Source organism: Cupressus sempervirens, chromosome 11, assembly GCF_028749045.1.
Source record: "Cupressus sempervirens isolate cs-2001-9-10 chromosome 11, ASM2874904v1, whole genome shotgun sequence".
Taxonomy (NCBI): Eukaryota; Viridiplantae; Streptophyta; class Pinopsida; order Cupressales; family Cupressaceae; genus Cupressus; species Cupressus sempervirens.
In genome coordinates this window covers 39,375,119-39,519,297 of record NC_143128.1, presented here as the reverse complement: position 1 = coordinate 39,519,297, position 144,179 = coordinate 39,375,119, and the positions used below count along the sequence as shown (strand labels likewise).

At 33.2% G+C, this 144,179-nt stretch overlaps 2 protein-coding genes and 1 pseudogene across 2 annotated transcripts in view; all 3 read right to left on the bottom strand.

Moving 5' to 3' along the window:
• Window positions 1-3,842, bottom strand: part of LOC149528145 (mechanosensitive ion channel protein 10-like) — a 7,441-nt gene extending 3,599 nt beyond the window's left edge. Inside the window, exons 1-9 of the mRNA XM_089808017.1 lie at window positions 3,213-3,842; window positions 2,475-3,040; window positions 1,942-2,065; window positions 1,419-1,712; window positions 1,033-1,235; window positions 564-797; window positions 425-490; window positions 222-299; window positions 1-77 (exon numbers count right to left, since the gene is read on the bottom strand). The exon at window positions 1-77 is cut by the window's left edge and continues 198 nt beyond it. Of these exons, the coding sequence (XP_089664143.1) occupies window positions 1-77; window positions 222-299; window positions 425-490; window positions 564-797; window positions 1,033-1,235; window positions 1,419-1,712; window positions 1,942-2,065; window positions 2,475-3,040; window positions 3,213-3,842 (2,272 nt within the window). The remainder of the gene's footprint in view (window positions 78-221; window positions 300-424; window positions 491-563; window positions 798-1,032; window positions 1,236-1,418; window positions 1,713-1,941; window positions 2,066-2,474; window positions 3,041-3,212) is intronic.
• A 25,273-nt stretch (window positions 3,843-29,115) lies between these two features.
• On the bottom strand, window positions 29,116-49,408 carry LOC149528144 (mechanosensitive ion channel protein 5-like). Its single transcript, XM_089808016.1, has 11 exons — window positions 49,321-49,408; window positions 48,867-49,027; window positions 48,687-48,737; window positions 48,102-48,565; window positions 47,393-47,516; window positions 46,973-47,166; window positions 46,485-46,565; window positions 44,428-44,623; window positions 30,257-30,459; window positions 29,650-29,715; window positions 29,116-29,302 (listed from the first exon to the last, which is right to left on the bottom strand). Exons 1-11 carry the CDS (start codon window positions 49,406-49,408, stop codon window positions 29,116-29,118), a joined length of 1,815 nt encoding a protein of 604 aa, XP_089664142.1.
• Window positions 49,409-73,753: 24,345 nt separating this feature from the next.
• Window positions 73,754-119,673, bottom strand: LOC149528143 (mechanosensitive ion channel protein 6-like; annotated as a pseudogene).
• Between the last annotated feature and the right edge of the window lie 24,506 nt (window positions 119,674-144,179).

The window sequence follows — 144,179 nt, the reverse complement described above, 5'->3', positions numbered from 1 at the left end:
CTCCTTCCTGTGCAATACATACCCATTCTTCTTTCATGGCATACATAGACCTCACCTTGGCTTTTCGGCCAAAAAAGCTAAAGATTGAGACAAATTTCTTGTAAATTTTATCCTCACTAGCTCATTGCCATATCATAAATTTTTTTATAAACATATTAAATTCAAAGAAACCATGATATTAGTAGATAACTAGCATGTTTCTAGGTACCTATACTTTGTACCTCATATTATTTTCTGTCAAAGAAAAGCCGATTTGCAGAAACATGAACCTTGCACATAAAGTATTGTACCTTTGCTCCCTGCAAAATAAAATTAAAAAAAACTTGTAATTATAATTCTTAATACAGATTCCAAAATAGGTCCAGAAAGAGTCCTTCAAATAAAAAGGAAACATTCCCAACAAAAATTGCTCTTGTTTATTTACCTCTTCCAGAGGCCAGAGGCCAGAGGCCCAAGAGGATCCAAACTAGAAAGAGAATTTACATGGAACCTAGAAATGCAATTTCTTTTGCAAATTACCCCAACTCATTGGAAACGCACAAGGATCTGATTTTGCAGTAGACCCGAAAAACTTAACTGGTGCTTCTTGAGGCAATAGGTGATATTCAATTTCAAGTTTCTCAAAAATATCCTTCATTTTCAATAACAGATCGGATCGTCTACTTGACTTCTCACAAATGTTCTGATAATTCATTGTATGTCTGAGGTAAAGGCCCATTCTCATACTAGTTTTCTCAATCTCCTTCACAAATAAACTATGCTCCGGGTGCCAGTGCTGAGGCTTATTTTCAATATAGCTGCATAATAAACACGACACTTGAAGATTCAAACATCCAATAGCTATTTCAGAAGTAAGATAACCTAACCTAACCTTACTGACCTAGGCCAGATATTAAGCATAATTTTTTAGAAACTTTGCATGCTTATCCCAATCAAATATTTCATATGTAAGGCTATTTGCAAATATATGTGTAACTGTGGCTTGTATTATTGCCATTGGTAAAGAAACCACACAATCACAAATATAAATACCTGCGTATTCTCTCCTTAAGTGCAGCAATTTTTTCCGCAGTAGTAGCAGCATCCACATAAAAGTCAACGCTCTCTCCCATATCTGGACTCCTATGATAGTTACTGATTGGTTTTGTAGATAATATAGAGTTGGGGTAGTACACTTTCTCGTTATCAGCACATAGAAACATTGTTGTGAGGATGTTCATTTCTTCTACAACCATCTGTACAATTCAAAAACCGGTTAGTTATATGGTTTTATTCAATATGTTGTGTGTAACATTTGTTACTTTTCTAATCCATTGTTCAATCTTCAGCACTCATCTTTTCTGCTTTAGCTAGATGTATAATTATTACCCATTCACTCATTTTAGTCATTTGTCAAAGTAGTGAAAAGTGACTTCTACTTGAACTCCATCAACAACACAACGATCACCCACATCAAATGGATGGGTGACAAATACGAACACAATGGCTTCAAAAATTGTTTTGCACGTATTTCCGAACCTGAAAGCCACAAGCAGCAGGTGAGATATTATAATAGTAATAGCATGGGTGCTGGCAATGCCCAGAAGACCCAAAGAAAACATTAGTATGGTTATAATCACAACTGCATTGATGAGTTTGTGTAGCTGTTTAACTGCAGTTTTGGAGTCGTTTAGAGACCGAGAAAGTAATTTCCTTTCTTCAAAAACATTCATCTGCCACCAAAAAGATAAATTAGACAGTATGTCCCAAGAAAGAGCTGTTAGAACTAGGTAATCAGTATTGCCTTGTTTAATTTTTTATGTGTTGTTTTTGTCATAATAAAACAACAAGATCGAGTCAAAAGAACATTAAATGAGCCCAACATGCCAAGTAAAACTACATCTAGCTATACGTTGGGAGTGACATTTACAAGCTATATGGAACTACTTTTAAATAACATACCACCCAGTTTGTGAGAGATGATTCACTGATCCTTCCTGTGTCCGAGGCACCCATAAATTGAGGAAAGATTCTGCTCACCTCTTTTTTACTCATTAACTTTAGTAGGTCATCTTCCTCAATATACCTGCGGAATAAGGGATTCCAATTAACTAGGTTTAAAAATTCTCAAACATATTCATTTTCTTGGAAGTAAATAAACCATGAGCTGTGGATTTTCCTGATATTGTTTGGTCCTATTAATACCTACCATGCTTTTTCCTTGATGTTTTCGGAAGAGTTAGTTGTTTGAGAACAATGGCCTTAGCACCAGAATGATTATACAATATAAACTGCTGCATATAATGCTTAGCAATATAGGAGCAAGGATGCCAATAAGAGACATGTTATTTGTGTGAGGATGCCAGTTAAAAAGGCAATAGCATATCTATGGTTCATTAAATGTTAGATTTCTAATTTTTAGGAGAATAAAAAAAAACATAGCTATGACAAAGCATATGTGGGGTGAAGGTATTACTTCAAAAAAGGATGCTTACTCTGTTCCACACTTTGCAACATTTTCAAATATCCTCTTCGCCGTAATTGCGGCTTGACGTTCACTATCAATCTTTGCATCATGTTTGTGGGAATAGACGGACCTGTCAATTGTTTTAGCTATACAAGCAATTCCTGAATAACTAATCATATGGATCAATCTCTTCATATTCCAAGCAGATACATTCCTCTGGTTCAGCTTCTGGAGTTGTTCAATATTTATCATACTGGAAACCGCTGCCACTTCATGGTCTGCCCTATCATTATTTCTATTATCAGGAGGATCTATTTGAATTTCTATGTGTTCTGCACTCTTCGTAGAAATTTCATCTGGTAGGGCAGGGGATTGATGGATTTTCATCACTGGGGGCGGAGATATAATTTCAAGTACATATTGATTGAATATGGACTCCTGAATTCTGTCAAAATATGTTTTCACATGAAAATTCAAAGCTAAAACCTTCACCAAAAGTGTCTTCAATAGCCATAAAATTGCAGAGAACAGAAAACAAAACAGGAGCTTCTCAATTGAATCCAACAGCTTGTTATTCCCGGTAGCTCGCTCCACCTGATAAGTTGATAACTCAAACACACCAAAATATTAGAATGGAAAAGAGATTACGAATATAAATGAGGATAAATAAAAATTCCAATTCCAACTCCAACTACAATAGCCATAATGCAAATACATCTCCATTAACAATAACAAGTATGAAAATACAATCCGAACAGAAGAGTACCTGTTTATGAAACATAAGATGCCAAGCCAACAAAATTAAGCCAAACCAGAGGCAATTTTTAGCACTACATCTCACTCCATAGACAAAATATAGGACCCTCTTCCTTAAAATAAAATTCCTCTCAATTACGAAAACTGCTACTTGAATTATCCACTGGGAGACCAATCTCCCACAGAAAACAACCAGAACCATCAAAAACCACTTCCATGTATCTAATCCCCAGATAGTATGTTTCTTCAGAGGCCCAGCTATAAGGCTTGATATCAGTCCTGCTATTAGGCCTACAAAAGCTGCACATTCCACAAAAAACCATTTGTCACACTCAGAGCACTTGTAATTTCGCGGAATCTCCTCTTCTGTGAAGGGATCATATTCTTCTTCGTGATGATCTGGAAGTGAGGGAGAATTGTTCAGTTCCCTTTCAGCCATTCTCGTAGAGTTTTCCATTGCCTCAAATAAAGAAATTGTATATGAGACAGTAAATAAATTACGAACTCGTTGGAATGAAATGAAGAAATTGTATAGGAAAGTTGCATCCATGACACATTTAATAAGCAATGAAGAACTCGTTAGAATGAAAAACCTTTCCCGTTCCCTTCCAGTCCGCAGTCCGTTCGAATGAAAAACCATTCACATCCCGCCCGTCCACTCCAGCCCAGCCCAGCCCAGCCCACACCCCATTCGAAATTACATTGTAACGCTCGAAACAGCGTGAATGGAAGGAAAGAAAGAGAATATTATGAATATGTTAAAAAATATAAAAATTATCAGTTGATTTTATATATTAATAGTATTTGTTGCTTAATGACCTATTAATTTAGGAGCCGATTCAATTGTAAATTCTTATACGATGCATATGTAATTTATAAATTATATTTTTTCTATATTTTTAAATATTACAATTGAGAATGAGCAGTAAGATTAGATTTTTGAAGAGAAAAATATATTATATGTGACTAATTGATGATCTTCAAACGTAGAGCATAATTTCAAAACTTACTAAAATTAGCAATTGCATCTAAGTGTATAACAGATATGAGATATAGAAGGTTAATTAAAAACAAATTGCTCCACTTTAAGTATCAAAAATGACAACAACAAAGAGAGATCAAAATGACAACAACAAAGAGAGATCATACTCATACAACATTTTGATTCATCTATCTACACTCATTTCAATACTTTCTATAAATGAATTTTGATAAGTTTAGTATCTAATAAGACCTTAAATTGCCTCATTCTATGATAAGGAGACTCGTCAAATACTACCACAGATAATACTATTTCGTGACATTAGAATTGGTCATCCATTTGAATAGATCCCTATTAATCTAGTAAGTTAGTCTAACATTTACCTAAAATTATTTTATATGATCATATCATCAATAATGAACATTTATGCACATTTAGGTATGTAATTGAACACAATTTATAACATTGTCATTTATACTTTGGTTTGCATGATCGTACCTCTCCAAGTGGGGTTCAAGAAGATTAATGCCATGTTTCATCTTGTTGCATCTTCTTTGTACCTAAAATGAATATAAAATACTTAGAGTTGCATTTCAATCATATTGTTGCAAAGTATTTTATACTCGTATGCATTAGTTTTACATCACAATGACATACATATATTTAATAGTTGTTCATCTATTTTCTAGGAAATCATAAACCTTCTTTTTGAATATAATAGATCTTCAAGGTTCATTTTATAAACATCATTGTTTTAGATGTAATTACAAAATAAGCAGGTATCAAAGATTATTGAACCAATCACACATATGCAAACTATCCAATAAATTAATTATGTGCAACTCTTTATCTCAAATTAGACCAAAAATTAACATTGGATCCTATTGTTGTGAAGTAATTTTTACTATTTTTATGTATCAAAAAGATGAATGACAAAAGTTAATGAATAAAACCAATATAAAAAAGAAATTAAAAATTACACATTACAAAAATGATCACTGTCGTTCTCCTTTTTCAACATTAGCACAAACTTTCATTGTTCACTCTCCTAAATATGTCTAGTATGTTAGTCTTATATTGGTTTTGAAATTTGAGTGTCAACACACTTAACCAAATTTTCAAGATGATGCCGAGTATAATATAGAAGCTGAGCTACAGTGTATGCTGAGCTAGAGAATTCAATAGGTGCCGAGTGAACTTTAGGTGTCAAGCAATCTTTAGGTGCCGAGAAAAGTTCAAGTGCCAAGCAAAGTATAGATGCCAAGCAAAAAAAAATTACTATAGGAGCCGAGTGAGCTAGTTTTCCTATATGTGTTGAGCATCAAGAACTAGTAAGTGCCAAATAACACATAATCAACATATGAGTTTGTACCTTCACAAACTTAGATGTAAACCATTTTTGGAGCCGACATAGGATGAATCTTGAAGATAAGATTGAATCTTTTGCATTACCTATACAGTTAGTATGCAACCAATAGGAAAGGTGCAAGAAATGAGCGAAAAATGAAGATTTAATTTTGATTGTAGATTCATACCTAACCCTAAGTCTTTGAAATCTTTAAAAGGCGGACAAAGCCCCATTATTTAAGAGAGAGGATATGCAAGAAAGAAGTGTATGGGTTAATTATAGCAAAGTGTAGAAGTGTAAAAAGATTTAGTGAACAATAGAGCATCCTTGCAGAACCCAATTGATCAAGAACAAAGTATCAAAACCTCGAAGAGTGACATATCAGATCAAGCAAGGATCAGAGCATACAGAGCAGAACAAGGATCTGGAATCAACAATTGAGGATTGCAAGTCATCAGGTCAAGACATTCTTCTATACTTTCTAACCATTGTATTGTGAGAATGGAAATCCTATGTTGATAAGTTGGTTTAGTAGATATATTGGTTCAGTAGCCACATTGTAGATCCTCATTAGGATTGTAAATCCTTTAGCAGGGTAGCATTCCAAGTGAATGTTTGTGAATCCTTTAACCAGGTCACTTTTAATAGGGTGTAAAGTCTTTAATAGGACAAGCCTTTCATAGGACAGACCATTGGAAGTGGTCAAACTTATAACCTTGAATAGTTACACATTGTTACAATGATATTTTGTGGGTGTCATCCCCGCCCCAGTTTTACCTTCTCATTTTGGAGGGTTTCTAGGTTACCAAATTTGTGTGTTATCTATTTTCATGCATGTCTTTTACTTTCATGTTTATTAGATAAATTAGATGCATGTCAATGATATTAGTTAAAAGGATTTGAAAAGGTTAAAGTTAGTTACTTCTGATTAACCCCCCCTCTCAGAAGTAAATCTTCCCACTTGTTAATTCCAACAATTGGTATCAGAGCCAAGCTCTCCCAAGAAGGAGCCTTACAGCTTGGAGAAAGGATCAGGAAATGGAAGTCTACAAACTTGAGAAGATCATAGAGAATCATGCAATTGATATACAACTTGCTTTACATGCCTTGGAAGAAGCTAGAGAGGAACTAAGAAAATCCTTAAAGAGAAGAAGAGAGATTGCCATCGCTGAGAATGACACACAGTATAAGGAGATTGACACCTCAAATCTATTTTCAAATGGAGATTCCAAAGAGTTTGATGTAGCAATAGTAGACCTGATGGAGAAGAATAGAGCGCAAGTAGAAGAAATGAGAACACTCAAGCTTGAACAGGAATCACAAGCCATGATGTTTTTTGGAGTGACTGAACAAAAGAAAAGAGCCATTGAAGACAAGGCTATGCTAGAAGAAGACAAGATAAACCTTGCTAATAGACTGGAAGAAAAGTCAATTGAACTTGCAAGAATTTCAAACATGCAGCTAGACCCTGAGCTAGATGATGAATGCACATCATGAATTGAATGTCAAGGATATTGAGATCTCTACATTGAAGATGTAGAATGAACAACTATAGAATGATCTAAAAAGAGAAAACGAGATCACATAAAGCTTCAACAAACCTAATGAGGCCATCAAGTACTTTGAGCTGCTATTGAAATCACCAAGGGCTAGTACTTAATGATACTTCAGGAATAGGATACACCGGCACTGAACAAGGAGAGTCATCTAAGACTGTAGAAGAAAGGAGTAACAAAGGTAAGAACACTTAACCCACTTGTCATTTCTGTGGTAAAAAGGGACATACCTTTAATTTGTGTAGGAGCAAGAATGCCCATCAGCTTGACAATCCTAAGAATGCAAGTTATTGTCATAAATGCAAATAGCAAGGACATCGAGCACATAACTATAGGACTAGGACTATTGGGACACCAAGATTTGAAGGTCACTACTACAATTGCAAGAAGCATGGACATAGAGCTTTTGAGTGTAGATCAAAATCTATGTTGACACCAAATTAGGCAACAAGGGAAGGTAACCATGGTCATCACTACAATTGGGACTACAACGCTAGGTATAGCTGTCATTATTGTCAGGAATATGGACACAATCCTAAAAATTGCATAAGAACACATTTTAGAGGGAACTACAACAGATGGTTGAGCCAAACCACATGATTCAGTTACTTGAAGACTTGTCATATTAGCAAGAATTGCCCAACAAAGTCAAAGGCATCCAGCTCAAAGAATGACAAAGGTAAAGATAAGGTAGATGTTGAACACATCAAAGGAGAAATGAATAAGACATGGAAGGAGAAAGATGGGTGCAACTCATCAAATGAAGGGATCAGTTCACCTAATAGGTCAAGTGGTCACATTTCATCAAGTTAAGTAAAGAGAAGGCATGAGGGACTGATTTACAAAGTTTGATCATACATCAGTTCCTAAACAAGCAAGTACTGGAAAGAAGAGATCAACATGAGCAAAGATGCAAACTTAAAATTTCAAGATTTCACAAGTGTTTCTGAGTTTTCCTCAGATGCCAAGTAAAATTTAGTACATGCCGAGTTGATTGTCAAAATATTAGTAGGGGCCGAGTTGGTAGAGGAAGCGAAGTGAAAAAAAAATGTTTCAGTTGAAGTCGATTAAAGAATACTCCTGTGGAAGCTGAGTGATGAAATGGCAATGGAAGCTGAGTAATGTAGAATCCTTCAAAAGTTGAGTCGATAGTTGTAAACACACTAAGCATTAAATGTGATGAAAATAGGGTATATTATCATATTTTCAATCATTTTTCTTCATCACGAACAAAGATCAAAGATGAGAAAGAGTGCAGAATGAGTTTAAAGCAAAGATTCCAGTGTTTAAACAAGATTTCAATGGCATCACAACATGATTTCATCAATCTTAAGGTATTTACATATATATGTCGAGTTACACAGTTTAATACTTTCTTTGTGTTAAAAACCTAGAATTACAAAAATTGCTTCTAGCTCTAGGAAAACTCAGGAGAAGGAACCTTTTGAAGTCTAGCTAGTGTCCAATGAGGTCAGACAACCTAATTTCTATCTAGTATCAAAGATTGCATATAAGAATGACCTAGTTGGAGCCCTATCCATCACGCCCCCTAAGGTTTTAATGGTTCAAGATGTAAGGAGATGCTATAATTGAAAGATTGGAGCCACATGTGACATGGAAATGAGAGAAGCCTATGAAAAATTGTTTGATAATGGAGTGTTGAAAGAAGAGTTTTAGATTGTTGAAAGTAAGGGTTTAACGCGTGCCCTAGAATTTCTCACCATTTTCAAAATTGAATGGATTAGACTAGTACTCAACCGAATAGATGATGGAAGCTTATGGTTGGAAGATGACCTAGTGAAAATCACGAAAGGAATTGTTCATAGAGTGACAAGGTATCCAACCCTAGATCGGTCAAAGATCCTTAGGAGTGATTCTAAGGAGGCAATTGAGAAGAATACTGGTGCAAAGTGGAATAAGAGAGGGATGACAATTGATGATCCAAGACCTTCTTGTTGATTTTTCTATTAAAGTCATTGCACACAAATTCTACCAATCTAGCAGTATCAATAGTGTGTCTTGCATTGCAGTGGCTGTAGGATATAGATTGGTGAAGCAGGATCATACCTATGATCTTGGAGAACAACAACTACAACATATAAATGAGAATCTAGCAGCTATCAAGAGAACCAAGGGAGCCCAATGTAAATTTGGTGCTATTTTGATATGTATATTCTTTTTTGTTCAAAATGAGTTTCCTTCATTTGGTAAAGTAGCATGGAAAACAAATAGGTTTATTATAGCTCAAGTTAATGAATATATAGAACAAATAGGAGCTAATTTTGAGACCTTAATGACTAGTTATTTTGAAGACTTTAAGAAGTTAATGAAGCAAAGGCTAAGAATTCTAGTGTTAGAGAGACATGTAAATGAAGTTTGTTTTCTTGTAGATATAGACTATACATACATTCAAGCTACCATACGAAGAGTGAGATGGCTAAGACCTCTTGGGCATGAAATAAATATAGATGAAGCATCAATAGCAATAATTGTATTATTGGCAGAGGATATAGACAAGGATGCATCACATTTTGGTACCTATGATGTGGTGATATCAAAAGTGGATATGGAGTTAAAGACTGCCTCCACTTTGAAAAAGAAAGATAAACTTGTCAAGAAATTAAAAGCCAAATTTGGGAAGGCACTATACAAGTAGTAGAAGAAGAAGGTGATGATGCCGAGGGTGATGAAGAAGAGAAAGGTCAAGGACCACTTACCTTAACCCAAGATATGGGGGATGATGCAGATGAGGAGGAAGGTTCTGAATAGGAAGCACCCAAGGCTAAGACAAAGAAAAGGAAAGCTCAAAAATAGCCAGTTGCCTAGCCAAAAGGAAAGAAGAAGGCAACAAATCCAAGCCCATCCAAGCCAACTACAAGGGCAAACACCAGGACTAAAACTCAAGCGGAAAAAGAGCAGGAGAAATAGAAGGCAACAAAACAAGGAGGACCTGTAGAGCAAAAGAAAAGAAGAAAGTATGTTGCACCTCCTGAATCAGATAAAGAAAGAACAAAGTCTAATGAAGATCAATTCAAACTGGTAAGTCATTCTACCACATCTAAATTGGAAAGCATTTGATTTAATATTTGAGATAATGATGATCTAATTGGTCTAAAGACCATTGAATTTAATAAATTGTCAAAAGAACAACAAAACATAGTGGTAGAGTCCATCTACAATATGATGGCTAAGTTCAAGACCACTCCACTTGAACTAGACAACTCAATGCCTAAGGAGCTAAGCTCATTGGTTGAAAATAAATAGCATTACTATCTCAAGATGCAGAATGAAATAAGGGAGTCAACATTGGCTCATGTAATGCTAGACCTTACAAAAGGTTAAATAAAAAAGGCTAACAAGAGACATGGGAGCAAATTTGCACCCAAATATAGAGCCTTCAATATTTTGCAAAATCAAATTGAAGATGTTATGACAAATGTGAAAAATAATCTATGGATTGACAACTGTGAAGGAAGGATAGGAAGACCCTTTTGAAGTAAGGAATGATGAAGAAGAAGAAAATGGGAAAGATGAAGAAGGAGAAAAAGAGAAGGAAGAAGAAATAGAGGAGAAAACACATGGTGAAGAGGCAATAGCTGAAGAGCATCAGAATGAATAGAGTGTCCAAGACACCCAACTACCACCACCAATTCCTCCACATACAATGCCTATAGAAATAGTAATAGCTAAGGATGTTCCTAACACCACAAGTCAGAACATCAATCCTTTAACTATAGAGGATCTCAAGAAGATTCTTCACCAAACTACATTGCAATCACAACTGTGTACAAATCTAATTTTGGTGAGTGTGGATGAACTACAAAAGGTTGTAGTAGAAATCACAAGGGAGATGGTGAACACACAAGAACCAACTTCACAACCTCCCATAGCTACAAAAAATTAACCTAAAGAGTAGTAAGCACAGGACATAATTGCTAAGGTTGATTCTACCACAAAAGTGACAACAACTACCAAGAAGCCAACAAAGGAACAAATACGACAAGACATTCCTACAACACACACTCAAGGTAAGTGGTGAATAACACAGAATAAGCATCTGAGTTTGTGCCTTCAAAAACTTAGATGCAAACCATTTTTTGGGCCAACATAGAATGAATTTTGAAGGATCTCGAAGATAAGATCAAATCTTTTGCATTACCTATACAATCAACATGCAACCAATAAGAAAAATGGAGAAGACATGCAACCAATAGGAAAAGTGCAAGAAATGAGCGAGAAATGAAGATTTAATATTGATCATGGATTCATACCTAACCCTAAGTCTTTGAAATATTTAAAAGGAGGACAAAGCCCCATTATGCAAGAGAGAGGATATGTGAGAAAGAAGTGTATGGGGGAATTATAGCAAAGTGCAGAAGGGTAAAAAGACTTAGTAAAGAATAGAGCAGTGTTGTAGAATCCAGTTGATCAAGAATAGAGTGTGAGAACCTCGAAGAGTGACATATTAGATCAAGCAAGGATAAGAGCATACAGAGTAGAACAAGGATCTAAATTAGCAATTAAGGATTGCAAGTCATCAGGTCAAGACATTCTTCTATACATTCTAACCATTGTATTGTGAGAATGGAAATCCGATGTTGATAGGTAGGCTTAGCAGCTATATTGGTTTAGTAGCCACATTGTAGATCCTTAACAAGATTGCAAATCCTTTAGCAAGGTAGTATTGCAAGTGAATGTTTGTAAATCCTTTAACCAGGTCACTTTTAATAGGGTGTAAAGTCTTTAATAGGATAGGCCTTTCACAGGGCAGAGCATTGGAAGTGGTCAAACTTGTAATCTTGAATAGTTACACATTGCTATAGTGATATTTTGTGGGTGTCATCCCCACCCTAGTTTTACCTTCTTATTTTGGAGGGTTTCTAGATTACCAAATTTGTGTGTTATCTATTTTCATACATGCCCTTTACTTTCATGTTTATTAGATGAATTAGATGCATGTGGATGATATTAGTTAAAAGGATTTGAAAAGGTTAAAGTTAGTTACTTCTAATTCACACCCCTCTTACCCTTCTCAGAAGTAAATCTTCCCACTTGTTAATTCCAACATAGTAATCTCCCATGCATAATTTTTTAGGCATGTTGCTAAGAAATAGATTGTTAGAATAGCTTTAAAACCTCCAACAAAGTTCTGACTAATTGCATCATTAAAATTGGAATTAAAGTTTTAATTTAAAAACATAAATATTTGGTTAAATTCAAGAAGCTTATAATCACAGTATTGGATTGACAATGGAAAAACAATAAACTAAAATGTAAATATATAAGAGAAATTTGGAGAAAATATATCCCCCTCAATAATATATATGCTTTAGTTCTTTGTTTAGGTGTTTCCGTATTTTAATGCTTAGCATCAATGTGTCAACTCAATAAAAATTGCCCTTGAATGGATATATCAACACTTGGGTTTGTAATCTTTTGCATAGAAAATGTGATAAAAGATTTGACATGAGTTGATAGTAGTGAAAGCATAACCATACATCTGAAATGGAGAGATATAAAGTGGATGGTACTAGAAGATTCCTAAAGAGGTTTCTAGAGGACCATGCATTCAAATTTGAGCTAACAAGATGAAGTAAAAAATTTCCACCAAAAAGACTTGATGTGGACAACATTCCTCTTTTAAGATAATGTGAAGCAATCATATCTTATGGTGAAATTAGATAGTGCTACATGTTTTTGTTGTAGTTCATTCTTCTATGTGGTAAGAATTGTTAGATTCCACTTCAAATAAGGAGATGGCTTTGACATAATTAAAATAGTAACAACTCAGAATAACATATATAAATATTTATTTTGATTTATGCTCTTATGGTTGAGTATTAATTGAGTTGCACTCCTATCAGGATTTCAAGAAGGATGCCATTATTTATCTATATTTATAGTGAGGAAGGCATTGCCTCATACAAAGAGTGACTTAGCAAACATGATGAAAATCCACCTATTTGTAGATTCTTTGTACCAAAGATGTGTCTATGTGGGTGTTGTTAGCTTCAAAGAGAATGAGGAAGAGATAAGAAGAGCCAACAAGATAAAAATGGATATTTTAAATGTTATTATTATTATCATTTTGTGTTCATTAATCATCTTATCCATAAAATCATTATGAGCTTCTCCATCTTCCTCATTTTATCATTGGAAAATAAAAGATGCTTCATGCAAAAAAGAAAAAATAACAACAAATAACTTCTTTTCACAAATACTTTAATTTATTCATGTAACATTTCCACCTAACATTTTGCTTTCTAAACTTGTTCAAGTCACTTTTGTCGAAAACCACCCCTCCCATTTCCTAATAAAAGAAAACCCCTTCCAACTTACTTGTCAACAACAAAAATAACTCCCTTACTTTTGTAGGTCATCTTTTTATCTCGATGCTATAAAATAAGCAATGGATTCTTTGCTAAGCTTTTAAATGTAGATCATGTTCAAGTCTTCCCTAAAAAAGAAAATACCATGATGTTGTGATTTATCTATGCTCCCTAATACTTATCTCTCTTTCCAAAGTAGACTCTAAAGTAGGACATATGAAGAAAGATCATGTAGGAGCATCCTGGGCTTCCTAGCTATCTTGATCATCTTTGTGAATCGTGTCAATTATTGTTGAGTAGCAGTATTGGTTGAGCGCACTAATTTCCAATTGCAATAGTGACCAAGTTTCCTATGATGGTTGAGTTCCTTCTTTTCCTGAGTCCTATGGTTGTTAAGTTCCTTCAAGTGTTGAGTGAACTCACTGATTTTTTGATGCCTAGTTCCTTCTTTGATTGAGTTTTCTTGTGATTGGTTTATAGTGAGAGCTTACTTCATTTAATTTGAGTTATGAATTAATGTAAGGATCATACAATGGGATGCATGTAGACCATTATGAGGCCATACTTCTCTATTGTAAAGGTCTAGGATCTTCTATAAGCCATTTTGCCAAGTAGAAGTTGAGCTGTCAGGCTTAGGTTTAGGAGCAAGAAGTGAAAAGTGATTCAAGTAGAAGAATCATAGAGGGTAGCAAGTGATATTTTGGATATTCTAATCACAGTTATATCATGTTGAATGCATTTTTATGTATTTAGGATCTTGTACTAGCCATAACTTGAAAGACCTCATAGCTAGGCATGTTTGTGGATAATCTAATGAATCAATAAAGATATTGCTATTTTTCTCTCTCCTTTGTTTTGTTCTCATTGTATTTTCTTCCCTTATGCTCATTCAACAAGGTGTTTGGATAGTTAGGTGTGCCTCTTTCCCTAAGTTTCCATCCATCCTTGCATTAAGAACTTGTGAGATGAAAAATTGACCAACAAGAAAATAAATAAGACTAAGGGCCCTATGGTCTTGATGGTCAAGAAAGCCCAAGAGGGCTGCCAACCATTTTTTATGCCAAGTTGTTCCCTACTATTGAGAGATCCCAACTGCTTTGTATAAGGGAAACACAGGGTACTTGCTGTTTAATAAACGACTTATAAAAAATGATGTTCTAATAGATAAGGATGGTTTATTTGAGACATTTTATTTTTTCATGAAGGTAATAGACTTTTTAATGAGAGGAATGCACCTGATATATATTCTAAGATAGAGGGTGTTCTTGAGAATCCAGTTATGGGAATGGATGACCTCTTTAAAACATCTCACAATATTAATAATATTGTGACCAAGGATGATAATATGATGCATATGAGGGACTTCAAACTGAACAAATACAAAAGATTTTACAAAATAACTAGTTGTATCCTAGGGATGCTTTCCTAAACACCTCATCTTTAAACCCTATTAGGATCTAGGATCTTGTCACCATTTCCCAATCCCATTCAATATTTATTTAAAATAAACATTAATCTTTGCATTTTATTCCATATCAAGATATTTCTTAAAATTTAAAAATCCAAGCATGCACCATCATATTAAGTCCTCAAGGCCAAAGACCAAACCTTGTCTCTATATGGGCATGAGAACAAAATATTTCATATTTCAGTCATTCCCATACAAACAAGTGCCTATAAAAGCCTGAAACCATACCTTTAGAATACATACAACATAAACTCCCATTGATTATACCAAGACATGACACCAAAACATCAAACCCTCCTTGATTTGGCTTCTCTTTGAGCCTATAATCTTGCAACATGCATAACAGTTACATATATCTTCTGTGAACTAAAAAAGAATCAAACTTTCTCTTTGAGGGATGATGGAAGACATAAAAATATAGACATTAACACCATTTTTTATGAGCTTCAAATTGTGGAAGGTTGAGCTTTTTAATTTGGTATGCTAATTGGAAACCCTAGGTAAGTTAGGAGGAGTTCACACAAAACATATTGTATCTTATTCAAATCACAGTAAAATTGAGTGAAGACAGATGAAAATGAAAGTAAAGAAAAATTTATATCCTCTCTAGACATGTGCATGGATTTTCCTTATCCAAATAGGCCTTATAAATTGTGTTTTAAAGTACGACTACAAGAATGATACAAAAAGAGATATTGTTCAAGTTTCAAAAAATAAATTTCCTTCATTTCAACTTCACAAAACGCAACCTTTTCATGAATATAAGTAGTTTTACATTAATCTACACTTTAAAACTTCCCTTACTAATTCCCATTCATATTGTAAAATTTTAACATTTTTTTGACAAGTCTTGCAACATTTTTACATTTCAAATTTATAACCTTTTTTGCAATTTTAGAAATTTTTAAAATTTTGCATAACCCAAGGCCCATATGACCTAAGAAATAACTTTTAGTGCTTAATAGCCACAAGGAATATGTCATTCCAAGTTCGGTGAACTTACTTCCCAGCCTATTTCCTCCCTTGAGAAACCCAATGATGTTTTGATTTCATTTTCAACCAACCTTTGACTAGCATAAGGGATGAGGAATATTTTTAGAAAAAAACTTATCTAAGCAAGATAATCATTCTTTTTGCATGAAGATCCTATTTTGATCAATCTATATGATGACATGGATGATATTATTGTTAACAATGATGACTCAAATATTGTTTCATTCCTTATTATCTTGATGATATGCATGAGGAAATTGTGGCTTTCTTACTTTCTTTCTTTCTTGATTGAAATTGTGACTTACAATTGCTTTTATTTTGTCAGAAATATTCTAAGACTATGCTAGGTTACTGAGAGGGGAGGGTTGAATCAATAACCTTAATTTTTTTTTATGAAATTTAGATCTTAATTGCAATAATACAATTACCATTTAATCCATTAAATCAGATCTAATTTCATGCATGAGGAGACAATGTATCTGTATAACTTTAGAGAGGAGGAGACACATCTTAAGGAAGGTAGATGGCAATATGTTCAAGATTCTTGTACATGTCTTTAAAGTATTTCATACGTGGAGCTCAATAAAATAGTACCACATTGTGCATGGTTCTCATAGACCCAGTTGCATAGTGTCCTTCATGTGATCGAGCATCCAAGAAAAAAGAAATCCCATCTCAAGGTGGTGAACATCTTATGCCATATTCTTCTTGTGATCTCAAATATTGAAGCACAAGTGAAACTGATATGCACCAAATAACTAGCAAGCCCACACAATGTTAACAAAGCCAACATAGTGTGTTATGCAATGCTTGTGTAGTAAAACATCAAGTGGTATTGGTACTAAGATCATCCCACCATATCAAGAGATGTGTAACCATATTCTCAAAACCAAGCATATCAAGTAGAGTAAAGCAATTTTATCCAATTAATAATAGTACCATTAAGTGATTAATACATTTTTACAAATGATAGGTAGAGTTATTAATATGAATAAAAACTTGATAAAAAAAAAGAATGTGATTACTATGAATTATACAATGTCCATCAACATAGGAATACATACTTTGATGTGGTCCAAGATTCACATAGTGAGGTATATCAGAAGCATCAATGAACATTTATTAGGAATCAATCAAGAATTAGAAAAGTCAAGGGATTATCCCCAACTCAACTTCATACTGCAAGGGCATAAGTAAAGTAAACCAAAGAAATAGGATAACCCATGAAAATACCTCTCATCACCAATCAACCAAAGATTTAAAAATTCAATGGATACCCCCTAGCTTAATTTCACATTACAAAATTATTAAGTTATTAGGACAATCCAAGGATTCAAGAAATAGAATGATAGTACAAAGAATCAATATTGACAAATAGATATTAATAATTTTATTCTTTTGAAAATGAATAACCATCCATTCGCAACATATTTTATTTGTCCATCAATGCATATAATCCCTCATGATTGTACTTGATCAATTATTGGTTCTAAATCAACAAGTATGTGAGGAATAAACAATTTAACCATAGGCCTCCAAAGATCAATATGCATAAGTACTAAAGTAATAAAATATAGATCTTGGAGAATCCAACAACACAGTTGTGGAATGAGAAAATCATATGGTTTAATAGTACTTAGTGAATGATTAATATTAACACACATGCTTATGAGTCCAATAATTAAAATTGGTGCAATTTGAAGTATGGGCTCATTTGTGGGTATTTGGGATTCACTAATTAGAAAAGAAGAACAGAGTTGATTATAATTCAATAAATTATTTTTTCTCCAAATTCAATTATTCCAAAATCATGTCCCTTATGTGCATCAATACATTTCAACATTGATTTACCAATTTCAAGCACATGATTCAATGGAAAAGGGATCCTTGAAAGTTCAATATTAGATGCAATTTCAACCACCTTATTATGAAATGATTTAGGAAACATTATAGTTTCCATTAGTAGATATGGTGGAGTGCAATGTGAATGGGACAATGACAAGATTTTTTAAGGATATAAAGTGGATGGGATTAAGTAGGATAGGTAAAATAGAGATGGTAAGGATGGATATGGTAGAATATAAGAGGGATATAGAGGTTGTTGTAAGCATGCATGATTATATTTATTGTGCATATTGGGTAGATAATTGTATTTTGAAGAAATATTTTATCTTTGCAATGGAATAGAGTAATCCGTTCCTTGATCTTCTTTATTTTGAGTTTGAAATTGTTTATCGGTTACAAGAAAAACTTGTCCACTTTCACCCTTATTATGGTGAGACTTACAAGTAGGTTGTACCTCATTCACAAATAGAACAATAAATGGTCAAATTTTTGTTCTCAAAATTAAATTTTTCTAAAAATTCGTCAATTATTTTCTCTTGTTCAGATGCAAAAATAACATTTAGACATACCTATGACAATGGAAGATCAAAATTTCTTAAGTTGCATTCATTAGGCAGAGAAGGTATAAAAACATCACCTTTGGTTGGTGCAATTTCCCCACCAGTTTCTTCTTGGTTTGAAAAAATTTGAAAGCAGGGGTTTGGGGGTGGCAACCCCTAGTTGTTGCAGGGTCCTAGGGTAGCACCCCTATCGCCAAACACACTTTGCCTCTTGTGTTTCCTTCAAATTTTGTATTTTTGAAACAAATTTCACCCAAAATTGATGTACTTGAATAACATTGAAAATGCATCATTTTAAAAATTGTTCTTCAAAATATCCTTTTATTTACCAATAATTCACAACAACTAATGATAATGTAAAATTGAATCTAATTTCTAAGACCTACTTGAAAAATCTTAAAAAATGCATCTATATGATTTACGCAACACAAATTAAAATTAATTACTTAAGCAAGGCTAGCAATTTATGCAGCACAACCTAAAATCAATTAATTAAGCAAGGCTAGCAATTGTAAAAGATTTCATCCTAACGCATTGTTCCTAACTCAACTCATAAAGCTAACATGCCTCTGACACCTTTCCTTGTAAACAACGCCAAAATGATAGGCCAATACTGGGGCAAATGAATTTGAAATATATAATATTTTAAAATAAGTTTTAGCTTGGTCTAATCATTTCAATCCGGGTATATAATCTTGTGAAAGGTGTTTGGGAAATATGCCATCAAGGGATGCTAGTTGTGAGATGAGGGATTATGAATGCAACTACAATAGATGAAAGTAAATCTACGAAAAACCAAATAAACCCCAATGACAGAAACTGTCACTTCCTGGCGACAGGAACATCAGAAATTGAAATAAACATCAAGCTATAAAAATAATTAAAAGAAATAATTTATGAAAGAAATAAAAATAACATAAATAGTTACAGAAATACTAAATCCAAATCTAAATTAACTAATCTAAAAATCTAAATTAATTAATCTAGAAATTGGTAAATAGAAAAGAACATGAACATCTAATTTACCAGATAGACTAATTAAGAAATAAAACTATTAAATAATATATTATAGAAACACACTAAAGAAAAATACCACTATGCTTTTCCAAAGAGTGGACCCTTACTCCTTGACTCGAATAATGAATAAAGAACAAATAAACCTTATGTTATTTCAATCATGAGAAAATAATGTTTTTACTCATCATAGAATAACATAGTTTGGATCTATGTGTAGTAGTTTCCTCTATGGAAAAATGTGTATATATATGTCCTCCCCACTATATCTTATACTGGTTATATATACACAACCTTTACAATTTAGTAACACCTTTGATATGCACTCCATAGAAAGAATGACTATTACATAACAAATCTATAACATAAATCTATGACTTGCAAAGAATAGACAATCTGTTGTTATTGCCCCAACAAAATTCTATTTTCTTTATCTATATTCATTAAATCATGATTCTAAAATGGGTTGGTTGTAACAAAAGACAATTATAGAGAGAATCAGGTTGATGTGTTTTCTGTCCATGTGATACTTGGTAATGAATCTCAACTATAATATCTTTTCTTTACTTCCTTACACCCATTAGATACAAAATGCTTCAGCAATAATAGTGGCTAATTTTGGGCCAAGTTTATTTCCATCTTCTGGCATGTAACTCACCTTCATGTCCTTTACACATACATGTATTATGTATGAGGTCTACATCAAATATTGATGAAAAAAACACGTGTCTCTATTTTGCGAAGAAACATTAGAGAATAGAAAGTAAAGTTTGTGGTCTTCCTCGTTATAACCAATTAGTTAGGTAATATCACCATAGACGTAAGTGTTATACATTTACAAATTGATGGAGCTTTGTATTAGTGAAATAGTAATAGGAGGATGCATAGTAGGTGACATGAGGATTGAAAACTCACAATCAACATGTTAAATAAATACAATCACATCTATTTATTCAAATATTTTATCTCATAACTAGATTAAATATCACTCATATATATCATATCATATGCAACATAGAAGGAGAAAATGGAATATTAAAATGGATATGGAAATGAGTGGGAAGGCTTATATGAAGGCTAAAATATGACATAATTTGGGATATAAATAGCTCTCATCAACTCTAACCATCTTTGAGATCCCTTTGCAACTCCATGTTTGATATATTCACCTTTGAATTCTTGATGAAGAGTAATAGCCTCAATTGCAATGAATAATAATAAACTAGCCCTTGCTTTCACCATGAAATTTCTCTAGCTTAGATTGGGATGTCCACAAGTACTTTCTCCTTGCTCCTCTCATACCATGTTATGTACAAATAAGGGATTTAATGCCATTTTATAGGATATTTCATGAAATTACTCCACAAGGGCTGACTGCACAAGTGGATTTTACTGGAGGAGTTAAATACTTTCGAGCCCTTAATAATTGGAAACCCCAAAATAGGTCAACCTAGTCTAGAAGGTTCATCTTCAGGGTCTTCATGTCTAGGTTCTAGACTAGTAAGGGAAGAGCAACAAAGGAGAAACAAAGTGAAGAGCAAACAAGAAGATTTTCCTTAGAAAAAGAAACACCACCATTCATTATTGCCTTGCTCCTGGGAACTTCATTAACAAGGTTTGGAACACCCATGGTGGAGAAGAATTTTGTTTCTTCATTGATTTCAAAGCATTTGAAATCATTCCTAGAGATAAAATTTGGAGTAGGATAGAGGAACTTAGGTCACCTAATGAGTATTATATAACCCAATACTTGATAAATGTTAGGAAATGGTTAGAGCTAAAATCAAAACGAATGAAAGAGGGCATGTTTGAATATTTTGCTAGAAACATTGGAGTCAAACACTGGTGCTCTGTAACCCCCCACATTTTTTTGGTTTGTATGTAGTGCCTCTCCCATTTATTTCTACATGGCATCTTATTGGATGTGGCTCTAACTTCATATTTTTGAATTTTGTGATCATGTTGGGTGCATGTGACGTTTGTACCTTTAGGGCAATTTAATTTATGTTGTTTCACAAGAAAATTGTTTATGCCCTTATGCTTTTTTTAAAAAACCATTGTGTTATGGGTGGTTTTATACCTGATTTGTAATGGTAGACCTTCTAAGGCCTTTATTATAAGTTGTGGGAACTCATTGTGTTATTAGTGTTTGATTCGAGTTTGACTTGTATATGTGATTTAGTGATTATTCCCATGTTATGATTTTATATTGGGATTGTGAGATCTACCGGTTCAATTTACTCTAGTGTTCATTAGAGATCATTTTTGTGGTTATGATGGTATTGTGATTATATGATGGTTGATTTTGTAGCTTACGATGTGAGTGATGGTTATACTTCTGTATGTGTTAATATCTATTAGACTATTGGTGTAGTATGATTTTATTTCCTGATTATCCATTTGATGTGCTCAATTGGTTGCACTATGTGATGCATTTGATTACTATACATTAATTTTAGTTGTATCATTGGTGATTTAAATGTCAAATCATGTTATTACTATTTTGATCATATATGTATGATGATTATCATTGATTCCTAATTCTATTGTGCCTCATATGCTGTTAGTTATGTTTATGAAAATTTGCATGGATCTATGCACATATTTCTAGAAAGAATAATTTGATGTTTTTATATTTATTTGAGATGCTTAATGTAAATGTAATGGTAATATAAAAGATCTAAAGATAATCTCTACGTTCAAACAAATCTTATGCATTATACCCTTTGTGTTGTGCAAAGTAAGAAAAAATATGTACTTAATATACTTAAGGTCCAAGATTACGAAGAGGGGGGTGAATTAGTAATCTATTAGATTCAAAACTGACACCATCTTATCAACAAAGATCAACGAAAAAAGATCATAACCATTTAACCATTCACCACATGCATGCAATGTAAACTTGTCAAACAATAAGTAAGATAACTAAAAAAATCATTTGCTCAAGTACTGTAAAAAAAAAAAAATTCTTCATGTGGAAACCTTTGGTTAGGGAATTAGTACCTGTATATACCTTCACTCTTCTAAAATGTGCTCTATTAAAGGCTTAGTCCTTTTAGGAGCTTACACTAATGCCATGTTTGGAGAAAATTGTGTTACAATTCATCTGATTAAGGGATTTTCTTCTACCCCTATTAGGAGCTTTACCCTATTAGTAGTAACCTCCTTGGAGGATTTTTAACTCAAGCTAATTCAAAACTCAGTTAAGGGAATGAGTCTTCAGACCTATTAGGGTCCTGCTAACCCTATTAAGAGTGGCTTGGTTAAAGGATTTAATTTGGCAAGGAAAGTGATTTGGGTATAGAAATTATCAATTACTTATATAGATCCAATTTATCTCAATGTCTACTTCTAATTGTAGGAATTCAACTACTACCTTGATTGCACATGCCATCAATGATCATCATACTCACAACCACAATACTCTGTCACACAAATACACTTCTTAATCTCTAGGGTAGCCACCCCCTTAACCAAAATGTTTTACACTTGAATTCACCTAAGGACCACCAAAATTTATTACCAAATCCTAGTATATCCTTTTCGAGATCTACATGATCACCTATTTGAACTGGACATTGATTCAATAAAGAAATGTAGCATTTTGCACTTTTTCTAATGAACATGCACAAATTCAAGAAATTTGATCACAATGATCAATGTATGATCAATTCATTATAATGTAATTATGCCACACCATTTTCACATCATCACTTAACTTCACATCACAAAAGATCTACCCAATTCATCCCAAAAACTAGTAGTTGAAGATCAAACATAAGCGTTTCTCAGTATTCTTTCATTTCCTCCTAAATGTACTTCCATTGATCCAAAACATCTCTTCTAGTCAGCCAAATCATGTACTACTATAATTTTGTGATCTCAAAATTGAGTATAGAACATAAATCCTAAATTAGAATATCTAGATCATCACAAATTTGATACACCAATGAAATCATTCACTATTTATCACTAACTATTCAACTTTGTTACATTTTCAAAATTAAATCTTTCATAAATTTCTGCATACTTATTTCGAGTACATAAAATAATACATACACCATCTTGAGACATCTCTAAGTTTTCCATCCTAATTGTACAGTTCAATTCCACACATAGATTAACTACACACTAGATTTCTACTCTACAAATACTAGAACAATGTTCCTCATAAACTATCAACCAACGACCTTCAAGTTGACATCAATGTAAACACAATAATTGATCAATTGATCATCAAATGAGTATTAAATGATCTCTTCAATATAATATACATCAATTATGCCAACAAAGTCATAGTCACTCATTCATGAGATCTACACAATGTATCATGCTCATTCATAATTTTCTATCATGCCTGTTTATGTGTTTAAGCTATTTATATTGTGATTAGCTACAATTGATGTTTGTGTGTTTTAGTGAATAGGTTATCAGAAACATTTTGCCTAGGTTGCATAATTTGAGGGTGTCTATATCATCAATAGTGATATGGGAAAAAGTAACTTTGGCCTTTCAATAGTGAGCCAATAAAATTCTTGTATGGATGATGCACACATGATTATAATGTTATCCCTTTGACACATTCACAAACTTGAACTTTATAACAAATATTGTGATAGACTAGTTGTATAGTTATGTCTTAGAGCTTTCATAGTTGTCGCAAAAGAAGTTTATTATTATTATTATTATTTTTCATTGGTAAAAGTTCTAAGCCAAATAGTTTTGTAAATTTAAATTTATAATTGAGTTTATACAATTTAAATTAAATATTTATTTTTATGTTTGGAAAAATAAAATTATTTACCAACGAATTTGTGATATATGGGTTCTAATTGTTTGCAATTGATTTAAGTAATTTGTGATGAGTGTCTTGTGCCAGAAGTCACGTTCAATTTCATTGAGTTTTGGATTTTTGCTCACTGTGTATAGGTTATAAACTTTGTATGAGATATAGGGCTCTTCACATTTTTATTCACTTTGTCTTTTCCTATGAAGTAAATTGCTTTAGGCTTGTAGGCTAAGAATTATCACCCCCCGACTATTTTGTTGCTTATTTAAGTTTCCATGAGCATTGCATATTTTGGAGTTTGGCATTTAGGGTTTTAGAAGTGTTATGCTATCCAATTTTTTGTGTGTTCCTGGATATTTTATTTTATTTTAGAAAATCCTTGGGTTATTCTATCCTTGTTTAGACCAAGTAGAGAATCTTGGGGTTATGCTATCCTCATGTAGATTGAGTGGACAAAGTTCATTATTTTATTCTTTAGTATGGTTATGTAGATGAAGAGCTTTGTGGATGTCCTTGTTTAGATCAAGTGGACAAGATTATTGTTTGGTCTTTGTCTTGTGATGTTTAGTCATAAAAATAGGTGTGTTGTGAAGGCTTGAGGAGTAGTTCCTTACATATACCCCTGAAAGTGGACTCATAGGTTGCATTAAGGAGTTTCTTAGAAAGTGAAAACCATAATCAAATACATCGAGTATAAACATTAAAAATGATTAATTAGATTTTTGGAACCAATTAAATCCCAGATGTCATGCATGAGTGAAGTACGAGTGTAGACAATGATCTGATTATCATTGAATCCCTGAACATCATGAGTGATGCTTGAGTGTGAGTATAGATGGTGTAGACCATTGAATCCCTAAACATCATGAGAGATTCATGTGCAAGATAGATGATTGCACCCCAAATTTTAGTATTGACCTGTACATGCAGAGATACATCTTATGGTTGGTACTCTCATGTCTAGGTCCATTTGTAGTGTGTAGTATCCCAAATGTATTGTGATTTGCGGTATATTGACTATGCTTGGATATTGACCCATATGTCAAATGATCTCCATGTGTATTTTTAATCTTCACCTCTGTGTATCACATTTGATCACATGTTGAGTGCTCTCCATGTATGAATTCATTGTGTACTTATGTTTATATTGGACCTCTGTATCATCCTTGAGATTATGTATTTTCTTGGCATGTGTGTTGTCACTCCTTATATGTTTTTCTTGTGTTTATGGATGAGTTTCTATCTTCACGAGCATAATGGCGTAAGCTTGAGGGTTCCACATAGTAGGGTGGTGATGTACTTTACCATAGTTAGATGTTACTATATAGATGGAAGATTCTTCTAGCGATAGAGATTATGAGGACTAAAGGCTCAATGTGTTTCCTTAATCTTGTACCATTGATGTATGTACATATATATGCACTGATGTTATGATATTTCACTTAGTTTTCTTTATGCTATCGATTCTATAATTTATGAAAGCAATCAAGTGATTATGACATTGATGTATGCTATCCAATTCTCCTTAGTGTGGAGCTAGATGTTTATCAGTCGTACATTGGTGTCATCCTAGGTTTTCCCAATGATTCTGACCTTAATGTATGGTATTCAATTCTCCCTAGTGTGGAGCTAGATATTTATCAGTTGTACATTGGTGTCATCATAAGTTTTTTGAAAAAATCATGAAATGATGTCTATGTGGATCACTTCCATAAATTTGTGATTCCAATTCACTAGTTTGAGACTTTTTTGTTTAAAAACTCTTCCAAACATTAATCAATATCTCTATGAATTTTTGTCTCTGCAACCTAAATTGGCACCACTGCCTAGTTTGGTTTTCTAATTAGTTTTGGAAGTTGGGTGAATTTATTATGCTTTCAGGTTGGTCTCTTAAGGGTTCTTGGATGTCTTCTAGGTCTTGTCAATCTGATTTAAGGATTAGGGTGATACATAAAATGTAACATTTAAATATAAGTTTGATATTCTTCCTTTCTTATACTTAAAGTTATATTTTATGTAATATTCTCATGATTTCTGAGAGTGGTTTCGGCTTCATAGGAGTTAAGATAAAGACTCTAGATTTTAAGGGTTTTAAGGAAACTTTAGACTTAGTAAAATTTGAATTCTTCAATGAATTTTCTCCACCATAGATCTTGAATGGTGATTTGGTTGTATCTTTCCTTTCTTGTTGATAATTAATCTTATGAATGATCATTTGTGGATTATTGCTTGTGCTATTCCTTATGCTTATGGTTAATTAGTAATTAACATGTATGTTTAACCACTAAAGAAACATTTACTTTGAGAATAAAATGAATGTCAATGAGATGGGTTTTGAGTATGAACTAGTTTTCTCTTTGTATAGTTGAGGGTTCTTGTTGGCTTAGCGTCTTGTGATTTGTTGACAAGCAAAATCCTTGTTGGGAAACCTTGTGAAAACTTGTTCTTTATTTCAAGATGATCATGATCTCTTCTCTTGCATGTTGTATCTTGCTTATGTTCATGGTTATGACATGCACATTATTACATGATGTTTATTCCATGTTTCAAAAAAAACCTATTAATTGCATATTTAAGTCTTTGTTCCAAGGTCTCCTTGGTGGAGAATTATATTTTGTACTAATAAACTTAAGGATTTCTTAAACAAAGTTGTTGGAGGAGTGGTGTAGGATCACGCCTCCTACAATATAGAGATAGTAATTAGAAGAAAATGTAATAATAATGATGATTGTTCCATCCATTTATTCAATATAAGCCAACTTATAAGGCCTTGGAACCTTTAGGTGCAATTATGAACCAGGTGTCCACCCTAGTCAAAGGGATTTTTTTAATGATTTTCACAAGTATTTATGCTTATAGGGTAGTAGTAAGAATTTTGGATTTCTGTTTGATTGCAAGGAAGCAAGATTATCCAAAAAGTGCAAATATTGTAAAATTATTTGTCAATGGTGCATAATGCAACTTTGACAACTTTTAGCAAAACATGTCAACTACCTTCCCAAGTGGTCATTGTGTTCAAATATTAGTTATAACTCTCTAGAGGATGAGGGATTCATATTTGGAAGTTTGTGTGAAGGTTGGAGCAATTGAAGTGAACAAAGTATCAAGTTATTGTGTAAACTTGTTGTTTCAGTGACTTGTACAAACTGCATAGATTGGGAAATTTAATACTACATGATTGGTTAGTAGGTGTCTTATCTATCTACTGCAATTGATTTCATATCTTGAAGTGATTGGATATGGTATATTTTGCAATTTTTGTCTTGGGTGGTCTAAAATCCTCTCAAATATAAGGGTTTCACACAAAAATGACACTATATTGACTTTCCATTGAAGGATATCAATGACCATTGGTGAAAATAAAGTAGGGTCATGCTTATCTGAGTTTCCAAAGACTTGGTCCTGTTCAAGATGGTTTTCTATTTTTAGTGCTCAGTCCTAGACCCAACATCTCAATGTGCTCGGGTAAAAATTGGGTGAAAAATGTATAACAGAGACAGATCTATTTCTGGGGTTCCAATCTGATAATAGAAATGATGTTCTTATCCATGAGGAAAGATGCTTGAAGTTTTGGTTTTACCAAGGTACCCTTACATTAGGTAGTTTCTTCACAATAGTGGTCTAATTAGCCCTATTAGGCCTAGGTGGCTATAGAGGGAATAATGGTTTATTGAAGATTTAGGAATTTGATCCTTTATAGCATGTTGCAAGGATTGAATGGGTATTTTAAAAGTCACTTAGTTCCCTAGGTTATGTGGATAATATCTAAGTTGTTGTCCAAAAACCTTTTAGGTCAACCTAATTGCTTTAGGTTTGTCCACTAGCCTCTTTGGTGATAGATACTTTGTGGCTATTGCGGAACCCAACCAAGGCTTGAATCATTGTTCTTCTATTCTAAGTAGAATATCCAAAACATTAGATTGAATGGTTGATAAGTGTTGGGTAGATTTTCCATAATGGACCTAATTCAAGGAATCTTTCCCCAAAGTATGAAATCAATCCAATTTGATCAATTCTCAAGAGAGTTAGGAAGGTTGTGAGATGTATCTTGAACTCATGAGGACTTGCCCAATTTTCCAAGGAAGTGGATGAGTATAGTGAAAGGATTTGTAGGTGATTTGTTTTGGAAGAAACTTGGGTAGAGGCCCTAACCATTATTTTTGTAGTGCCCTCTGCATCAAGTAGAGACTTGGTTGATCAGTGAAGTAGTGAAGTTTCTTTATATGAAGACACAATCAAAATACTTTAGATTTATTTCACTAAGAGGTTGGAATGCAAGTAAACATCAACACGAGAATATAGTAATGATTTTTTCTTTAAAAAGGAAGCAACAAACTAATTTTATTTTTGATGTAAGCTTGCTTGAGATAGTGAAAAAATACAAATACGTAGGAATTAAAAATGCAAAATGGCTAGAGAGATTTATTTGTACTTCAAAATATGTGGAGAAAGTTGAGTTATGGAATAGAAAATCAACTTAGCTCTTTTTGGTTGGTTGCTTGTGTCAATATTCCTATAAGTTTGTGAGGTTTCAAAGAGTAAAATATGAAGTTGTAAGTGTAGGCAAGTAGAAACAATCCAAAAACATTTAATCATCACCTATGTTGAATTAAAAAATTGAAATCATATGAGATTCTTTTGGCTAAGATGGGAATGGAGCATCAATAATAATTCATTTGCTATGCTGGGGAAAGAGGGCTGAGAACATAGATGAACCTTTTGGCCCAAATTGCTTCTTGAGTGGGAACTAAACCAAAGAAAAAGACTTGGAAGAAACATAACAAGCAGTAGATGAATAAGTTGGACATTAGTTTGCATGTCTGCCTTAACAATAATGAAGAGAAAAAAAAGTCTCAAGTTACAAAGATTTAAACAAAATATAAGATGTAATTGAAACAAAATGTTACTTCCTCTTAATACTAAGAGTATGTGGATATTTGAATTTTTTTAGCCTAAAATCGTTGTGAAGGTGGGCAGTTTAAATGAATTATTTAAGGTGGCAAGGCTTCATGAAACACAGATTCCTTGATCAATATTCACAATATAAGAGTTGACATCGAAAGGAACTTAAATATGCATTAATAGCTGCAGGAATATCTGCACCATACGATCCCTTTTCCCAGCAAACTTTGTAAGCTACAGATCTTGCAAGGGGAGCTCCTTCCTGTTCAATACATTCCCATTCTTCTTTCATGGCATACAACGACCTCACAAAGCTGAAGATTGAGAGAAAATTTCTGTAAATTTTATCCTCATTAGCTCATTGCCATATCATACAATTTTTTATAAACATATTAAATTCAAAGAAACCATGTTATTATTAGATAACTAGCATGTTTCTAGGTACATGTACTTTGTACCTCATATTATTTTTTGGCAAAGAAAAGCCGATTTGCAGAAACATGAACCTTGCACATAAAGTATTGTACCTTTGCTCCTTGCAAAAAAAATTTAAAGAAAACTTGTCATTATAATTCTTAATACAGATTCCAAAATAGGTCCAGAAACTGTCCTTCAAATAAAAAGGAAACATTCCCAACAAAAATTGCTCTGCTTTATTTACCTCTTCCAGAGGCCAAAGGCCAGAGGCCCAAGAGGATCCAAACCAGAAAGAGAATTTATATGGAACCTAGAAATGCAATTTCTTTTGCAAATTACCCCAACTCATTGGAAACGCACAAGGATATGATTTCGCAGTAGACCCAACAAACTTAATTGTGCTTCTTGGGGCAATAGGTGATATTCAATTTCAAGTTTCTCAAAAATATCCTTCATTTTCAATAACAGATCGGATCGTCTACTTGACTTCTCACAAATGTTCTGATAATTCATTGTATGTTTGAGGTAAAGGCCCATTCTCATACTAGTTTTCTCAATCTCCTTCACAAATAAACTATGCTCCGGGTGCCAGTGCTGAGGCTTATTTTCAATATAGTTGCATAACAAACACGACACTTGAAGATTCAAACATCCAATAGCTATTTCAAAAATAAGATAACCTAACCTAACCTTACTGACCTAGGCCAGATATTAAGCATACTTTTTTAGAAACTTTGCATGCTTATCCCAATCAAATATTTCATATGTAAGGCTATTTGCAAATATATGTGTAACTGTGGCTTGTATTATTGCCATTGGTAAAGAAACCACACAATCACAAAAAGAAATACCTGCGTATTCTCTCCTTAAGTGCAACAATTTTTTCCACAGTAGTAGTAGCATCCACATAAAAGTCAACGCTCTCTCCCATATCTGGACTCCTATGATAGTTACTGATTGGTTTTGTAGATAATATAGAGTTGGGGTAGTACACTTTCTCGTTATCAGCACATAGAAACATTGTTGTGAGGATGTTCATTTCTTCTACAACCATCTGTACAATTCAAAAACCAATTAGTTATATGGTTTTATTCAATATGTTGTGTGTAACATTTGTTACTTTTCTAATCCATTGTAAGCTTGCTAGAGAGATGTTATGATTTTTTCTTTAAAAAGGAAGCAACAAACTAATTTTATTTTTGATTGCATATGTTTCTAATATAGAAATCCTCTCTGAATTCAATTCAGATAAAATGATTTCTTCTCAATTCTTGGAAATAAATCTTGCTGGACTTCAGTTCCACCACAACTCTTCAAAGGGAATCCATTAATTATAATTCTCACAAAAAGAGGTTCTTTTAGCTTCAGGTTGTATATGATTCTTTGTGTCATGGATAAAAGAATTCTATTACTCATAATGTTTAGATAAGTAAATTGTTAACCAAGCTACAGAAAGAGTTATTGTTCTATTCTGATGTATAAAAAGCTAGTTTGCGACTTGAACCATATTTGGATTATATGACCTGCAACAACGTCAAATAGACCTCTTGTTTTGTTCGGTTATTTCTTAATTGGCTCCCCATGCTAGTCCAATCTGAAAGCTATAAAATCCATTGTACAAGAAAAATTAGATGTAAAGAGGCAAAACAAGTCCAAGAAAAAATTAATTTACAAATTTGCACTTGCATGGATTTCATGAACTTCTCCATGTCCTGTCTATTGGCATTATGTTTATTGAAGGATGAACACGATTTCTTTGTTTATGCGCAACATTGTCTTTATACACATACTCATCTGACTTATGGCTACAGGGCTCCAATGAGGATATGCTCCCTTAAGAAAAGCTACAATACAAAAAGCGTGTGACAATGGAGTCGTTTAGAGACCCAAAAAGTAATTTCCTTTCTTCAAAAACATTCATCTGCCACCAAAAAGATAAATTAGACAGTATGTCCCAAGAAAGAGCTGTTAGAACTAGGTAATCAGTATTGCCTTGTTTAATTTTTTATGTGTTGTTTTTGTCATAATAAAACAACAAGATCGAGTCAAAAGAACATTAAATGAGCCCAACATGCCAAGTAAAACTACATCTAGCTATATGCTGGGAGTGACATTTACAAGCTATATGGAACTACTTTTAAATAACATACCACCCAGTTTGTGAGAGATGATTCACTGATCATTTCAATTCGGGGATGTAATCTTGTGAAATGTGTTTGGGAAATATGCCATCAAGGGATGCTAGTTGTGAGATGAGGGATTATGAATGCAACTACAATAGATGAAAGTAAATCTATGAAAAACCAAATAAATCCGAGTGATAGAAACTGTCACTTCCTGGCGACAGGAACATCAGAAATTGAAATAAACATCAAGCTATAAAAATAATTAAAAGAAATAATTTATGAAAGAAATAAAAATAACATAAATAGTTACAAAAATACTAAATCCAAATCTAAATTACTAATCTAAAAATCTAAATTAATAAATCTAGAAATGAGTAAATAGACAAGAACATGAACATCTAATTTACCAGATAGACTAATTAAGAAATAAAACTATTAAATAATACATTATAGAAGCACACTAAATAAAAATAGCACTATGCTTTCCCAAAGAGTGGACCCTTACTCCTTGACTCGCACAATGAATAAAGAACAAATAAACCTTATGTTATTTCAATCATGAGAAAATGATACTTTTACTCATCATAGAATAACATAGTTTTGATATGTGTGTAGTAGTTTCCTCTATGGAAAAATGTGTATATATATGTCCTCCCCACTATATCTTATACTGCTTATATATACACAAGCTTAACAATTTATTAACACTTTTGATATGCACTCCATAGTAAGAATGACTATTACATAACAAATCTATAACATAAATCTATGACTTGCAAAGAATAGGCAATCTATTGTGATTGCCCCAACAAAATTCTATTTTCTTTATCTATATTCATTAAATCATGATTCTAAAATGGGTTGGTTATAACAAAAGACAATTATAGAGAGAATCGAGTTGATGTGTTTTTTGTCCACGTGATACTTGGTAATGAATCTCAACTATAATATCTTTTCTTTACTTCCTTACACCCATTACATACAAAATGCTTCAGCAATAATAGTGGCTAATTTTGGGCCAAGTTTATTTCCATCTTCTGGCATGTAACTCACCTTCATGTCCTTTACACATACATGTATTATGTATGAGGTCTACATCAAATATTGATGAAAACAAAATGTGTCTCTATTTTGTGAAGAAACATTAGCCAATACAAAGTAAATTTTGTGGTCTTCCTCTTTATAACCATCACTTAAGTAATATCACCATAGAGGTAAGTGTTATACATTTACAAATTGATGGAGCTTTGTATTAGTGAAATTGTAATAAGAAGATGCAGAGTAGGTGACATGAGGACTGACAGCTCACAATCAACATGTTAGATAAATACAATCACATCTATTTATTCAAAAATTTTATCTCATAACTAGATTAAATATCGCTCATATATATCATATCATATGCAACATAGAAGGAGAAAATGGAATATTAAAATGGATATGGAAATGAGTGGGAAGGCTTATATGAAGGCTAAAATATGACATAATTTGGGATATAAATAGCTCTCATCAACTCTAACCATCTTTGAGATCCCTTTTCAACTCCATGTTTGATATATTCGCCTTTGAATTCTTGATGAAGAGTAATAGCCTCAATTGCAATGAATAATAATAAACTAGCCCTTGCTTTCACTAAGAAATTTCTCTAGCTTAGATTGGGATGTCCACAAGTACTTTCTCCTTGCTCCTCTCATACCATGTTATGTACAAATAAGGGATTTAATGCCATTTTATAGGATATTTCATGAGATTACTCCACAAGGGCTGACTGCACAAGTCAAATTTTACTGGAGGAGTTAAATACTTTAGAGCCCTTAATAATTGGAAACCCCAAAATAGGTCGACCTAGTCTAGAAGGTTCATCTTCAGGGTCTTCATGTCTAGGTTCCAGACTAGTAAGGGTAATAGATATAATTTGTGTGTTATACTATCATCCAAAGATCCCATTTGGGATTTTGAGATCCTATGAAGAGAGGATACTCATAGATTAGGTCTTAATATAGTGAATGTGTGAAGAAGGACGGAAATTGAGGAGGATTTGTTAGGTCCTACCTCATTTTCACCTAGAAAACATAGGAGAAACAAAGTGAAGTGTGTACTTAAGGGTTGAGTATGAAATGAAAACACACCAAAGAGGAGCTAAAAGGTCTTAAATTGAAGTAAACCCAATTTAAGATGACACATACAAATCAAGAGGATTTTTAACAATGTCATACAAAGAAAACCCCTAGTCAAGTGGACTAGTAGTGAAGATATCCCACTTTTTGAAAGTGGCGATATAAAAAATATTTCTAGTATTGTATAATGATAAACCATATTCTCTGCAAATTTTTTTAAGAACATGCTAGAACATAGAATAAAAAAATGGGTTGAAAAAAGAGGGAAAGAGAGCAAACCAGAAGATTTTCCTTAGAAAAAGAAACACTACCATTCATCATTGCCTTGCTCTTGGGAACTTCATTAACAAGGTTTGGAACACCCATGGTGGAGAAGAATTTTGTTTCTTCATTGATTTCAAACCATTTAAAATCATTCCTAGAGATAAAATTTGGAGTAGTATACAGGAACTTAGGTCACCTAATGAGTATTATATAACCCAATACTTGATAAATGTTAGGAAATGGTTAGAGCTAAAATCAGAACTGATGAAAGAGGGCACGTTTGAATATTTTTCTAGAAACATTGGAGTCAAACAATGATGCTCTCTAACCCCCCACATTTTTTTGGTTTGTATGTAGTGCCTCTCCCATTTATTTCTACATGGAATCTTATTGGATGTGGCTCTAACTTCATATGTTTGAATTTTTTGATCATGTTGGGTACATGTGACGTTTGTACCTTTAGGGTGATTTAATTTATGTTGTTTCACAAGAAAATTGTTTATGCCCTTATGCTTTTTTTTAAGAACCATTGTGTTATGGGTGTTTTTATACCCGATTTGTGATGGTAGACCTTCTAAGGCCTTTATTATAAGTTGTGGGAACTCATTGTGTTATTAGTTTTTGATTCAAGCTTGACTTGTATATGTGATTTAGTGACTATTCCCATGTTATGATTTTATATTGGCATTGTTATATCTACCTGTTCAATTTACTCTAGTGTTCATTAGAGATCATTGTTGTGGTTATGATGGTATTGTGATTATGTGATGGTTGATTTTGTAACTTATGATGTGAGTGATGGTTATAATTCTCTATGTGTTAATATCTATTAGACTATTGGTCTATCATGATGTTATTTCATGATTATCCATTTGATGTGCTCAATTGGTTGCACTATGTGATGCATTTGATTACTATACATTAATTTCAGTTGTATCATTGGTGATTTAAATGTCAAATCATGTTATTACTATTTTGATGATATATGTATGATTATTATCATTGATTCCTAATTCTGTTGTGCCTCACATGCTGTTAGTTATGTTTATGAAAATTTGCATGGATATATGCACATATTTGTAGAAATAATAATTTGATGTTTTTATATTTATTTGAGATGCTTAATGTAAATGTAATGGTAATTTAAAATATATAAAGATAATCTCTACGTTCAAACAAATCTTATGCATTACACCCATTATGTTGTGCAAAGTAAGAAAAAATATGTACTAATATACTTAAGGTCCAAGATTACGAAGAGGGGGTTTAATTAGTAATCTATTAGATTCAAAACTGACACTGTCTTATCAACAAAGGTCAACCCAAAAAGATCATAACCATTTAACCATTTGCCACATGCATGCAATGTAAACTTGTCAAACAATAAGTAAGATAACTGATCAAATCATTTGCTCAAGTACTGCAAAAACAACAATATTCTTCATGTGGAAACCTTTGGTTAGGGAATTAGTACCTACATATACCTACATTCTTCTAAAATTTTCTCTATTAAAGGCTTAGTCCTTTTAGGAGTTTACACTAATGCCATGTTTGGAGAAAATTGTGTTACAATTCATCTGATTAAGGGATTTTCCTCTACCCCTATTAGGAGCTTTACCCTATTAGTAGTAACCTCCTTGGAGGATTTTTAACTCAAGCTAATAGAAAGCTCAGTTAAGGGAATGAGTCTTCAGACCTATTAGGGTCCTGCTCACCCTATTAAGAGTGGCTTGGTTAAAGGATTTAATTTGGCAAGGAAAGTGATTTGGGTATAGAAATTATCAATTACTTATATAGATCCAATTTATCTCAATGTCTAATTCTAATTGTAGGAATTCAACTACTACCTTGATTGCACATAACATCAATGATCATCATACTCACAACCACAATACTCTGTCACACAAATACACTTCTTAATCTCTAGGGAAGCCACCCCCTTAACCAAAATGTTATACACTTGAATTGACCTAAGTACCACCAAAATGTATTACCAAATCCTAATATATCCTTTACAAGATCTACTTGATCACCTATTTGAACTGGACATTGATTCAATAAAGAAATCTAGCATTTTGCACTTTTTCTAATGAACATGCACAAATCCAAGAAATTTGATCACAATGATCGATGTATGATCAATTCATTATAACGTATTTATGCCACATCATTTTCACATCATTACTTAACTTTACATCACAAAAGATCTACCCAATTCATCCCAAAAACTAGTAGTTGAAGATCAAACATAAGCGTTTCTTAGTATTCTTTCATTTCCTCCTAAATTCACTTCCATTGATCCAAAACATTTCTTCTAGTCAGCCAAATCATGTACTACTATAATTTAGTGATATCAAAATTGAGTATAGAACATAAATCATGAATTAGAATATATAGATCATCAAAAATTTGATACACCAATGAAACCATTCACTATTTATCACTAACTATTCAACTTTGTTACATTTTCACAATTAAATCTTACATAAATTTCTCCATACTTATGTTGAGTACATAAAATAATACATACACCATCTTGAGACATCTCTAAGTTTCCCATCCTAATTGTGCAGTTCAATTCCACACATAGATTAACTACACACAAGATTTCTACTCTACAAATACTAGAACAATGTTCCTCATAAACTATCAACCAACGACCTTCAAGTTGAGATCAATGGAAACACGATAATTGATCAATTAATCATCAAATGAGTACTAAATCATCTCTTCAATACAATATACATCAATTATGCCAACAAAGTCATAGTCACTCATTCATGAGATCTACATAATGTATCATGCTCATTCATAATTTTCTATCATGCCTGTTTATGTGTTTAAGCTATTTATATTATGAGTAGCTACAATTGATATTTTTGTGTTTTGGTGAATAGGTTATCAGAAACATTTTGCCTAAGTTGCATAATTTAAGGGTGTCTATATCATCAATAGTGATATAGGAAAAAGTAACTTTTGCCTTTCAATAGTGAGCCAATAAAATTCTTGTATGGATGATGTACACATGATTATAATGTTATCTCTTTAACACATTCATAAAGTTGAACTTTATAAAAAATATTGTGATAGACTAGTTGCATATTTATGTCTTAGAGCTTTCGTAGTTGTCGCAAAAGAAGTTTAATATTATTATTATTTTTGATTGGTAAAAGTTCTAAGCCAAATAGTTTTGTTAATTTAAATTTATAGTTGAGTTCATACAATTTAAATTAAATATTGATTTTTATGTTTGGAAAAATAAAATTATTTACCAACGAATTTGTCATATATGGGTTCTAATTGTTTGCAACTGATTTAATTGTTTTTTGGGTAAAGTCAATAGTTCACCTAAAATATCTAAGTGAGTTCTTTTCACTCACTTCTCACCTTTTCTCTTTTGCGAGAATTTGATTTTTCTCTAAACTTGAATGGAGAAAATCACATATTATCTTGTTGGGTGTGATTCACTTGTTGGATTGGTGTATGAGTGTCTTGTGCCAGAAGTCAAGTTCAATTTCATTGAGTTTTGGATTTTTGCTCACTATGTATAGGTTATACACTTTGTATGAGATATAGGGATCTTCACATTTTTATTGACTTTATCTTTTCCTATGAAGTAAATTGCTTAAGGCTTGTAGGCTAAGAATTATCACCCCCCACTATTTCGTTGCTTATTTAAGTTTCCATGAGCATTGCATATTTTTGATTTTGGCATTTAGGGTTTTAGAAGTGTTATGCTACCCAATTTTATGTGTGTTCCTGGAAATGATATTTTATTTTAGAGATGTGATATTGGGCACTCAAGGGAAAAAAGGGTTGTAATTTCATCAATTTATTTGATGTTTATTTTTTTGGTCTTTTTCATCAATGCACGATTTTGTGTGTTGCCTAGAATTATGTCTCCATGTTTGGGTGACTAGGAAGTTGGGTTTAGTAGTATCCCATAAGTATTGAGAATTGTGTCATCAAAATAGTTAAAGTACATTTTGGTTATTTGTTATGGTAATCCAAACTTGGCCCTTTGATGCTAAAATATCATTTTTTGCAAGAATTTTGGGTTTTCATGTATCTTGTGGCTTGTGATCTTTCCTTGTGTTCCCACAATATGTATGATGGATTCTATTAGAATTTGAGCTCTTGGCATAGTGGCCAATAAATCATTTGGCTTTTATACCCATTTATTGATTTTGAGTATTTTTAGCCCATCTCATGTTCTAACAAGATGTGTGGTGGATTTATTTGAATCATGTGCTCTTGGAGAAGTGTCCAATTGAGATATCTAGTGTTTGTGCCTTTAGTTTTTCCTTTACTTGGTTCTAACCTAGACTGTGTTGGGATTTGACACTTCCTCCTTTCTTTTCTTGTATTGTTGTGGCTTTTGTATTATGTAATGACACCTTTGATGCTTGAGAAGAGCTCCAATGTGACATGTGGATGTAGGTGCTGAGATTGCATTCAAGCATTTAGTTGAGCTATGCTCCTACGATGATGTTCAAGTGACCTGTGCTCTTGGGTTAAAACCAATGAGATACCATGTTCTTATGGATTTTGACTTGAGAGTCTATTCTTTTTTTTCCTTTTTCTTGTGAATGCTTATGTTGCTTCTCATCCTTGATTTAAATAATGTTGATGATGTATCTTGTGTATTTTTTTAAGTAGATCAATTAGAAAATCCTTGGGTTATGCTATCCTTGTGTAGGCCAAGTAGAGAATCTTGGGGTTATGCTATCCTCATGTAGATTGAGTGGACAAAGTTCATTATTTTTGTCTTTAGTATGTTTAAGTAGATGAAGACCTTTGTGTATGTCCTTGTGTAGATCAAGTGGACAAGATTCTTGTTTGGTCTTTGTCTTGTGATGTTTAGTCATAAAAATAGGTGTGTTGTGAAGGCTTGAGGAGTAGTTCCTTACATATACCCCTAAAACTGGACTCATAGGTTGCATTAAGGAGTTTCTTAGAAAGTGAAAACCATAATCAAATACATTGAGTATAAACATTAAAAATGATTAATTAGATTTTTGGAACCCATTAAATACCAGATGTCATGCGTGAGTGAAGTATGAGTGTAGATGGTGATGTGATTATCATTGAATCCCCGAACATCATGAGTGATGCTTGAGTGTGAGCATAGATGGTGTAGATCATTGAATCCCTAAACATCATGAGAGATTCATGTACAAGATAGATGATTGCACCCAAAATTTTAATATTGAAATGTACATGCAGAGATACATCTTATGGTTTCTACTCTCGTGTCTAGGTCCATTTGTAGTGTGTAGTACCCCCAATGTATTGTGATTTGTGGTATAGTGATTATGCTTGGATATTGACCTATATGTCAAATGATCTCCATGTGTATTTTTAATCTTCACCTCTGTCTATCACATTTGATCACATGTTGAGTTCTCTCAGTGTATGAATTCATTGTGTACTTATGTTTATATTGGACCTCTGTATCATCCTTGAGATTATGTATTTTCTTGGCATGTGTGTTGTCACTCCTTATATGTTTTTCTCTATTTATGGATGAGTTGCTATCTTCACGAGCATAATGGGATAGGCCTGAGGGTTCCACATAGTAGGGTGGTGATGTCCTTTACCATAGTTAGAGGTTACTATATAGATTGAAGATTCTTCTAGGGATAGAGATTATGAGCACTAAAGGCTCAATGTGTTTCCTTCATCTTGTATCATTGATGTATGTACATATATATGCACTGATGTTATGATATTTCACTTAGTTTTCTTTATGCTATCGATGCTGTAATTTTTTAAAGCAATCAAGTGATTATGAAATTGATGTATGCTATCCAATTCTCCTTAGTGTAGAGCTAGATGTTTATCAATCGTACATTGGTCTCATCATAGGTTTTCCCAATGATTATGACCTTGATGTATGGTATTCAATTCTCCGTAGTGTGGAGCTAGATATTTATCATTCGTCTCTACAACATAAATTGGCATCACTGCCTAGTTTGGTTTTCTAATTAGTTTTGGAAGTTGGGGTGAATTTATTATGCTTTCAAGCTAGTCTCTTAAGGGTTCTTGGATGTCTTCTAGGTCTTGTCAATCTGATTTAAGGATTAGGGTGATACATAAAATGTAACATTTGAATATAAGCTTCATATTCTTCCTTTCTTATACTTAAAGTTATATTTTATGTAATATTCTCATGATTTCTGAGAGTGGTTTCAGCTTCATAGGAGTTAAGATAAAGACTCTAGATTTTAAGGGTTTTGAGGAAACTTTAGACTTAGTCAAATTTGAATTCTTCAATGAATTTTCTCCACCATAGATCTTGCATGGTGATTTGGTTGTATCTTTCCTTTCTTGTTGAGAATTAATCTTATGCACGATCATTTGTGGATTATTGTTTGTACTATTGCTTATGCTTATGGTTAATTGGTAATCAACATGTATGTTTAACCACTCAAGAAACATTTACTTTGAGATTAAAATGAATGTCAATGAGATGGGTTTTGAGTATGAACTAGTTTTCTCTTTGTATAGTTGTGGGTTCTTGTTGGCTTAGCCTCTTGTGACTTGTTGAGAAGCAAAATCCTTGTTGGGAAACCTTGTGAAATCTTGTTCTTTATTTCAAGATGATCATGATCTCTTCTGTTGCATGTTGTATCTTGCTTATGTTCATGGTTATGACATGTGTTGGGTGATGCGATGTGCTCCCCTGCCTACAGGTGGTTAATTATGTGGTGTTCCATGTTTACTAATAGTCATGGTTTTTGGTGCAATGGCAAATGGGCCCTAAAATTGGTATCAGAGCCTGGTTTTGGCTTGGTCATGGGTTCAAATCTCCCCGGTGCCTTCCCGACCTGCATAAGCATCTGGTATGCGCGTCAAGGGGGAGATTTTTGGGTGATGCGATGCGCTCCCCTGCCTACAGGTGGTTAATTATGTGGTGTTCCATGTTCACTAACAGTCATGGCTTTTGGTGCAACGGCAAATGGGCCCTACAACATGCAGATTGTTACATGATGTTTATTCCATGTTTCAAAAAAAACCTATTAATTGCATATTTAAGTCTTTGTTCCAAGGTCTCCTTGGTGGAGAATTATATTTTGTATGGATAAACTTAAAGATTTCTTAAACAAAGTTTTTGGAGGAGTGGTGTAGGATCACGCCTCCTAGAATATAGAGTTAGTAATTAGAAGAAAATTTAATAATAATGATGATAGCCATCCATTTATTCAATATAAGCCAACTTATAAGGCCTTGGAACCTTTAGGTGCAATTATGAACTAGGGGTCCACCATAGTCAAAGGGATTTTTTTAATGATTTTCACAAGTATTTATGCTCATAGGGTAGTAGTAGGTGTTTTGGATTTCTGTTTGATTGCAAGGAAGCAACATGGTCCAAAAAGTGCAAATACTGTAAAACTATTTGTCAATGGTGCATAATGCAACTTTGACAACTTTTAGCAAAACATGTCAACTACCTTCCCAAGTGGCCATTGTATTCAAATATTAGTTATAACCATTGAGAAGGATTCAAATAGCCCTCTAGAGGATGAGGGATTGATATTTGGAAGTTTGTGTGAAGGTTGGAGCAATTGAAGTGAACAAAGTATCAAGTTATTGTGTAAACTTGTTGTTTAAGTGACTTGTACAAACTGCATAGATTGGGAAATTTAATACTACATGCATGGTGAGTAGGGTGTCTTATCTATCTACTGCAATTGATTTCATATCTTGAAGTGATTGGATATGGTATATTTTGCAATTTTTGTCTTGGGTGGTCTAAAACCCTCTCAAATATAAGGGTTTCACACAAAAATGACCATATCTTGACTTTCCATTGAAGGATTTCAATGACCATTGGTGAAAAGAAAGTAGGGTCATGTTTCTCTTAGTTTCCAAAGACTTGGTCCTATTCAAGATGGTTTTTTATTTATAGTGCTCAGTCCTAGACCCAAAATCTCAATGTGCTCGGGTAAAAATTGCGTGAAAAATGTATAACAGAGATAGATCTATTTGTGGGGTTCCAATCCGATAATAGAAATGATGTTCTTATCCATGAGGAAAGATACCTAAAGTTTTGGTTTGACCAAGGTACCCTTACATTAGGTAGTTTCTTCACAAAAGTGGTCTAATGAGCCCTATTAGGCCTAGGTGGCTATAGAGGGAATAATGGTTTATTGAAGATTTAGGAATTTGATCCTTTATAGCATGTTGGAAGGATTGAATGGGTATTTGAAAAGTCACTTAGTTCCCTAGGTTATGTGGATAATATCTAAGTTGTTGTCCAAAAACCTTTTAGGTCAACCTAATTGCTTGAGGTTTGTCCACTAGGCTCTTTGGTGATAGATACTTTGTGGCTATTGAGGAACCCAACCAAGGCTTGAATAATTGTTCTTCTATTCTAAGTAGAATATCCAAAACATTAGATTGAAGGGTTGATAAGTGTTGGGTAGATTTTCCATAATGGACCTAATTCAAGGAACCTTTCCCCAAAGTATGAAATCAATCCAATTTAATCAATTCTCAAGAGAGTTAGGAAGGTTGTGAGATGTATCTTGAACACATGAGGACTTGCCCAATGTTCCAAGGAAGTGGATGAGTATAGTGAAAGTATTTGTAGGTGCTTTTTTTTGGAAGAAACTTGCGTAGAGGCCCTAACCATTATTTTTGTAGTGCCCTTTGCATCAAGTAGAGACTTGGTTGATCGGTGAAGTGGTGAAGTTTCTTTATATGAAGACACAATCAAAATACTTTAGATTTATTTCACTAAGAGGTTGGAATGCAAGTAAACATCAACACCAGAATATATTCATGATTTTTTCTTTAAAATGGAAGCAACAAACTTATTTTATTTTTGATGTAAGCTTGCTTGAGATAGTGAAAAAATGCAAATACGTAGGAATTAAAAATGAAAAGTGGCTAGAGAGATTTATTTGTACTTCAAAATATGTGGGGAAAGTTGAGTGATGGAATAGAAAATTAACTTAGCTCTTTTTGGTTGGTTGCTTGTGTCAATATTCCTATAAGGTTGTGAGGTTTCATAGGGTAAAATATGAAGTTGTAAGTGTAGGCAAGTAGAAACAATCCAAAAACATTTAATCATCACCTATGTTGAATTCAAAAATTGAAATCATATGAGATTCTTCTGGCTAAGATGGGAATGGAGCATCAATAATAATTCATTTTCTATGCTGGTGAAAGAGGGCTAAGAACATAGATGAGCCTTTTGACCCAAATTGCTTCTCTAGTGGGAACTAAACCATAGAAAAAGACTTGGAAGAAACATAACAAGCAGTAGATGAATAAGTTGGACATTAGTTTGCATGTCTGCCTTAACAATAATGAAGAGAAAAAAAAGTCTCAAGTTACAAAGATTTAAACAAAATGTAAGATGTAATTGAAACAAAATGTTACTTCCTCTTAATACTAAGAGTATGTGGATATTTGAATTTTCTTAGCCTAAAATCATTGTGAAGGTGGGTGGTTTGAATGAATTATTTAAGGTGGCAAGGCTTCATGAAACACAAATTCCATGATCAATATTCACAATATAAGAGTTGACATCGAAAGGAACTTAAAAATGCATTAATAGTTGTGTTCCTTGGTCCCTTAGGCTGCTCATCGTTGTCAACATCAATAATATTCTTTCATTTGATGTTTGCAAATGCTTTGACAAATATAAATTGTTATTTTTATAGTAGAGCATGTTTATCAAATCCATTATCAAAACAAGGAAACACTTCTATTTACTATGAATGTGAGGTAATGAAATTAAGCATTGAAGCTCTCCTAGACCGTGGAAGTAAACTTAGATTCCATGCATTTAAATTTTTTTTACTGACTATAAGATGAAATTGAAGTTATTAAAAAAATGAAATTTTGAAAATATAAAAATTTCATTAATTTGTTCTTTTAGAATTTTGATTGCATATGTTTCTAATATCAAAATCCTCTCTGGATTCAATTCAGATAAAATGATTTCTTTGATTTCTTCTCAATTCTTGGAAATAAATCTTGCTAGACTTCAGTTCCACCACAACTCTTCAAAGGGAATCCATTAATTATAATTCTCAATAAAAGAGGTTCTTTTAGCTTCAGGTTGTATATGATTCTTTGTGTCATGGATAAAAGAATTCCATTACTCATAATGTTTAGATAAGTAAATTGTTAACCAAGCTACATAAAGAGTTATGGTTCTATTCTAATGTATAAAAAGCTAGTTTGCGACTTGAACCATATTTGGATTATATGACTTGCAACAACGTCAAATGGACCTCTTGTTTTGTTCGATTATTTCTTAATTGGCTCCCCATGCTAGTCCAATCTGAAAGTTATAAAATCCATTGTACAAGAAAAATTAGATGTAAAGAGGCAAAACAAGTCCATGAAAAAATTAATTTACAAATTTGCACTTGCATGGATTTCATGAACTTCTCCATGTCTTGTCTATTGGCATTATGTTTATTGAAGGATGAACACGATTTCTTTGTTTATGTGCAACGTTTTCTTTATACACATACTCATCTGACTTATGGCTACAGGGCTCCAATGAGGATATGCTCCCTTCAGCAAAGCTACAATACCAAAAACATGTGACACAGTTGTGCCTGAAATTATGTTGAAGGGAACATGCCTTTTAAGTTCTAACAAAATAATCTCCCTCACTAAGGAGCTGCTGCTTCTGAATAGTTCTGAACATGCTGCAAGGATGTACAACCCTGCAGCTGTAGTTAGGCTGCATTAGTCACTCAAAATTTTTAATTGAAAAATATTTCTAGGTTCACAATGTAAGATCAAAATAAAATAAAATAAAATAAAAATAAAGAAATAATGGATTATGAATTTCAATTTGGGATATATGATATCTTTTGCTCTGACAAAACAGATAGTGATTCGAACTTGGCACATGTTTTTGTATCTGAAATGAAACAAACGACACTTGAAACTCTTGCTGGCAACCGACAGAATTTAAATCATTTGACGTAAGGCTTGGCTTGTTTAACAATATGTTTGAATGTTTAAATGTATGACCAAAATATAAATTAAAATTGACTGGGTATGTTAGACTCGTATTTTTCAATTCTGTTGAATTTTCCTGTTGTCCAATATCCAAATGCCGAAGCTTCATGAATCACAGAGAAAAGCTGATAAAAAATTTAGTTGTTTATGATTCTGTTCTAACTAATTGTCTTTTATGTAAGGTCATAAATGAAGGTTTCATTTGAAATATGAACATTTATCAATGATAACAATGAGATAATCATAATATCATATTATGTCATTATTTATAAGTTCAATGTATAAGAGACCTTGCTTTCAGCGTAGACATTCATTTATATTGAAAATAATTTCAGAAAGAAGAATTATACAATAAATAATTTAATTATCAGATTATATTCTGAGAAGAGGCTAGTATAATAATATAACCATAACTATATACTGTTAACAATACACCAACACAATATTTTTGTATTTGATCTAAAATAAGGTGATAGGATACTATATTGATGAAGAAGAAAATTATAAAGAACTCCTTAAGTTCCTCACTGTTAATAGGAATGTGTTCAATTAACTATTGGATGGATAGTTCTAGTTCTTATAGACTTTGTCATGTGTTGCTAAATTTCATAATCATTTTACTTTTAATTTCTTTTAAAACTATTTATCTATTTTTATTTTAATGTTAAACTACGATTAATGTATTGCTAATGTTTAATTGATAACTTCCTTAAACTATCTTCCAATTGTCAGTATAATACCACCCTAATCTGGACTATCATACTATGAAATTAGAAAATAGATGAACATAATTTAACCACTATATTAAATACATGATAATAATTTAACCACTTTATTGTATAATAAAAAATTTATGACAATTATTAAACAATCACACTACCCTATGACAATGTCACTACCATAGTTTTTATTAGCTTAGTCTCATATCACACGACTCATCAGTATCACTTATATTTGTCAAATGCTTATAAATATATCAAATTCAAAGAGACCAGTTTTAGTTGATAAGTAATGTATTTAAAAAACTAGACGACAACTACAAGTCATCAAATCCTGTTTGCCATATTGGTGATTTAGGCATTTTATATATTAGAAAGCTGCAAGCTTTGGTCGCTTTTGTAAACATGACAAAAAGATCTTTCCTCAATGCATTGTAAAAAACCCCATACTTATATTATAAATACAACACTATGGTTCAAAGATTTAACTAATTCAAATGTAGTAGTCAAGAGGGCAAGTTATAATTGTCCCCATCCGCATAAGTATTTGCCTATTTGGTTAAGAAGAAATAAAATATTGAGTTGCTGTAATGATGAGTATATAGAAATTGGTAGACACAACCTACAAATGTTACTGTTCTCTAAAATAACTGTCAACATGTTGGTATGACTCCAAGTCATAGGGGTGAGCAGCAAGGAGAGTTTGTTGCACTCTTTCTGAAGAGTCGTATGTCACAGTATTCCAAAGATGTGAATACTTTTCGTAATTTAGTTTTGAATATAGAGCACTACTGAAAACAATCTTGAAAACCATACTACAAGAATATATTGTATTATGTTTCTATCTGCATTTCATACCCCAGATATTTAATGTTCGAGCAAGAGAAGGCAATTTCGAGAACGACATACTTCGTGTACAAAGCAACACAGCTTTGTTGCCTGGAAAGCACAATCCAAAAAATTGTCATTATAATTCTTAGCGTAGATTCCACAATAGTAATAGAAGCAGTCCTTAAATCAATAATATATTAGAATATTTATCTCAAAAATTTGATAGAGGTAACTCTAATGGCCGTCAGAACAAAGTTGGTCAAAATTGATAGAATGACTTTCATTAGAATATTAGAATGTAAATGAATTAAGAATGTAAATGAATACTCTACATATGAATAAAAATGAAAATATTCTCTCCAACTAGAATGAAAATCATGGAATGCTCAGATGGCAACAACATCTTGAAGATAATCTGCAAGAGCCGCTATGTTATCAGAAATGAGAAACGAGAAAGCAACATAGACGTGACGAGAAACTTCATTTACAAACTAAAACAATACTAAAACTAAAACATGAAAGCCACAAGCAGCAGGTGAGATATTATAATAGCAATAGCGTGGGTGCTGGCAATGCCCAGAAGAACCAAAGAAAACATTAGTATGGTTATAATCACAACTGCATTGATGAGTCTGTGTAGCTGTTTAACTGCAGTTTTGGAGTCGTTTAGAGACCGAGAAAGTAATTTCCTTTCTTCAAAAACATTCATCTGCCACCAAAAAGATAAATTAGACAGTATGTCCCAAGAAAGAGCTGTTAGAACTAGGTATCAATATTGCCTTGTTTAATTTTTTGTGTTGTTTTTGTCATAATAAAACAACAAAATCGAGTCAAAAGAACATTAAATGAGCCCAACATGCCAAGTAAAACTACATCTAGCTATACGTTGGGAGTGACATTTACAAGCTATATGGAACTACTTTTAAATAACATACCATCCAGTTTGTGAGACATGATTCACTGATCCTTCCTGTATCCGAGGCTCCCATAAATTGAGGAAAGATTCCGCTCACCTCTTTTTCACTCATTAACTTTAGTAGGTCATCTTCCTCAATATACCTGCGGAATAAGGGATTCCAATTAACTAGGTTTAAAAATTCTCAAACATATTCATTTTCTTGGAAGTAAATAAACCATGAGCTGTGGATTTTCCTGATATTGTTTGGTCCTATTAATGCTGGTAGGTCCATGCTTTTTCCTTGATGTTTTCGGAAGAGTTAGTTGTTTGAGAACAATGGCCTTAGCACCAGAATGATTATAAAATATAAACTGCTGCATATAATGCTTAGCAATATAGGAGCAAGGATGCCAATAAGAGACATGTTATTTGTGTGAGGATGCCAGTTAAAAAGGCAATGGCATTCTGTTAAGATATAAATAAACCACGAGTAGCATTGTCTGTTACAAAATTTTATTGGAACAGTTTGGCATATCTATGGTTCATTAAATGTTAGATTTCTAATTTTTAGGAGAATAAAAAATAACATAGCTATGACAAAGCATATGTGGGGTGAAGGTATTACTTCAAAAGAGGATGCTTACTCTGTTCTACACTTTGCAACATTTTAAAATATCCTCTTTGCCGTAATTGCGGCTTGACGTTCACTATCAATCTTTGTATCATGTTTGTGGGAATCGGCGGACCTGTCAATTGTATTAGCTATACAAGCAATTCCTGAATACCTAATCATACGAATCAATCTCTTCATATTCCAAGCAGATACATTCCTCTGGTTCAGCTTCTGGAGTTGTTCAATATTTATAATACTGTAGCCCGCTGCCACTTCATGGTCTGCCCTATCATTATTTCTATTATCAGGAGGATCTATTTGAATTTCTATGTGTTCTGCACTCTTCGTAGAAATTTCATCTGGTAGGGCAGGGGATTGATGGATTTTCATCACTGGGGGCGGAAATATAGTTTCAAGTACATATTGATTGAATATGGACTCCTGAATTCTGTCAAAATATGTTTTCACATGAAAATTCAAAGCTAAAACCTTCACCAAAAGTGTCTTCAATAGCCATAAAATTGCAGAGAACAGAAAACAAAACAGGAGCTTCTCAATTGAATCCAACAGCTTCTTATTCCCGGTAGCTCGCTCCACCTGATAAGTTGATAACTCAAACACACCAAAATATTAGAATGGAAAAGAGATTACGAATATAAATGAGGATAAATAAAAATTCCAATTCCAACTCCAACTACAATAACCATAATGCAAATACATCTCCATTAACAATAACAAGTATGAAAATACAATCCGAACAGAAGAGTACCTGTTTATGAAACATAAGATGCCAAGCCAACAAAATTAAGCCAAACCAGAGGCAATTTTTAGCACTACATCTCACTCCATAGACAAAATATAGGACCCTCTTCCTTAAAATAAAATTCCTCTCAATTACGAAAACTGCTACTCGAATTATCCACTGGGAGACCAATCTCCCACAGAAAACAACCAGAACCATAAAAAACCACTTCCATGTATCTAATCCCCAGATAGTATGTTTCTTCAGAGGCCCAGCTATAAGGCTTGATATCAGTCCTGCTATTAGGGCTACAAAAGCTGCACATTACACAAAAAACCATTTGTCACACTCAGAGCACTTGTAATTTCGCGGAATCTCCTCTTCTGTGAAGGGATCATATTCTTCTTCGTGATGATCTGGAAGTGAGGGAGAATTGTTTAGTTTCCTTTCAGCCATTCTCGTAGAGTTTTCCATTGCCTCAAATAAAGAAATTGTATATGACACAGTAAATAAATTACGAACTCGTTGGAATGAAATGAAGAAATTGTATAGGAAAGTTGCATCCATGGCACATTAAATAAGCAATGAAGAACTCGTTAGAATGAAAAACCTTTCCCGTTCCCTTCCAGTCCGCAGTCCGTTCGAATGAAAAACCATTCAAATCCCGCCCGTCCCCTCCACCGCACCCCACACCCCATTCGAAATTACATTGTAACGCTCGAAACAGCGTGAATGGAAGGAAAGAAAGTGAATATTATGAATATGTTAGAAAATATAAAAATTATCAGTTGATTTTATATATTAATAGTATTTGTTGCTTAATGACCTATTAATTTAGGAGCCGATTTAATTGTAAATTCTTATACGATGCATATGTAATTTATAAATTATATTTTTTCTATATTTTTAAATATTACAATTGAGAATGAGCAGTAAGATTAGATTTTTGAAGAGAAGAATATATTATATGTGACTAATTGATGATTTTCAAACGTAGAGCATAATTTCAAAACTTCTAAAATTAGCAATTGCATCTAAGTGTATAATGGATATGAGATATAGAAGGTTAATTAAAAACAAATTGCTCCACTTTAAGTATCAAAAATGACAACAAAAAAGAGAGATCAAAATGACAACAACAAAGAGAGATCATACTCATACAACATTTTGATTCATCTATCTACACTCATTTCAATACTTTCTATATATGAATTTTGATAAGTTTAGTATCTAATAAGACCTTAAATTGCCTCATTCTATGATAAGGAGACTCGTCAAATACTACCAGAGATAATACTATTTCCTGACACTAGAATTGGTCATCCATTTGAATAGATCCCTATGAATCTAGTAAGTTAGTCTAACATTTACCTAAAATTATTTTATATGATCATATCATCAATAATGAACATTTATGCACATTTAGGTATGTAATTGAACACAATTTATAACATTGTTATTTATACTTTGGTTTGCATGATCGTACCTCTCCAAGTGGGGTTCAAGAAGGTTAATGCCATGTTTCATCTTGTTGCATCTTCTTTGTACCTAAAATTAATATAAAATACTTAGAGTTGCATTTCAATCATATTGTTGCAAAGTATTTTATACTCGTATGCATTAGTTTTACATCATGACATCAATGACATACATATATTTAATAGTTGTTCATCTATTTTCTAGGAAATCATAAACCTTCTTTTTGAATATAATAGATCTTCAAGGTTCATTTTATAAACATCATTATTTTAGATGTAATTACAAAATAAGTAGGTATTAAAGATTATTGAACGAATCACACATATGCAAACTGTCCAATAAATTAATTATGTGCAACACTTTATCTCAAATTAGACCAAAAATTAACATTGGATCCTATTGTTGTGAAGTAATTTTTACTAGTTTTATGTATCAAAAAGATGAATGACAAAAGTTAATGAATAAAACCAATATAAAAAAGAAATTAAAAATTACACATTACAACAATGATTATTGTCATTCTCATTTTTCAACATTAGCACAACCTTTCATTGTTCACTTTCGTAAATATGTCTAGTATGTTAGTCTTAGATTTGTTTTGACATTTGAGTGTCAACACACTTAAAAAAATTCTCAAGATGATGCCGAGTATAATACAAAAGCTAAGCTATAGTGTATGTCGAGCTATAGTGTATGCTGAGCTAGAGAATTCAATAGGTGCCGAGTGAAGTTCAAGTGTTAAGCAATCTTTAGGTGCCGAGCAAAGTTCAAGTGCCAAGAAAAGTATAGATGTCGAGTGAAACAAAATTACTATAGGAGCCGAGTGAGCCAATTTTCCAATATGTGCCGAGCATCAGGAACTAGTAAGTGCTGAATAACACAGAATCAACATATGAGTTTGTGCCTTCACAAACTTAGATGTAGACCATTTTTGGAGCTGACATAGGATGAATCTTGAAGAATCTTGAAGATAAGATTGAATCTTTTGCATTACCTATATAATTAGTATGCAACCAATAGGAAAAGTGCAAGAAATGAGCAGGAAATGAAGATTTAATTTTGATTGTAGATTCATACCTAACCCTAAGTCTTTGAAATCTTTAGAAAGAGGATAAAACCCCATTATTTAAGAGAGAGGATATGCATGAAAGAAGTGTATGGGTTAATTATAGGTCAAGTGAAGGATATTCATACCTAACTCATCAAATGAAGGGATCACTTCACCTAATAGGTCAAGTGGTCACATTTCGTCAAATTAAGTACAGAAAAGGCATGAGGGACTGATTTACAAAGTTTGATCATACATCAGTTCCTAAACAAGCAAGTACTAAAAAGAAGAGATCAACATGAACAAAGATGAAAAGTTAAAATTTCAAGATTTCACAAGTGTTTCTGAGTTTTCCTCATATGCCAAGTAAAAATCCAATACATGTTGAGTTGATTGTCAAAATAGTGGCAGCCGAATGATTAGTAGGAGCCGAGTTGTTAGAGGAAGCCAAGTGAAAAAAAAAAAAAATTAGTTGAAGCCAAGTAAAGAATACTCCTATGGAAGCTGAGTGATGAAAAGGCAATGGAAGTTGAGTAATGTAGAATCCTTCATAAGTTGAGTGGATAGTTGTAAACACACTAAGCATTAAATGTGATGAAAATAGGGTATATTATCATATTTTCAATCATTTTTCTTCATCATGGACAAAGAGAAAATATGAGAAAGAGAATAGAATGAGGTTAAAGTAGAGATTCCAGTGTTTAAACAAGATTTCAACAGCATCACAACATGATTTCATCAATCTTAAGGTATTTAGATCTATGCCGAGTTACATAGTTTAATACTTTCTTTGTGTTAAAAACCTAGAATTAACAAAATTGCTTCTAGCTCTACAAAAACTCAGGAGAAGGAACCTTTTGAAGTCTAGCTAGTGTCCAGTGAGGTCAAACAACCTAATTTCTATCCAGTACTAAAGGTTGCATATAAGAATGACCTAACTGGAGCCCTATCCATCACACCCCCTAAGGTTTTAATGGTTCAAGATGTAAGGAGATGCTATAATTGAAAGATTGGAGCCACGTGTGAGATGGAAATGAGAGAATCCTATGAAAAATTGTGTGATAATGGAGTGTTGAAAGAAGAGTTTTAGATTGTTGAAAGTAAGGGTTTAATGCGTGCCCTAGAATTTCTCACCATTTTCAAAATTGAATGGATTAGATTAGTACTCAATCGAATACATGACGGAAGCTTATGGTTGGAAGATGACCTAGTGGAAAGCACGAAAGGAATTGTTCATAGAGTGACAAGGTATCCAACCCTAGATTAGTCGAAGATCCTTAGGAGTGATTCTAAGGAGGCAATTGAGAAGAATACTGGTGCAAAGTGGAATAAGAGAAGGGTGACAATTGACGATCCAAGACCTTCTTTTTGATTTATCTATTAGAGTCATTGCACACAAATTCTAACAATCTAACAGACTCAATAGTGTGTCTTGCATTGCAGTGGCTGTAGGATATAGATTGGTGAAGAAGTATCATACCTATGATCTTGCAGAATAGCAACTACAACAGATAAATGAGAATCTAGCAGCTATCAACAGAACCAAGGGAGCCCAATGTAAATTTGGTGCTATTTTTATATGTATATTCTTTTATGTTTAGAATGAGTTTCCTTCATTTGCTAAAGTAGCATGGAAAACAAATAGGTTTATTATAGCTCAAGTTAATGAATATATAGAACAAATAGGAGCTAATTTTGAGACCTTAATGACTAGTTATTTTGAAGACTTTAAGAAGTTAATGAAGCAAAGGCTAAGAATTCTAGTGTTAGAGAGACATGTAAATGAAGTTTGTTTTCTTGTAGATATAGACTATGCATACATTCAAGCTACCATACGAAGAGTGAGATGGCTAAGACCTCTTGGGTATGAAATAAATATAGATGAAGCATCAATAGAAATAATTGCATTATTGGCAGAGGATATAGACAAGGATGCATCACATTTTGGTACCTATGATGTGGTGAGATCAAAAGTGGATATGGAGTTAAAGACTGCCTCCACTTCAAAAAAGAAAGATAAACTTGTCAAGAAATTAAAAGCCAAATTTGGGAAAGGCACTATACAAGTAGTAGAAGAAGAAGGTGATGATGCCAAGGGTGATGAAGAAGAGCAAGGTCAAGGACCACTTTCCTTAACCCAAGGTATGGGGGACGATGCAGATGAGAAGGAAGGTTCTAAGTAGGAAGCACCCAAGGCTAAGACAAAGAAAAGGAAAGCTCAAAAATAGCCAGTTGCCCAGCCAAAAGGAAAGAAGAAGGCAACAAAGCTAAGCCCATCCAAGCCAACTACAAGGGCAAACACCAGGACTAAAACTCAAGGGTAAAAAGAGTAGGAGAAATAGAAGGCAACAAAACAAGGACCTGTAGAGAAAAAGAAAAATCAGAAAGTATGTTGCACCTCCTGAATCAGACAAAGAAAGAATAGAGTCTAATGAAGATCAATTCAAATTGGTAAGTCATTCTACCACATCTAAATTGGAAAGAATTTGCAATAATATTAGAGATAATGCTGATTTAAATTGTCTAAAGACCATTGAATTTAATAAATTGTCAAAAGAATAATAAATCATAGTGGAAGAGTCCATCTACAATATGATGGCTAAGTTCAAGACCACTCCACTTGAACTAGACAACTCAATGCCTAAGGAGCTAAGCTTACTGGTTGAAAATAAATAGCATTACTATCTCAAGATGGAGAAAGAAATAAGGGAGTCAACATTGGCTCATGTAATGCTAGACCTTACAAAAGGTCAAATAAAAAAGGCTAGCAAGAGACATGGGAGCAAATTTGCACCCAAATATAGAGCCTTTAATATTTTGCAAAATCAAATTGAAAATGTTATGACAAATGTGGAAACTAATCTATGGATTGACAACTATGAAGGAAGGATAGGAAGAACCTTTTGAAGTAAGGAATGATGAAGAAGAAGAAGGAGAGAAAGAGAAGGAAGACGAAATAGAGGAGAAAACACATGGTGAAGAGTCAATAGCTGAAGAGCATCAGAATGAATAGAGTGTCCAAGACACCCAACTACCACCACCAAGTCCTCCACATACAACACCTATAGAAATAGTAATAGTTAAGGATGTTCCTAACACCACAAGTCAGAACATCAATCCTTTAACTATAGAGGATCTCAAGAAGATTCTTCACCAAACTACATTGCAATCACAATTGTGTACAAATCTAGTTTTGGTGAGTGTGGATGAACTACAAAAGGTTGTAGTAGAAATCACAAGGGAGAAGGTGAACACACAAGAACCAACTTCACAACCTCCCATAGCTACAAAAAATTAACCTAAAGAGCAAGAAGCAGAGGACATAATTGCTAAGGTTGATTCTACCACAAAAGTGACAATAACTGCCAAGAAGCCAACAAAGGAACAAATAGGGCAAGACATTCCTACAACACATGCTCAAGGTAAGTGCTGAATAACGCAGAATTAGCATCTGAGTTTGTGCCTTCAAAAACTTAGATGCAAACCATTTTTTGAGCCAACAGAGAATTTATTTCGGAGGATCTTGAAGATAAGATCAAATCTTTTGCATTACCTATACAATCATGATGCAGCCAAGAACAAAAATGGAGAAGACATGCAACCAATAGGAAAAGTGCTAGAAATGAGCGGGAAATGAAGATTTAATATTGATCATGGATTCATACCTAACCCTAAGTCTTTGAAATATTTAAAAGGAGGACAAAGCTCCATTATGCAAGAGAGATGATATGTGAGAAAGAAGTGTATAGGTGAATTATAAAAAAGTGCAGAAGGGTAAAAAGACTTAGTGAAGAATAGAGCAGCATTGCAGAACCCAGTTGATCAAGAATAGAGTGTGAGAACCTCGAAGTGTAACATATTAGATAAGGCAAGGATCAGAGCATACAGAGTAGAACAAGGATCTAAATTAGCAATTGAGGTTTGCAAGTTATGAGGTCAAGACATTCTTCTATACATTTTAACCATTGTATTGTGAGAATTGAAATCCTATGTTGATAGGTTGGCTTAGCAGCTATATTGGTTTAGCAGCCACATTGTAGATCCTTAACAAGATTGTAAATCCTTTAGTAAGGTAGCATTCCAAGTGAATGTTTGTAAATCCTTTAACCAGGTCACTTTTAATAGGGTGTAAAGTCTTTAATAGGATAGGTCTTTCATAGGGCAGACCATGGAAGTCATCAAACTTGTAATCTTGAATAGTTACACATTGCTATAGTGATATTTTGTGGGTGTCATCCCCACCCTACTTTTACCTTCTCATTTTGGAGGGTTTCTAGGTTACCAAATTTGTGTGTTATCTATTTTCATGCATGCCCTTTACTTTCATGTTTATTAGATGAATTAGATGCATGTGGATGATATCAGTTAAAAGGATTTGAAAAGGTTAAAGTTAGTTAGTTCTAATTCACAACCCCCCTACCCTTCTCAGAAGTAAATCTTCACACTTGTTAATTCCAACATAGTAATCTCTCATGCATAATTTTTTAGGCATGTTGCTAAGAAATAAATTGTTAGAATAGCTTTAAAACCTCCAACAAAGTCCTGACTAATTGCATCATTAAAATTGGAATTAAAGTTTTAATTTAAAAACATAAATATTTGGTTAAATTCAAGAAGCTTATAATCACAATATTGGATTGACAATGGAAAAACAATAAACTAAAATGTAAATATATAAGAGAACTTTGGAGAAAATCTATCCCCCTCAATAATATATAAGCTTTAGTTCTTTGTTTAGGTGTTGCCATATTTTAATGCTTAGCATCAACATGTCAACTCAATAAAAATTGCCCTTGAATGGATATATCAACACTTGGGTTTGTAATCTTTTGCATAGAAAATGTGATAAAAGATTTGACATGAGTAGATAGCAGTGAAAGCATAACCATACATCTGAAATGGAGAGATATAAAGTGGATGGTACTAGAAGATTCCTGAAGAGGTTTCTAGAGGACCATGCATTCAAATTTGAGCTAAAAAGATGAAGTAAAAAATTTCCAAAAAAAAGACTTGATGTGGACAACATTCCTCTTTTAGGATAATGTGAAGCAATCCTCTCTTAGAGTGAAACTAGATAGTGCTACATGTTTTGGTTGTAGTTCATTCTTCTATGTGTTAAGAATTGTCAGAGTCCACTTCAAATAAGGAGATGGATTTGATATAATTAAAATAGTAACAACTCAGAATAACATATATAAATATTTATTTTGATTTATGCTCTTATGGTTGAGTATTAATTGAGTTGCACTCCTATCAGGATTTCAAGAAGGATGCCATTATTTATCTATATTTATAGTGAGGAAGGCATTGCCTCATACCAAGAGTGACTTAGCAAACACGATGAAAATCCACCTATTTGTAGATTCTTTGTACCAAAGATGTGTCTATGTGGGTGTTGTTAGCTTCAAAGAGAATGAGGAGGACATAAGAAGAGCCAACAAGATAAAAATTGATATTTTAAATGTTACTATTATTATCATTTTGTGTTCATTAATCATCTTATACATAAAATCATTATGAGCTTCTCGCTCTTCCTCATTTTATCGTTGGAAAATAAAAGATGCTTCATGCAAAAAAGAAAAAGTAACAACAAATAACTTCTTTCCAAAAAGACTTTAATTTATTCATGTAACATTTCCACCTAACATTGTGGTTTCTAAACTTGTTCAATTCACTTTTGTGGAAATCCACCCCTCCCATTTCTTAATAAAAGAAAACCCCTTCGAACTCACTTGTCAACAACAAAAATAACTCCATTACTTTTGTAGGTAATATTTTTATCTCGATGCTATAAAAAGAGCAATGGATTCTTTGCTAAGCTTTTAAATATAGATCATGTTCAAGTCTTCCCTAAAAAGGAATATACCATGATGTTGTGATTTATCTATGCTCCCTAATACTTATCTCTCTTTTCAATATAGACTCTAAAGTAGGACATATGAAGAGAGATGATGTAGGAGCATCCTGGGCTTCCTAGCTATCTTGATCATCTTTTTGAATCGTGTCAATTATTGTTGAGTTGCAGTTGTTGCTGACTTGCAGTATTTGCTAAGCGCACTAATTTCCAATTGCAATAGTGACCAAGTTTCCTGTGATGGCTGAGTTCCTTCTTTTCTTGAGTCCTATGGTTGCTAAGTTCCTTCAAGTGCTGAGTGAACTCACTGATTTTTTGATGCCTAGTTCCTTCTTTGATTGATTTTTATTGTGTTTGGTTTATAGGGAGAGCTTACTTCATTTAATTTGAGTTATGAATTAATGTAAGGATCGTACATTGGGATGCATGTAGACCATTATGAGGCCATACTTCTCTATTGTAAAGGTCTAGAATCTTCTGTAAGCCATTTTGCCAAGTAGAAGTTGAGTTGTCAGGTTTAGGTTTAAGAGCAAGAAGTGAAAAGTGGATCAAGTAGAAGAATCATAAAACGTAGCAAGTGAGATTTTGGATATTCTAATCACAGTTATATCATGTTGAATGCATTTTTATGTATTTATGATCTTGTACTAGCCATAACCTGAAAGGCCTCATAGCTAGGCATGTTTGTGGATAATCTAATGAATCAATAAAGATATTGCTATTTTTCTCTCTCCTTGATGTTTTTCTCATTGTATTTTCTTCCCTTATGCTCATTCAACACGGTGTTTGGATAGTTAGGTGTGCCTCTTTCCCTAAGTTTCCATCCATCCTTGCGTTAAGAACTTGTGAGATGAAAAATTGTCCAACAAGAAAATAAATAAGACTAAGGGCCCTATCGTCTTGATGGTCAAGAAAGCCCAAGAGGGCTGCCAACCATTTTTTATGCCAAGTTGTTCCCTACTATTGAAAGATCCCAACTGCTTTGTAGAAGGGAAACATGGGGTACTTGTTGTTTAATAAACCATTTATAAAAAATGATGTTCTAATAGATATCTTTATAAGGATGATTGATTGAAAGAAGATAAAAATATTGAGGATGGTTTATTTGAGACATTTTATTTTTTAACGAAGGTAATAGACTTTTTAATGAGAGGAATGCACCTGATATATATTCTAAGATAGAGGGTGTTCTTGAGAATCCAGTTATGTGAATGGATGACTTCTTTAAAATATCTCACAATAATAATAATATTGTGACCAAGGATGATAATATGATGCAGATGAGGGACTTCAAACTGAACAAATACAAAAGATTTTAGAAAATAACTAGTTGTATCCTAGGGATGCTTTCCTAAACACCTCATCTTTAGACCCTATTAGGATCTAGGATCTTGTCACCATTTCCCAATCCCATTCAATATTTATTTAAAATAAAAATTAATCTTTGCATTTGATTCCATATCAAGATATTTCTTAAAATTTAAAAATCCAAGCATGCACCATCATATTAAGTCCTCAAGGCCAAAGACCAAACCTTGTCTCTATATGGGCATGAGAACAAAATATTTCATATTTGAGTCATTCCCATACAAGCAAGTGCCTATAAAAGCCTGGAACCATACCTTTAGAATACATACAACATAAACTCCCATTGATTATACCAAGACATGACACCAAAACATAAAACCCTCCTTGATTTGGCTTCTCGTTGAGCCTATAATCTTGCAACATGCATAACAGTTACATATATCTTCTGCGAACTAAAAAAGAATCAAACTTTCTCTTTGATGGATGATGGAAGACATAAAAATATAGACATTAATACCATTTTTTATGAGTTTCAAATTGTGGAAGGTTGAGCTTTTTAATTTGGTATTCTAAATGGAAACCCTAGGTAAGTTAGGAGGAGTTCACACAAAACATATTGTATCTTATTCAAATCATAGTAAAATTGAGTGAAGACATATGAAAATGAAAGTAAAGACAAATTTGTATCCTCTCTAGACATGTGCATGAATTTTCCTTATTTAGGCCTTATAAATTGTGTTTTAGAGTACGACTACGCGAATGATACAAAAAGAGATATTGTTCAAGTTTCAAAAAATAAATATCCTTCATTTCAACTTCACAAAACACAACCTTTTCATGAAAATAAGTAGTTTTACATTAATCTACACTTTAAAACTTCCCTTACTAATTCCCATTCATTATGTAAAATTTTAACATTTTTTTGACAAGTCTTAGAACCTTTTTACATTTCAAATTTATAACCTTTTTTGCAATTTTAGAAATTTTTAAAATTTTTCATAACCCAAGGCCCATATGACCTAAGAAATAACTTTTAGTGCTTAATAGCCACAAGGAATATGTCATTCCAAGTTCGGTGAACTTACTTCCCAGCCTATTTCCTCCCTTGAGAAACCCAATGATGTTTTGATTTCATTTTCAACCAACCTTTGACTAGCATAAGGGATGAGGAATATTTTTAGAAAAAAACTTATCCAAGCAAGATAATCATTCTTTTTGCATGAAGATCCTATTTTGATTAATCTATATGATGACATGGATGATATTATTGTTAACAATGATGACTCAAATATTGTTTCATTCCTTATTATCTTGATGATATGCATGAGGAAATTGTGGATTTCTTACTTTCTTTCTTTCTTGATTGAAATTGTGACTTACAATTGATTTTATTTTGTTGTAAATATTCAAGACTATGCTAGGTTACTGAGAGGAGAGGGTTGAATCAGTAACCTTAAATTTTTTATCAAATTTAGATCTTAATTGCAATAATCCAATTACCATTTAATCCATTAAATCAGATCTAATTGCATGCATGAGGAGACAATGTATCTGTAAAACTTTAGAGAGGAGGAGACACATCTTAAGGAAGGTAGATGGAAAAATGTTCAAGATTCTTGTACATGTCTTTAAAGTATTTCAGACGTGGAGCTCAATAAAATAGTACCACATTGTGCATGGTTCTCATAGACCCAGTTGCATAGTGCCCTTCATGTGATCGAGCATCCAAGAAAAAGAAATCCCATCTCAAGGTGGTGAACATCTTATGCCATATTCTTCTTGTGATCTCAAATATTGAAGCACAAGTGAAACTGATATGCACCATATAGCTAACAAGCCCACGCAATGTTAACAAAGCCAAAATAGTGTGTTATGCAATGCTTGTGTAGTAAAACATCAAGTGGTATTGGTACTAAGATAATCCCACCATATCAAGAGATGTGTAACCATATTCTCAAAACCAAGCATATCAAGTATAGTAAAGCAATTTTATCCAATTAATAACAGTACCATTAAGTGATTAATACATTTTTACAAATGATAGGTAGAGTTATTAATATGAATAAATACTTGATAAAAACAAAAGAATGTGATTACTATGAATTATACAATGTCAATCAACATAGGAATACATACCTTGATGTGGTCCAAGATTCACACAGTGAGGTATATCAGAAGCATCAATGAACATTTATTAGGAATCATTCAAGAATTAGTAAAGTCAAGGGATTCCCCCCAACTTAACTTCATACTGCAAGGGCATAAGTAAAGTAAACCAAAGAAATAGGATAACCCATGAAAATACCTCTCATCACCAATAAACCAAAGATTTAAAAATTCAATGGATACCCCCTAGCTTAATTTCACATTACAAAATTATTAAGTTATTAGGACAATCCAAGGATTCAAGAAATAGAATGATAGTACAAAGAATCAATATTGACAAATAGATATTAATAATTTGATTCTTTTGAAAATGAATAACCATCTATTTGTAACATATTTTATTTGTCCATTAATGCATATAATCCCTCATGATTGGGCTTGATCAATTATTGGTTCCAAATCAACAAGTATGTGAGGAATAAACAATTTAATCATAGGCCTCCAAAGATCAATATGCATAAGTACAAAAGTAATAAAATATAGATCTTGGAGAATCCAACAACACATTTGTGGAATGAGGAAAGCATATGGTTTAATAGTACTTAGTGAATGATTAATATTAACACACATGCTTATGAGTCCAATAATTAAAATTGGTGCAATTTGAAGTATGGGCTCATTTGTGGGTATTTGGGATTCACTAATTAGAAAAGAAGAACATAGTTGATTATAATTCAATAAATTATTTTATCTCCAAATTCAATTATTCCAAAATCATGTCCATTATGTGCATCAATACATTGGAACATTGATTTACCAATTTCAAGCACATGATTCAATGGAAAACGGATCCTTGAAAGTTCAATATTAGATGCAATTTCAACCACCTTATTATGAAATGATTTAAGAAGCATTATAGTTTCCATTAGTAGATATGGTGGAATGCAATGTGAATGGGACAATGAAAAGATTTTTTAAGGATATAAAGTGGATGGAATTAAGTAGGATAGGTAAAATAGAGATGGTAAGGATGGATATGGTAGAATATAAGATGGATATAGAGGTTGCTCTGAGCATGGATGATTATATTTATTGTTCATATTGGGTAGATAATTGTATTTTGAAGAAATATTTTATCTTTGCAATGCAATAGAGTAATCCGTTCCTTGATCTTCTTTATTTTGAGTTTGAAATTGTTTATCGGTTACAAGAAAAACTTATCCACTTTCACCCTTATTATGGTGAGACTTACATGTAGGTTGTACCTCATTCACCATGTTCTCATGGTTGTTGGAGCATTTGCACTTGTCATCCTTCCTATAACAAATAGAACAATAAATGGTCAAATTTTTGTTCTCAAAATTAAATTGTTCTAAAAATTCATCAATTATTTGCTCTTGTTCAGATGCAAAAATAACATTTAGACATACCTGTGACAATGGAAGATCAAAGTTTCTTAAGTTGCGTTCATTAGGCAGAGAAGGTATAAAAGAATCACCTCTGGTTGGTGCAATTTCCCCACCAGTTTCTTCTTTTTTTGAAAAAATTTGAAAGCAGGGGTTTGGGGGTGGTAGCCCCTAGTGGGATCAAGGGGCAATGCCCCTTGCAGTGTCCTAGGGTAGCACCCCTATCACCAAACACATTTTGCCTCTTGCGTTTCCTTCAAATTTTTTATTTTTGAAACAATTTTCACCCAAAATTGATGTACTTGAATAACATTGAAAATGCATCATTTTAAAAAAATTTCTTCAAAATATCCTTTTCTTTACCAATAATTCACAACAACTAATGATAATGTAAAATTGAATCTAATTTCTAAGACCTACTTGCAAACTCTAAAACAATGCATCTATATGATTTACGCAACACAAATTAAAATTAATTACTTAAGCAAGGCTAGCAATTTATGCAGCACAAACTAAAATCAATTAATTAAGCAAGGCTAGAAATTGCAAAAGATTTCATCCTAACACATTGTTCCTAACTCAACTCATAAAGCTAAGATGCCTTTGACACCTTTCCTTGTAAACAATGCCAAAATGATAGGCCAATACTGGGGCAAATGAATTTGAAATAGTTAATATTTTAAAATAAGTTTTAGCTTGGTCTAATCATTTGAATCCGGGGATGTAATCTTGTGAAAGGTGTTTCAGAAATATGCCATCAAGGGATGCTAGTTGTGAGATGAGGGATTATGAATGCAACTACAATAGATGAAAGTAAATCTACGAAAAACCAAATAAATCCCAATGACGGAAACTGTCACTTCTTTGGGACAGGAACATCAGAAATTGAAATAAACATCAAGCTATAAAAATAATTTAAAAAAAACAATTTATGAAAGAAATAAAAATAACATAAATAGTTACAGAAATACTAAATCCAAATCTAAATTAACTAATCTAAAAATCTAAATTAATTAATCTAGAAATTAGTAAATAGACAAGAACATGAACATCTAATTTACCAAATAGACTAATTAAGAAATAAAACTATTAAATAATACATTTTAGAAACACACTAAATAAAAATACCACGACTCTTTTCCAAAGAGTGGACCCTTACTCCTTGACTCGCAAAATGAATAAAGAACAAATAAACCTTATGTTATTTCAATCATGAGAAAATGATGTTTTTACTCATCATAGAATAACATAGTTTGGATATGTGTGTAGTAGTTTCCTATATGGAAAAATGTTTATATATATGTCCTCCCCACTATATCTTATACTGCTTATATATATACAACCTTAACAATTTAGTAACACCTTTGATATGCACTCCATAGAAAGAATGACTATTACATAACAAATCTATAACATAAATCTATGACTTGCAAAGAATAGGCAATCTATTGTTATTGCCCCAACAAAATTCTATTTTCTTTATCTATATTCATTAAATCATGATTCTAAAATGGGTTGGTTGTAACAAAAGACAATTATAGAGAGAATCGGGTTGATGTGTTTTTTGTCCACGTGATACCTGGTATTGAATCTCAACTATAATATCTTTTCTTTACTTCCTTACACCCATTAGATACAAAATGCTTCGGCAATAATAGTGGCTAATTTTGGGCCAAGTTTATTTCCATCTTCTGGCATGTAACTTATCTTCATGTCCTTTACACATACATGTATTATGTATGAGGTCTACATCAAATATTGATGAAAAAAAAATGTGTCTCTATTTTGCGAAGAAACATTAGCCAATAAAAAGTAAAGTTTGTGGTCTTCCTCTTCATAACCATCACTTAAGTAATATCACCATAGAGGTAAGTGTTATACATTTACAAATTGATGGAGCATTGCATTAGTGAAATTGTAATAGGAAGATGCATAGTAGGTGACATGAGGACTGACAACTCACAATCAACATGTTAGATAAATACAATCACATCTATTTATTAAAATATGTTATCTCATAACTAGATTAAATATCACTCATATATATCATATCATATGCAATAGAGAAGGAGAAAATGGAATATTAAAATGGATATGGAAGTGAGTGGGAAGGCTTATATGAAGGCTAAAATATGACATAATTTGGGATATAAATAGGTCTCATCAACTCTAACCATCTTTGAGATCCCTTTGAAACTCCATGTTTGATATATTCACCTTTGAATTCTTGATGAAGAGTAATAGCCTCAATTGCAATGAATAATAATAAACTAGCCCTTGCTTTCACCATAAAATTTCTCTAGCTTAGTTTGGGATGTCCACAAGTACTTTTTCCTTGCTCCTCTCATACCATGTTATGTACAAATAAGGGATTTAATGCCATTTTATAGGAAATTTCATGAAATTACTCCACAAGGGCTGACTGCACAAGTGGAATTTTACTGGAGGAGTTAAATACTTTCGTGCCCTTAGTCAATGGAAACCCCAAAATAGGTCGACCTAGTCTAGAAGGATCATCTTCAGGGTCTTCATAGCTAGGTTCCAGACTAGTAAGGGTAAGAGATATAATTTGTGTGTTATACTATCATCCAAAGATCCCATTTGGGATGTTGAGATCCTATGAAGAGAGGATACTCATAGATTAGGTCTTAATATAGTGAATGTGTGAAAAAGGAGGGAAATTGAGGAGGATTTTTTAGGTCCTACCTCATTTTCACCTAGAAAACATAGGAGAAACAAAGTGAAATGTGTACTTAAGGGTTGAGTATGAAATGAAAACACACCAAAGAGGAGCTAAAAGGTCTTAAATTGATGTACACCCAACTTAAGATGACACATACAAATCAAGAGAATTTTTAACAATGTCATACAAAGAAAACCCCTAGTCAAGTGGACTAGTAGTGAAGATATCCCACTTTTTGAAAGTGGCGATATAAAAAATATTTCTAGTATTGTATAATGATAAACCATATTCTCTACAAATTTTTTTAAGAACATGCTAGAACATAGAACATGCTTAGTCCTTTTAGGAGCTTACACTAATGCCATGTTTGGAGAAAATTGTGTTATAATTCATCTAATTAAGGGATTTTCCTCTACCCCTATTAGGAGCTTTACCCTATTAGTAGTAACCTCCTTGGAGGATTTTAAACTCAAGCTAATGGAAAACTCAGTTAAGGGAATGAGTGTTCAGACCTATTAGGGTCCTGCTCACCCTATTAAGAGTGGCTTGGTTAAAGGATTCAATTTGGCAAGGAAAGTGATTTGGGTATAGAAATTCTCAATTACTTATATATAGATCCAATTTATCTCAATGTCTACTTCTAATTGTAGGAATTCAACAACTACCTTGATTGCACATGCCATCAATGATCATCATACTCGCAACCACAATACTCTGTCACACAAATACACTTCTTAATCTCTAGGGAAGCCACCCGCTTAACTAAATTGTTTTACACTTGAATTCACCTAAGGACCACCAAAATGTATTACCAAATCCTAATATATCCTTTACAAGATCTACATGATCACCTATTTGAACTGGACATTGATTCAATAAAGAAATCTAGCATTTTGCAGTTTTTCTAATGAACATGCACAAATTCAAGAAATTTGATCACAATGATCAATGCATGATCAATTCATTATAACATATTTATGTCACATCATTTTCACATCATCACTTAACTTTACATCACAAAAGATCTACCCAATTCATCCCAAAAACTAGCAGTTGAAGATCAAACATAAGCGTTTCTCAGTATTCTTTCATTTCCTCCTAAATGTACTTCCATTGATCCAAAACATGTCTTCTAGTCAGCCAAATCATGTACTACTATAATTTAGTGATCTCAAAATTGAGTATATAACATAAATCCTGAATTAGAATATATAGATCATCACAAATTTGATACACCAATGAAATCATTCATTGTTTATCACTAACTATTCAACTTTGTTACATTTTCACAATTAAATCTTTCATAACTTTCTCCATACTTATGTCGAGTACATAAAATAATACATACACCATCTTGAGACATCTCTAAGTTTCCCATCCTAATTGTGCAGTTCAATTCCACACATAGATTAACTACACACTAGATTTCTACTCTACAAATACTAGAACAATGTTCCTCGTAAACTATCAACCAACGACCTTCAAGTTGACATCAATGGAAACACAATAATTGATAAATTGACCATCAAATGAGTACTAAATCATCTCTTCAATAAAATATAAATCAATTATGCCAACAAAGTCATAGTCACTCATTCATGAGATCTACACAATGTATCATGCTCATTCATAATTTTCTATCATGCCTGTTTATGTATTTAAGCTATTTATATTCTGAGTAGCTACAATTGATATTTGTGTGTTTTAGTGAATAGGTTATCAGAAACATTTTTCCTAAGTTGCATAATTTGAGGGTGCCTATATCATTAATAGTGATATAGGAAAAAGTAACTTTGGCCTTTCAATAGTGAGCCAATAAAATTCTTGTATGGATGATGTACACATGATTATAATGTTATCCCTTTGACACATTCATAAACTTGAACTTTATAACAAATATTGTGATAGACTAGTTGTATATTTATGTCTTAGAGCTTTCGTAGTTGTCGCAAAAGAAGTTTAATATTATTATTATTATTTTTGATTGGTAAAAGTTCTAAGCCAAATGGTTTTGTTAATTTAAATTTATAGTTGAGTTTATAAAATTTTAATTAAATATTGATTTTTATGTTTGGCAAAATAAAATTATTTACCAACTAATTTGTCATATATGGGTTTTAATTTTTTGCAATTTATTTAATTGATTTTGGGGTAAAGTCAATAGTTCACTTAAAATATCTAAGTGAGTTCTTTTCACTCACTTCTCACCTTTTCTCTTTTGCGAGAATTTTGATTTTTCTCTAAACTTGAATGGAGAAAATCACATATTATCTTGTTGGGTGTGATTCACTTGTTGGATTGGTGTATGAGTGTCTTGTGCCAGAAGTCATGTTCAATTTCATTGAGTTTTGGATTTTTGCTCATTGTGTATATGTTATACACTTTGTATGAGATATAGGGCTCTTCACATTTTTTTTATTCACTTTGTCTTTTCCTATGAAGTAAATTGCTTTAGGCTTGTAGGCTAAGAATTATCACCCCCCACTATTTCATTGCTTATTTAAGTTTCCATGAGCATTGCATATTTTGGAGTTTAGCATTTAGGGTTTTAGAAGTGTTATGCTACCCAATTTTTTGTGTGTTCCTGGAAATGATATTTTGTTTTAGAGATGTGATATTGGGAACTTAAGGGAAAAAAGGGTTGTAGTTTCATCAATTTATTTGATGTTTATTTTTTTGGTCTTTTTCATCAATGCACGATTTTGTGTGTTGCCTAGAATTGTGTCTCCATGTTTGGGTGATTAGGAAGTTGGGTTTAGTAGTATCCCATAACTATTGAGAATTGTGTCATCAAAATAGTTAAAGTACATTTTGGGTATTTGTTATGGTAATCCAAACTTGGCCTTTGATGTTAAAATATCATTTTTTGCAAGAATTTTGGGTTTTCATGTATCTTGTGGCTTGTGATCTTTCCTTGTGTTCCCACAATATGTATGATGGACTCTATTAGAATTTGAACTCTTGGCATAGTGGCCAATAAATCATTTGGCTTTTATACCCATTTATTGATTTTGAGTATTTTTAGCCTATTTCATGTTCTAACAAGATGTGTGGTGGATTTATTTGAATCATGTGCTCTTGAAGAAGTTGCTAATTGAGATATCTGGTATTTGTGCCTTTAGTTTTTCCTTTACTTGGTTCTTACCTAGACCGTGTTGGGATTTGACACCTCCTCCTTTCTTTTCTTGTATTGTTGTGGCTTTTTGATTATGTAAAGACACCTTTGATGCTTGAGAAGAGCTCCAATGTGACATGTGGATGTAGGTGTTGGGATTGCATTCAAGCATGTAGTTGAGCTATGCTCCTACGATGATGTTCAATTGACCTGTGCTCTTGGGTTAAAACCAATGAGATACCATGTTCTTATGGATTTTGACTTGAGAGTCTATTCTTTTTTTTCCTTTTCCTTGTGAATGCTTATGTTGCTTCTCGTCCTTGATGTAGACAATGTTGATGATGTATCTTGTGTATTTTTTTAAGTAGATCAATTAGAAAATCCTTGGGTTATGCTATCCTTGTGTAGGCCAAGTAGAGAATCTTGGGGTTATGCTATCCTCATGTAGATTGAGTGGACAAAGTTCATTATTTTCATCTTTAGTATGGTTAAGTAGATGAAGAGCTTTGTGTATGTCCTTGTGTAGATCAAGTGGACAAGATTCTTGTTTGGTCTTTGTCTTGTGATGTTTAGTCATAAAAATAGGTGTGTTGTGAAGACTTGAGGAGTAGTTCCTTACATATACCCCTGAAAGTGGACTCATAGGTTGCATTAAGGAGTTTCTTAGAAAGTGAAAACCATAATCAAATACATCGAGTATAAACATTAAAAATGATTAATTAGACTTGTGGAACCCATTAAATCCCAGATGTCATGCATGAGTGAATTATGAGTGTAGATGGTAATGTGATTATCATTGAATCCCCAAACATCATGAGTGATGCTTGAGTGTGAGTATAGATGGTGAAGACCATTGAATCCCTAAACATCATGAGAGATTCATGTGCAAGATAGATGATTGCACCCCAAATTTTAGTATTGATCTGTACATGTAGATATACATCTTATGTTTGGTACTCTCGTGTCTAGGTCCATTTGTAGTGTGTAGTACCTCCAATGTATTGTGATTTGTGGTATAGTGATTATGCTTGGATATTGACCCATATGTCAAATGATCTCCATGTGTATTTTTAATCTTCACCTCTGTGTATCACATTTGATCACATGTTGAGTGCTCTCCGTGTATAAATTCATTGTGTACTTATGTTTATATTGGACCTCTGTATCATCCTTGAGATTATGTATTTTCTTGGCATGTGTGTGGTCACTCCTTATATGTTTTTCTCGTGTTTATGGAAGAGTTGCTATCTTCACGAGCATAATGGGGTAGGCCTGAGGGTTCCACATAGTCAGGTGGTGATGTACTTTACCATAGTTAGAGGTTACTATATAGATGGATGATTCTTCTAGGGATAGAGATTATGAGCACTAAAGGCTCAATGTGTTTCCTTCATCTTGTACCATTGATGTATCTACATATATATGCACTGATGTTATGAGTTTCACTTAGTTTTCTTTATGCTATCGATGCTGTAATTTATTAAAGCAATCAAGTGATTATGACATTGATGTATGCTATCCAATTCTCCTTAGTGTGGAGCCAGATGTTTATCAGTCGTACATTGGTGTCATCATAGGTTTTCCCAATGATTATGACCTTGATGTATGGTATTCAATTCTCCCTAGTGTGGAGCTAGATATTTATCAGTCACACATTGGTGTCATCATAAGTTTTGGGAAAAAATCATGAACTGATGTCTATGTGGATCACTTCCATAAATTTGTGACTCCAATTCACTAGTTTGAGACTTTTTTGTTTAAAAACTCTTCCAAAAATTAATCAATGTCTCTATGGATTTTTGTCTCTGCAATCTAAATTGGCATCACTGCCTAGTTTGGTTTTCTAATTAGATTTGGAAGTTGGGTGAATTTATTATGCTTTCAGGTTGGTTTCTTAAGGTTTCTTGGATGTCTTCTAGGTCTTGTCAATCTGATTTAAGGATTAGGGTGATACATACAATGTAACATTTAAATATAAGTTTCATATTCTTCCTTTCTTAAAATTCAAGTTATATTTTATGTAATATTCTCATGATTTCTGAGAGTGGTTTCAACTTCATAGGAGTTAAGATAAAGACTCTAGATTTTAAGGGTTTTAAGGAAACTTTAGACTTAGTCAAATTTGAATTCTTCAATGAATTTTCTCCACCATAGATCTTGCATGGTGATTTGGTTGTATCTTTCCTTTCTTGTTGAGAATTAATCTTATGCACGATCATGTGTGGATTATTGCTTGTGCTATTTCTTATGCTTATGGTTAATTGGTAATCAACATGTATGTTTAACCACTCAAGAAACATTTACTTTGAGATTAAAATGAATGTCAATGAGATGGGTTTTGAGTATGAACTAGTTTTCTCTTTGTATAGTTGTGGGTTCTTGTTGGCTTAGCCTCTTGTGATTTGTTGACAAGCAAAAACCTTGTTGGGAAACCTTGTGAAAACTTGTTCTTTATTTCAAGATGATCATGATCTCTTCTCTTGCATGTTTTATCTTGCTTATGTCCATGGTTATGACATGCACATTATTACATGATGTTTATTCCATGTTTCAAAAAAAACCTATTAATTGTATATTTAAGTCTTTGTTCCAAGGTCTCCTTGGTGGAGAATTATATTTTGTATGGATAAACTTAAATATTTCTTAAACAAATTTGTGGGAGGAGTGGTGTAGGATAAGGCCTCCTAGAATATAGAGTTAGTAACTAGAAGAAAATGCAATAATAATGATGATTGTTCCATCCATTTGTTCAATATAAGACAACTTATAAGGCCTTGGAACCTTTAGGTGCAATTATGAACCAGGGGTCCACCCTAGTCAAAGGGACTATTTTAATGATTTTCACATGTATTTATGCTCATAGGGTAGTAGTAGGTTTTTTGGATTTTTGTTTGATTGCAAGGAAGCAAGATGGTCCAAAAAGTGCAAATATTGTAAAATTATTTGTCAACGGTGCATAATGCAACTTTGACAACTTTTAGCAAAACATGTCAACTACTTTCCCAAGTGGCCATTGTATTCAAGTATTAGTTATAACCATTGAGAAGGATTCAAATAGCTCTCTAGAGGATGAGGGATTCAGATTTGGAAGTTTGTGTGAAGGTTGGAGCAATTGAAGTGAACAAAGTATCAAGTTATTGATTAAACTTGTTGTTTAAGTGACTTGTACAAACTGCATAGATTGGGAAATTTAATACTACATGCATGGTTAGTACGGTGCCTTATCTATCTACTGCAATTGATTTCATATCTTGAAGTGATTGGATATGGTATATTTTACAATTTTTGTCTTGGGTGGTCTAAAACCCTCTCAAATATAAGGGTTTCACACAAAAATGATCCTATCTTGACTTTCCATTGAAGATTTCAATTACCATTGGTGAAAAGAAAGTAGGGTCATGCTTCTCTTAGTTTCCAAAGACTTGGTCCTGTTCAAGATGGTTTTCTATTTTTAGTGCTCAGTCCTAGACCCAACATCTCAATGTGCTCGGGTAAAAATTGGGTGAAAAATGTATAACAGAGATAGATATATTTGTGGGGTTCCAATCCAATAATAGAAATGATGTTCTTATCTATGAGGAAAGATGCCTAAAGTTTTGGTTTGACCAATGTACCCTTACATTAGGTAGTTTCTTCACAAAAGTGGTCTAGTTAGCCCTATTAGGCCTGGGTGGCAATAAAGGGAATAATGGTTTATTGAAGATTTAGGAATTTGATCCTTTATAGAAGGTTGGAAGGATTGAATGGGTCTTTGAAAAGTCACTTAGTTCCCTCGGTTATGTGGATAATATCTAAGTTGTTGTCCAAAAACCTTTTAGGTCAACCTAATTGCTTTAGGTTTGTCCACTAGCCTCTTTGGTGATAGATACTTTGTGGCTATTGAGGAACCCAACCAAGGTTTGAATCGTTGTTCTTCTATTCTAAGTAGAATATCCAAAACATTAGATTGAAGGGTTGATAAGTGTTGGGTAGATTTTCCATAATGGACCTATTTCAAGGAACCTTTCCCCAAAGTATGAAATCAATCCAATTTGATCAGTTCTCCAGAGAGTTAGGAAGGTTGTGAGATGTATCTTGAACACATGAGGACTTGCCCAATGTTCCAAGGAAGTGGATGAGTATAGTGAAAGGATTTTTAGGTGATTTGTTTTGGAAGAAACTTGGATAGAGGCCCTAACCATTATTTTTGTAGTGCCCTCTGCATCAAGTAGAGACTTGGTTGATCGGTGAAGTGGTGAAGTTTCTTTATATGAAGACACAATCAAAATACTTTAGATTTATTTCACTAAGAGGTTGGAATGCAAGTAAACATTAACACGAGAATATAGTCATGAATTTTTCTTTAAAAAGGAAGCAACAAACTAATTTTATTTTTGATGTAAGCTTGCTTGAGATAGTGAAAAAATACAAATACGTAGGAATAAAAAATGCAAAGTGGCTAGAGAGATTTATTTGTACTTCAAAATATGTGGAGAAAGTTGAGTTATGGAATAGAAAATCAACTTAGCTCTTTTTGGTTGGTCGCTTGTGTCAATATTCCTATAAGTTTGTGAGGTTTCAAAGAGTAAAATATGAAGTTGTAAGTGTAGGCAAGTAGAAACAATCCAAAAACATTTAATCATCACCTATATTGAATTAAAAAATTGAAATCATATGAGATTCTTTTGGCTAAGATGGGAATGGAGCATCAATAATAATTCATTTGCTATGCTGGTGAAAGAGGGTTGAGAACATAGATGAGCCTTTTGGCCCAAATTGCTTCTTGAGTGGGAACTAAACCAAAGAAAACGACTTGGAAGAAACATAACAAGCAGTAGATGAATAAGTTGGACATTAGTTTGCATGTCTGCCTTAACAATAATGAAGAGAAAAAAATGTCTCAAGTTACAAAGATTTAAACAAAATGTAAGATGTAATTGAAACAAAATGTTACTTCCTCTTAATACTAAGAGTATGTGGATATTTGAATTTTTTTAGCCTAAAATCGTTGTGAAGGTGGGCAGTTTAAATGAATTATTTAAGGTGGCAAGGCTTCATGAAACACAAATTCCTTGATCAATATTCACAATATAAGAGTTGACATCGAAAGGAACTTAAAAATGCGTTAATAGTTGTGTTCCTTGGTCCCTTAGGCTGCTCATCCTTGTCAACATCAATAATATTCTTTCATTTGATGTTTGTAAATGCTTTGACAAATATAAATTGTTATTTTTATAGTAGAGCATGTTTATCAAATCCATTATCAAAACAAGGAAACACTTCTATTTACTATGAATGTGAGGTAATGAAATTAAGCATTGAAGCTCTCCTAGACAGTGGAAGTAAACTTAGATTCCATGAATTCAATTTTTTTTTACTGACTATAAGATGAAATTGAAGTTATTAAAAAAATGAAAATTTTGAAAATATAAAAATTTCATTAATTTGTTCTTTTAGAATTTTGATTGCATATGTTTCTACTGTAGAAATCCTCTCTGAATTCAATTCAGATAAAGTGATTTCTTTGATTTCTTCTCAATTCTTGGAAATAAATCTTGCTGGACTTCAGTTCCACCACAAATCTTCAAAGGTAATCCATTAATTATAATTCTCACAAAAAGAGGTTCTTTTAGCTTCAGGTTGTATATGATTCTTTGTGTCATGGATAAAAGAATTCTATTACTCATAATGTTTAGATAAGTAAATTTTTAACCAAGCTACAGATAGAGTTATGGTTCTATTCTGATGTATAAAAAGCTAGTTCGTGACTTGAACCATATTCAGATTATATGAGCTGCAACAACGTGAAATAGACCTCTTGTTTTGTTTGGTTATTTCTTAATTGGCTCCCCATGCTAGTCCAATCTGAAAGCTATAAAATCCATTGTACAAGAAAAATTAGATGTAAAGAGGCAAAACAAGTCCAAGAAAAAATTAATTTACAAATTTTCACTTGCATGGATTTCATGAACTTCTCCATGTCCTGTCTATTGGGATTATGTTTATTGAAGGATAAACATGATTTCTTTGTTTATGCGCAACATTGTCTTTATACACATACTCATCTAACTTATGGCTACAGGGCTCCAATGAGGATATGCTCCCTTAAGCAAAGCTACAATACCAAAAACGTGTGACACAGTTGTGCCTGAAATTATGTTGAAGGGAACATGCCTTTTAAGTTCTAACAAAATAATCTCCCTCACTAAGGAGCTACTGCTTCTGAATAGTTCTGAACATGCTGCAAGGATGTTCAACCCTGCAGCTGTAGTTAGGCTGCATTAGTCACTCAAAATTTTTAATTGCAAAATATTTCCAGGTTCACAATGTAAGATCAAAATAAAATAAAATAAAATAAAAATAAAGAAATAATGGATTATGAATTTCAATTTGGGATATATGATATCTTTTTCTCTGAAAAAACAGATAGTGATTCAAACTTGGCACATGTTTTTGTATCTGAAACGTAACAAACGACACTTGAAACTGTTGCTGGCAACAGATAGAATTTAAATCATTTGACCTAAGGCCTGGCTTGTTTAACAATATGTTTGAACTTTTAAATGTATGACCAAAATATAAATTAAAATTGACTTGGTATGTTAGACTCGTATTTTTTAATTCTGTTGAATTTTCCTCTTGTCCAATATCCAAATGCTGAAGCTTCATGAATCACAGAGAAAAGCTGATTAAAAATTCAGTTGTTTATGATTCTGTTCTAACTAATTGTCTTTTATGTAAGGTCATAAATGAAGGTTTCATTTGAAATATGAACATTTATCAATGATAACAGTGAGAGAATCATAATATCATATTATGTCATTATTTATAAGTTCAATGTATAAGAGACCTTGCTTTCAGTGTAGACATTCATTTATATTGAAAATAATTTTAGAAAGAAGAATTATACAATAAATAATTTAATTATTAGATTATATATATTCTGAGAAGAGGCTAGTATCATAATATAACCATAACTATATACTGTTAATATAACCATAACCTCATATTATTTTTTGGAAAAGAAAAGCCGATTTGCAGAAACATGAACCTTGCACATAAAGTATTGTACCTTTGCTCCCTGCAAGAAAAAATTAAAGAAAACTTGTCATTATAATTCTTAATACAGATTCCAAAATAGGTCTAGAAACAATCCTTGAAATAAAAAGGAAACATTACCAACAAAAATTGCTCTGCTTTATTTACCTCTTCCAGAGGCCAGAGGCCAGAGGCCCAAGAGGATCCAAACCAGAAAGAGAATTTATATGGAACCTAGAAATGCAATTTCTTTTGCAAATTACCCCAACTCATTGGAAACACAGAAGGATCTGATTTCGTAGTAGACCCAACAAACTTAATTGGTGCTTCTTGAGGCAATAGGTGATATTCAATTTCAAGTTTCTCAAAAATATCCTTCATTTTCAATAACAGATCGGATCTTCTACTTGACTTCTCACAAATGTTCTGATAATTCATTGTATGTCTGAGGTAAAGGCCCATTCTCATACTAGTTTTCTCAATCTCCTTCACAAATAAACTATGCTCCGGGTGCCAGTGCTGAGGCTTATTTTCAATATAGCTGCATAACAAACACGACACTTGAAGATTCAAACATCCAATAGCTATTTCAGAAGTAAGATAACCTAACCTAACCTTATTGACCCAGGCCAGATATTAACCATAATTTTTTAGAAACTTTGCATGCTTATCCCAATCAAATATTTCATATGTAAGGCTATTTGCAAATATATGTGTAACTGTGGCTTGTATTATTGCCATTGGTAAAAAAACCACACAATCACAAACAGAAATACCTGCGTATTCTCTCCTTAAGTGCAGCAATTTTTTCCACAGTAGTAGTAGCATCCACATAAAAGTCGACGCTCTCTCCCATATCTGGACTCCTATGATAGTTATTGATTGGTTTTGCAGATAATATAGAGTTGGGGTAGTACGCTTTCTCGTTATCAGCACACAGAAACATTGTTGTGAGGATGTTCATTTCTTCTACAGCCATCTGTACAATTCAAAAACCAATTAGTTATATGGTTTTATACAATATGTTGTGTAACATTTGTTACTTTTCTAATCCATTGTTCAATCTTCAGCACTCATCTTTTCTGCTTTAGCTAGATGTATAATTATTACCCATTCACTCATTTTAGTCATTTGTCAAAGCAGTGAAAAGTGACTTCTACCTGAACTCCATCAACAACACAACGATCGCCCACATCAAATGGATGGGTGACAAATACGAACACAATGGCTTCAAAAATTGTTTTGCACGTATTTCCCAACATGAAAGCCACAAGCAGCAGGTGAGATATTATAATAGCAATAGCATGGGTGCTGGCAATGCCCAGAAGAACCAAAGAAAACATTAGTATGGTTATAATCACAACTGCATTGATGAGTCTGTGTAGCTGTTTAACCGCAGTTTTGGAGTCGTTTAGAGACCGAGAAAGTAATTTCCTTTCTTCAAAAACATTCATCTGCCACCAAAAAGATAAATTAGACAGTATGTATCAAGAAAGAGCTGTTAGAACTAGGTAATCAGTATTGCTTTGTTTAATTTTTTATGTGTTGTTTTTGTCATAATAAAACAACAAAATCGAGTCAAAAGAACATTAAATGAGCCCAACATGCCAAGTAAAACTACATCTAGCTATACGTTGGGAGTGACATTTACAAGCTATATGGAACTACTTTTAAATAACATACCACCCAATTTGTGAGAGATGATTCACTGATCCTTCCTGTATCCGAGGCTCCCATAAATTGAGGAAAGATTCTGCTCACCTCTTTTTCACTCATTAACTTTAGTAGGTCATCTTCCTCAATATACCTGCGGAATAAGGGATTCCAATTAACTCGGTTTAAAAATTCTCAAACATATTCATTTTCTTGGAAGTAAATAAACCATGAGCTGTGGATTTTCCTGATATTGTTTGGTCCTATTAATGTTGGCCTTAGCACCAGAATGATTATACAATATAAACTGCTGGATATAATGCTTAGCAAGACCCTTTTGATTTTAGTTTATGACTAAATAGCCTGACTGCATTATGTATAGGAGCAAGGATGCCAATAAGAGACATGTTATTTGTGTGAGGATGCCAGTTAAAAAGGCAATGGCATTCTGTTAAGATATAAATAAACCACCAGTAGCATTGTCTGTTACAAAATTTTATTGGAACAGTTTGGCATATCTATGGTTCATTAAATGTTAGATTTCTAATTTTTAGGAGAATAAAAAAAAACATAGCTATGACAAAGCATATGTGGGGTGAAGGTATTACTTCAAAAAAGGATGCTTACTCTGTTCCACACTTTGCAACATTTTAAAATATCCTCTTTGCCGTAATTGCGGCTTGACGTTCACTATCAATCTTTGTATCATGTTTGTGGGAATAGACGGACCTGTCAATTGTATTAGCTATACCAGCAATTCCTGAATACCTAATCATACGGATCAATCTCTTCATATTCCAAGCAGATACATTCCTCTGGTTCAGCTTCTGGAGTTGTTCAATATTTATCATACTGGAGCCCGCTGGCACTTCATGCTCTGCCCTATCATTATTTCTATTATCAGGAGGATCTATTTGAATTTCTATGTGTTCTGCACTCTTCGTAGAAATTTCATCTGGTAGGGCAGGGGATTGATGGATTTTAATCACTGGGGGCGGAGATATAGTTTCAAGTACATATTGATTGAATATGGACTCCTGAATTCTGTCAAAATATGTTTTCACATGAAAATTCAAAGCTAAAACCTTCACCAAAAGTGTCTTCAATAGCCATAAAATTGCAGAGAACAAAAAACAAAACACGAGCTCCCTTCCAGTCCGCAGTCCGTTCGAAATTACATTGTAACGCTCGAAACAGCGTGAATGGAAGGAAAGAAAGAGAATATTATGAATATGTTAAAAAATATAAAAATTATCAGTTGATTTTATATATTAATAGTATTTGTTGCTTAATGACCTATTAATTTAGGAGCCGATTCAATTGTAAATTCTTATACGATGCATATGTAATTTATAAATTATATTTTTTCTATATATTTAAATATTACAATTGAGAATGAGCAGTAAGATTAGATTTTTGAAGAGAAGAGTATATTATATGTGACTAATTGATGATCTTCAAACGTAGAGCATAATTTCAAAACTTCTAAAATTAGCAATTGCATCTAAGTGTATAACAGATATGAGATATAGAAGGTTAATTAAAAACAAATTGCTCCACTTTCAGTATCAAAAATGACAACAACAAAGAGAGATCAAAATGACAATAACAATGAGAGATCATACTCATACAACATTTTGATTCATCTATCTACACTCATTTCAATACTTTCTATAAATGAATTTTGATAAGTTTAGTATCTAATAAGACCTTAAATTGCCTCATTCTATGATAAGGAGACTCGTCAAATACTACCACAGATAATACTATTTTGTGACATTAGAATTGGTCATCCATTTGAATAGATCCCTATTAATCTAGTAAGTTAGTCTAACATTTACCTAAAATTATTTTATATGATCATATCATCAATAATGAACATTTATGCAAATTTAGGTATGTAATTGAACACAATTTATAACATTGTCATTTATACTTTGGTTTGCATGATCGTACCTCTCCAAGTGGGGTTCAAGAAGATTAATGCTAAGTTTCATCTTGTTGCATCTTCTTTGTACCTAAAATGAATATAAAATACTTAGAGTTGCATTTCAATCATATTGTTGCAAAGTATTTTATACTCGTATGCATTAGTTTTACATCATGACATCAATGACATAAATATATTTAATAGTTGTTCATCTATTTTCTAGGAAATCATAAACCTTCTTTTTGAATATAATAGATCTTCAAGGTTCCTTTTATAAACATCATTGTTTTAGATGTAATTACAAAATAAGCAGGTATCAAAGATTATTGAATCAATCACACATATGCAAACTATCCAATAAATTAATTATGTGCAACTCTTTATCTCAAATTAGACCAAAAATTAACATTGGATCCTATTGTTGTGAAGTAATTTTTACTATTTTTATGTATCAAAAAGATGAATGAAAAAAGTTAATGAATAAAACCAATATAAAAAAGAAATTAAAAATTACACATTACAACAATGATCACTGTCATTCTCCCTTTTCAACATTAGCACAAACTTTCGTTGTTCACTCTCCTAAATATGTCTAGTATGTTAGTCTTATATTGGTTTTGACATTTGAGTGTCAAAACCCTTAACCAAATTCTCAAGATGATGCCGAGTATAATATAGAAGCTGAGCTAGAGAATTCAATAGGTGCTAAGTGAACTTCAAGTGTCAAGCAATCTTTAGGTGCCGAGCAAAGTTCAAGTGCCGAGCAAAGTATAGATGCCAAGCGAAACAAAATTACTATAGGAGCCGAGTGAGCTAGTTTTCCTATATGTGTTGAGCATCAAGAACTAGTAAGTGCCAAATAACATAGAATCAACATATGAGTTTGTACCTTCACAAACTTAGATGTAAACCATTTTTGGAGCTGACATAGGATGAATCTTGAAGATAAGATTGAATCTTTTGCATTACCTATACAATTAGCATGCAACCAATAGGAAAAGTGCAAGAAATGAGCGGAAAATGAAGATTTAATTTTGATTGTAGATTCATACCTAACCCTAAGTCTTTGAAATCTTTAAAAGGAGGACAAAGCCCCATTATTTAAGAGAGAGGATATGCAAGAAAGAAGTGTATGGGTTAATTATAGCAAAGTGCAGAAGGGTAAAAAGATTTAGTGAACAATAGAGCATCCTTGCAGAACCCAATTGATCAAGAACAAAGTATCAAAACCTCGAAGAGTGACATATCAGATCAAGCAAGGATCAGAGCATACAGAGCAGAACAAGGATCTAGAATCAGCAATTGAGGATTGCAAGTCATCAGGTCAAGACATTCTTCTATCCTTTCTAACCATTGTATTGTGAGAATGGAAATCCTATGTTGATAAGTTGGCTTAGCAGCTATATTGGTTTAGTAGCCACACTGTAGATCCTTATCAGGATTGTAAATCCTTTAGCAGGGTAGCATTCCAAGTGAATGTTTGTGAATCCTTTAACCAGGTCACTTTTAATAGGGTGTAAAGTCTTTAACAGGACAAGCCTTTCATAGGACAGACCATTGGAAGTGGTCAAACTTATAACCTTGAACAGTTACACATTGTTACAATGATATTTTGTGGGTGTCATCCCCGCCCCAGTTTTACCTTCTCATTTTGGAGGGTTTCTAGGTTACCAAATTTTTGTGTTATCTATTTTCATGCATGTCTTTTACTTTCATGTTTATTAGATGAATTAGATGCATGTCGATGATATTAGTTAAAAGGATTTGAAAAGGTTAAAGTTAGTTACTTCTGATTAATCCCCCCTCTCAGAAGTAAATCTTCCGACTTGTTAATTCCAACAATTGGTATCAGAGCCAAGCTCTCCCAAGAAAGAGCCTTACAGCTTGGAGAGAGGATCAGGAAATGGAAGTCTACAAACTTGAGAAGATCATAGAGAATCATGCAATTGATATACAACTTGCTTTACATGCCCTGGAAGAAGCTAGAGAGGGACTAAGAAAATCCTTAAAGAGAAGAAGAGAGATTGCCATCGCTGAGAATGACACACAGTATAAGGAGATTGACACCTCAAATCTATTTTCAAATGGAGATTCCAAAAAGTTTGATGTAGCAATAGTAGACCTGATGGAGAAGAATAGAGCGCAAGTAGAAGAAATGAGAACACTCAAGCTTGAACAAGAATCACAAGCCATGATGTTTTCTGAAGTGACTAAACAAAAGAAAAGAGCCATTGAAGACAAGGCTATGCTAGAAGAAGACAAGATAAACCTTGCCAATAGACTGGAAGAAAAGCCAATTGAACTTGCAGGAATTTCAAACATGCAGCTAGACCCTAAGCTAGATGATGAATGCACATCATGAATTGAATGTCAAGGATATTGAGATCTCTACATTGAAGATGTAGAATGAACAACTACAGAATGATCTAAAAAGAGAAAATGAGATCACATAAAGCTTCAAAAAACCTAATGAGGCCATCAAGTACTTTGAGCTGCTATTGAAATCACCAAGGGCTAGTAATGATACTTCAGGAATAGGATACACCAGCACTGAACAAGGAGAGTCATCCAAGACTGTAGAAGAAAGGAGTAACAAAGGTAAGAACACTAAACTCACTTGTCATTTCTGTGGTAAAAAGGGACATACCTTTAATGTGTATAGGAGCAAGAATGCCCATCAGCTTGACAAGCCTAAGAAAACAAGTTATTGTCATAAATGCAAATAGCAAGGACATCGAGCACATAACTATAGGACTAGGACTATTAGGACAACAAGATTTGAAGGTCACTACTACAATTACAAGAAGCATGGACATAGAGCTTTTGAGTGTAGATCAAAACCTATGTTGACACCAAATTAGGCAACAAGGGAAGGTAACCATGGTCATCACTACAATTGGGACTACAACACTAGGTATAGCTATCATTATTGTCAGGAATATGGACACAATCCTAAAAATTGCATAAGAACACATTTTAGAGGGAACTACAACAGATGGTTGAGCCAAACCACATGATTCAGTTACTTGAAGACTTGTCATATTAGCAAGAATTGCCCAAAAAAGTCAAAGGCATCCAGCTCAAAGAATGACAAAGGTAAAGATAAGGTAGATGTTGAACACATCAAAGGAGAAATGAATAAGACATGGAAGGAGAAAGATGGGTGCAACTCATCAAATGAAGGGATCACTTCACCTAATAGGTCAAGTGGTCACATTTCATCAAGTTAAGTAAAGAGAAGGCATGAGGGACTGATTTACAAAGTTTGATCATACATTAGTTCCTAAACAAGCAAGTACTGGAAAGAAGAGATCAACATGAACAAAGATGCAAACTTAAAATTTCAAGATTTCACAAGTGTTTATGAGTTTTCCTCAGATGCCAAGTAAAATTCATTACATGCCGAGTTGATTGTCAAAATAGTGGGAGTCAAAAGATTAGTAGGGGCCGAGTTGGTAGAGGAAGCCAAGTGAAAAAAAATGTTTCAGGTTAAGTCAAGTAAAGAATATTCCTATGAAAGCTGAGTGATGAAAAGGCAATGGAAGGTGAGTAATGTAGAATCCTTCAGAAGCTGATTCGATAGTTGTAAACACACTAAGCATTAAATGTGATGAAAATAGGGTATATTATCATATTTTCAATCATTTTTCTTCATAACAAAAAAAGATCAAATATGAGAAAGAGTGTAGAATGAGTTTAAAGCAGAGATTCCAGTGTTCAAACAAGATTTCAATGGCATCACAACATGATTTCATCAATCTTAAGGTATTTACATCGATGCCGAGTTACACAATTTAATACTTTCTTTGTGTTAAAAACTTAGAATTACAAAAATTGCTTCTGGCTCTAGGAAAACTCAGGAGAAGGAACCTTTTGAAGTCTAGCTAGTGTCTAATGAGGTCAGACAACCTAATTTTTATCCAGTACTAGAGGTTGCATATAAGAATGACCTATCTGGAGCCCTATCCATCATGCCCCCTAAGGTCTTAATGGTTCAAGATGTAAGGAGATGCTATAATTGAAAGATTGGAGCCACATGTGACATGGAAATGAGAGAAGCCTATGAAAAATTGTGTGATAATGGAGTGTTGAAAGAAGAGTGTTAGATTGTTGAAAGTAAGGGTTTAATGCGTGCCCTAGAATTTCTCACCATTTTCAAAATTGAATGGATTAGACTAGTACTCAATCCAATACATGACAGAAGCTTATGGTTGGAAGATGACCTAGTGAAAATCACGAAAGGAATTGTTCATAGAGTGACAAGGTATCCAACCCTAGATCGGTCGAAGATCCTTAGGAATGATTCTAAGGAGGCAATCAAGAAGAATACTGGTGCAAAGTGGAATAAGAGAGGGATGAAAATTGATGATCCAAGACCTTCTTGTTGATTTTTCTATTAGAGTCATTGCACACAAATTCTACCAATCTAGCAGACTCAATAGTGTGTCTTGCATTGCAGTGGCTTTAGGATATAGATTGTTGAAGAAGGATCATACCTATGATCTTGTAAAAAAGATACTACAATTGATAAATCAGAATCTAGCAGCTATCAAGATAACCAAGGGAGCCCAATGTAAATTTGGTGCTATTTTGATATGTATATTCTTTTATGTTCAGAATGAGTTTCCTTCATTTGGAAAAGTAGCATGGAAAACAAATAGGTTTATTATAGCTCAAGTTAATGAATATATAGAACAAATAGGAGCTAATTTTGAGACCTTAATGATTATTTATTTTCAAGACTTTAAGAAGTTAATGAAGCAAAGGCTAAGAATTCTAGTGTTAGAGAGACATGTAAATGAAGTTTGTTTTCTTGTAGATATATATTATACATACATTCAAGCTACCATACGAAGAGTGAGATGGCTAAGACCTCTTGGGTATGAAATAAATATAGATGAAGCATCAATAGAAATAATTGCATATTGGCAGAGGATATAGACAAGGATGCATTACATTTTAGTACCTATGATGTGGTGAGATCAAAAGTGGATATGGAGTTAAAGATTGCCTCCACTTTGAAAAAGAAAGATAAACTTGTCAAGAAATTAAAAGCCAAATTTGGGGAAGGCACTGTACTAGTAGTAGAAGAAGAAGTTGATGATGTCGAGGGTGATAAAGAAGAGCAAGGTCAAGGACCACTTACCTTAACCCAAGGTATGGGGGATGATGTAGATGAGGAGGAAGGGTCTGAGTAGGAAGCACCCAAGGCTAAGACAAAGAAAAGGAAAGCTCAAAAATAGCCAGTTGCCCAGCCAAAAGGAAAGAAGAAGGCAACAAAGCCAAGCCCATCCAAGCCAACTACAAGGGCAAACACCAGGACTAAAACTCAAGGGGAAAAAATGTAGGAGAAATATAAGGCAACAAAACAAGGAGGACCTGTAGAGCAAAAGAAAAGAAGAAAGTATGTTGCACCTCCTGAATCAGACAAAGAAAGAACAGAGTCTAATGAAGATCAATTCAAATTGGTAAGTCATTCTACCACATCTAAATTGGAAAGCATTTGCAATAATATTAGAGATAATGCTGATTTAATTGGTCTAAAGACCATTGATTTTAATAAATTGTCAAAAGAACAACAAAAAATAGTGGAAGAGTCCATCTACAATATGATGGCTAAGTTCAAGACCACTCCACTTGAACTAGACAACTCAATGCCTAAGGAGCTAAGCTCACTTGTTGAAAATAAATAGCATTACTATCTCAAGATGGAGAAAGAAATAAGGGATTCAACATTGGCTGATGTAATGCTAGACCTTACAAAAGGTCAAATAAAAAAGGCTAGCAATAGAGATGGGAGAAAATTTGCACCCAAATATAGAGCCTTCAATATTTTGCAAAATCAAATTGAAGATGTTATGACAAATGTGGAAACTAATCTATGGATTGACAACTCTGAAGGAAGGATAGGAAGACCCTTTTGAAGTAAGGAATGATGAAGAAGAAGAAAATGGGAAAGATGAAGAAGGAGAGAAAGAGAAGGAAGAGGAAATAGAGGAGAAAACACATGGTGAAGAGTCAATAGCTGAAGAGCATCAGAATGAATAGAGTGTCCAAGACACCCAACTACCACCACCAAGTCCTCCACATACAACACCTATAGAAATAGTAATAGTTAAGGATGTTCCTAACACCACAAGTCAGAACATCAATCCTTTAACTGTAGAGGATCTCAAGAAGATTTTTCACCAAACTACATTGCAATCACAACTGTGTACAAATCTAGTGTTGTTGAGTGTGGATGAACTAAAAAAGGTTGTAGTAGAAATCACAAGGGAGAAGGTGAACACACAAGAACCAACTTCACAACCTCCCATAGCTACAACAAATTAACCTAAAGAGTAGGAAGCACAAGACATAATTGCTAAGGTTGATTCTACCACAAAAGTGACAAACACTGCCAAGAAGCCAACAAAGGAACAAATAGGGCAAGACATTCCTACAACACACACTCAAGGTAAGTGCCAAATAACACAGAATTACCGTCTGAGTTTGTGCCTTCAAAAACTTAGATGCAAACAATTTTTTGAGCCAACATAAAATGAATATTGAAGGATCTTGAAGATAAGATCAAATCTTTTGCATTACCTATATAATCAGCACGCAGCCAATAAGAAAAATGGAGAAGACATGCAACCAATAGGAAAAGTGAAAGAAATGAGCAAAAAATGAAGATTTAATATTGATCATGGATTCATACCTAACCCTAAGTCTTTGAAATATTTAAAAGGAGGACAAAGCCCCATCATGCAAGAGAGAGGATATGTGAGAAAGAAGTGTATGGGTGAATTATAGCAAAGTGCATAAGGGTAAAAAGACTTAGTGAAGAATAGAGCAGCATTGCAAAACCCAGTTGATCAAGAATAGAGTGTGAGAACCTCGAAGAGTGACATATTAGATCAAGCAAGGATCAGAGCATATAGAATAGAACAAGGATCTAAATTAGCAATTGAGGATTGCAAGTCATCAGGTCAAGACATTCTTCTATACATTCTAACCATTGTATTTTGAGAATGGAAATCCTATGTTGATAGGTTGACTTAGCAATGATATTGGTTTACTAGCCACATTGTAGATCCTTAATAGGATTGTAAATCCTTTAGCAAGGTAGCATTCCAAGTGAATGTTTGTAAATCCTTTAACCAGGTCACTTTTAATAGGGTGTAAAGTCTTTAATAGGATAGGCCTTTCATAGGGTAGAACATTGGAAGTGGTCAAACTCGTAATCTTGAATAGTTACACATTGCTATAGTGATATTTTTAGGGTGTCATCCCCATGCTAGTTTTACCTTCTCATTTTGGAGGGTTTCTAGGTTACCAAATTTGTGTGTTATCTATTTTCATGCATGCCCTTTACTTGCATGTTAATTAGATGAATTAGATGCATGTGGATGATATCAGTTAAAATGATTTGAAAAGGTTAAAGTTAGTTACTTCTAATTCACACCCCCCCTACCCTTCTTAGAAGTAAATCTTCCCACTTGTTAATTCCAACATAGTAATCTCTCGTGAATAATTTTTTAGGCATGTTGCTAAGAAATAAATTGTTAGAATAGCTTTAAAACCTCCAAAAAAGTTCTAACTAATTGCATCATTAAAATTGGAATTAAAGTTTTAATTTGAAAACATAAATATTTGGTTAAATTCAAGAAGCTTATAATTACAGTATTGGATTGACAATGAAAAAACAATAAACTAAAATGTAAATATATAAGAGAACTTTGGAGAAAATCTATCCCCCTCAATAATATATATGCTTTAGTTATTTGTTTAGGTGTTGCCATATTTTAATGCTTAGCATCAATGTGTCAACTCAATAAAAATTGCCCTTGAATGGATATATCAACACTTGGGTTTGCAATCTTTTGCATAGAAAATGTGATAAAAGATTTGACATGAGTTGATAGTAGTGAAAGCATAACCATACATCTAAAATGGAGAGATATAAAGTGGATGGTACTAGAAGATTCCCAAAGAGGTTTATAGAGGACCATGCATTCAAATTTGAGCTAACATGATGAAGTAAAAAATTTCCACCAAAAAGACTTGACGTGGACAACATTCCTCTTTTAGGATAATGTGAAGCAATCCTATCTTAGGGTGAAATTAGATAGTGCTACATGTTTTGGTTGTAGTTCATTCTTCTATGTGTTAAGAATTATCAGATTCCACTTCAAATAATGAGATGGCTTTGACATAATTAAAATAGTAACAACTCAGAATAACATATATAAATATTTATTTTGATTTATGCTCTTATGGTTGAGTATTAATTGAGTTGCACTCCTATCAGGATTTCAAGAAGGATGCCATTATTTATCTATATTTATAGTGAGGAAGGCATTGCCTCATAACAAGAGTGACTTAGCAAACATGATGAAAATCCACCTATTTTTAGATTCTTTGTACCAAAGATGTGTCTATGTGGGTGTTGTTAGCTTCGAAGGGAATGAGGAGGACATAAGAAGAGCCAACAAGATAAAAATGGATATTTTAAATGTTACTATTATTATCATTTTGTGTTCATTAATCATCTTATACATAAAATCATTATGAGCTTCTCCATCTTCCTCATTTTATCATTGGAAAATAAAAGATGCTTCATGCAAAAAAGAAAAAATAACAACAAATAACTTCTTTCCACAAATACTTTAATTTATTCATGTAACATTTCCACCTAACATTGTGGTTTCTAAACTTGTTCAAGTCATTTTTGTGGAAAACCACCCCTCCCATTTCCTAATAAAAGAAAACCCCTTCCAACTTACTTGTCAACAAAAAATATAACTCCCTTACTTTTTTAGGTCATCTTTTTATCTCGATGCTATAAAAAAAGCAATGGATTCTTTGCTAAGCTTTTAAATGTAGATCATGTTCAAGTCCTCCCTAAAAAAGAAAATACCATGATGTTGTGATTTATCTATGCTCCCTAATAGTTATCTCTCTTTCCAACTTAGACTCTAAAGTAGGACATATGAAGAGAGATGACATAGGAGCATCCTGGGCTTCCTAGCTATCTTGATCATCTTTGTGAATCGTGTCAATTATTGTTGAGTTGCAGTTGTTGCCGAGTTGCAGTATTGGCTGAGCACACTAATTTCCAATTGCAATAGTGACCAAGTTTCCTATGATGGCTGAGTTCCTTCTTTTCTTGAGTCCTATGGTTGCTAAGTCCATTCAAGTGCTAAGTGAACTCACTGATTTTTTGATGCCTAGTTCCTTCTTTGATTGAGTTTTCTTGTGATTGGTTTATAGTGAGAGCTTACTTCATTTAATTTGAGTTATGAATTAATGTAAGGATCTTACATTGGGATGCATGTAGACCATTATGAGGCCATAATTCTCTATTGTAAAGGGCTAGGATCTTCTGTAAGCCATTTTGCCAAGTAGAAGTTAAGCTGTCAAGTTTAGGTTAAGGAGAAAGAAGTGAAAAGTGGATCAAGTAGAAGAATCATAGAAGGTAGCAAGTGAGATTTTGGATATTCTAATTACAGTTATATCATGTTGAATGTATTTTTATGTATTTATGATCTTGTACTAGCCATAACCTGAAAGACCTCATAGCTAGGCATGTTTGTGGATAATCTAATGAATCAATAAAGATATTGCTATTTTTCTCTCTCCTTCGTGTTGTTCTCATTGTATTTTCTTCCCTTATGCTCATTCAACAAGGTGTTTGGATAGTTAGGTGTGCCTCTTTCCCTAAGTTTCCATCCATCCTTGCATTAAGAACTTGTGAGATGAAAAATTGACCAACAAGAAAATAAATAAGACTAAGGGCCCTATGGTTTTTATGGTCAAGAAAGCCCAAGAGGGCTGCCAAGCATTTTTAATGCCAAGTTGTTCCCTACTATTAAGAGATCCCAACTGTTTAATAAACCACTTATAAAAAATGATGTTCTAATAGATATCTTTATAAGGATGATTGATTGAAAGAAGGTAAAAATATTGAGGATGGTTTATTTGAGACATTTTATTTTTTCATGAAGGTAATAGACTTTTTAATGAAGGAATGCACCTGATATATATTCTGAGATATAGGGTGTTCTTGAGAATCCAGTTACAGGAATGGATGACTTCTTTAAAACATCTCACGATATTAATAATATTGTGACCAAGGATGATAATATGATGCAGATGAGGGACTTCAAACTGAACAAATACAAAAGATTTTACAAAATAACTAGTTGTATCCTAGGGATGCTTTCCTAAACACCTCATCTTTAGACCCTATTAGGATCTAGGATCTTGTCACCATTTCCCAATCCCATTCAATATTTATTTAAAATAAACATTAATCTTTGCATTTGATTCCATATCAAGATATTTCTTAAAATTAAAAAATCCAAGCATGCACCATCATATTAAGTCCTCAAGGCCAAAGACCAAACCTTGTCTCTATATGGGAATGAGAACAAAATATTTCATATTTGAGTCATTTCCATACAAAAAAGTGCCTATAAAAGCCTGAAACCATACCTTTAGAATACATACAACATAAACTCCCATTGATTATACCAAGACATGACACCAAAACATCAAACCCTCCTTGATTTGGCTTCTCTTTGAGCCTATAATCTTGCAACATGCATAATAGTTACATATATCTTTTGTGAACTAAAAAAGAATCAAAATTTCTCTTTGAGGGATGATGGAAGACATAAAAATATAGACATTATTACCATTTTTTATGAGTTTCAAATTGTGGAAGGTTGAGATTTTTAATTTGGTATGCTAATTGGAAACCCTAGGTAAGTTAGGAGGAGTTCACACAAAACATATTGTATCTTATTCAAATCATAGTAAAATTGAGTGAAGACATATGAAAATGAAAGTAAAGACAAATTTATATCCTCTCTAGACATGTGCATGGATTTTCCTTATCCAAATAGGCCTTATAAATTGTGTTTTAGAGTACGACTGCGAGAATGATACAAAAAGAGATATTGTTTAAGTTTCAAAAAACAAATTTCCTTCATTTCAAATTCACAAAATGCAACCTTTTCATGAAAATAAGTAGTTTTACATTAATCTACACTTAAAAAATTCCCTTACTAATTCCCATTCATATCATAAATTTTTTACATAACCCAAGGCCCATATGACCTAAGAAATAATTTTTAGTGCTTAATAGCCACAAGGAATATGCCATTCCAAGTTCGGTGAACTTATTTCCTAGCCTATTTCCTCCCTTGAGAAACCCAATGATGTTTTGATTTCATTTTCAACCAACCTTTGACTAGCATAAGGGATGAGGTATATTTTTAGAAAAAAACTTATCTAAGCAAGATAATCATTCTTTTTGCATGAAGATCCTATTTTGATTAATCTATATGATGACATGGATGATATTATTGTTAACAATGATGAGTCAAATATTGTTTCATTCCGTATTATCTTGATGATATGCATGAGGAAATTGTGGCTTTCTTACTTTCTTTCTTTCTTGATTGAAATTGTGACTTACAATTGCTTTTATTTTGTTGGAAATATTCTAAGAATATGCTAGGTTACTGAGAGGGGAGGGTTGAATCAGTAACCTTAAATTTTTTATCAAATTTACATCTTAATTGCAATAATCCAATTACCATTTAATCCATTAAATCAGATCTAATTGCATGCATGAGGAGACAATGTATCTGTAAAACTTTAGAGAGGAGGAGACACATCTTAAGGAAGGTAGATGGCAATATGTTCAAGATTCTTGTACATGTCTTTAAAGTATTTTAGATGTGGAGCTCAATAAAATAGTACCACATTGTGCATGGTTCTCGTAGACCCAGTTGCATAGTGTCCTTCATGTGATCGAGCATCCAAGAAAAAGAAATCCCATCTCAAGGTGGTGAAAATCTTATGCCATATTCTTCTTGTGATCTCAAATATTGAAGCACAAGTGAAACTGATATGCACCAAATAGCTGGCAAGCCCACACAATGTTAACAAAGCCAAAATAGTGTGTTATGCAATGCTTTTGTAGTAAAACATCAAGTGGTATTGGTACTACGATCATCCAACCATATCAAGAGATGTGTAACCATATTCTCAAAACCAAGCACATCAAGTATAGTAAAGCTATTTTATCCAATTAATAACAGTACCATTAAGTGATTAATACATTTTTACAAATGATAGGTAGAGTTATTAATATGAATAAATACTTGATAAAAACAAAAGAATGTGATTACTATGAATTATACAATGTCAATCAACATAGGAATACATACCTTGATAGGTTCCAAGATTCACACAGTGATGTATATAAGAAGCATCAATGAACATTTATTAGGAATCAATAAAGAATTAGAAAAGTCAAGGGATTCCCCCCAACTTAACTTCATACTGCAACGACATAAGTAAAGTAAACCAAAGAAATGGGATAACCCATGAAAATACCTCTCATCACCAATCAACCAAAGATTTTAAAATTCAATGGATACCCCCTAGCTTAATTTCACATTACAAAATTATTAAGTTATTAGGACAATCCAAGGATTCACGAAATAGAATGATAGTACAAAGAATCAATATTGACAAATAGATATTAATAATTTGATTTTTTTGAAAATGAATAACCATCCATTTGCAACATATTTTATTTCTCCATTAATGCACATAGTCCCTCATGATTGTGGTTGATCAATTATTGGTTCCAAATCAACAAGTATGTGACGAATAAACAATTTAACCGTAGGCCTCCAAAGATCAATATGCATAAGTACACAAGTAATAAAATATAGATCTTGGAGAATCCAACAGCACATTTGTGGAATGAGGAAAGCATATGGTTTAATAGTACTTAGTGAATGATTAATATTAACACACATGCTTATGAGTCCAATAGTTAAAATTGGTGCAATTTGAAGTATGGGCTCATTTGTGGGTATTTGGGATTCACTAATTAGAAAAGAAGAACATAGTTGATTATAATTCAATAAATTATTTTTTCACCAAATTCAATTATTCCAAAATCATGTCCCTTATATGCGTCCATACATTCCAACATTGATTTACCAATTTCAAGCACATGATTCAATGGAAAAGGGATCCTTGAAAGTTCAATATTAGATGCAATTTAAACCACTTGATTATGAAAACATTTAGGAAGCATTATAGTTTCCATTGGTAGATATGGTGGAGTGCAATGTGAATGGGACAATGACAAGATTTTTTAAGGATATAAGAGGGATATAGAGGTTGCTGTGAGCATGCATGATTATATTTATTGTGCATATTGGGTAGATAATTGTATTTTGAAGAAATATTTTATCTTTGCAATGTAATAGAGTAATCCGTTCCTTGATCTTCTTGATTTTGAGTTTGAAATTATTTATCGGTTACAAGAAATACTTATCCACCTTCACCCTTATTATGGTGAGACTTACAAGTAGGTTGTACCTCATTCACCATGTCCTCATGGTTGTTGGAGCTTTTGCACTTGTCATCCTTCCTATAACAAATAGAATAATAAATGGTCAAACTTTTATTCTCAAAATAAAATTGTTCTAAAAATTCATCAACTATTTGCTCTTGTTCAGATGCAAAAATAACATTTAGACATAGCTATGACAATGGAAGATCAAAATTTCTTAAGTTGCATTCATTATTCAGAGAAGGTATAAAAACATCAGCTCTGGTTGGTGCAATTTCCCCACCAGTTTCTTCTTTTTTTGAAAAAAATTGAAAGCAGGGGTTTGGGGGTGGCAGTCCCTAGTGGGATCAAAGGGCAATGCCCCTTGCAGGGTCCTAGGGTAGCAACCCTATCGCCAAACACATTTTGCCTCTTGTGTTTCCTTCAAATTTTGTATTTTTGTAACAATATTCACCCAAAATTGATGTACTTGAATAACATAGAAAATGCATCATTTTAAAAAAAATTCTTCAAAATATCCTTTTCTTTACCAATAATTCACAACAACTAATGATAATGTAAAATTGAATCTAATTTCTAAGACCTACTTGCAAACTCTAAAACAATGCATCTATATGATTTACGCAACACAAATTAAAATTAATTACTTAAGAAAGGCTAGCAATTTATGCAACACAAACTAAAATCAATTAATTAAGTAAGGCTAGCAATTGCAAAAGATTTCATCCTAACACATTGTTCCTAACTCAACTCATAAAGCTAACATGCCTTTGACACCTTTCCTTTTAAACAACGCCAAAATGATATGCCAATACGGGGGCAAATGAATTTGAAATATTTAATATTTTAAAATAAGTTTTAGCTTGGTCTAATCATTTCAATCCCGGGATGTAATCTTGTGAAAGGTGTTTGGGAAATATGCCATCAAGGGATGCTAGTTGTGAGATGAGGGATTATGAATGCAACTACAATAGATGAAAGTAAATCTATGAAAAACCAAATAAATCCGAGTGACAGAAACTATCACTTCCTGGCGACAGGAACATCAAAAATTGAAATAAACATCAAGCTATAAAAATAATTAAAAGGAACAATTTATGAAAGACTAATTAAGAAATAAAACTATTAAATAATACATTATAGAAACACACTAAATAAAAATACCATTATGCTTTTCCAAAGAGTGGACCCTTACTCCTTGACTCGCACAATGAATAAAGAACAAATAAACCTTATGTTATTTCAATCATGAGAAAATGATGTTTTTACTCATCATAGAATAACATAGTTTGGATCTGTGTGCAGTAGTTTCCTCTATGGAAAAATGTGTATATATATGTCCTCCCCACTATATCTTATACTGCTTATATATACACAACCTTAACAATTTAGTAACACCTTTGATATGCACTCCATAGAAAGAATGACTATTACATAACAAATCTATAACATAAATCTATGACTTGCAAAGAATAGGCAATCTATTGTTATTGCCCCAACAAAATTCTATTTTCTTTATCTATATTCATTAAATCATGATTCTAAAATGGGTTGGTTATAACAAAAGACAATTATAGAGAGAATTGAGTTGATGTGTTTTTTGTCCACGTGATACTTGGTAATGAATCTCAACTATAATATCTTTTCTTTACTTCCTTACACCCATTACATACAAAATGCTTCAGCAATAATAGTGGCTAATTTTGGGCCAAGTTTATTTCCATCTTCTAGCATGTAACTCACCTTCATGTCCTTTACACATATATGTATTATGTATGAGGTCTACATCAAATATTGATGAAAACAAAATGTGTCTCTATTTTGTGAAGACACATTAGCCAAAACAAAGTAAAGTTTGTGGTCTTCCTCTTTATAACCATCACTTAAGTAATATCACCATAGAGGTAAGTGTTATACATTTACAAATTGATGGAGCTTTGTATTAGTGAAATTGTAACAAGAAGATGCTTAGTAGGTGACATGAGGACTGACAGCTCACAATCAACATGTTAGATAAATACAATCACATCTATTTATTCAAAAAATTTATCTCATAACTAGATTAAATATCGCTCATATATATCATATCATATGCAACATAGAAGGAGAAAATGGAATATTAAAATGGATATGGAAATGAGTGGGAAGGCTTATATGAAGGCTAAAATATGACATAATTTGGGATATAAATAGCTCTCATCAACTCTAACCATCTTTGAGATCCCTTTGCAACTCCATGTTTGATATATTCGCCTTTGAATTCTTGATGAAGAGTAATAGCCTCAATTGCAATGAATAATAATAAACTAGCCCTTGCTTTCACCATGAAATTTCTCTAGCTTAGATTGGGATGTCCACAAGTACCTTCTCCTTGCTCCTCTCATACCATGTTATGTACAAATAAGGGATTTAATGCCATTTTATAGGATATTTCATGAAATTACTCCACAAGGGCTGACTGCACAAGTGAAATTTTACTGGAGGAGTTAAATACTTTCGAGCCCTTAATCAATGGAAACCCCAAAATAGGTCGACCTAGTCTAGAAGGTTCATCTTAAGGGTCTTCATGTCTAGGTTCCAGACTAGTAAGGGTAATAGATATAATTTGTGTGTTATACTATCATCCAAAGATCCCATTTGGGATTTTGAGATCCTATGAAGAGAGGATACTCATAGATTAGGTCTTAATATAGCGAATGTGTGAAGAAGGAGGGAAATTGAGGAAGATTTGTTAGGTCCTACCTCATTTTTACCTAGAAAACATAGGAGAAACAAAGTGAAGTGTGTACTTAAGGGTTGAGTATGAAATGAAAACACACCAAAGAGGCGCTAAAAGGTCTTAAATTGAAGTAAACCCAATTTAAGATGACACATACAAATCAAGAGGATTTTTAACAATGTCATACAAAGAAAACCCCTAGTCAAGTGGACTAGTAGTGAAGATATCCCACTTTTTGAAAGTGGCGATATAAAAAATATTTCTAGTATTGTATAATGATAAACCATATTCTCTACAAATTTTTTTAAGAACATGCTAGAACATGGAATAAAAAAATGGGTAGAAAAAAGAGGGAAAGAGAGCAAACAAGAAGATTTTCCTTAGAAAAAGAAACACTACCATTCATCATTGCCTTGCTCTTGGGAACTTCATTAACAAGGTTTGGAACACCCATGGTGGAGAAGAATTTTGTTTCTTCATTGATTTCAAAGCATTTAAAATCATTCCTAGAGATAAAATTTTGAGTAGGATAGAGGAACTTAGGTCACCTAATGAGTATTATATAACCCAATACTTGATAAATGTTAGGAAATGGTTAGAGCTAAAATTAGAACTAATGAAAGAGGGCACGTTTGAATATTTTTCTAGAAACATTGGACTCAAACACTGGTGCTCTCTAACCCCCCACATTTTTTTGGTTTGTATGTAGTGCCTCTCCCATTTATTTCTACATGGCATCTTATTGGATGTGGCTCTAACTTCATATGTTTGAATTTTTTGATCATGTTGGGTACATGTGACGTTTGTACCTTTAGGGTGATTTAATTTATGTTGTTTCACAAGAAAATCGTTTATGCCCTTATGCTTTTTTTTAAGAACCATTGTGTTATTGGTGGTTTTATACCCGATTTGTGATGGTAGACCTTCTAAGGCCTTTATGATTATCCATTTGATGTGCTCAATTGGTTGCACTATGTGATGCATTTGATTACTATACATTAATTTCAGTTGTATCATTGGTGATTTAAATGTCAAATCATGTTATTACTATTTTGATCATATATGTATGATGATTATCATTGATTCCTAATTCTTTTGTGCCTCACATGCTGTTAGTTATGTTTATGAAAATTTGCATGGATATATGCACATATTTGTAGAAATAATAATTTGATGTTTTTATATTTATTTGAGATGCTTAATGCAAATGTAATGGTAATTTAAAAGATATAAAGATAATCTCTACGTTCAAACAAATCTTATGCATTATACCCATTGTGTTGTGCAAAGTAAGAAAAAATATGTACTTAATATACTTAAGTTCCAAGATTACGAAGAGGGGGTTGAATTAGTAATCTATTAGATTCAAAACTGACACCATCTTATCAACAAAGGTCAACCAAAAAAGATCATAACCATTTAACCAGTCACCACATGCATGCAATGTAAACTTGTCAAACAATAAGTAAGATAACTAATAAAATCATTTGCTCAAGTATTGCAAAAACAACAATATTCTTCATGTGGAAACCTTTGGTTAGGGAATTAGTACCTGCATATACCTTCATTCTTCTAAAATTTGCTCTATTAAAGCCTTAGTCCTTTTAGGAGCTTACACTAATGCCATGTTTGGAGAAAACTGTGTTACAATTCATCTGATTAAGGGATTTTCCTCTACCCCTATTAGGAGCTTTACCCTATTAGTAGTAACCTCCTTGGAGGATTTTTAACTCAAGCTAATGGAAAGCTCAGTTAAGGGAATGAGTCTTCAGACCTATTAGGGTCCTGCTCACCCTATTAAGAGTGGCTTGGTTAAAGGATTTAATTTGGCAAGGAAAGTGATTTGGGTATAGAAATTCTCAATTACTTATATAGATGCAATTTATCTCAATGTCTACTTCTAATTGTAGGAATTCAACTACTACCTTGATTGCACATACCATCAATGATCATCATACTCACAACCACAATACTCTGTCACACAAATACACTTCTTAATCTCTAGGGAAGCCACCCCCTTAACCAAAATGTTATACACTTGAATTCACCTAAGGACCACCAAAATGTATTACCAAATCCTAATATATCCTTTACGAGATCTACATGATCACCTATTTGAACTGGACATTGATTCAATAAAGAAATCTAGCATTTTGCACCTTTTCTAATGAACATGCACAAATCCAAGAAATTTGATCACAATGATCGATGTATGATCAATTCATTATAACGTATTTATGCCACATCATTTTCACATCATCACTTAACTTTACATCACAAAAGATCTACCCAATTCATCCCAAAAACTACCAGTTGAAGATCAAACATAAGAGTTTCTCAGTATTCTTTTATTTCCTCCTAAATGTACTTCCATTGATCCAAAACATGTCTTCTAGTCAGCCAAATCATGTACTACTATAATTTAGTGATCTCAAAATTGATTATAGAACATAAATCTTGAATTAGAATATCTAGATCATCAAATATTTGATACACCAATGAAACCATTCACTATTTATCACTAACTATTCAACTTTGTTACATTTTCACAGTTAAATATTTCATAAATTTCTCCATACTTATGTCAAGTACATAAAATAATACATACACCATCTTGAGACATCTCTAAGTTTCCCATCCTAATTGTGCAGTTCAATTCCACACATAGATTAACTACACACTAGATTTCTACTCTACAAATACTAGAACAATGTTCCTCATAAACTATCAACCAACGACCTTCAAGTTGAGATCAATGGAAACACAATATTTGATCAATTAACCATCAAATGAGTACTAAATCATCTCTTCAATACAATATACATCAATTATGTCAACAAAGTCATAGTCACTCATTCATGAGATCTACATAATGTATCATGCTCATTCATAATTTCCTATCATGCCTGTTTATGTGTTTAAGCTATTTATATTGTGAGTAGCTACAATTGATATTTGTGTGTTTTAGTGAATAGGTTATCAGAAACATTTTGCCTAAGTTGCATAATTTGAGGGTGTCTATATCATCAATAGTGATATAGGAAAAAGTAACTTTGGCCTTTCAATAGTGAGCCAATAAAATTCTTGTATGGATGATGTACACATGATTATAATGTTATCCCTTTAACACATTCATAAACTTGAGCTTTATAACAAATATTGTGATAGACTAGTTGCATATTTATGTCTTAGAGCTTTCGTAGTTGTCGCAAAAGAAGTTTAATATTATTATTATTATTTTTGATTGGTAAAAGTTCTAAGCCAAATAGTTTTGTTAATTTAAATTTATAGTTGAGTTTATAAAATTTAAATTAAATATTGATTTTTATGTTTGGGAAAATAAAATTATTTACCAACGAATTTGTCATATATGGGTTCTAATTGTTTGCAATTGATTTAATTGATTTTTGGGTAAAGTCAATAGTTCACCTAAAATATTTATTGATTTTGAGTATTTTTAGCCTATCCCATGTTCTAACAAGATGTGTGGTGGATTTATTTGAATCATGTGCTCTTGGAGAAGTGGCCAATTGAGATATCTGGTGTTTGTGCCTTTAGTTTTTCCTTTACTTGGTTCTAACCTAGACTGTGTTGGGATTTGACACCTCCTCCTTTCTTTTCTTGTATTGTTGTGGCTTTTGTATTATGTAAAGACACCTTTGATGCTTGAGAAGAGCTCCAATGTGACATGTGGATGTAGGTGCTGAGATTGCATTCAAGCATGTAGTTGAGCTATGCTCCTACGATGATGTTCAAGTGACTTGTGCTCTTGGGTTAAAACCAATGAGATACCATGTTCTTATGGATTTTGACTTGAGAGTCTATTCTTTTTTTTCCTTTTTCTTGTGAATGATTATGTTGCTTCTCGTCCTTGATGTAGAGAATGTTGATGATGTATCTTGTGTATTTTTTAAATTAGATCAATTAGAAAATCCTTGGGTTATGCTATCCTTGTGTAGGCCAAGTAGAGAATCTTGGGGTTATGCTATCCTCATGTAGATTGAGTGGACAAAGTTCATTATTTTTGTCTTTAGTATGGTTAAGTAGATGAAGAGCTTTGTGTATGTCCTTGTGTAGATCAAGTGGACAAGATTCTTGTTTGGTCTTTGTCTTGTGATGTTTAGTCATAAAAATAGGTGTGTTGTGAAGGCTTGAGGAGTAGTTCCTTACATATACCCCTAAATGTGGACTCAATCTGATTTAAGGATTAGGGTGATACATAAAATGTAACATTTGAATATAAGCTTCATATTCTTCCTTTCTTATACTTAAAGTTATATTTTATGTAATATTCTCATGATTTCTGAGAGTGGTTTCAGCTTCATAGGAGTTAAGATAAAGACTCTAGATTTTAAGGGTTTTAAGGAAACTTTAGACTTAGTCAAATTTGAATTTTTCAATGAATTTTCTCCACCATAGATCTTGCGTGGTGATTTGGTTGTATCTTTCCTTTCTTGTTGAGGATTAATCTTATGCACGATCATTTGTGGATTATTGTTTGTGCTATTGCTTATGCTTATGGTTAATTGGTAATCAACATGTATGTTTAACCACTCAAGAAACATTTACTTTGAGATTAAAATGAATGTCAATGAGATGGGTTTTGAGTATGGACTAGTTTTCTCTTTGTATAGTTGTGGGTTCTTGTTGGCTTAGCCTCTTGTGACTTGTTGAGAAACAAAATCCTTGTTGGGAAACCTTGTGAAAACTTGTTCTTTATTTCAAGACGATCATGATCTCTTCTCTTTCATGTTGTATCTTGCTTATGTTCATGGTTATGACATGAAAATTGTTACATGATGTTTATTCCATGTTTCAAAAAAAAACCTATTAATTGCGTATTTAAGTCTTTGTTCCAAGGTCTCCTTGGTGGAGAATTATATTTTGAACATATAAACTTAAAGATTTCTTAAACAAAGTTGTTGGAGGAGTGGTGTAGGATCACGCCTCCTAGAATATAGAGTTAGTAATTAGAAGAAAATGTAATAATAATGATGATTGTTCCATCCATTTATTCAATATAAGCCAACTTATAAGGCCTTGGAACCTTTAGGTGCAATTATGAACTAGGGGTCCACCATAGTCAAAGGGATTTTTTTAATGATTTTCACAAGTATTTATGCTCATAGGGTAGTGGTAGGTGTTTTGGATTTCTGTTTGATTGCAAGGAAGCAACATGGTCCAAAAAGTGCAAATATTGTAAAATTATTTGTCAATGGTGCATAATGCAACTTTGACAACTTTTAGCAAAACATGTCAACTACCTTCCCAAGTGGCCATTGTATTCAAATATTAGTTATAACCATTGAGAAGGATTCAAATAGCCCTCTAGAGGATGAGGGATTCATATTTGGAAGTTTGTGTGAAGGTTGGAGCAATTGAAGTGAACAAAGTATCAAGTTATTGTGTAAACTTGTTGTTTCAGTGACTTGTACAAACTGCATAGATTGGGAAATTTAATACTACATGCATGGTGAGTAGGGTGTCTTATCTATCTACTGCAATTGATTTCATATCTTGAAGTGATTGGATATGGTATATTTTGCAATTTTTGTCTTGGGTGGTCTAAAACCCTCTCAAATATAAGGGTTTCACACAAAAATGACCCTATCTTGACTTTCCATTGGAGGATTTCAATGACCATTGGTGAAAAGAAAGTAGGGTCATGTTTCTCTTAGTTTCCAAAGACTTGGTCCTATTCAAGATGGTTTTCTATTTTTAGTGCTCATTCCTAGACCCAAAATCTCAATTTGTGGGGTTCCAATCCGATAATAGAAATGATGTTCTTATCCATGAGGAAATATGCCTAAAGTTTTGGTTTGACCAGGGTACCCTTACATTAGGTAGTTTCTTCACAAAAGTGGTCTAATTAGCCCTATTAGGCCTAGGTGGCTATAGAGGGAATAATGGTTTATTGAAGATTTAGGAATTTGATCCTTTATAGCATGTTGGAAGGATTGAATGGGTATTTGAAAAGTCACTTAGTTCCCTAGGTTATGTGGATAATATCTAAGTTGTTGTCCAAAAACCTTTTAGGTCAACCTAATTGCTTTAGGTTTGTCCACTAGCCTCTTTGGTGATAGATACTTTGTAGCTATTGAGGAACCCAACCAAGGCTTGAATCATTGTTCTTCTATTCTAAGTGATTAGATTGAAGGGTTGATAAGTGTTGGGTAGATTTTCCATAATGGACCTAATTCAAGGAACCTTTCCCCAAAGTATGAAATCAATCCAATTTGATCAATTCTCAAGAGAGTTAGGAAGGTTGTGAGATGTATCTTGAACACATGAGGACTTGCCCAATGTTCCAAGGAAGTGGATGAGTATAGTGAAAGGATTTGTAGGTGATTTTTTTTGGAAGAAACTTGTGTAGAGGTCCTAACCATTATTTTTGTAGTGCCCTCTGCATCAAGTAGAGACTTGGTTGATCGGTGAAGTGGTGAAGTTTCTTTATATGAAGACACAATCAAAATACTTTAGATTTATTTCACTAAGAGGTTGGAATGCAAGTAAACACCAACACGAGAATATATTCATGATTTTTTCTTTAAAATGGAAGCAACAAACTAATTTTATTTTTGATGTAAGCTTGCTTGAGATAGTGAAAAAATGCAAAGTGGCTAGAGAGATTTATTTTTACTTCAAAATATGTGGAGAAAGTTGAGTTATGGAATAGAAAATTAACTTAGCTCTTTTTGGTGGGTTGCTTGTGTCAATATTCCTATAAGGTTGTGAGGTTTCAAAGATTAAAATATGAAGTTGTAAGTGTAGGCAAGTAGAAACAATCCAAAAAAATTTAATCATCACCTATGTTGAATTAAAAAATTGAAATCATATGAGATTCTTTTGGCTAAGATGGGAATGAAGCATCAATAATAATTCATTTGCTATGTTGGTGAAAGAGGGCTGAGAACATAGATGAGCCTTTTGGCCCAAATTGCTTCTTGAGTGGGAACTAAACCAAAGAAAAAGACTTGGAAGAAACATAACAAGCAGTAGATGAATAAGTTGGACATTAGTTTGGATGTTTGCCTTAACAATAATGAAGAGAAAAAAAAGTCTCAAGTTACAAAGATTTAAACAAAATGTAAGATGTAATTGAAACAAAATGTTACTTCCTCTTAATACTAAGAGTATGCAGATATTTGAATTTTCTTAGCCTAAAATCATTGTGAAGGTGGGCAGTTTGAATGAATCATTTAAGGTGGCAAGGCTTCATGAAACACAAATTCCATGATCAATATTCACAATATAAGAGTTGACATCGAAAGGAACTTAAAAATGCATTGATAGTTGTGTTCCTTGGTCCCTTAGGCTGCTCATCCTTGTCAACATCAATAATATTCTTTCATTTGATGTTTGAAAATGCTTTGACAAATATAAATTGTTATTTTTATAGTAGAGCATGTTTATCAAATCCATTATCAAAACAAGGAAAGACTTCTATTTACTATGAATGTGAGGTAATGAAATTAAGCATTGAAGCTGTCCTAGATCGTGGAAGTAAACTTAGATTCCATGCATTTAAATTTTTTTTACTGACTATAAGATGAAATTGAAGTTATTAAAAAAATGAAAATTTTGAAAATATTAAAATTTCATTAATTTGTTCTTTTAGAATTTTGATTGCATATGTTTCTAATATCGAAATCCTCTCTGGATTCAATTCAGATAAAATGATTTCTTTGATTTCTTCTCAATTCTTGGAAATAAATCTTGCTGGACTTCAGTTCAGGGTATACTTTAAGAAACCCCTCCTTTAGAAAAGGTGTAAAAAATTGGCGAAAGGTGTAAAACACCTGACCAAAAAATTTATTTTTTGTGGCAAAAAAAATAGTTTACAAAGAAAAAATAATAATCTCCATTGGCAAATCATTCATAGTCTCTCAAACAATGTGTAAAATCTGGGCGAATTGTGTTATTTTAAAACCACAAAAAAATTATACATTGGCGAACAAAAAATAATAATCACATTAAAATTTTAAGTTTTTGGGCGAGTCAATTCATTGTATTCAAGGTTAAAAAAAACATATGCGAAGTCGATGGCATTGGAGGTTCGCAAAGGGTTTCATCAGTTTGAACTTTTATGTTACAAAGTTGCGAAAAGGAAATCGCATCATCGAAAGTTTCGTTCAGGTAGTTACTCTATTGGTTGCGAGACCGTGAAATGTTAATTCAAGCATTTTTCACATGTTTCCAGCGGTTAAAGGGCAAGGACTTCCGCCAGTCGCGAAAAGGGAGATCGCAAGGTCGGAGGTTTTATGCAGGCAGTTAGTCTATTGGTTGCGAGACCGCGAAATGTTAATTTAGGTAGTTTTCTCATGTTCGCAGTGGTGAAAGGGGAAATATATATCATCCTGCGAAGTCGCGAAAGGTTAAGATGAAGCAGTGCTCGCCACTTTGCACCGGTTAGAAGGAAATGGGTTTTCACAACTGCGACAACGCGATGTGAAACGTGTTAAGTTCTGAAGCTACGACAGAAGGGGAATCTCATTAGAAGAGGATATAAGGCTAATCGCAAGGTCGCAAGGATAAAGCGAATATTTGATTTAACTGTTGCAATAGCCTGAGAAAAGAAAAAGAAGGGTTTCGCAGTTTCGCGAAAAGATTTCAAGGTTAAGTTGAACCGATTGCGACAGAGTGTAGAACGAAGGGTTTCACAACTCATAAGATTGTACAATTGTTAATGATAATGTATTTTTGAAGCTTGAAATTTTGAAAGTACAAAAGATCAGGTTTTCAAATCTATTATCTGATTCTGGACAGCTGATGAGTTGATCGATAATAAAGGTAGTAGTTACTACTGGTAGTGATCGATAATAGATATCCATGCACATGCAAGATTTCAAACTTTAAAGCCATTAAAATTTAACAATTTAACGCTATGGCCCATCAGGAAGTTGCAGAAAACTAGAATTCTCAGGTATCTACAGCTAACAGAGAAAAAAGATTCAAGAATTTGCAGTAACATCAGAATGGCACAAGCAAAATCATCAGTAAAGAAGGGCACTGGAGAGGGCAGCAAGGTTTCATTGTCTGCCAAATTTGCAGAAGAATGGTTGAAGATTCTCCCTAAATCTTCCAATGCTCAAAGTGCTAATGTCCACACATTTAGAGACGCTTACAGCTTCTGTAGAGATGCTCAAGTACCGTACACCAATGGAACTGAATTGTTCTTGTACTTTTACAAGAATAGGGTGCAGAAGGTTCCCGTCTCAAATCCATGGATGAGGAACCTGGGAAAGTTGATAATGTCGGAGGTATACGTGGATGTTGACCTTATCAAGGCACTGGTAAATGCATATAATCCAACCACTCGGTCCTTTCATAGAAAGGATATGAGCGTTCTCTGTATGTTAAGTAAGGATGCTTTTGTTGAAGCATTTGATTTGCAGGGTCCCATGTCAGTTCCTATTAACCTGGAAAAATTGGTAGCAGCATTTGAGAAACAGAGAGATTTCTATACAACACATGCAATGTTGCGACATATCCCAAGGGAAAATCAAAACAAGATGAAAGGAGAATTCCCGAAAATGGTTACTGATTTTATACCCTTGTCATATTTGTGTGCATACTTTCAAAAAATAGTTTTCGGATTGAACAAACTATTGGGAGTAGATGGATCCATGGATGCCTCCCCAGCATTCTATGTGATAGCTCTAGACATTCAGGGGGTATGATTTTGGAACATTCATTGCTGATAGTATTCATCAGCAGATGGTGACAGCTCAGCAAGGTGATCTTGACAATTTCAAATTTCTACATTACTTGGTGCTTATGCATCTCATCCTCTTCTACAACGTGGGCCATGTGGATTCTAGTTTCATTGAAGGTTTGGACAATTTCGGAGAGGCATTGCCTGTTCAAAGATGGACAAGATTATGGAAGAGGTTCTACTCTTTTTCTAATTCCCTCTCTTTTATAATGATTTTGTTGCAACTATTCATAGGATGTTAGGTTCAAAATTGGAAAGATTACCTAGGTTAATCAGGAAGATTGTTAGACCAACTTTTTGTTTTGATGATGAGGGACCAATTGATCATGATTGGGGCAGTGGCTTTTTGTTAGCAAACTGTACATTGATTAGAATTTTTGGTTGTTCCCAACCCCCTCATTTCTTGCCAAGATATGTACCAGAGAGGGTGGGTGTAGTGGAAATTTTCTGGCAGTTGTTATCCATGAATAGAGAATATCTAGGGCCAACCATTAAAAAGGGGTCTTTTGTGTGTAGAAATTTCAAAGTAGGGGATTTTGAAATTGTTAAAGAGGCCATTGAGGAAGTTGATGCCTTCCTAAGAGAGTTAAATTTCCCCATTGCCCCCAGTAGGGTTTATGACCCATATAACATTGTTACAAGTGCTCTTAAACAAATAAGGGGTTATAATGTTGTCATTGGAAGGAAAATTTGGGAAGAGGATGTCATTAGGGATGTATTGTATGAAGATGTATGTGCTGATAGGATGCGGAAGTGGAGAGAAATCCTCTCAGTAGAGGAAGAAATGAAGAAAGTAGATCCTAATTTCCAGGGCTTCTATTCTGATTTACCCTATTTTAAACAAATTGATAAGTGTATTGAGGAGTTTGATAACATTATGGCTCAAGTTCCTCTAAATGCTAGAGATAGGGTAAACCCTTCTTCTCTAGAGGCAGATGTTGTATTGGAAATTAGTGACGAAGAAGATCAGCCTGGCCCTTCAAACTGGGATAAAGGGGGCAAGAAGAAACAAAAATTGATTGAGGTTCCAGAAAAGGCTAGAGAGAAAGCCTTACAAGTGCTTCCAAAAGGAACTAGGTATTTTGATGATGCCAAAAAAAAGTTCTTAATTGATCAAGCTACTGAAGAGGAGATGAGACCCAGTAGTTTAGAACTGCAGTCCATGATGCTGGATGACAGAATTATACAGGCTCAAGAATTCATGAAGGATGATGATTTTATCAAGAGTGAAGAATTCAAAAGTTTTTTGTATAAACTCAAAAAGAATGAACTTTCTTTGCATGTAAAACTTGGAGACACAGATGAAAAAGTGACTAAAATGGTGCAGAAGCTCCAAGCCTATGATCCTAACAGTGAAAGCCTCACTGTAGAGGAGGCTAGGGAATTGGTACAAAGGAGTGGTATGATAGTTTTCCCAGGATGGGATATTAGTTCATCATTTCTGCTTGATCAAATGAGTAGACAAGAAAAATCAATCTCTTATGAGGAGATTAATCCATTTGGTGAATTGTAGGGGGCAGGATTTAATATAGATACTAAGACAATGGCTATTTGGAGTGTAGCTCCAGAATCACAGAAGCCTACCCTGATGGAAATTAAAGAGACACCAGAAGGTAATGCAATTTTTTGGAATGCACATTCAACTTCTTTAGATCAAATTTATAACCTCCAAAACACTGCTGCTATGCTAGGCAAGAACAAGATTGATATTCTTCAAGAACAACTGGTGCGGACATATGAAAAGTACCTTGATGCCAGGAAGAAGTATGAAGAGGAAATGAGAAAAACATATGTTCTGCAACACGCTTTGGAGGAATCAAAAAAGGAGAATGAAGATTTGAAAAGAGAAGAAAGGTCACTAAGAGTAAGGGAGGTACAAGACTAGAATATTCAAACTGACCAGATAGCAGAAGAACCACATCCAGTAACCCATATGGATGTGGATGAGTTTGAGATTAGCAATGATGCAAAGATCAGGACAATGAAACAACTTTTGATTCATAGAAGCACTGCTTTAAAGAGAGCCTTTGTAAATGTACATAGTATGTACATTACTCTGCAGAGTAATGAATACCAATGCTCTGAGGCTTTATCACTATTATCTCCATTGTATGCCCAGTGGGGGCCATACATTCAATTCTTTGATAGGTTAGTTCCTTTACTCACACAGAAAAAGGAACTACCTAAGGAGATCATTGTTCCTATAAGGAAAATGATACATCAAGTTAAAGAATTGAATTCATTCTTCATTGGTAAGATCGAAGCAGTAAGGGGAAAATTGAAAAGCATAGCATTGGGTACCCCAGATTTCATTCCAACAATTTTGAACAATGAAGGGTATGCCAAATCTTGGCAAGAGTGGTCTGAATCTTTTGATCTAATATTAGACCATCCAAGATTTATAGCATTTTCAAGAGGTGAATCAAGTGATCAAGTTGTATATGATATGATTGATATGACATACAAAATTGAAGCAGATATGAACAAAATTAGTGGAGAGGGTAAAGCCATCACAGATGCAAAATGGACTAAAAACATCAGTGAATTAGAGGTAGTTAGAAATACAGCATGGCCTGTTGTAGATACAGATATTGCCATCTGGGAGGTTATAGCAGATATCAAAGCAATCCCTTCAGTAGAAGATGATTAGCACAAAAGATGGTGGCCCCGGGGAATCAATTGGAGGACAAGTGTTGTAGAAGAATATCAAAGAGAAGCTGTTCATCATAACAGATTACCTTACCTTTGCGGTACATCTGCTGTGGGTAATGCTGCAGTTAGAACTGGAAGACAAGCTTAATGATCACTTGCCACTTGTCACATTTTGTAATTGTTTCCCCTTTTTCTGTTAAAATATGTCACAAAAGGTTTCAACATTATAGCAGATATCAAAGCAATCCCTTCAGTAGAAGATGATCAGCACAAAAGATGGTGGCCTCGGGGAATCAATTGGAGGACAAGTGTTGTAGTAGAATATCAAAGAGAAGCTGTTCATCATAACAGATTACCTTACCTTTGCGGTGCATCCGCTGTGGGTAATGCTGCAGTTAGAACTGGAAGACAGGCTTAATGATCACTTGCCACTTGTCACATTTTGTAACTGTTTCCCCTTTTTCTGTTAAAATATGTCATAAAAGGTTTCAAAAAATTGCAATGATTATCTTAATTGTTGTTATCTTTTGTCTTTTTTAATGAATCATTATGTAACCTTTGTAAGCCTGAAGCTTGTTGTAACTCAAGTGATATAAATATGAGTTCCCAAGGCTTACAAATGGTCCGATCTGTTGTTATTTTTCAGATTAAGACTGAAGTATAATTGAGCAGATACTGTTCCAACTCTATGTATTTCAATTTTCCATTATGTTTTGTAGTCAGTAGTTCTCTGTGATGTTATGGGCTTTGCACACGTCTCTATTATCTCTTTTTTTATTATCAAACAACTAAATCAAGAGAAAGATACAAAAATAACATTGTGTCAACAATATGAATAGAGTAACAAGTAACAAAAATCTTGAACTCAAATCAAGAGAAAGGTACAAAAATAACATTATGTCAACAATAGAGTAACAAAAATCTTGAAGTCAATTTTTGTAAATTGTAATTGCAATATGACTGAATAATGAATATGGAAGAACTGAAGTAGACCTATAAATTCCTTAGAACTGAATGCTACATTACTAAATCACAATTCACTTCATTGACTCAGTCTCAAATATGAAACTGAAGTCTAACTAGTACTAATAGGTTCCTCTTCATTCTAAATCGGGTATTCAAAATCCGTAAAATCTTCATCTTCATTTTGACTTTGAGACCTAAATTCATCATTTATATTGGAGTCAGCAGTAGAAGTAGAACCACCATCTTTTAAAGTGTTGCAAAGGCCTCATCTTTCACGCGTGGAATTCCAAATGGCCAATGACCTATCATAAGGAAAATCTCTAACATTGTATTGAGTAACAAACAACCTCAAACAAGTTTCCAAATTTTTGTCTAGTTTGTTTCTGACATTTGATTTCAAAAACCCCAATGCACTGAAAACTCTCTCATCTTCCACTGACCCTAATATCATTGTTTGACATAAATCAGCAAGTTTGAAATATTCTGATATTGAAGTACGTAATACTTCACTCTGACTTATCCTTTTCTAGAGCCTTGTTATTGCACCAGGATCGAATGGATTCTCAAAGTTTTCCATCTCGTTTTTCATACACAATGCAAAAAGTTGACATTGATTTTTAAGATTATTTGAATCTAAGATTCCTTGTATTAGTTGTCCATTGCAATCTGTATGCTTTGAAAACTGTGTTATCAATTCATCAAGTTTATTATGAAACAACTTTGCATCAGTTGGATTATGTCCAAAGTGTTTCCAAAATTGAGGAAACACACAACTCATGGCTTCAAGAATTTCTTCTTGAGGGAATCTTTCACGAATCTCACTTGAAAGTTGGTAGGAAATAGACTTCACATTTTCACTAACAGATTTAACAATCTTGTCAAAATCATCCTTTCTAACTGGTAGTACTCTGCCTCTCTTAGTTGTTTTAGATTGGTGCATTGGTATTTGAAATCCTTTCACAAACACACATAGCTCATTTTCCCCATTGAATTGTAAAAAATTCTCAGCATGATTCAAATCTATAATCATCTCCCACCTTGAAAAAATTGGGCTATGAACTGAGAGATCTGAATACAAAGAATCTAGAGCCATGCATGTCATTTTACATAAATCAGAATACTCATGAATATACATAGTTCTGTCTTGGGCTTTCTTAACAAGTTTGTTCATTAAATCCAGCATGGGGAGAAGACTGGCTAAAGTTAATAGGTTCTCTATATCACTTAACTTATTTAACAAATCAAGAGCTCTGTCCACTATAAGGCGTTGCTCATATAGAACTCCAATCAAGGATTGATATTCTGCTAGATCTCGTTCTGTTGGTCCATGCAAAGATATCCATCTGGTCTCAACATCCTTAAGAATCTTATTTCCTACTGTTACTACCTTAGAAAAAATCTTAAATTCTGCAAAGTGTTTAGGACTTCTGAAAAAGTACGAGTGGAGCTCACGGATTAGATCTTCAACTTTTGACACTGTAGGAAAAGTACTTACAATCTTATATGCTAAATTCATTCGGTGGGCCATGTAGTGTATGCCAAGCATATAAGGTGCAATACTAGTTTGTAATCTTGCACAAGACCAGTCCTTTGCCCTTGCATTACTGCAGCTCCATCAGCTCCGACACACACTAACTTCTTTGCAATTGTCAAGTCATCCATACCAGCAATTTCATTCAAAGCTTTCTTAACTTCTAAATATAAATTTTCTGTAGTTGAATTGGCCCTCATTTTATGAACACAAAGTAGATTAGCTTGACGGACATGATCTTTTACAGTATATACATGCATATAGACCCAAGCAGCGTTATCTACTGCAGTGACTTCATCTAAGGATAATGAAATGAACTTGGATTCTTTTATTCTCTCCTGTACATTTTTCTTTTCCACCTCAGCAAGACAGCTTGCCATTTCCCATCCAGCGTATAATGACCAATGTGACATAGGATAGTGAGGAACTCTCAAAAAAGATAATAAATTACCATATTTTGAAAAGTCTCTCATAGGACGCCCTCTAGATAGAATATGAAAAATAACACTCATCTGAATGGTCTTTGCCAAGTTTGCATCATTGGCTGCATGTTGAAATGCTCTTCATATTCTATGGCATACTTAGCATGAAGGCATTCTTCCTTTGATTTCTATCTCACTGCCGCTACTTCCTTTCCATCTATGATTTGTTTTTCATAAACCTTACCAATATGTTTTTCTATAGTGTCGAGCTTTAACTGCAACTTTTTCTCTCTTTTAGTTTTCTAGGTACAAATCGTACACTTGCATTCTGTTGGTGGTTCATCATTGTTTGTGACTGGTTCAATAAACCAGTACTTTGCTACCCAATCAACATGGAAAGTCCTTTTCATTTCCCACTCCCGCCCCATTTTTACATTCCTTTTTCTTTTCTTCCTACCAACATCAATATTATCTTCTGTTACAACATCTTTTGTTGTTCAAACATTCTTATCCTTGTTTGATGCATTTTGATTTAATTGAATAACAACCTGCTCTTCTAGTGGTGGTGAGGTATTGTGATTTCCTTCTGCACTTGTACTTGCCAAAGTTGGTGGACCAGAAACATTGTCAATTCCAAAGAAAGCCTTTATGGTAGTATCTCTAAGTTTTTGGCATTTTGATGTAAGATTAATCCCTTCACTGCCCTTGGGGGTCTTTCCCTTGTCACTTCCCTAAGACTGAGCAATATTAGTTACAGACTCACCCTCCCCTGACATCTCAATCCATTGATAATACGTTTAAACTTTACTTCCCTAAGAATAAGCAGTATTACCTTCAGTATCCGTTTAAAACCACAAAATATTTATACATTGGCTAACAAAAAAATAATAATCATAGTAAAATTTTAATTCTTTTGGGCGAATAATTTTATTGTATTCAAGGTTAAAAAAAACATACCATGGAAGGGCTAGGGAATTGGTACAAAGGAGTGGTATGATAGTTTTATCAGTTTGAAGTTGGCAACTTGGCAGTTGCGAAATCGTGAGAAAGGCTTTAACAGGTCTATCGCAATGTCTCTGTCAAAGTGAAAGTTAATAGTTTTGTGTTGCGAAACCGCGAGGAGGGCAGAGATCGCATCATTTCTAGTTGAAAAGATAAAGGAGATTGTGTTGCGAAACCACGAGGAGGGTAGAGATTGCATCATCGCCGGTTTAAATGATGGTGAACTTTTATGTCGCGAAGTCACGAAAAAGGGAGATCACACCATCGGATGTTAGCACTTTGCAGCGGTTAAACGGAAAAGACTTCCAGAAGTCGTGAGACCACGATGGTAATGATTTCGCATGTTCACAGCGGTTAAAGGGAAAAGACTTCCAGCAGCCGCGAGACCGCGATGGCAAAGATTTCGCATGTTCGTAGCGGTTAAAGGGAAGACTTCCAGAAGCTGTGATACCGCGATGGCAAGGATTTCACATGTTCGCAGCAGTTTAAAAGAAAGACTTCCAGCAGCTGCGAGACCGCGATGGCAAGGATTTCGCATGTTCGCAGCAGTTAAAGGGCAAAGACTTCCAGCAGCCGCGAGACCATGATGGCAAGGATTTCGCATGTTCGCAGAGGTTAAAGGGAAATGACTTCGAGGGAATCTTTCACGAATCTCAGTAGAAAGTTGGTAGGAAAGAGACTTCACATTTTCACGAATCCATGCATGCAAGCTTTAAAAACCATTAACATCGCCAGCAACTTTCAGCATTGCGTCCACTTTTTGAAAAATTTCTAATGAAAATGAGATAAGAAAGGAAACTATAGATAAGCTTCTGATTAAATTAAACTACATAAGCTCAAGGAGAGTATTTTACAGAACAGCTGCACATACCAGTGTACCACCACTTGTGGAAGCTATCTCTGGAGTCTGATTCATGCCCGCGATGTGTCCTGCGTTGCCATAAATTTGATGGAGTGGCAGCGGTATTTAGTGAATGTCTCATTGCTTGGGCGAATTTCAATTTATACACATTACAAATCAATACAATTACCAATTTACCACGCCAAACGAGCCGACTCCTCCACGGCAAAATGAAAGAGTGTTGGCAAAATGAGTCGACTCCTCGACTTCCCATAACGTGAAACGAGCCGACTCCTCCACGGTAAAATGAAACTGGGATGGTGAATTCTCCCATACGGCATGAAACAAAAACTTGAAACCCGGTGAACGTTCCACGATAAGCGTTACCTAGTCGGCTGCATGAAAGGCGATACCGCCAGGGAAAAACTCAAACGTAACATTTGCCTTGGCGATTACAATGCTAGGCAACCAGGTAAACCCAACAAAGTTTGGTGACCAGGAAACCATGGAAGGGCTCAGAAATCACCAAAAATAACATTGGCAAAATGTCAAATTCGCCAAAATACGAAAATTTGCCACTATATTATACCCTGCTTCAGTTCCACCACAACTCTTCAAAGGGAATCCATTAATTATAATTCTCAATAAAAGAGGTTCTTTTAGCTTCAAGTTGTATATGATTCTTTGTGTCATGGATAAAAGAATTCTATTACTCATAATGTTTAGATAAGTAAATTGTTAACCAAGCTAAATAAAGAGTTATGGTTGTATTCTGATGTATAAAAAGCTAGTTCATGACTTGAACCATATTTGGATTATATGACCTGCAACAACGTCAAATAGACCTCTTGTTTTGTTCGATTATTTCTTAATTGGTTCCCCATGCTAGTCCAATCTAAAAGCTATAAAATCCATTGTACAAGAAAAATTAGATGTAAAGAGGCAAAACAAGTCCAGGAAAAAATTAATTTAGAAATTTGCACTTGCATGGATTTCATGAACTTCTCCATGTCTTGTCTATTGGCATTATGTTTATTGAAGGATGAACATGATTTCTTTGTTTATGCGCAACGTTGTCTTTATACACATACTCATCTGACTTATGGCTATAGGGCTCCAATGAGTATATGCTCCCTTCAACAAAGCTACAATACCAAAAACGTGTGACATAGTTGTGCCTGAAATTATGTTGAAGGGAACATGCCTTTTAAGTTCTAACAAAATAATCTCCCTCACTAAGGAGCTGCTGCTTTTGAATAGTTCTGAACATGCTACAAGGATGTTCAACCCTGCAGTTGTAGTTAGGCTGCATTAGTCACTCAAAATTTTTAATTGCAAAATATTTCCAGGTTCACAATGTAAGATCAAAATAAAATAAAATAAAATAAAAATAAAGAGATAATGGATTATGAATTTCAATTTGGGATATATGATATCTTTTTCTATGACAAAACAGACAGTGATTCGAACTTGGCACATGTTTTTGTATCTGAAACGAAACAAACGACACTTGAAACTGTTGCTGGCAACCGATAGAATTTAAATCATTTGACCTAAGGCCTGGCTTGTTTAACAATATGTTTGAACTTTTAAATGTATGACCAAAATATAAATTAAAATTGATTTGGTATGTTAGACTCGTATTTTTCAATTCTGTTGAATTTTCCTGTTGTCCAATATCCAAATGCTGAAGCTTCATGAATCACAGAGAAAAGCTGATAAAAAATTCAGTTGTTTATGATTCTGTTCTAACTAATTGTGTTTTATGTAAGGTCATAAATGAAGGTTTCATTTGAAATATGAACATTTATCAATGATAACAGTGAGAGAATCATAATATCATATTATGTCATTATTTATAAGTTCAATGTATAAGAGACCTTGCTTTTAGCATAGACATTCATTTATATTGAAAATAATTTTAGAAAGAAGAATTATACAATAAATAATTTAATTATCAAATTATATTCTGAGAAGAGGCTAGTATCATAATATAACCATAACTATATACTGTTAACAATACACCAATACAATATTTTTGTATTTGATCTAAAATAAGGTGATAGGATACTATATTGATGAAGAAGAAAATTATAAAGAACTCGTTAAGTTCCTCACTGTTAATAGGAATGTGTTCAATTAACTATTGGATGGATAGTTCTAGTTCTTATAGACTTTGTCATGTGTTGCTAAATTTCATTATCATTTTACTTTTAATTTCTTTTAAAACTATTTATCTATTTTTATTTTAATGTTAAAGTACAATTGATGTATTGCTAATGTTTAATTGATAACTTCCTTAAACTATCTTCCAATTGTCAGTATAACACCACCCTAATCTGGACTATCATACTATGAAATTAGAAAATAGATGAACATAATTTAACCACTATATTAAATACATGATCATAATTTAACCACTTTATTGTATAATAAAAAATTTATGACAATTATTAAACAATCACACTACCCTATGACAATGTCACTACCATAGTTTTTATTAACATGATATGATTTTTTTTATTGGATGTCAAACTAGAGTTTGAATTTTGTGTCCTGTAAGTGCTCCTAAGATTTATCAGGTTGAATAGAAAACAACACTTGATTACAAGAGCCGACATTTGTGTAGTAGTCAAAACTCAAATGAATATTGTCATTTCAGTAATGACGTGCTCTGACGTTGTCCTTTCTCAATTTATCCAGTCTTGTTCTATTGTTGGAATTTTTAACGTTAAGCTCCATGAGCTTTCCACAGTGTCTTTTTGTCTCCCCAAATTTGTTGCCGATTAATGTCTTGTGGTATACAGAGTCCTCACCTTGTTTTTTAAGCCGAATATACTGAAGATTGAGTGACAGTTCCTGCAAAAGTCATTCTCATTAGCTTAGTCTCATATCACACGACTCATCAGTATCACTTATATTTGTCAAATGCTTATAAATATATCAAATTCAAAGAGACCAGTTTTAGTTGATAAGTAATGTATTTAAAAAACTAGACGACAACTACAAGTCATCAAATCCTGTTTGCCATATTGGTGATTCAGGCATTTTATATATTAGAAAGCTGCAAGCCTTGGTCGCTTTTGTAAACATGACAAAAAGATCTTTCCTCAATGCATTGTAGAAAAACCGATACTTATATTATAAATACAACACTATTGTTCAAAGATTTAACTAATTCAAATGTAGTAGTCAAGAGGGCAAGTTATAGTTGTCCCCATCCGCATAAGTATTTGCCTATTTGGTTAAGAAGAAATAAAATATTGAGTTTCTGTAATGATGAGTATATAGAAATTGGTAGACACAACCTACAAATGTTACTGTTCTCCAAAATAACTTCTTCCTGAAGAGTCGTATGTCATAGTATTCCAAAGATGTGAATACTTTTCGTAATTTAGTTTTGAATATAGAGCACTATTGAAAACAATATTGAAAACCATACTACAAGAATATATTGTATTATTTTTCTATCTGCATTTCATACCCCAGATATTTAATGTTCGAGCAAGAGAAGGCAATTCCGAGAACGACATACTTCGTGTACAAAGCAACACAGCTTTGTTGCCTGGAAAGCACAATCCAAAAAATCGTCATTATAATTCTTAGCGAAGATTCCACAATAGTAATAGAAGCAGTCCTTAAATAATTAATATATTAGAATATTTATCTCAAAAATTTGATAGAGGTAACTTTAATGGCCGTCAGAACAAACTTGGTCAAAATTGACAGAATGACTTTCACTAGAATATTAGAATGTAAATGAATAGTCTGCATATGAATAAAAATGAAAATATTCTCTCCAACTAGAATGAAAATCATGGAATGCTCAGATGGCAACAACATCTTGAAGATAATCTGCAAGAGCCGCTATGTTATTAGAAATGAGAAACGAGAAAGCAACGTAGACGTGACGAGAAACAAAAATTTCAAAGGTTGTGTAAAAGAAATGTTTTATATATATATATATATATATATAACCAAACTAATTTATTTCATAGAAATTAATTCTTGACTCCATGTTAAATTGTATTAATAAATTCCTAATTCAATTGCACAAAATAATTAATAGTTGATTGGTACTAAAGTAATTCTCTTGATTAATAACACTATATGTTTCCAAATATTAACAAAATTAAAATTATCGCTTCGTTAACAAGACTGAAACTGTTACTTCATTTACAAACTAAAACAATACTAAAACTAAAACCACTAAAACTAGTTTAACAAAACTAAAACTACTACGCCTGTTACATTCCCTATGCACCCTATAAAATATATTATTGGTTTTTAAATTTATAACATTATTGCCACACAGCACAAAAATTATTAATAGTTTTTAAATTTATAACATTATTACCACAGAGAAACGGAATGGTCGTTGTGTGATGGGAAACCTGTTTCGCACATTGCAACGTGAAATGGGGCTTCCCTGTCACGTTTCTGGCAACTATTGCAAGAGGTAGATTAGAGGATAGAAAAATAAACATATCTACTCCAAATGCTGCAGGAATATCTGCACCATACGATCCCTTTTCCTAGCAAACTTTGTAAGCTACAGATCTTGCAAGGGGAGCTCCTTCCTGTTCAATACATACCCATTCTTCTTTCATGGCATACAGTGACCTCACCTTGGCTTTTCGGCCAAAAAAGCTGAAGATTGAGAGAAATTTCCTGTAAATTTTATCCTCACTAGCTCATTGCCATATCATACAATTTTTTATAAACATATTAAATTCAAAGAAACCATGATATTAGTAGATAACTAGCATGTTTCTAGGTACCTGTACTTTGTACCTCATATTATTTTCTGGCAAAGAAAAGCCTATTTGCAGAAACATGAACCTTGCACATAAAGTATTGTACCTTTGCTCCCTGCCAAAAAAAATTTAAGAAAACTTGTCATTATAATTCTTAATACAGATTCCAAAATAGGTCCAAAAACAGTCCTTCAAATAAAAAGGAAACATACCCAACAAAAATTGCTCTGCTTTATTTACCTCTTCCAGAGGCCAGAGGCCAGAGGCCCAAGAGTATCCAAACCAGAAAGAGAATTTATATGGAACCTAGAAATGCAATTTCTTTTGCAAATTACCCCAACTCATTGGAAACGCACAAGGATCTGATTTCGCAGTAGACCCAACAAACTTAATTGGTGCTTCTTGAGGCAATAGGTGATATTCAATTTCAAGTTTCTCAAAAATATCCTTCATTTTCAATAACAGATCGGATCGTCTACTTGACTTCTCACAAATGTTCTGATAATTCATTGCATGTCTGAGGTAAAGGCCCATTCTCATACTAGTTTTCTCAATTTCCTTCACAAATAAACTATGCTCCGGGTGCCAGTGCTGAGGCTTATTTTCAATATAGCTGCATAACAAACACGACACTTGAAGATTCAAACATCCAATAGCTATTTCAGAAGTAAGATAACCTAACCTAACCTTACTGACCTAGGCCAGATATTAATCATAATTTTTTAGAAACTTTCCATGCTTATCCCAATCAAATATTTCATATGTAAGGCTATTTGCAAATATATGTGTAATTGTGGCTTGTATTATTGCCATTGGTAAAGAAACCACACAATCACAAACAGAAATACCTGCGTATTCTCTCCTTAAGTGCAGCAATTTTTTCCACAGTAGTAGTAGCATCCACATAAAAGTCGACGCTCTCTCCCATATCTGGACTCCTATGATAGTTACTGATTGGTTTTGTAGATAATATAGAGTTGGGGTAGTACACTTTCTCATTATAAGCACACAGAAACATTGTTGTGAGGATGTTCATTTCTTCTACAACCATCTGTACAATTCAAAAACCAATTAGTTATATGGTTTTATTCAATATGTTGTGTGTAACATTTGTTACTTTTCTAATCCATTGTTCAATCTTCAGCACTCATCTTTTCTGCTTTAGCTAGATGTATAATTATTACCCATTCACTCATTTTAGTCATTTGTCAAAGAAGTGAAAAGTGACTTCTACCTAAACTCCATCAACAACACAACGATCGCCCACATCAAATGGATGGGTGACAACTACGAACACAATGGCTTCAAAAATTGTTTTGCACGTATTTCCCAACATGAAAGCCACAAGCAGCAGGTGAGATATTATAATAGCAATAGCATGGGTGCTGGCAATGCCCAGAAGAACCAAAGAAAACATTAGTATGGTTACAATCACAACTGCATTGATGAGTCTGTGTAGCTGTTTAACTGCAGTTTTGGAGTCGTTTAGAGACCGAGAAAGTAATTTCCTTTCTTCAAAAACATTCATCTGCCACCAAAAAGATAAATTAGACAGTATGTATCAAGAAAGAGCTGTTAGAACTAGGTAATTAGTATTGCCTTGTTTAATTTTTTATGTGTTGTTTTTGTCATAATAAAACAACAAAATCGAGTCAAAAGAACATTAAATGAGCCCAACATGCCAAGTAAAACTACATCTAGCTATACGTTGGGAGTGACATTTACAAGCTATATGGAACTACTTTTAAATAATATACCACCCAGTTTGTGAGAGATGATTCACTGATCCTTCCTGTATCCGAGGCTCCCATAAATTGAGGAAAGATTCTGCTCACCTCTTTTTCACTCATTAACTTTAGTAGGTCATCTTCCTCAATATACCTGCGGAATAAGGGATTCCAATTAACTAGGTTTAAAAATTCTCAAACATATTCATTTTCTTGGAAGTAAATAAACCATGAGCTGTGGATTTTCCTGATATTGTTTGGTCCTATTAATGCTGGTAGGTCCATGCTTTTTCCTTGATGTTTTCGGAAGAGTTAGTTGTTTGAGAACAATTGCCTTAGCACCAGAATGATTATACAATATAAACTGCTGCATATAATGCTTAGCAATATAGGAGAAAGGATGCCAATAAGAGACATGTTATTTGTGTGAGGATGCCAGTTAAAAAGGCAATGGCATTCTGTTAAGATATAAATAAACCACCAGTAGCATTGTCTGTTACAAAATTTTCTTGGAACAGTTTGGCATATCTATGGTTCATTAAATGTTAGATTTCTAATTTTTAGGAGAATAAAAAAAAACATAGCTATGACAAAGCATATGTGGGGTGAAGGTATTACTTCAAAAAAGGATGCTTACTCTGTTCCACACTTTGCAACATTTTAAAATATCCTCTTTGCCGTAATTGCGGCTTGACGTTCACTATCAATCTTTGTATCATGTTTGTGGGAATAGACGGACCTGTCAATTGTATTAGCTATACAAGCAATTCCTGAATTCCTGAATTCCGCTGCCACTTCATGGTCTGCCCTATCATTATTTCTATTATCAGGAGGATCTATTTGAATTTCTATGTGTTCTGCACTCTTTGTAGAAATTTCATCTGGTAGGGCAGGGGATTGATGGATTTTCATCACTGGGGGCGGAGATATAGTTTCAAGTACATATTGTTTGAATTCTGTCAAAATATGTTTTCACATGAAAATTCAAAGCTAACAGAGAACAGAAAACAGCAGCTTCTCAATTGAATCCAACAGCTTGTTATTCCCGGTAGTTCGCTCCACCTGATAAGTTGATAACTCAAACACACCAAAATATTAGAATGGAAACGAGATTAGGAATATAAATGAGGATAAATAAAAATTCCAATTCCAACTCCAACTACAATAACCATAATGCAAATACATCTCCATTAACAATAACAAGTATGAAAATACAATCCGAACAGAAGAGTACCTGTTTATGAAAAATAAGATGCCAAGCCAACAAAATTAAGCCAAACCAGAGGCAATTTTTAGCACTACATCTCACTCCATAGACAAAATATAGGATCCTCTTCCTTAAAATAAAATTCCTCTCAATTACGAAAACTGCTACTTGAATTATCCACTGGGAGACCAATCTCCCACAGAAAACAACCAGAACCATCAAAAACCACTTCCATGTATCTAATCCCCAGATAGTATGTTTCTTCAGAGGCCCAGCTATAAGGCTTGATATCAGTCCTGCTATTAGGGCTACAAAAGCTGCACATTCCACAAAAAACCATTTGTCACACTCAGAGCACTTGTAATTTCGCGGAATCTCCTCTTCTGTGAAGGGATCATATTCTTCTTCGTGATGATCTGGAAGTGAGGGAGAATTGTTCAGTTTCCTTTCAGCCATTCTTGTAGAGTTTTCCATTGCCTCAAATAAAGAAATTGTATATGACACAGTAAATAAATTACGAACTCGTTGGAATGAAATGAAGAAATTGTATAGGAAAGTTGCATCCATGGCACATTAAATAAGCAATGAAGAACTCGTTAGAATGAAAAATCTTTCCCGTTCCCTTCCAGTCCGCAGTCCGTTCGAATGAAAAACCATTCACATCCCGCCCGTCCCCTCCACCCCACCCCACACCCCATTCGAAATTACATTGTAACGCTCGAAACAGCGTGAATGGAAGGAAAGAAAGAGAATATTATGAATATGTTAAAAAATATAAAAATTATCAGTTGATTTTATATATTAATAGTATTTGTTGCTTAATGACCTATTAATTTAGGAGCCGATTCAATTGTAAATTCTTATACGATGCATATGCAATTTATAAATTATATTCTTTCTATTTTTTTAAATATTACAATTGAGAATGAGCAGTAAGATTAGATTTTTGAAGAGAAGAATATATTATATATGACTAATTGATGATCTTCAAACGTAGAGCATAATTTCAAAACTTCTAAAATTAGCAATTGCATCTAAGTGTATAATGGGTATGAGATATAGAAGGTTAATTAAAAACAAATTGCTCCACTTTAAGTATCAAAAATGACAACAACAAAGAGAGATCATACTCATACAACATTTTGATTCATCTATCTACACTCATTTCAATACTCTCTATAAATGAATTTTGATAAAATTTAGCGTCTAATAAGACCTTAAATTGCCTCATTCTATGATAAGGATACTTGTCAAATACTACCATAGATAATCTTATTTCGTGACATTAGAATTGGTCATCCATTTGAATAGATCCCTCTTAATCTAGTGAGTTAGTCTAACATTTACCTAAAATTATTTTATATGATCATATCATCAATAATGAACATTTATGCACATTTAGGTATGTAATTGAACACAATTTATAACATTGTCATTTATACTTTGGTTTGCATGATCATACCTCTCCAAGTGGGATTCAAGAAGGTTAATGCCATGTTTCATCTTGTTGTGTCTTCTTTGTACCTAAAATGAATATAAAATACTTAGAGTTGCATTTCAATCATATTGTTGCAAAGTATTTTAAACTCATATGCATTAGTTTTACATCATGACATCAATGACATACATATATTTAATAGTTGTTCATCTATTTTTTAGGAAGTCATAAACCTTCTTTTTGAATATAATAGATCTTCAAGGTTCATTTTATAAACATCATTGTTTTAGATGTAATTACAAAATAAGTAGGTATCAAAGATTATTGAACCAATCACACATATGCAAACGATCCAATAAATTAATTATGTGCAACACTTTATCTCAAATTAGACCAAAAACTAACATTGGATCCTATTGTTGTGAAGTAATTTTTACTATTTTTATGTATCAAAAAGATGAATGACAAAAGTTAATGAATAAAACCAATATAAAAAAGAAATTAAAAATTACACATTACAACAATGATTATTGTCATTCTCCTTTTTCAACATTAGCACAACATTTCATTGTTCACTCTCCTAAATATGTCTAGTATGTTAGTCTTAGATTTGTTTTGACATTTGAGTGTCAACACACTTAAACAAATTCTCAAGATGATGCCGAGTATAATATAGAAGCTGAGCTATAGTGTATGTTGAGCTAGAGAATTCAATAGGTGCCGAGTGAACTTCAGGTGTTAAGCAATCTTTAGGTGCCAAGCAAAGTTCAAGTTCCAAGCAAAGTATAGATGCTGAGTGAGACAAAAGTACTATAGGAGTTGAGTGAGCCAATTTTCCTATATGTGTCGAGCATCAGGAACTAGTAAGTACTGAATGACATAGAATCAACATATGAATTTGTGCCTTCACAAACATAGATGTAAGCCATTTTTGAAGCTGACATAGGATGAATCTTTAAGAATCTTGAAGATAAGATTGAATCTTTTGCATTACCTATATAATTAGTATGCAACCAATAGGAAAAGTGCAAGAAATGAGAAGGAAATGAAGATTTAATTTTGATTGTAGATTCACACCTAACCCTAAGTTTTTGAAATCTTTAGAAAGAGGACAAAGCCCCATTATTTAAGAGAGAGGATATGCAAGAAAGAAGTGTATGGGTTAATTACAGCAAAGTGCAGAAGGGTAAAAAGATTTAGCAAACAATGGAACATCATTGCAAAACCTAATTGATCAAGAATAGAGTATCAAAACCTCAAAGAGTGACATATTAGATCAAGCAAGGATACAGAGCAAAACAAGGATCTGAAGTCAGCAATTGAGGATTGCAAGTCATCAGGTCAAGACATTCTTCTATACTTTCTAACCATTGTATTATGAGAATGAAAATCCTATGTTGATAGGTTGGCTTAGTGGCTATATTGGTTTAGTAGCCACATTGTAGATCCTTGTCAGGATTGTAAATCCTTTAGCAGGGTAGCATTCCAAGTGAATGTTTGTAAATCTTTTAACCAGGTCACTTTTAAAAGGGTGTAAAGTCTTTAACAAGACAAGCCTTTCATAGGAAAAATCATTGGAAGTGTTCAAACTTATAACCTTGAACAATTACACATTGCTACAGTGATATTTTGTGGGTGTCATCCCCACCCCAGTTTTACCTTCTCATTTTGGAGGGTTTCTAGGTTACCAAATTTGTGTGTTATCTATTTTCATGCATGTCTTTTACTTTCATGTTTATTAGATGAATTAGAAGCATGTGGATGCTATCAATTAAAAGGATTTGAAAAGGTTAAAGTTAGTTACTTTTGATTCACCCCCCACCTCAGAAGTAAATCTTCCCACTTGTTAATTCCAACAATTGGTATCAGAGCCAAGCTCTCCCAGGAAGGAGCCTTATAGCTTGGAGAAAAGATTAGGAAATGGAAGTCTACAAACTTGAGAAGATCATAGAGAATCAGGCAATTGATATACAACTTGCTTTACATGCATTGGAAGAAGCTAGAGAGGAACTAAGAAAATCCTTAAAGAGAAGAAGAGAGATTGCCATAGTTGAGAATGACACATAGTACAAGGAGATTGGCACCTCAAATCTATTTTTCAAATGGAGATTCCAAAGATTTTGATGTAGCAATAGTAGACCTAATGGAGAAGAATAGAGCTCAAGTAGAAGAAATCAAAACACTCAAGCTTGAACAAGAATCAAAAGTGATGATGCTTTGTGAAGTGACTGAACAAAAGAAAAGAGCCATTGAAGATAAGGCTATGCTAGAAGAAGACAAGAAAAATATTGCCAACAGACTGGAAGAAAATTCAATTGAACTTGCAAGAATTTCAAACATGCAACTAGACACCCTGAGCCAGACGATGAATGCACATCATGAACTAAATGTCAAGGATATTGAGATCTCTACATTGAAGATGTAGAATGAACAACTACAAAATGATCTAAAAAGAGAAAAGGAGATTGCATAAATCTTCAACAAACCTAATGAGGCGATCAAGTACTTTGAGCAGCTATTGAAATCACCAAGGTCTTGTAATGATACTTCAGGACTAGCATACACTAGCATTGAACAAGGAGAGTCATCCTAGAGTGTAGAAGAAAGGATTAACAAAGGTAAGAACACTAAACCCACTTGTCATTTCTATGGTAAAAAGGGACATACCTTTAATGTTTGAAGGAGCAAGAATGCCCATTAGCTTGACAAGCCTAAGAATGCAAGTTATTGTCATAAATGCAAAAAGCAAGGAGATCAAGCACATAACTGTAGGACTAGGTCTATTAAGACACCAAGATTTGAAGGTCACTGCTACAATTGAAAGAAGTATGGAAATAGAGCTTTTGAGTGTAGATCAAAACCTATGTGGACACCAAATTAGGAAACAAGGGAAGCTAACCATGGTCATCACTACAATTGGGACTACAACACTAGGTATAGCTGTCATTATGTCAAGAATATGTACACATTGCTAAAAATTGCATAAGAACACATTTTAGAGGGAACTACAATAGATGGTTGAGCCAAACCACATATTTCAGTTACTTGAAGAATGGTCATATCAGTAGGAATTGCCCAACAAATTCAAAGGCACCCAACTCAAAGAATGACAAAGGTAAAGATAAGGTAGATGTTGAACACATCAAAGGAGAAATGAATAAGATATGGAAGGAGAAAGATGGGTGCAACTCATCAAATGAAGGGATCACTTCACCTAATAGGTCAAGTGCTCACATTTAATCAAATTAAGTAAAGAGAAGGCATGAGGGACTGATTTACAAAGTTTGATAATACATCAATTCCTAAACAAGCAAGTACTAAAAAGAAGAGATCAACATGAACAAAGATGCGAAGTTAAAATTTCAAGATTTCACAAGTGTTTCTAAGTTTTCTTCAGATGCCAAGTAAAAATCCAATACATGTCGAGTTGATTGTCAAAATAGTGGCAGTCGAATGATTAGTAGGAGCTGAGTTGTTGGAGGAAGCCAAGTGAAAAAAAAAAAAATAGTTGAAGCCAAGTAAAGAATACTTCTATGGAAGCTGAGTGATGAAAAGGCAATGGAAGTTGAGTAATGTAGAATCCTTCATACGTTGAGTGGATAGTTGTAAACACACTAAGCATTAAATGTGATGAAAATAGGGTATATTATCGTATTTTCAATCATTTTTCTTCATCATGAACAAAGAGAAAATATGAGAAAGAGTATAGAATGAGGTTAAAGCAGAGATTCTAGTGTTTAAACAAGATTTGAACAGCATCACAACATGATTTCATCAATCTTAAGGTATTTACATCTATGCCGAGTTACACAGTTTAATACTTTCTTTGTGTTAAAAACCTAGAATTACAAAAATTGCTTCTAGCTCTAGGAAAACTCAGGAGAAGGAACCTTTTGAAGTCTAGCTAGTGTCCAATGAGGTCAAACAACCTAATTTCTATCGAGTACCAGAGGTTTCATATAAGAATGACCTAGCTGGAGCCCTATCCATCACACCGCCTAAGGTTTTAATGGTTCAAGATCTAAGGAGATGCTATAATTGAAAGATTGGAGCCACATGTGACATGGAAATGAGAGAAGCCTATGAAAAATTGTGTGATAATGGAGTGTCGAAAGAAGAGTTTTAGATTGTTGAAAGTAAGGGTTTAACGCGTGCCCCAAAATTTCTCACCATTTTCAAAATTGAATGGATTAGACTAGTACTCAACCAAATACATGACAAAAGCTTATGGTTGGAAGATGACGTAGTGAAAATCATGAAAGGAATTTTTCATAGAGTGACAAGGTATCCAACCCTAGATCGGTCGAAGATCCTTAGGAGTGATTCTAAGGAGGCAATTGAGAAGAATACTGGTGCAAAGTGGAATAAGAGAGGGATGAAAATTGACGATCCAAGACCTTCTTGTTGATTTTTCTATTAGAGTCATTGCACACAAATTCTACCAATCTAGCAGACTCAATAGTGTGTCTTGCATTGCAGTGGCTGTAGGATATAGATTGGTGAAGAAGGATCATACCTATGATCTTGTAGAACAACAACTACAACAGATAAATGAGAATCTAGCAGCTATCAAGAGAACCAAGGGAGCCCAATGTAAATTTGGTGCTATTTGATATGTATATTCTTTTATGTTCAGAATGAGTTTCCTTCATTTGGTAAAGTAGCATGGAAAACAAATAGGTTTATTATAGCTCAAGTTAATGAATATATAGAATAAATAGGAGCTAATTTTGAGACCTTAATGACTAGTTATTTTGAAGACTTTAAGAAGTCAATAAAGCAAAGGCTAAGAATTCAAGTGTTAGAGAGACATGTAAATGAAGTTTGTTTTCTTGTACATATAGACTATACATACATTCAAGCTACCATACAAAGAGTGAGATGGCTAAGACCTCTTGGGTATGAAATAAATATAGATGAAGCATCAATAGCAATAATTGCATTATTGGTAGAGGATATAGACAAGGATGCATCACATTTTGGTACCTATGATGTGGTGAGATCAAAAGTGGATATGGAGTTAAAGACTGCCTCCACTTTGAAAAAGAAAGATAAACTTGTCAAGAAATTAAAAGCCAAATTTTGGGATGGCACTGTACAAGTAGTAGAAGAAGAAGGTGATGATGCTGAGGGTGATGAAGAAGAGCAATGTCAAGGACCACTTACCTTAACCCAAGGTATGGGGGATGATGCAGATGAGGAGGAAGGTTCTGAGTAGGAAGCACCCAAGGCTAAGACAAAGAAAAGGAAAGCTCAAAAATAGCTAGTTGCTCAGCCAAAAGGAAAGAAGAAGGAAAAAAAGCCAAGCCCATCCAAGCCAACTACAAGGGAAAACACCAGGACTAAAACTCAAGGGGAAAAAGAGCAGGAGAAATAGAAGGCAAAAAAACAAGGAGGACCTATAGAGAAAAAGAAAAGAAGAAAGTATGTTGCACCTCCTGAATTAGACAAAGAAAGAATAGAGTCTAATGAAGATCAATTCAAATTGGTAAGCCATTCTACCACATCTAAATTGGAAAGCATTTTCAATAATATTAGAGATAATGCTGATTTAATTGGTCTAAAGACCATTGAATTTAATAAATTGTCAAAAGAACAACAAAACATAGTGGAAGAGTCCATCTACAATATGATGGTTAAGTTCAAGACCACTCCACTTGAACTAGACAACTCAATGCCTAAGGAGCTAAGCTCATTGGTTAAAAATAAATAGCATTACTATCTCAAGATGGAGAAAGAAATAAGGGAGTCAACATTGGCTCATGTAATGCTAGACCTTACAAAAGGTCAAATAAAAAAGGCTAGGAAGAGACATGGGAGCAAATTTGCACCCAAATATAGAGCCTTCAATATTTTGCAAAATCAAATTGAAGATGTTATGACAAATGTGGAAACTAATCTATGGATTGACAACTGTGAAGGAAGGATAGGAAGACCCTTTTGAAGTAAGGAATGATGAAGAAAAAGAAAATGGGAAAGATGAAGAAGGAGAGAGAGAGAGAAGGAAGAAGAAATAGAGGAGAAAACACATGGTGAAGAGGCAATAGCTAAAGAGAATAAGAATGAATAGATTGTCCAAGACACCCAACTACCACCACCAAGTCCTCCACATACAACACCTATAAAAATAGTAATAGTTAAGGATGTTCCTGACACCACAAGTCAGAACATCAATCCTTTAACTGTAAAGGATCTCAAGAAGATTCTTCACCAAACTACATTGCAATCACAACTGTGTACAAATCTAGTTTCGGTGAGTGTGGATTAACTACAAAAGGTTGTACTGGAAATCACAAGAAAGAAGGTGAACACACAAGAACCAACTTCACAACCTCCCATCGCTACAACAAATTAACCTAAAGAGCAGGAAGCACAGGACATAATTGCTAAGGTTGATTCTACCACAAAAGTGACAACAACTACCAAGAAGCCAAAAAAGGAACAAATAGGGCAAGACATTCCTACAACACACACTCAAGGTAAGTGTTGAATAACATAGAATTAGCATCTGAGTTTGTGCCTTCAAAAACTTAGATGCAAACCATTTTTTTAGCCAACATAGAATGAGTTTCGGAGGATCTTGAAGATAAGATCAAATCTTTTGCATTACCTATACAATCAGCATGCAGCCAATAAGAAAAATGGAGAAGACATGCAACCAATAGGAAAAGTGCAAGAAATGAGCAAGAAATGAAGATTTAATAGTGATCATGGATTCATACCTAACCCTAAGTCTTTGAAATATTTAAAAGGAGGACAAAGCCCCATTATGCAAGGGAGAGGATATGTGAGAAAGAAGTGTATGGGTGAATTATAGAAAAGTGCAGAAGGGTAAAGAGACTTAGTGAAGAATAGAGCAGCATTGCAGAACCTAGTTGATCAAGAATAGAGTGTGAGAACCTCGAAGAGTGACATATTAGATCAAGCAAGGATAAGAGCATACAGAGTAGAACAAGGATCTAAATTAGCAATTGAGGATTGCAAGTCATCATGTCAAGACATTCTTCTAAAAATTCTAACCATTGTATTGTGAGAATGGAAATCCTATGTTGATAGGTTGGCTTAGCAGCTATATTGGTTTAGCAACCACATTGTAGATCCTTAACAGGATTGTAAATCCTTTAGCAAGGTAGCATTCCAAGTGAATGTTTGTAAATCCTTTAACCAGGTCACTTTTAACAAGGTGTAAAGTCTTTAATAGGATAGGCCTTTCATAGGGTAGACCATTGGAAGTGGTCAAACTTGTAATCTTGAATAGTTACACATTGCTATAGTGATATTTTGTGTGTGTCATCTCCACCCTAGTTTTACCTTCTCATTTTGGAGGGTTTCTAGGTTACCAAATTTGTGTGTTATCTATTTTCATGCATGCCCTTTACTTTCGTGTTTATTAGATGAATGAGATGCATGTAGATGATATCAGTTAAAAGGATTTGAAAAGGTTAAAGTTAATTACTTCTAATTCACACCCGCCCTAGCCTTCTTAGAAGTAAATCTTCCCACTTGTTAATTCCAACATAGTAATCTCTCATGCAAAATTTTTTAGGCATGTTGCTAAGAAATAAATTGTTAGAATAGCTTTAAAACCTCCAACAAAGTCCTGACTAATTGCATCATTAAAATTGCAATTAAAGTTTTAATTTAAAAACATAAATATTTGGTTAAATTCAAGAAGCTTATAATCATAGTATTGGATTGACAATGGAAAAACAATAAACTAAAATGTAAATATATAAGAGAACTTTGGAGAAAATCTATCCCCCTCAATAATATATATGCTTTAGTTCTTTGTTTAGGTGTTGCCATATTTTAATGCTTAGCATCAATGTGTCAACTCAATAAAAATTTCCCTTGAACGGATATATCAACACTTGGGTTTGTAATCTTTTGCATAGAAAATGTGATAAAAGATTTGACATGAGTTGATAGTAGTGAAAGCATAACCATACATCTGAAATGGAGAGATATATAGTGGATGGTAGTAGAAGATTCCAGAAGAGGTTTCTAGAGGACCATGCATTCAAATTTGAGCTAACAAGATGAAGTAAAAAATTTCCACCAAAAAGACTTGATGTGGACAACATTCCTCTTTTAGGATAATGTGAAGCAATCCTATCTTAGAGTGAAATTAGATAGTGCTACATGTTTTGGTTGTAGTTCATTCTTCTATGTGTTAAGAATTGTCAAAGTCCACTTCAAATAAGGAGATGGCTTTGACATAATTAAAATAGTAACAACTCAGAATAACATATATAAATATTTATTTTGATTTATGATCTTATGGTTGAGTATTAATTGAGTTGCACTCCTATCAGGATTTCAAGAAGGATGCCATTATTTATCTATATTTATAGTGAGGAAGGTATTGCCTCATACCAAGAGTGACTTAGCAAACATGATGAAAATCCACCTATTTGTAGATTCTTTGTACCAAAGATGTGTCTATGTGGGTGTTGTTAGCTTCAAAGAGAATGAGGAGGACATAAGAAGAGCCAACAAGATAAAAATGGATATTTTAAATGTTACTATTATTATCATTTTGTGTTCATTAATCATCTTATACATAAAATCATTATGAGCTTCTCCATCTTCCTCATTTTATCATTGGAAAACAAAAGATGCTTCATGCAAAAAAGAAAAAATAACAACAAATAACTTCTTTCCACAAATACTTTAATTTATTCATGTAACATTTCCACCTAACATTGTGGTTTCTAAACTTGTTCAAGTCACATTTTGTGGAAAACCACCCCTCCCATTTCTTAATAAAAGAAAGCCTCTTCCAACTCACTTGTCAACAACAAAAATAAATCCCTTAATTTTGTAGGTCATCTTTTTATCTCAATGCTATAAAAAAAGCAATGGATTCTTTGCTAAGCTTTTAAATATAGATCATGTTCAAGTCTTCCCTAAAAAAGAAAATACCATGATGTTGTGATTTATCTATGCTCCCTAATACTTATCTCTCTTTCCAACATAGACCCTAAAGTAGGACATATGAAGAGAGATGACGTAGGAGCATCCTGGGCTTCCTAGCTATCTTGATCAACTTTGTGAATCGTGTCAATTATTGTTGAGTTGCAGTTGTTGCCGAGTTGCAGTATTGGCTAAGTGCACTAATTTCCAATTGTAATAGTGACCAAGTTTCCTATGATGGCTGAGTTCCTTCTTTTCTTGAGTCCTATGGTTGCTAAGTTCCTTCAAGTGCTGAGCGAACTCATTGATTTTTTGATGCCTAGTTCCTTCTTTGATTGATTTTTCTTGTGATTGGTTTATAGTGAGAGCTTACTTCATTTAATTTGAGTTATGAATTAATGTAAGGATCGTACATTGGGATGCATGTAGACCATTATGAGGCCATGCTTCTCTATTGTAAAGGTCTAGGATCTTCTGTAAGCCATTTTGCCAAGTAGAAGTTGAGCTGTCAGGTTTAGATTTAGGAGCAAGAAGTGAAAAGTGGATCAAGTAGAAGAATAATAGAAGGTAGCAAGTGAGATTTTGGATATTCTAATCACAGTTATATCATGTTGAATGCATTTTTATGCATTTATGATCTTGTACTAGCCATAACCTGAAAGACCTCATAGCTAGGCATGTTTGTGGATAATCTAATGAATCAATAAAGATATTGCTATTTTTCTCTCTCCTTGGTGTTGTTCTCATTGTATTGTCTTCCCTTATGCTCATTCAATAAGGTGTTTGGATAGTTAGGTGTGCCTCTTTCCCTAAGTTTCCATCCATCCTTGCGTTAAGAACTTGTGAGATGAAAAATTGACCAACAAGAAAATAAATAAGACTAAGGGCCCTATGGTCTTGATGGTCAAGAAAGCCCAAGAGGGCGGCCAACCATTTTTTATGCCAGGTTGTTCCCTACTATTGAGAGATCCCAATTGCTTTGTAGAAGGGAAACACGAGGTACTTGTTGTTTAATAAACCACTTATAAAAAATGATGTTCTAATAGATATCTTTATAAGGATGATTGATTGAAAGAAGGTACAAATATTGAGGATGGTTTATTTGAGACATTTTATTTTTTCATGAAGGTAATAGACTTTTTAATGAGAGGAATGGAATGCACCTGATATATATTCTAAGATAGAGGGTGTTCTTGAGAATCCAATTATGGGAATGGATGACTTCTTTAAAAAATCTCACAATATTAATAATATTGTGACCAAGGATGATAATATGATGCAGATGAGGGACTTCAAAATGAATAAATACAAAATATTTTACAAAATAACTAGTTGTATCCTAGGGGTGCTTTCCTAAACACCTCATCTTTAGACCCTATTAGGATCTAGGATCTTGCCACCATTTCCCAATCCCATTCAATATTTATTTAAAATAAAAATTAATCTTTGCATTTGATTCCATATCAAGATATTTCTTAAAATTAAAAAATCCAAGCATGCACCATCATATTAAGTCCTCAAGGCCAAAGACCAAACCTTTCCTCTATATGGGCATGAGAACAAAATATTTCATATTTGAGTCATTCCCATACAAAAAAGTTCCTATAAAAGCCTAAAACCATACCTTTAGAATAAATACAACATAAACTCCCATTGATTATACCAAGACATGACACCAAAACATCAAACCCTCCTTGATTTGGCTTCTCTTTGAGCCTATAATCTTGCAACATGCAGAACAGTTACATATATCTTCTGTGAACTAAAAAAGAATCAAAATTTCTCTTTGAGGGATGATGGAAGACATAAAAATATAGACATTAATACAATTTTTTATGAGTTTCAAATTGTGGAAGGTTGAGCTTTTTAATTTGGTATGCTAAATGGAAACCCTAGGTGAGTTAGGAGGAGTTCACACAAAACATATTGTATCTTATTCAAATCACAGTAAAATTGAGTGAAGACATATGAAAATGAAAGTAAAGACAAATTTATATCCTCTCTAGACATGTGCATGGATTTTCCTTATCCAAATAGGTCTTATAAATTGTGTTTTAGAGTACGACTGCGAGAATGCTACAAAAAGAGATATTGTTCAAGTTTCAAAAAATAAATTTCCTTCATTTCAACTTCACAAAATGCAACCTTTTCATGAAAATAAGAAGTTTTACATTAATCTACACTTTAAAAATTCCCTTACTAATTCCCATTCATTATGTAAAATTTTAACATTTTTTTGACAAGTCTTGCAACCTTTTTACATTTCAAATTTATAACCTTTTTTACAATTTTAGAAATTTTTAAAATTTTGCATAACCCAAGGCCCATATGACCTAAGAAATAACTTTTAGTGCTTAATAGCCACAAGGAATATGTCATTTCAAGTTCGGTGGACTTACTTCCCAGCCTATTTCCTCCCTTGAGAAACCCAATGATGTTTTGATTTCATTTTCAACCAACCTTTGACTAGGATAAGGGATGAGGAATATTTTTAGAAAAAAACTTATCTAAGCAAGATAATCATTCTTTTTGCATGAAGATCCTATTTTGATTAATCTATATGATGATATGGATGATATTATTGTTAACAATGATGACTCAAATATTGTTTCATTCCTTATTATATTGATGATATGCATGAGGAAATTGTGGCTTTCTTACTTTCTTTCTTTCTTGATTGAAATTGTGACTTACAATTGCTTTTATTTTGTTGGAAATATTCAAGACTATGCTTGGTTACTGAGAGGGAAGGGTTGAATCAGTAACCTTAAAAACTTTATCAAATTTAGATCTTAATTGCAATAATCTAATTACCATTTAATCCATTAAATCAGATCTAATTGCATGCATACGGAGACAATGTATCTGTGAAACATTAGAGTGGAGGAGACACATCTTAAGGAAGGTAGATGGCAATATGTTCAAGATTCTTGTAGATGTCTTTAAAGTATTTCAGACGTGGAGCTCAATAAAATAGTACCACATTGTGCATGGTTCTCATAGACCCAGTTGCATAATGTCCTTCATGTGATCGAGCATCCAAGAAAAAGAAATCCCATCTCAAGGTGGTGAACATCTTATGCCATATTCTTCTTGTGATCTCAAATATTGAAGCACAAGTGAAACTGATATGCACCATATAGCTAGCAAGCCCACACAATGTTAACAAAGCCAACATAGTGTGTTATGCAATGCTTGTGTAGTAAAACATCAAGTGGTATTGGTACTAAGATCATCCCACCATATCAAGAGATGTGTAACCATATTCTCAAAACCAAGCATATCAAGTATAGTAAAGCAATTTTATCCAATTAATAACCGTAGCATTAAGTGATTAATACATTTTTACAAATGAAAGGTAGAGTTATTAACATGAATAAATACTTGATAAAAATAAAAGAATGTGATTACTATGAATTATACAATTTTAATCAACATAGGAATACATACCTTGATGTGGTCCAAGATTCACACAGTGAGGTATATCAGAAGCATCAATGAACATTTATTAGGAATCAATCAAGAATTAGAAAAGTCAAGGGATTCCCCCCAACTTAACTTCATACTGCAAGGGCATAAGTAAAGTAAACCAAAGAAATAGGATAACCCATGAAAATACCTCTCATCACCAATCAACCAAAGATTTCAAAATTCAATGGATACCCCCTAGCTTAATTTCACATTAAAAAATTATTAAGTTATTAGGACAATCCAAGAATTCAAGAAATAGAATGATAGTGCAAAGAATCAATATTGACAAATAGATATTAATAATTTGATTCTTTTGAAAATGAATAACCATCCATTTGCAACATATTTTATTTTTCCATTAATGCATATAATCCCTCATGATTGTGCTTGATCAATTATTGGTTCCAAATCAACAAGTATGTGAGGAATAAACAATTTAACCATAGGCCTCCAAAGATCAATATGCATAAGTACAAAAGTAATAAAATATAGATCTTGGAGAATCCAACAACACATTTGTGGAATGAGGAAAGCATATGGCTTAATAGTACTTAGTGAATGATTAATATTAACACACATGCTTATGAGTCCAATAGTTAAAATTGGTGCAATTTGAAGAATGGGCTCATTTGTGGTTATTTGGGATTCACTAATTAGAAAAGAAGAACATAGTTGATTATAATTCAATAAATTATTTTTTCTCCAAATTCAATTATTCCAAAATCATGTCCCTTATGTGCATCAATACATTCGAACATTGATTTACCAATTTCAAGCACATGATTCAATGGAAAAGGGATCCTTGAAAGTTCAATATTAGATGCAATTTCAACCACCTTATTATGAAATTATTTAGGAAGCATTATAGTTTCCATTAGTAGATATGGTGGAGTGCAATGTGAATGGGACAATGACAAGATTTTTTAAGGATAAAAAGTGGATGGGATTAAGTAGGATAGGTAAAATAGAGATGGTAAGGATGGATATGGTAGAATATAAGAGGGATATAGAGGTTGTTGTGAGCATGCATGATTATATTTATTGTGCATATTGGGTAGATAATTGTATTTTGAAGAAATATTTTATATTTGCAATGCAATATAGTAATCTGTTCCTTGATCTTCTTGATTTTGAGTTTGAAATTGTTTATCGGTTACAAGAAAAACTTATCCACTTTCACCCTTATTATGGTGGGACTTACAAGTAGGTTGTACCTCATTCACCATGTTCTCATGGTTGTTGGAGCATTTGCACTTTTCATCCTTCCTATAACAAATAGAACAATAAATGGTCAAATTTTTGTTCTCAAAATTAAATTGTTCAAAAATTTCCTCAATTATTTTCTCTTGTTCAGATGCAAAAATAACATTTAGACATACCTGTGACAATGGAAGATCAAAATTTCTTAAGTTGCATTCATTAGGCATAGAAGGTATAAAAACATCACCTCTGGTTGGTGCGATTTCCCCACTAGTTTATTCTTTTTTTGAAAAAATTTGAAAGGAAAGGTTTGGGGGTGGCAGACCCTAGTGGGATCAAGGGGCAATGCCCCTTGCAGGGTCCTAGGGTAGCACCCCTATCGCCAAACACATTTTGCCTCTTGTGTTTCCTTCAAATTTTGTATTTCTGAAACAATTTTCACCCAAAATTGATGTACTCAAGAATAACATTGAAAATGCATCATTTTAAAAAAAATTCTTCAAAATATCCTTTTCTTTACCAATAATTCACAACAACTAATGATAATGTAGAATTGAATCTAATTTCTAAGACCTACTTGCAAACTCTAAAACAATGCATCTATATGATTTACGCAACACAAATTAAAATTAATTACTTAAGAAAGGCTAGCAATTTATGTAGCCCAAACTAAAATCAATTAATTAAGAAAGGCTAGCAATTACAAAAGATTTCATCCTAACACATTGTTCCTAACTCAACTCATAAAGCTAACATGCCTTTGACACCTTTCCTTGTAAACAATGCCAAAATGATAGGCCAATACTGGGGCAAATGAATTTGAAATATTTAATATTTTAAAATAAGTTTTAGCTTGGTCTAATCATTTCAATCCAAGGATGTAATCTTGTGAAAGGTGTTTGAGAAATATGCCATCAAGGGATGCTAGTTGTGGGATGAGGGATTATGAATGCAACTACAATAGATGAAAGTAAATCTACCAAAAACCAAATAAATCCAAGTGATAGAAACTGTCACTTCCTGGGGACAGGAACATCAGAAATTGAAATAAACATCAAGCTATAAAAATAATTAAAAAAAACAATTTATGAAAGAAATAAAAATAACATAAATAGTTACAGAAATACTAAATCCAAATATAAATTAACTAATCTAAAAATCTAAATTAATTAATCTAGAAATTAGTAAATAGACAAGAACATGAACATCTAATTTACCAGATAGACTAATTAAGAAATAAAACTATTAAATAATACATTATAGAAACACACTAAATAAAAATACCACTATGCTTTTCCAAAGAGTGGATCCTTACTCCTTGACTCGCACAATGAATAAAGAACAAATAAACCTAATGTTATTTCAATCATGAGAAAATGATGTTTTTACTCATCATAGAATAACATAGTTTGGATCTGTGTGTAGTAGTTTCCTCTATGGAAAAATGTGTATATATATGTCCTCCCCACTATATCTTATACTGCTTATATATACACAACCTTAACAATTTAGTAACACCTTTGATATGCACTCCATAGAAAGAATGACTATTACATAACAAATCTATAACATAAATCTATGACTTGCAAAGAATAGGCAATCTGTTGTTATTGCCCCAACAAAATTCTATTTTCTTTATCTATATTCATTAAATCATGATTCTAAAATGGGTTGGTTGTAACAAAAGACAATTATAGAGAGAATCGGGTTGATGTGTTTTCTGTCCACGTGATACTTGGTAATGAATGTCAACTATAATATCTTTTCTTTACTTCCTTACACCCATTAGATACAAAATGCTTCAGCAATAATAGTGGCTAATTTTGGGCCAAGTTTATTTCCATCTTCTGGCATGTAACTCACCTTCATGTCCTTTACACATACATGTATTATGTATGAGGTCTACATCAAATATTGATGAAAAAAAAATGTGTCTCTATTTTGCGAAGAAACATTAGCCAATACAAAGTAAAGTTTGTGGTCTTCCTCTTCATAACTATCACTTAAGTAATATCAACATAGAGGTAAGTGTTATCCATTTACAAATGGATGGAGCTTTGTATTAGTGAAATTGTAATAGGAAGATGCATAGTAGGTGACATGAGGACTGACAACTCACAATCAAAATGTTAGATAAATACAATCACATCTATTTATTCAAATATTTTATCTCATAAATAGATTAAATATCACTCATATATATCATAACATATGCAACATAGAAAGAGAAAATGGAATATTAAAATGGATATGGAAATGAGTGGGAAGGCTTATATGAAGGCTAAAATATGACATAATTTGGGATATAAATAGCTCTCATCAACTCTAACCATCTTTGAGATCCCTTTGCAACTCCATGTTTGATATATTCACCTTTGAATTCTTGATGAAGAGTAATAGCCTCAATTGCAATGAATAATAATAAACTAGCCCTTGCTTTCACCATGAAATTTCTCTAGCTTAGATTGGGATGTCCACAAATACTTTCTCCTTGCTCCTCTCATACCATGTTATGTACAAATAAGGGATTTAATGCCATTTTATAGGATATTTCATGAAATTACTCCACAATGGCTAACTGCACAAGAGGAATTTTACTGGAGGAGTTAAATACTTTCGAGCACTTAATCAATGGAAACCCCAAAATAGGTCGACCTAGTCTAGAAGGTTCATCTTCAGGGTCTTCATGTCTAGGTTCCAAACTAGTAAGGGTAAGAGATATAATTTGTGTGTTATACTATCATCCAAAGATCCCATTTGGGATTTTGAGATCCTATGAAGAGAGGATACTCATAGATTAGGTCTTAATATAATGAATGTGTGAAGAAGGAGGGAAATTGAGGAGGATTTGTTAGGTCCTACCTCATTTTCACCTAGAAAACATAGGAGAAACAAAGTGAAGTGTGTACTTAAGGGTTGAGTATGAAATGAAAACACACCAAAGAGGAGCTAAAAGGTCTTAAATTGAAGTACACCCAATTTAAGATGACACATACAAATCAAGAGGATTTTTAACAATGTCATACAAAGAAAACCCCTAGTCAAGTGGACTAGTAGTGAAGATATCCCACTTTTTGAAAGTGGTGATATAAAAAATATTTCTAGTATTGTATAATGATAAACTATATTCTCTACAATTTTTTTGAAGAACATGCTAGAACATAGAATAAAAAAATGGGTAGAAAAAAGAGGGAAAGAGAGCAAACAAGAAGATTTTCCTTAGAAAAAGAAACACTACCACTCATCATTGCCTTGCTCTTGGGAACTTCATTAACAAGGTTTGGAACACCCATGGTGGAGAAGAATTTTGTTTCTTCATTGATTTCAAAGCATTTAAAATCCTTCCTAGAGATAAAATTTGGAGTAGGATAGAGGAACTTAGGTCACCTAATGATTATTATAGAACCCAATACTTGATAAATGTTAGGAAATGGTTAGACCTAAAATCAAAACTAATGAAAGAGGGCATGTTTGAATATTTTTCTAGAAACATTGGAGTCAAACACTGTGCTCTCTAACCCCCCACATTTTTTTGGTTTGTATGTAGTGCCTCTCCCATTTATTTCTACATGGCATCTTATTGGATGTGGCGCTAACTTCATATTTTTGATTTTTGTGATCATGTTGGATACATGTGACGTTTGTACCTTTAGGGTGATTTAATTTATGTTGTTTCACAAGAAAATTGTTTATGCCCTTATGCTTTTTTTTAAGAACCTTTGTGTTATGGTTGGTTTTATACCTGATTTGTGATGGTAGACCTTCTAAGGCCTTTATTATAAGTTGTGTCAACTCATTATGTTATTAGTGTTTGATTCGAGCTTGACTTGTATATGTGATTTAGTGATTATTCGCGTGTTATGATTTTATATTGGCATTGTGAGATCTACTAGTTCAATTTACTCTGGTGTTCATTAGAGATCATTGTTGTGGTTATGATGGTATTGTGATTATGTGATGGTTGATTTTGTAACTTATGATGTGAGTGATCGAAAAATCTAATAAGTTTTTACACTTTGGGGGCTCTACTACTGATTTATAGTGCTAAGTTGACTCAAATTTGGAAGGGGATATTAATACCAAGTGGAGTACTATAGGTTATGTATTTACTATTAGTGGGGTAGCTATGAGTTGGGTTTCTAGGTTATAGAAGGTTAATGCTTTATCGACTATAGAGGCAAAGTATGTTGTTGTTATAGAGGAAGCTAAGGAGATGATATGGCTTTAGTTCTTCTTGGAAGAATTGGGACAGCCTCAAAAGGATAATTATTTTTTTACGAATAGTTAGAGTGTCATTCATCTAGCAAAGAATCTAGCTCTACATTCAATGATAAAAACACATATAGTTGTGGTACCATCTCATTTAGTTAGTTTTTGATGATGGATAGTAAAATCTAGACAAGATATATATATATATATATATATATATATATATAGATAGATGACAATCTAGTGGATATGTTTACAAAGGTAGTGACAAGGGAGAAGATGATTTTTTCTTTAGCTTCAGTTGGTATTCTTGACTAAATAGAATAAAAGAACAGTAGAGTCTAGGGTCATTTGATATATTCCAATAGGAGCTACAAGTTTAGTTGTGCTATGACCAGTCTTAGATTTTTGTGATATGGAGCCTAATTAGACTTAGAGGTTTATTCAGCATGGTTTTCTCCCCGTATTATTTCTATGGGGTTTTTGGGGTAGTGCACCCAAGATTGGCTCAAGTGGTAGTGCTCTAGGTGTGCTCCCTATTATAGTACAAGGTGGGGTCAAGGGCCAATGACCCTATGGGGGTTTTTGGAATCCAAAAATGCCATTATATTATCAAAGGCATCAACTTCTATCTTTCTTATTGGATGACTTATTCTAGTGCTAATTTTTTAAGTGGCAAAAGCTTGTATAAAAAGGCTTAGGGTTAGGGATTTCATGATCTAATGGTGATATTGTAGCTTCATGCAATGGTATTGAGTTGTAACTGATTATGGATTGTAATTAGGTTGTAATAATTGAATAATAATATTGGACTTTTTGTTGGTGGACATAGCATAGGGATTGGGTTAACCACATTAAGTCTTGGTGTCTTCTATTTTCTTTTATGTGATCTATTATTTTCTGGTATTGGTTATACTTGCATGTAACTATTATTTTTGTTTGAGGTTAATCTTAACAAAAATAAACAAAAACAACATAAAAGTAAAGGGGTTAGCTCTAAACAAACCCAAATCAACTAGTATAAGAGACCTCACTAAGAAATATTTCTCATACTAATATCATATCTGGAAACTATCATAAAAACATAAGTAGTTACATAAGAAAGACAAGAGCAACACTATAAATAACACAGCTTCATGATCTACTCCTACTAGCATGAAACCAAAAAATAATAATAGAAGAAATGATTACCTCATCTAGTAAGATGCCCACCTTACCATGAATCACCAAAAGAGAGGAAGATCCCAACAAGTAGCCAGACCTGATAGTTCACCTAAAAACTATGCTTGCAATTGCAAATGTGTCTTCTAATGGCTTCTAGAATATCCAAAGATCCACCTTTTTGTATCACTATGAATATGAAATGCATGTCTCTCAAGATTTAGTAATTCACGTGTGTTATCTTTGAAAGATTTAGCATATTAAAAAATTGAAAAATGTCTATCTCTTTAGGATTTAGCAACTTATGTGTATTACCTTTAGGAGATTTAGCAATGCATGTCCCTTCATGATCTAGCAACTTACTTGTGTTATATTAAGAGGATTTAGCATATATATATATATATATATATATATATATATATATATATACACACACACACACACACACACACACACACACATATGTATAGATATATATACATATGTATACATATGTATGTATACATATATACATATGTATACATATGTATGTATATATATATACATATATATATATATATATGTATATATATATACATACATATGTATACATATGTATATATATATATATATGTATATATACATATGTATGTATATATATATATACATATGTATGTATATATATATATACATATGTATACATATGTATATGTATATGTATGTATACATATGTATATGTATATGTATGTATACATATGTATATGTATATGTATGTATACATATGTATATGTATATGTATGTATACATATGTATATGTATATATATATATATATATATATATATATATATATATATATATATATATATATATATATATATATATATATATATAATTGGATAATGTGTGTCTCTTCAAGATTTAGCAACTTGCATGTGTTACCCTCTGAGATTTAGTATATAAATAAAAAACTATAATACAAGGGAGACCCTATATGTCCCCCTCCTTATTGTGGCTATCTACAAGACATGATAAGGAAGAGGAAGAGGATACCTACTTCACAAGGCAAGAAGACATCATGTTTAACAACAATATATACCATATTCTTAATGAGGGATATTGACCCCTACATCCAAGAGCATAGATAATCATGAAAAGGATATGTCACTTATGGAAAAAGGATCCTAAAGGAAAAAATTCTTATCAAAAAGACCCTCACCATAGAGGAATACATTTAGATAAAATATCATCTTTCAATGATAAACCAAGCGGGAACAAAGATTCAATCACCAAGGTTCCTATAAAGAAGAGGAAAAGGAATCTTTGGAAAAAGGAGAAAAATGATAACACCAAAGCAAGGGTAAGAGTTTATAATAACATAATTTATAACATAGAGAAGAGGTGATGACCTAGGACAACACCCTCTTATATAAAAAGATTATCCATAGAACTGAAACATCTATCAATATGAAGAAATAACATTTTAATATAAATAAGTACCACAAAGCTAAGGAAAGCAATTTCCTACACAAAGAGAAAGAAGGAAGAGCCTTGCCCCCTACAAAGGAAGACAAGGGATATTTTTGCAAAACAAATTTCTTAGAAAAGATATCTTAAACATAGCATGATTAAAAATAGGAAGAAAGAATACCATTTAAGCTAAATAAAAGGCCTAATGGATCGTAGGAGATGTTGAGCTATCATTTGCACAATGCTTAACAACAAGAATCCTTTCAAAATCCTCTCTTGAAAAGATAATCTAAGATCAGCTCCAAGGTTCTGACTAATTTTGGAACCTACTAGAATCCACTTAGTTTAAGATAAATGTGAATGTTCATGGGGAGGTCTTTTCTGATTCTGACCAATTCTAAATAAGATTTTGAATCTACTTTCTATCTCAAAAGAATAACCACACAAAAAAAAATGTTTCTGTATTTTTCTATTTTTAAATAAATGCAATCTAACAATGCAACTATATGAATTCCTAATTTAACAAATTTTTTCAAAAGAAAATAATGAAGACAAGGCAATAAGAAGTTTAAGAAAATAACTTGAAAAGTAAATCCCTAATAAACATAAGCTATAGAAACAACATGTCTATGAGTTAAGCCTTTGAAAAGATTAGTAGATAACCAATGAAAACATGAGAAATGCTTCCTTAATTCCACTAATGCAATCATTTATGGGAATTCAATAACCATAAGATGTTTCAATTTTGATGAGATCAAAAGGCCAAGAAAAGTGTGCTCATGCAAAACAAAAAGCTATGCATGAACAAAAAGGGTACTCTCTTCTCTAGCTAAGTATGTCAGCAAAATTCATAAACTCATAGCAAACACAAGAATTAAAAGATCACTCAATCAAAATAATGCCATAAAAATATTGGCTCCATTACATTCCATGAACATACAATCATAAAATATAATACAATCAAGCAAGAATAACTACACTCTGAATAAGAGCACTAATAGCATATATTATTGCATCAAAATGATAGCCTAGAATATACATTACATTCCTAAATTTATAAGAAATATTCTCCTCAATTTGAGTTGAGAGTGAGAGATATCTTTATGCAAACATATGCTTCTACACTAATAAATCAAATCTATTTATGTACAAACTAACTCTTTAAGTGGTGCTAAGTAGAACTTCATCCTTATTTATATCATTAAATGGATGCATGAGCTTTTATATGTCTTAAACAAAGAAAGCATGATAAAATAAGAAGAAAAAAATTAGATGATATAGGACTCTTTGGAGGTGCCAAAAATAGAAACTCAAGCTTCATTGGATGTTTGTAGGAGTTAAACTATTGTCGGAATGCATTTTTGATGCATGGAAAACTCTAAATTTGAAACTAGTGGTTAACTATTAGTGCACCTTTGACTTTTTTGAGTCTTTTGAAACACCTCAAAAGAAGTACACCTTAGAAGTAGTGCACCTAGCACACCTATCACATCTTGAAAGCTTGTGCACCTCAAAAGCTAGGTCCAAAAAATGCAAAATTTTACCAAGTATCAAAATTGAAATTCTAGCTTTTGGGTTTTGTTCCCCTTCATACTAGAGCTATGTCTAGGTATTTTCTCTTGATTATCTATAATCTCTATGACTTGGGTTGTATCTAGAAAATCTAAAGCATTATAATTATCCTTTACTTTTTTCCTATAATTTCCCACCTCTATGCGGGTCTCTATAAAATCTCTTAATTTCACATCCAAATCTAGAAATGCCTCTTTGGTCTTAAATGCCTATCTAATATCACTGCCAGTGGATGATTCTTCAAAAATATTCCAAAATAATTCAACAAATATTCCTACAACTATCACTTTATCCCTTGAATCATCTTCAAAAATGTCTAAGTAAGCATCACTGTAATGTCTCTCTGCCTCCAAAATTTTCTCTTGGTGTTGATCCTTGAGCTTATGAATATCTGTAGGTAATGTTTCCATTACTTTATTGCCATCTACAATCTTATCTATCCAATAATATATTTTATCTAACTCATCCATACTATATACATCCATCAACATCTAATACCTTTGACCCTTTATTGACTGTAACACTTGTAGGTCTCTACCTTAGGTATGTACTTTGTCCACTAACCCAAAATATCAATTCAAAATAGCAACTAGCTTATTTGCATTATTCTATCTATGGTGTAGTAATTTAATATTTCCTTGTATGATCTGCACACCTTTCTCTTCAAAATGTTCCTGCCATTGCTGACAAGCCTTCAAAAATGGATCTAGTTGTATAGTCTCCTTATCCCTCTTCTCAAGTACCACATTTAGAGTCTCCTCAAGATTATTAGGATCCAATAGAACAAATACTTTGTTTAGATATCCCCTTAGGATTTCATTCTACTTTCAAAGGTTTAACAATTTAGTCTTATCTTGTTCTAAGTGTCTAAACACTTCTTTGATTCCTATAGTAACCATTAATTTTGTAGTATCCACAATGGGTTTTCCAAGCATAGCCTCTTGGATTTGATAATTTTTGGGGGTCAAATCCTCAATATCTACATGTGAAGGAGGGATAGAAACATGGGCGAACAAGTCCTAATTTTGATCACTTATGACAAAAGCCAGTGTTCCTAATTTTCATCACTGATGACAAAAGCCAATGTTTGTGCATCACCTACAGGTGATTTAGGTTTCTTGAGAGCTTTAATTAATTCTCTCATTCCCTCTTACTTAGTAGAATACCATTACCTTTTATTTCTAACCATCACCTCCTTCCTCAACCATCTTGGAGCATCTTCTATCAGAGATTTATCCTTAGATGAAGATGGAGCTTGTATCATGTTAGTAAATAGATTTTTCATTGTAAAAATGGCACAATAGAGTGTATGTGGCAAACTATTCAAAATAGTTGGATAGGCACTTGATATGTGACCTTCCTCTACATTTAGAGGGGTAGCTCACTTGTATGATATGATTTTGAAGTTTTTAAAATAAAGATGAAGTCAAACTTTAAAGGATTAATAGAAAGCCATTGATGAAAAATGCATCAGATGACTTCAAAGCTTTTTTGGACTAACTTAAACCACTAATTATAAAAATCATGATATATGCTTGAGAATTATCA

Excerpts from the sequence above, each read along its gene's own strand:
- LOC149528144 (XM_089808016.1), bottom strand. The coding sequence starts at position 49,408 with ATGGGGTGTGGGGTGCGGTGGAGGGGACGGGCGGGATTTGAATGGTTT. Across the intron at positions 47,167-47,392 it reads CATGTCTCACAAACTGGATG|ATGAATGTTTTTGAAGAAAG; the intron begins GTATGTTATTTA and ends TTTTGGTGGCAG. Across the intron at positions 29,716-30,256 it reads CTTAAGGAGAGAATACGCAG|GTTCCATATAAATTCTCTTT; the intron begins GTATTTCTTTTT and ends TTGCATTTCTAG.